Source organism: Antedon mediterranea, chromosome 7 (assembly GCF_964355755.1).
Source record: "Antedon mediterranea chromosome 7, ecAntMedi1.1, whole genome shotgun sequence".
In the NCBI taxonomy this organism is placed as follows: Eukaryota; Metazoa; Echinodermata; class Crinoidea; order Comatulida; family Antedonidae; genus Antedon; species Antedon mediterranea.
In genome coordinates, this window is record NC_092676.1 from 29397083 (window position 1) to 29541261 (window position 144179).

The 144179-nt window shown below is 34.2% G+C and overlaps 11 protein-coding genes and 1 long non-coding RNA gene across 20 annotated transcripts in view; 8 read left to right on the top strand and 4 right to left on the bottom strand.

The window, feature by feature from the left end:
• Window positions 1–2744, bottom strand: part of LOC140054269 (heterogeneous nuclear ribonucleoprotein Q-like) — a 10077-nt gene extending 7333 nt beyond the window's left edge. For both annotated transcript variants that reach the window (XM_072099193.1, XM_072099194.1), the window contains exons 1-5: window positions 2598–2744; window positions 1838–2030; window positions 1455–1681; window positions 1187–1291; window positions 615–791 (exon numbers count right to left, since the gene is read on the bottom strand). In XM_072099193.1, the coding sequence (XP_071955294.1) occupies window positions 615–791; window positions 1187–1291; window positions 1455–1681; window positions 1838–2030 (702 nt within the window). In that variant the 5' untranslated portion in view covers window positions 2598–2744. The remainder of the gene's footprint in view (window positions 1–614; window positions 792–1186; window positions 1292–1454; window positions 1682–1837; window positions 2031–2597) is intronic.
• A 1925-nt stretch (window positions 2745–4669) lies between these two features.
• LOC140055005 (coiled-coil domain-containing protein 81-like) lies at window positions 4670–15091 on the top strand. 3 transcript variants are annotated; one of them, XM_072100154.1, is made up of 13 exons: window positions 4670–4875; window positions 5042–5103; window positions 5821–5977; window positions 7317–7573; window positions 7686–7765; window positions 9934–10130; window positions 10567–11000; window positions 11383–11490; window positions 11605–11774; window positions 12074–12152; window positions 12787–12984; window positions 13203–13429; window positions 13861–15089. In XM_072100154.1, the coding sequence occupies exons 1-13, from the start codon at window positions 4797–4799 to the stop codon at window positions 14123–14125; spliced, it is 2313 nt and encodes a 770-aa protein (XP_071956255.1). In that variant the 5' UTR covers window positions 4670–4796; the 3' UTR covers window positions 14126–15089. The 3 variants fall into 3 exon arrangements, with proteins under 3 accessions (XP_071956255.1, XP_071956254.1, XP_071956256.1); XM_072100153.1 differs by having other exon boundaries at window positions 9934–10136; window positions 13861–15088; XM_072100155.1 differs by lacking the exon at window positions 12787–12984 and having other exon boundaries at window positions 9934–10136; window positions 13861–15091.
• A 5249-nt stretch (window positions 15092–20340) lies between these two features.
• On the bottom strand, window positions 20341–22822 carry LOC140054901 (dnaJ homolog subfamily B member 13-like). Its single transcript, XM_072100012.1, has 6 exons — window positions 22708–22822; window positions 22279–22382; window positions 21960–22121; window positions 21398–21555; window positions 20897–21201; window positions 20341–20642 (listed from the first exon to the last, which is right to left on the bottom strand). Exons 1-6 carry the CDS (start codon window positions 22773–22775, stop codon window positions 20489–20491), a joined length of 951 nt encoding a protein of 316 aa, XP_071956113.1. The 5' UTR covers window positions 22776–22822; the 3' UTR covers window positions 20341–20488.
• A 282-nt stretch (window positions 22823–23104) lies between these two features.
• Window positions 23105–60643, top strand: LOC140053878 (cilia- and flagella-associated protein 47-like). 2 transcript variants are annotated; one of them, XM_072098611.1, is made up of 50 exons: window positions 23105–23361; window positions 23559–23710; window positions 23926–24133; window positions 24882–24928; window positions 25115–25343; window positions 25795–26101; window positions 26263–26533; window positions 26979–27136; window positions 27363–27585; window positions 27700–27852; window positions 28109–28212; window positions 28535–28714; window positions 29058–29161; window positions 29439–29551; window positions 29725–29858; window positions 30757–30867; window positions 31393–31523; window positions 31787–31909; window positions 32182–32391; window positions 32601–32751; window positions 32965–33534; window positions 33812–34010; window positions 34345–34566; window positions 35093–35367; window positions 35781–36027; window positions 36333–36563; window positions 36944–37166; window positions 38673–38865; window positions 40565–40662; window positions 40887–41003; window positions 41779–41913; window positions 42517–42780; window positions 43053–43335; window positions 44220–44477; window positions 44776–45225; window positions 45384–45589; window positions 45822–45965; window positions 47684–47802; window positions 48603–48809; window positions 49078–49306; window positions 49453–49628; window positions 49873–50092; window positions 52315–52419; window positions 52607–52763; window positions 53928–54189; window positions 54659–54924; window positions 55406–55577; window positions 56136–56297; window positions 59422–59590; window positions 59909–60643. In XM_072098611.1, the coding sequence occupies exons 1-50, from the start codon at window positions 23203–23205 to the stop codon at window positions 60131–60133; spliced, it is 9852 nt and encodes a 3283-aa protein (XP_071954712.1). In that variant the 5' UTR covers window positions 23105–23202; the 3' UTR covers window positions 60134–60643. The 2 variants fall into 2 exon arrangements, with proteins under 2 accessions (XP_071954712.1, XP_071954714.1); XM_072098613.1 differs by having other exon boundaries at window positions 44223–44477.
• A 1538-nt stretch (window positions 60644–62181) lies between these two features.
• Window positions 62182–71795, top strand: LOC140054386 (gastrin-releasing peptide receptor-like). 2 transcript variants are annotated; one of them, XM_072099361.1, is made up of 3 exons: window positions 63494–63678; window positions 69450–70541; window positions 70583–71795. In XM_072099361.1, exon 2 carries the CDS (start codon window positions 69473–69475, stop codon window positions 70526–70528), a length of 1056 nt encoding a protein of 351 aa, XP_071955462.1. In that variant the 5' UTR covers window positions 63494–63678; window positions 69450–69472; the 3' UTR covers window positions 70529–70541; window positions 70583–71795. The 2 variants fall into 2 exon arrangements, with proteins under 2 accessions (XP_071955464.1, XP_071955462.1); XM_072099363.1 differs by lacking the exon at window positions 63494–63678 and adding an exon at window positions 62182–62278 and having other exon boundaries at window positions 69450–71795.
• A 6577-nt stretch (window positions 71796–78372) lies between these two features.
• LOC140054572 (uncharacterized) lies at window positions 78373–80474 on the top strand. The gene is made up of 3 exons (XR_011846532.1): window positions 78373–78452; window positions 79824–79983; window positions 80337–80474. It is a non-coding gene; the product is annotated as an uncharacterized lncRNA (long non-coding RNA).
• Window positions 80475–80754: 280 nt separating this feature from the next.
• On the top strand, window positions 80755–111094 carry LOC140055594 (uncharacterized). The gene is made up of 14 exons (XM_072100931.1): window positions 80755–80778; window positions 81489–81590; window positions 89943–90056; window positions 90670–90749; window positions 91202–91285; window positions 93574–93688; window positions 94523–94823; window positions 95013–95829; window positions 96400–96475; window positions 97891–98058; window positions 98369–99709; window positions 100028–100242; window positions 101307–103149; window positions 110167–111094. Exons 1-14 carry the CDS (start codon window positions 80755–80757, stop codon window positions 110731–110733), a joined length of 5847 nt encoding a protein of 1948 aa, XP_071957032.1. The 3' UTR covers window positions 110734–111094.
• Window positions 111095–113529: 2435 nt separating this feature from the next.
• LOC140054087 (fatty-acid amide hydrolase 2-A-like) lies at window positions 113530–117014 on the bottom strand. Of its 2 annotated transcripts, none has more exons than XM_072098927.1 (6): window positions 116926–117014; window positions 116191–116395; window positions 115791–116010; window positions 115283–115492; window positions 114598–114974; window positions 113530–114465 (listed from the first exon to the last, which is right to left on the bottom strand). In XM_072098927.1, exons 2-6 carry the CDS (start codon window positions 116359–116361, stop codon window positions 113875–113877), a joined length of 1569 nt encoding a protein of 522 aa, XP_071955028.1. In that variant the 5' UTR covers window positions 116362–116395; window positions 116926–117014; the 3' UTR covers window positions 113530–113874. The 2 variants fall into 2 exon arrangements, with proteins under 2 accessions (XP_071955028.1, XP_071955029.1); XM_072098928.1 differs by having other exon boundaries at window positions 116874–117014.
• Window positions 117015–117275: 261 nt separating this feature from the next.
• On the top strand, window positions 117276–124359 carry LOC140054137 (tumor necrosis factor alpha-induced protein 3-like). The gene is made up of 6 exons (XM_072099021.1): window positions 117276–117359; window positions 118248–118602; window positions 119025–119221; window positions 119926–121960; window positions 122188–122238; window positions 122636–124359. Exons 2-6 carry the CDS (start codon window positions 118266–118268, stop codon window positions 123052–123054), a joined length of 3039 nt encoding a protein of 1012 aa, XP_071955122.1. The 5' UTR covers window positions 117276–117359; window positions 118248–118265; the 3' UTR covers window positions 123055–124359.
• A 4799-nt stretch (window positions 124360–129158) lies between these two features.
• Window positions 129159–133811, bottom strand: LOC140055614 (uncharacterized). The gene is made up of 8 exons (XM_072100952.1): window positions 133766–133811; window positions 133036–133260; window positions 132178–132342; window positions 130795–130848; window positions 130489–130533; window positions 130230–130256; window positions 129400–129984; window positions 129159–129239 (listed from the first exon to the last, which is right to left on the bottom strand). The coding sequence occupies exons 2-8, from the start codon at window positions 133251–133253 to the stop codon at window positions 129209–129211; spliced, it is 1125 nt and encodes a 374-aa protein (XP_071957053.1). The 5' UTR covers window positions 133254–133260; window positions 133766–133811; the 3' UTR covers window positions 129159–129208.
• A 394-nt stretch (window positions 133812–134205) lies between these two features.
• Window positions 134206–140115, top strand: LOC140055615 (serine/arginine-rich splicing factor 7-like). Of its 3 annotated transcripts, XR_011846676.1 has the most exons (6): window positions 134206–134274; window positions 136998–137236; window positions 137472–137645; window positions 138179–138679; window positions 139039–139140; window positions 139704–139739. XR_011846676.1 is itself a non-coding variant. In XM_072100953.1 (5 exons), the coding sequence occupies exons 2-5, from the start codon at window positions 137010–137012 to the stop codon at window positions 139771–139773; spliced, it is 573 nt and encodes a 190-aa protein (XP_071957054.1). In that variant the 5' UTR covers window positions 134206–134274; window positions 136998–137009; the 3' UTR covers window positions 139774–140115. The 3 variants fall into 3 exon arrangements, 1 of the variants encoding a protein (XP_071957054.1); XR_011846675.1 differs by having other exon boundaries at window positions 138179–139140; window positions 139704–139751; XM_072100953.1 differs by lacking the exon at window positions 138179–138679 and having other exon boundaries at window positions 139704–140115.
• A 3870-nt stretch (window positions 140116–143985) lies between these two features.
• Window positions 143986–144179, top strand: part of LOC140054691 (dehydrodolichyl diphosphate synthase complex subunit nus1-like) — a 2061-nt gene continuing 1867 nt past the window's right edge. The window contains exon 1 of the mRNA XM_072099769.1: window positions 143986–144179. This exon is cut by the window's right edge and continues 189 nt beyond it. Coding sequence (XP_071955870.1) covers window positions 144035–144179 — 145 coding nt within the window. The 5' untranslated portion in view covers window positions 143986–144034.

Here is a 144179-nt window from a genome sequence, read left to right on the forward strand (position 1 = left end):
CTGCACTCAAATTACCTCTTCACTTCTAAAACATTAGTCAAATCATTAAAATTAGTTTCTTAACACCCTTAGACACTATTTTTTTAATTGAAGGAGATGGCTTAAAGTGCAGATTAGCCTGATTTTAAAGCATTCAACAGACTTGCAAGCATGCAAAAACAAAAGAAAACATGCAAGATTGTTAACAGGTTTATAAAGCTCTGTCAACACTATTAAACTAGTTTACAAACAAAAAGTGTGATAAATATGGTAGTGATATGACATCACCTCCATATATGAGCATATCACATTTTTTGTCACATGAAGTTTGATAGTGTGGACAGAGCTTTAGAAAGTAGATGGATATAATTATCCTAAACAAAAACAAAATCGTGCATTTAGAATATTACAGCCAAAACAATATTGGAATAATTCTTGCACATTTAAAGTTTATTTACAATGTATATAAATAGGGTGGATTCAAACCTATTAGACAACAATTTTACCACTTTCAAAGGGTACTTGTACAATTAATATGCAATCCCAAAACCTATTTCAGAAGACAACACCCAAGTATTAATTGTGAACACTCCCACTTTGAGGAAACGCCTTAATATTTATTTTCAAAGACATACCTCAGACACAGCTTTCTTTGCACCATCTTTGTCACAGAAAGATACAAAAGCGTAACCTCTGTTGTTTTGCGTGTTTGGATCAATCATTAACCTCATGTCCCAGATTCTGCCGCATTTCTCAAACAACGGGACAAGATCATACTCAAAAACATCTCGTGGAAGCTTACCAACAAATAACTGCGAAAACAAAATAATTCTGTAGTTTTAAAATATATCTTATTATTAAACAGGATGAATAACTCAAATCATAGATCATACTCAAAAACATCCTGTGAAAGTTTACCAACGAATAATTGAAAACAAAATAATAGTTCGAAAATCTATTGCAATATTAACAAGGATGAAAAACCAGAGAAAAGATAAGAGTTAAAACGAATTGTAAAAACTGGAGACAAAGAAACAAAGACCATGACAGAACTATGACAATCAAGAGATAAAGATTACAATGACAGATGCCAGCAAGAACGACAAAAGAAAACAATTGATAATTAGATAGAATTGAATAATAGCAACAAAGAAATCAAAATAATGAAGTCAGCAACAAAGCAAAGCTTTTGCATATGTTTAAGTACCTCTGTGTTGGCTGGAGCTGGTCCTTCCCAGTCAGGTGGTGGCCCTCCATATTTTCGTTGTCCCGTCGTTACATCTAGTGAATAACCCGTACTGGCTAATAATTCCTGTAAAATACAAATGTTTTTGTTACGTAACCACAGATGTAAGTAGGTCATATCATTTGAAGACTGAACTTAAATAACCGAGTACAAAAGCGATTGTGAGGCTGTGTGTTTAAATTATACATTCACAAAATGTACAGAACATAAATTAAATTAGTTTATGTACCTGAACTTTAGCTTCATCTGGACCCATTTTGTCGGCTCCGGATTGCGCCCCTTTCATTTTTCGTTGCCTGTATGTTTTGATGACACCACAAAGGAATGCACTTTTATTATTTACATGAGTTAAGTCACTGTCTGAAAACTGTTTTAAAACACCAACAGCATCTGTTTCGTTTAGTTCTCTAAGAGCGTCTAATGCACGTTCATCAAGTTCTTCCTCTTGTAGCATCCCTGCAAGAAAAATTAATTTTATTTCTAAATTGAAGTGATTTAATAATCAATTAGAATTAGTTATGGCATAATTAATACAAAGAATAGCGGGCTTTCATTTTAAGAGGATTGTTTTTCTAAATTGGGAAATGTCTGGTAATATAATGCCATAAGTACCATTGGAAAAGAATTTGTCCATCTCCTCTGCAACTTTCTGGGGGTAACCCATCCCAAGAAATTTATCATAGTTCTCTGTTTTTGCTACTGGGTCTTCAGGTTCTTGTGATTCCTGCGTCTCCATTGGTTCTTCTTGTTCTGCTACTTCATCTACATTTTCCTCCTTGACGACATCTCCATTTGTTTCAGACATCTATTAATTATTATATATAGAAAAAAACATATATATATAATTTGTGCTGTTCAATTTAAGAATGTTTATAGGTGTAGGCTAGATCAAATAATTTAGCCTGCGATGTCCTAGTGGTAGGACAGCCGCGGTAGCCACAGCGCACACAAAACTACGATTTGCTTGCTGGGATAGGCCTAGATTCGGGCCTAGATTTCTTTGTTCTCTCGTCGCGTGTTTATGCCAGGCAGGCTAGCATTTTATTTAACACAGTTCGAGTCGTCTAATAAAATCTCTTTCAGAGCACATATCTGAGGCTGAATACAAGTTTTATTTAACATATTGATAAACTGCAGTGCAAACAATTATGGAAAATGGCTTATTACCGCATTAAAAACAACAGGAAATCAACTGAATTAACCAATTTATTATCACGGAAAAATCTAAAATCGATTTAGGCCATGCCTGGCGTTTTAATCATTCATTACTAAAAAATATAAACACCAAAAATCGATATTAAAAACAATAAGTTAAGAGCCAAAAAGCCATACAAATATATCGCAAGACAAAATAAAAACAAAAAAACTTTACCTTGGAGATTATCGTTTAGAATTTTAACCCAAAAATGACCGCTAATTTTGAAAAATGTTACAACTTTGAAACAGAATTGTAGATAGAACAAGCTATGGAGAAAGGTGGTGTAGAGAGCCGCGTCGTGGGGAGGATTAAGGTAGCGTCAGCTCTCATAGACGGGTTTCATGGCCTCACTTGATTGGTTAAAATGCATAATTGTTTCGCGGGCTATCCTAATATGGGTATGACATATCCATATTTGGGATTTACTTTTAACAGATTCCTTAGCTTTTATTAATCTTTTTGTGAGGCGGTCATCACCCTTTTGTTCAAAATACACAAAACTGTACAATAAAACGCCCTGCTATATAAATACGACATCGGACCAGGGAGGTGTCGGACAATACTTTTGTTGTTAAATCTTGTTATTCATGTACTGCTTTAAAAAAAAAAATGTAAGCATTTAATACTGCAGCAGCAGATCTACTATTTTTACAAACAGAGTAGACTAGCAGCAATGAAGCATTGTGTAAAAGAATCATTATTCTTTACTCCATGTTATAGGCCTATTTGAATTTAGGTATCTTTATTTTTATAAAGTAAAATTTCGACAGTTCTTTTTTTAAAATTCTATAAGCATGTATAACACCAATCCGTCAGCCGTCTGGAAAGAAGAAATAATTGATTATTTAATTTGAAAATAAACATTAATTAAATGATTAGGCCATGGAGGATTTCTTTTCCCGACACACATCAGACTCGCCTTCCAATGTATTAGGTACACTGCTGGCATCGGTTTTACATAGACATATGTTATTTTCAATCTTCTTAAAATGTATCTCACAAAAACATGAAAAATGAAGATTAATAAAAAAGACTTTGAATAGGCCATTTGGCAGTTTTAATAAAGGTAATAATCACTTCCGTAGAAAAAACCTTAACAAAGATTTTATAAATAAAAATTCTGCATGCTTTCGACATCGAGAAATAAGTTCTCTGAACGTCTTTTGTTTGTAAATGTTTATAAATTTCTGAAAACTCTGAAATTTAACACAAGATGAAGACAGATTGTATCACATAGGCCTAAGCACCGTAAGGATTTTTTTCATCATGTGCGGCGTCCGACTGATGTTTGTATATAAGATAAGATAAGATAAATCTTTATTGTCATGAACACAACAAGGCGAACATGAATTAATATGCATTAATTATGTCATTTGTACAATATGCCTACCACTTTACATTACCATAACACTAACAGCGGCGTTTATTTTTATATTTTTATTATATTTATTCTGTGTAGGCCTATTTGTTTTTTACGATTTGACGTTAAACGAAAAAATAACTAATGTTTTCTGTTTGATTTCAATACGTCACACCACGATTATTCTTTATTTATTCTGGAGTATTGGAGAGCCACTTTGATAGTGCTTGCACTGTTGGCAATCCTCGGGGTACTCCATCCACACTTGTTTTGATAATCATGTTAGTTCTTTCTGTTTGTATACCTGAAAATTGAATAAATAAATAAATGTAGACCTAAAAGAGAACAATTTATTCAGTATACTTTTGCAAAACATGTATAGTAAATAACAGAGGCGTTTCTATGTATTTAGTGTATTTATTTATACTGTGTATTTGTTGTTTTTTTACGATGTGACGTTAAAACAAAAAATAACAATTGTTTTCTATTTATTAAATGAATGAAGAACGTGTTGTACATATTAATTTTTGATTTAACGATTTCAACTTTTGAATCAACAAATCTATATAATAATAATGACCCTAAGTTTAACATCTATGGTGGTATGAGAACAAAAAAGTATTTTGATAATTTCACCAGGGCGTTAAATACCATGGAGGAAAAATGGTTATACCTTCCTGATTTGACACTGTACTGTAATTACATAACAAGGAGAGCAGGAGAGAAGAACAAAATGCACTCAATACAATTGACAGAGCGCCCTCTCCTTAATAGATATTCATAAATATTTATGAGGTAGATATGACACGCGAACCATAAACATAAATAGGCCACCATGGCAACATCGCGCTTCAACGACAGATTCACTGTGGCCGATTTGTGTGGAAAGGAGGCGGAGAAGTTTTTATGTCACACATGACTGGAAATCAAACTTTAAAAACTCGGTTTTAACCACAAAACTTGCATTTTAGTTTTTTACCATCGACTTTATTATCAAGTCGTAATAAGTTAAAATGGCTGAGGTTATGCAAGAATTGGTTTCGGATGTGAAGAGGAATAAATTGTCTGCCATCCCAAAACTCACAGACGAAGGTAGGAATGATGTTTCCCCTGTGTTTTGTGTCTATCAGCTGTCTAGATCATCCTCTTTCTCTCCAGTATTGGTGGTCTAGCTAAAGGACCTAATAGACCTACAATATTCAATATTTAAGTTTTCTACAGTAGGCCTATAAAAATTCCATTTTCATTTGAATTATAGATGTTGTTAGTGTTTGGGAAAATGTATCAAATTTTATAGAACATCACATGTCAATGCAGAAGGTAAATTTCAAGTTATATTTTTATTTCATAACACTATATTTTTATTATATTAATCCTACTTATATTTTTGATGAATTATAGGCCTAACTAATATTATTTTTATTTGATGTCTTGCATTTATATTTTTATTTCATTACTACACTTAATATATTTTTAATCCTTTTTATATAATTGATAAATAACATCACATTTTTAATAATAATAATAATAATTTAATAATTAATATCCTGCCTGGATTTATATAGCGCCTGATGTTTTGAGCTGAACATTATTACCCAACCAATCATTTTTTTTGGATCAAACACGTGACACGTATGGAAACATACTCCCATAATGCAACTAGTAATCAGCGCAAAGTTGTGTCTTGATCTAACCGGTACCCATTTATATACCTGGGTGGCAAACGCAAGTAAAGTGTCTTGCCTAAGGATACAAGCAATGCGGCGAGAGTTGGATTTGAACCTTGATCAGTAGTCGAACGTCCAATACACTGCGCCACACACAGACTATTATGTAAACCTACTACTAGGCTATGTGTTGAGTGGGAGAAAATAAACAAAACAGCTAAACTATAGACCTAATTTTCTGAAAAATTTATTTTTGTATAATATAGTAGTACAGTATGGCGAGGTTTACACTACAGAGACTAACTTTCATTGTAAAATTCAATATTGTTTTATAACATTCGCAAATTTAAAAATTTGATTTTATTTTTAGGGAGTGCAGATTCACGGGCTTGGTACGTTCACATTTAGCCAGAAAAAACTAGACATAGGAAACAACAAATTTATCCTGATTCAAAGGCCAGTTTTTGTTCTAGCAGAAAAGTTTGCTCAAACCCATGGACTACACTACACAAAACACTATACCCTGGGTAAGAAAATACATTTTTAATGTAAACTATTTTTACTGAGGATCTTTTTTCTTAAAAGTGTGTATATTTTAAATAAACAGATGTTTTTATATTCCAGTTCAGTGTTTTATCGTCTAATTTATTGGCCAAACCTTAGTCAAAAGCTTCAACTCTATAATTACCTATAATCAATCAATGTGTATAATTGAGAAAATTAAACTGTAAAGCTCTCAAATCTGTTAATTAGCAAAAAGGATTATACTCAAGATATAATATTCAAATTGATATACACTTGATTTCCTGTATGTATTATCATTACAAAATGACAGTGATAAACTGGATTACTCTTCGTCTTATACCTATCTATCAATTTGTTTTCTTAGCTCTGGTAACACCTGCTTTCACATTAGATATTTCCGATTTAAAAGATGTTTTTTTCTATGATGATCAATAAGAGAACCATGCTAAGTTATTGTCTATCGGGCATTACTTAAACCTGCTTGTACTTCTTTCGGTTTAGATAATTAACAAAAATAAATGATCCTCTGACTCTCAGTGTATTAAAAAAATTCTTTATGAAAATTTGTTTTTATAAACTGTTCAGCTGCTACTTGCTAGCTATCCAATAAACACTCCTGTTATGATTATCACACTATTCATTTATGTATACATTTTATTGCCCTAAGTACTTTAAATTTATAATTCTGATTTCATATCCCATTTTTATATATTTGTTAATTTTAATTTTGTTTTAATTTTTTCACCAAATATTTTTTCAAACATCTATTTGATTGAAGACAGTATGGCAGAGATATCGCTTTTATAATAGATTTCTTGTTTATTTAATATTTGTCAGTCCATCATAAACTCACTCTAAAGGGTTCCTTACTGTAAGTGGTAGATTGAGGCTCCTCTCAGTGTGAAAACAAATCTATATGCCAAATCCTTAATCCCCTCCGGTATCATCCAGTACAACAGGAAGTCAAGAAGATAATAACTTAACTTATTTTGTATTTTTTAGATGTTTTTATTTGAATGGTTGTTCTATCCTATAATTGTATTTATTGTGTTTTCTTTTTTTGATGAGCAATGAATTTCCTTTTTGAGGATCAATAAAAGTTATCTTATCTTAAGCTCTGTCAACACTATCAAACATTGTGACAAAAAAAGTGTGCCCAAATATGGTAGTGATATGACATCATCATGTCCATATTTGGACACATCATACTTTTTTGTCAAGTGTAAACAATTAGCCTTATAATTATTTTTATAATTCTCATGACTCGTGTGCTTGACAAGTTTTTAATAAATTACAAATGTAATGCTGATAATAATAATAATCTTAACTGAATTTTTTTAGGCCAAATTCCAATTGTGCAACTCAACTTTTCGGCCCTCTCAATGGAGTCTCCATTTGACCGAGATACAAATGAAGCATGTGTGAAAGAGGTACTGCTGGCGTTGTCACGCTCCGTGCAATCACGTAGAAACGTTGAATTCACATTCACTGGTATCGGTAAACTGAGCATACGAGATGGAAAAGTGAAAATGAAATTCTACAAAGATTTTATTAATATGATGGATGGCTCGGGGCATCTTGCAGAATGCCTCAGAAATGTAAGTTGTAAACATTAAAATATTTTCTTTTCAAAAGACAGACATGATTTCCTAAGAAGGTATATCCTTCCACTACTGTACTCACAAGTTTTCTTTTATGTTTTCTTTACAGAGACCCGATACAACTGACTCGGTAATGTCTCGTGGAACTACATTTCGGCCTCACACCAGCAACACGCTTGTCTTACCAAGGTAGACTGTTTAAGCTATACAGTACAATACCACTATCTGATGTTACCCAGTAGAGTAATTTATACTTCAGTACATATGCATTGTTTCTGGGTTTTGTACAAAACTTCCTCAACTCATTTAAATGAAGGTTATCACAGGACATTCTGCTAATGTTCATGTTGATTTTTCAGCTTTGTCTCTTTGTGATATACTATTTATAGCACATTTTAAATGTTACAACAGAATTTCAAATTATTTTTTTGTAGTGTGAACATCATTCTCTTGAATTTGAGACTTTTCAAAGTTCTGTACCTTTAGTAGGAATAATCATATTTTTCACACTAGAGTTAAATCCATTGAGAACCACTCAACCAGTTTGTAGGCCAACCTTATCCCTTTAGTTAACATTAACCAACCTAAACACTTAGTAACTGATCATTACACCATCTTTTACCTCCGCCAAGGAGGTATATGTAATCGGTAGCGTGTTTGTTACTTGGCAAAAAGAATTTTGCCAAGTATAGTATTTACTTTGTTTGTATGTATGTATGTTTGTATGTATGTTTGTTTGTTAGCACGATAGCGCCTACAGTTTTCAAGTTATCTTTCTGAATTTTTGGGTGTAGATAGGTATTTACTTTCAGACCATGCCTATTGAAAATCAACAAAATTGGTTTATTAATAACTTCACAAATAACAAAAATGATATTATTTACAGACCGGCTAGTGTTAAAAGATAGGAGACAATTTTCAAAAGCCGGCGAGCAGTCTTAAAGTAACAAGTGTACTGAAATTGCATTTTCTCGAGAACTACTTGTCCAAAAAACATCATTTTTGTACAAGAGGCAAGAGTTATAAATTGTGATTTGTAATTTTTAAAATATAATTTGATTTAATATACAAGTTTTTTGATACGAGTAGTTTTAAAAAACCTATTTCTTTTCAAATTCACCTGTTTGTTTTTCACGTTGCCGTTCTATTGTTATTCAAATTAAACTATTGTTAGTTGATAATTAGTTTTTTTAGTACTGTACTTGCGTGTGTCCTTCCTTATTTCATTCTGTACATAGGTATATATATATATTTACAGAACATGCCTATTAATTTTCAGGAAAACTGATATATTGGTCATGTCTCAAAAGCTTATCTTCTGTACGATATATTAAATAGCACGCATTCTGTCTTTTTTTTAATATGGGCATATTCTTTGATATGGACCAAAATATTAGTCGACTGGTCACGCGGTTAAGCTTACTACATGGGGTTAAGGCAGAAGCGCCGCAAATCCGCACAGCTTCAAGACACTCCTCGACCATTATTCTGGTCAATCTTGATTTTAGAAAGGTCATTGTTGCAATGCCGGAATTGTTTGTATTAAAAATTATTTAAACAAATTATTAACCTTATCACTATTTTAACCATGTAAAGCTAATACCTAAAGCAAAAATTGTATCTTTCAACATGCTCCCAGTCAGTGGATATATTTTGCCAAGTACTTCACTCAGTTTCTAAGTGCTTTCATTTGTTTGTTTGTTTGTTAGCAGGATTACTCAAAAAGTAATTAAAAGATCTTTACCACAATTAATATACGGATAGATATGTGGTCAAGGACCATTCCATTAAATTTTGGGACCATGGTCCCAATTCTGGACCACTTTTTCGGTATACTGTTCAGACCTGCTAGTGTTAAAAGATAGGACAGAATTTTCCAAAAGCCGGCGAGCAGTCTTAAAGTAACAAATAAACTAAAATTGCATTTTCTTGAGAACTACTTGTCCAAAAAACTTCATTTTTGTACAAGAGGCAAGAGGTATAATTTGTGATTTGTAAATTTAAAACATAATTTGATTTAATGTGCAAGTTTTTTTGATGCGAGTAGTTTAAAAAACCTATTTCTTTTCAAATTCACTCGTTTGATTTTCGCGTTGCTGTTCTATTGTTAGTCAACTGAAGCTATTGTTAATTGAAAGGCTTGTTACATAACCATTACACCAAACTCGCATACACATGCTTGTAGTGAAATTAGCCTAAATCACAAACAGCATTAAGACACAGACAAATATATATATATATATATTTCTTTTTTACCGGAGAAATCTTATGTAGGAGAATTTTACAGTAGGTGGAGGTATGCACTCTCGGAGCGTCTTTCTATAGTTAACAAATGTTTTTTATCCCAATATCTTCAGAATTACTCAAGGTACTGATAATAGCTTTGCTCCGCAAGATGAGGGGAAGACATCACAGAAACCAGGAATGGATGCCATTAGAGAAGATGAGGGGAAGACATCACAGAAACCAGGAATGGATGCCATTAGAGAAGATGAAGAGATCGAGCAACAAGAGTTTCAAGATGATGACAATGAAATTGGAAACACTGAACAAGGTGATTGTAAGTGAAACAAGGTTTCCAATTCTGCCTCCAGCTCTATAATACAGACCCCTGATGGCCTCATTATCAGGAGTTTCGAATGAAATACTAAAGTGCCTTTTCAATTTTAAGACCAGCAGCGAAATTGGCCTAAATTCAGCCTAAATCTCTGTCTACAGTATCAAAGTTTATGTGACCAAAAAAATGTGATCGATGCCCATAATATGGAATGAACATGATGATGTCATATCACTACCATATTTGGGTATATCACTACCATATTTGAGCATATCACACTTTTGTTGTTAAACAAGTTTGATAGTGTAGACAGAGTTTAAGGCTACAGTATATAGTTCATAAATTGTTAGCCAATCATACATTGTGTTGTATTACAATGAGTGTATTAGATTTTGCAGCTGCTTATAAATTTTGTTTTGTATTATCATTTTAGATGTAGAAAAGAAATTTATTGGTCGAACATCCTCCAGGCAGGTAGCACCAACTGCAATGGCTACAGGCATCAGTTTGGCTGCTGAGGATCTCACACCAGTTTCGCCTCCAAGAGGTATCAAGGGAAGCCAAGTAACACCGTCTCCACCTACCAGTAAACCAGCTTCTCCTCGAGGTGACCTCCCTCCCCCTAGATCACCAAAGGGCCGACAAACCACGTTTGCAGATTGTATGAACGAGGTCCGTGAGATCTCACCAGTTTACTGCAGTCATGACAATGCAGGACAGGAGCTATGTTACTTGTGCCATCAAAGAGCTGTACGCAATATACCGGTTAACTTTGATGCTGAAAGGCGACGCAAGGAACAGGAACAAGATCGTCTTTTACAACAGTACCAACATATGAAGGATACGGAAGATATCATTGTAGAGCAGGTATGAAGTTTATTTCTCTATCAACTGTACTTAGGTATATGGATATCAGAGTGGTGCAGTTTTATTTGGTTTAGATGCTTGGCTACCTGTCAGATGCCACAATTCTTTACTCATGACATCTCATGACAAAAAACTATTTCATTCACTTTATGTGTCAAAAAATATGATGTGCCCATATATGGACATGATGATGATATCATATCACTACCGTATTTGGGCATCTTATTACCACCATCTGGGCACATTTTGTCAAACTAGTTTGATAGTGTAGACAGAGCTTAAGACTTATGTTTGTGTAGAGCATCTTGTGTATGTTTGCCTTGTGAACCCTCACTCCTGAATATTATTTCATTAGTTTTACATTACAATAATATTTAAATAGGCAAAGAATATGTCAGATCGTCATCATAGCCAAAAGGTGGCAGCATTCAATCTGGGTGTTTCCGAAGCAATCAAGCATAAGAAGAAAGAGCGCTCGAATGAATTTCATGTAAGTGATACACACAATTCTTTTTTATTTATTATATGAATTTAAAAATATAATTTGATAATGTTATTAATATCTCATAATTTTAATCAAATGCTTTCTCTTTTTGTGAAACAGAGATCGTACCTCTTCCAACGTCGAGCCATCACACCTCCCAGTCATATCCGTCAAGAAGAGTATTCTAAGTTTTTATCCGGGCAAGTTGAAGCAAAAACAGCAGATAAGATGAGAAGAAAACATGATAAGGAATTTTTAGAACGGTTAGAACAAGTGCAATTAGCTGAAGAGTAAGTTGAGGTTTTATTACTTTTACAACAAAAAATAGATATACCATCAGAAATAATGAAAATGAATTTAAAAGAAATAATATACATATACTGCTATGGAGAGCTATACCCTTTGTTGGACATATCTGAGATCTGAGTTTTCTAGATCTGTGTTTTCTTACACCCTGTCATTTATGCTTCACTGTAAAAGTGAAATGAATATTATGTAAAATAAATGAACAAACTTGGCATGAGGGGATATCTTTCTTTTTTTTCTATTAATTATCATTAAGTAATTGTTTGATGGTTTTCTCCACCAGACTTGCATCACAAAGAGAACAATATTTGATGGACAAAGTGAATCAGACCAACATGTACCAAAGAGCTCTATCTGCTCAGGTAAGGAGCTTGTTTGTTGTGCCGTCCATGCTTTGTTTGTTTTTCTTTTTTTGTGATGTTTGGTTCACACTTTCATCTATTTTTCAACAATTTCTGTTTGCACTTTTTATCTAATTTAATCATTTTATATTCTGCACATTGTACTAATAATAATTTTAGATGTGCTTCTTGGGATTCTTGTAATATTCCTTAACTTAATTTCTAGGGCGGGGTTCAAAGAAGAGTGTTATGAGTGTCTATCTCAGTTGCCCATATCATCATTGATCTCAGTTAGCCATACTACTTGTCCTTTATCCAGTGGCTCAAGCCCTAGTTGCCCCATATCATCATTGATCTCAGTTAGCCATACTACTTGTCCTTTATCCAGTGGCTCAAGCCCTAGTTGCCTTTAGTTGACCCCGGATTCAGATGCCCAAGGTTAATCCCTGGTTGGTCACTAGCCCTGGATTCAGTTGCCCAAGATTAGGCCATAGTTGGTAACTTTTCCTGGATTCAGTTGCCCAAGGTTAAGCCCTTGTTGCCCATGTTAAGCTCTTGTCCTTGATTCAGTTGCATAAGGTATCATGTTCCTAAACCTATGCTTTTTGTTTGCACATTTTCACTTGTTTGCTGTGATGCACTTTATCATTTTTAGATTCACATTAGGGACAAGCTTTCTCATTGTCATGGCAACAAACTCAAAAGAGATAATGATTATGATGAGGCTGATGGTGCCGAGTTTGTCACACGAACTAGAAATTTGCTAGGCCCTCTTTCGCTTCCAGTTCCTAAAATCATTCTGCCCTTCTGCAAGACTGAGCCTCTGAGATTAGAGATGCCAGACAAAAAAACGGTAGCGTAGCATGGATTAAAGTTTGAAGATTCTACTAGATACTACTATCATCAATTAATCTAGACAATAATTGTCCAGTCATTAAATTATTTTTAATTATGAAGGCTGCTAAACAAACTGCTTTTCAAATTTCCAAATTTAATATGAACAGCTATGAAATCCCATTACAACTCTAGTCCCAAAAATGGTATTATTATTCAAACCGCCTTTGTTTTTAGGTTCGATTTAAGCCGCTTCCGCTGCCAGCAGCTGTCCCTGACTCTAAAGCTCCAATATTTGGCAAAAACGATGCTACTAATGAAAAGCTAGCTGAACAGCGCCGCCGTGCTATTGAAGTTTTCCGAGACCAACTCGCAGCAGTTGAGGCTTCACGTCAGAGTAAGGTTTTGAAGCATATCAAGCAACAGAAAGAGGAGAGTCAAATCTTGGACCGAACACGAAGAGAGTGAGTAATAAACCTATTTAAGTGAATACTTCAAATTTATTTCAGTCAAATACTAAGGGAAATATCTCACTTAAGTGTGATTGGTGAATACTTAAATGAATCAGTAATGGAAGGATATGTTCAGGGAAAGGGAAACACTTTTAAAATTAAGAAAAATCTCCTGTGAATATAATTTATGTGAAATACTTAATATTTAATGGAAATATTAGTAAACTAATTAAATTCAACAAACATTTATACAGGCTTTTACTTCATACAGTCTGAACTAACAATGTACAGCACATTTATACCGGCTTTTACTTCATACAGTCTGAACTAACAATGTACAGCACATTTATACAGGCTTTTACTTCATACAGTCTGAACTAACAATGTACAGCACATTTTATGTCTTTATTTCTTCTATTTTATAATTGATTTTAATTTTCTAGACTTGTATCAGATAGAGCTGCAAGGCACGAGAAAAGCTATGAAATGCGCAAGACGCTGGAGAACAGCTGGCAAAAAGCAGCGCATTGTAAACACAAGCAGGAAGAGAAGGATAAGTTACGAGTACAAAGTCCCGGAATTCTACTCCACGAACAATGCGAGGATTACCATCGCTGCGGACAATGCATGCGGCAACTCGCCAACTGCGGGGAATCGAACATCTGGAGTGAATCGCGATACATACCAGGATCACGGCTTATGGTTTGATAGCCATCTCTAAATTATTTGGATCACCGATTTTGTAATTATTAATGTCAAGTGCTTTATATATAAATATTATTGTATATTGTGGAGAATTGTTATTAAATATGGTTAAATACTGATAAAGACAAACTGTTTTAACTCTTGATTGTACAGGTTAAGAATAGTTTATTTATTTTTAGGATTATATCTATTTTTACTATCAATTTTCTTATAAGAAAAAGAAAACAAATGTATTAACAATCATGTGAATATCTATTTCCTTTTATAGATATTAATAATAATATAAAACAAATTTTGTCTCTTAAACAAATATTTAGATTTACATCCCACTTGGTAATTTTAAGTGTTTGCACAATAAAGACCTTTGTAGAAAAAGTGTATTTTAAACGGTAATTAATGCTAATGTTTTTAAGTCATTACTTGTGGTGTGCTATGATTATAACCAAACATTAAATGCACATTAGCAAGACGTAAATCATGTTTGTAATTCACATTCCTTCCAAAGTCAATCCCACCAAAGATTAATTGTTAAATATATATAACCAAATTGTTTAATTTTATAAAGTAATATGTGCTGAATGTATATATTTATAGGCCTACAGTTGTAGTAATATTCAACAATATGTTAGAATAATACATTTTTAGAAACAGGGTGTATTATATTGTGTATTTGGTTGGCGTCTTTAAACCAGTTACGATTTTTAAAAAGATAGTTATGTTTTAACGAGAGGTATAATTCATAAGCCAGTTTTGTATTGAAATTTTGTGATTATTATTATTACCAATTTTATTTATAATATTACTCACTAGTTCATCGTTTCTGCATGGTATCTATTAACTAATTACATTATCATATTATTCTATTATTACTGAATTCTACTTTTTCATGTTGTGTCAGCTCACAATGCTATGGCTTCCTTTAATTAATGATTCTTTATTTTTTATCAAAAAGTATGATAAATGTTTTCTGTTGCACTAAATATATTGTATATAATTAACGTGAGTTTATATCCATGTATTTCCATGAGTGAAATAAAAGAATCAAACAATGAACTTGTTTGTATACTCAAACAAACGATAGTCAATAGAACTTTCTATTAACTATGAACAACCAATGGAATTTCCGTGGTTATTTCAAGATTATAGTCATCATTATAATCATCATCGATATTTTGGGAAGGTGGGTATTTCCGAAACATTTTTTGTTCACATTTTATACTAATTTAGGCAGACGTGTGTAGAGTTTATTTCTTGTGTTGTTCATGCACCTGTTAGCTACAATTTTATCAATTTTAAGTCAATAGAAAGTTACACTGACGTAAGTACAATATTATACAGATATTGACTGCTTAGAGGTTAAATATAAGATTTGACATCCCCGAGGGAATGATATTAAGTTCGAGGGAATATATATTTCCCGAAGCGCCAGCCGAGGGGATGTCAAATCTTATATTTAAGCGATATAAAAGGCAATATCTGTTATATTATATAGCCAAGAACAAGTCTGCTGGGTTGGGTGACGTGAAGCTAGGCTAGGCTTCCTCTATAGTTTCGTGGCGCAGTGGTTGAAACGTTGTCTTGTGATGGAGTGACAATTGCATCGCAAGTTCAAGATCAGTAGATGACTTGTTTATTTATCGGCAAACGCGAGTGTTGCACACGAAAATTACACAGTCAATATCATCGTACTCGAGAATATATGATTAATGACAGGGGACACGATTATTACGCGAAAATTACACAGTCAATCATCGTTCTCGAGGATATATACGATTTACGATCCTCGCAGCGGTAGTCATGTGATGCAGTTTCAACCAATCACATTCGTGTATTTACATAGGCTATGTAATATAACTTATTACAAATGTAACGCACTTGATGCTGATTTGGCATTGTGGTCATTGCTGTATAATGCCTCTATATAAAAACGTATTCTTTTTATTTATTCAACTTCAAGATGAACATTAGTGAAGGGAACACCTTTAAAATGGTCCGGTCCCAATTGCACAGTGGCTGTATAGTAGTGGACTAGCATTTTTGTTATAAATAACGAATTGCGATATAGCTCTGTATTAAAAGTCACGCCAAGTAGAGTGTACAAACCCTGTAAATGACATGCCATTTGGCTATAACACACAATGCTTGTTCCAGCAGGAAAGCCGTAATAGTAATTGTCAATTCTTACGCGGCTCGTTATCTACGAGCCAATTATGTTATAGCAGAAATAAGTATAACTTCACGTTTTCTGCATTGACACTACTGTACTGGGGGGGGGGGGGGTTAAGGGATGGGGGTGATATTGTATAAATCGTTCTTTGGTCAGATATGCCAAAATTTGACTATTTGTACATTTACTAAGGCAATCAAACAGCAGGGTGCTGAGCTCGACTTGCCAAGATGGCACATTCAATTGTTTTTTAATAGGCACAGACACAATATTTCAGATTTAATAGTAATTTTTTATAATAATATAATACAATTCTATAATTATTTCATAATCAAATGTACATAATACAGTATTACAGATACAAAGCTCTTTAACTAATGTACATCATTACATAATAAAACAATACAACAATAATACAAAATCCTATGTACCACAAACTGATAATACGTGAACATTACATCTCTCAGGGTAAAAATCCCCAGTTTGCATCCATTGATGAGCCGTTAATATTCCTATGATGCTGGGCAAATATTGTGTTGTTTTTAGTTGTGTTGATTTGTTAAATATTATTATTTGTTTTGTAGATCTGTGCCTCTATGCAATACAATCATTAATATTTAATTACACATGTATTTATTTTTCAGTAGGATTGAAGGATGTTATCAATAGGCATGTATATGATTGTGTGGCAAACTGTTTTTATAATATTCTCAGACTCAAGATTTATTAAAAATTTCACTGAAGCAACTAACAGCAGAGATGTTTTAAAAACACACTCACCCACAAGCACGTCTGTACATTATCAAGCTACGATTGGATGTGAATTAACACTTCGTTTCTCCTGCACCGGAACACCTTGGGATGTATTTCTGGTTCGGGTTCTAGATCATACAAAAATAAATTGTTCATTGGCAACAAACAATTGTAATCTGACTAATCATGAAGGCAACACAGTGATAACGTTTCTGAGTGTGACACTTGAAAATGCAGGAAATTTTATTTTTCGATGCTATGGAGCAAGTTCACCTCATCATTACATTTCACACTTTGAGGTGTTTGTTGGTACTGGCGAATGTAGTGATCATGCGCCGACACAATCACCAGCGGAATTTGATACAACCATCAAGCACGACAATTACAAAGTAGGCCAACCACAAGCCCCAAACGATGCTACAACAAAAACAAACAGCATTATTACTTATGCAGCTATGTGTCTCATTGCACTAGCTATTATGATAGATCATCCATAAAATAAATCAGCAACCGAAGCAATTTTAACAACCAGTGCCGCTGTGGCGGTAGAACTCAATAACTAATGATCGCCTGTGCTTCTGACATCAAGCATCAAGGACACAGGCTTTTTTCCATTCTATAGCAATCAGTTTAACCCGTGTATGGGACCAGCTTCCCAGACCGTTGACAGATGCTGCAGTCCTAGAAAGCCCATCAGCCTTCATTAGAAAAGTTCATATTCATTTTGATTTGCTGTAACTGTATTTTGTCTTTACGTCTTTTATGTCTAAACTGACTTTGGGGTTGGGTCAACCGGCTCAGCTACAGTGATTAAGTTCACTTAGGTTGACCCTGGTCTCCCCAATTTCAGTTTTTTTTTGTTATGTATATACTCAAATAGACCAAATAAATAATGAAATGAAATGAAATATTATGTAGAAGATGAAATAAGCGCCACATCAATGTATGTAATGTAAACGCTGTATAGTGTAGGCATACAGTGGCTACAAAAATGAGTAGTCATGCTGCAGGAATTCTCAACAGGCTGTTGAGTGCCCGCTGGTGCTTTATGTCCCGCCAAAAGATTTTTAGAAAATAGACAAAACAATAAATTCAAAAGCGTTTATATCCTCCATAAAGGCCCAAGGCCGAATCACATCATATATTATTTAGACCTTTAGAACTATATAATTTGTGAGATTATTTATATTTACAACCAGGCTAGAAAATTGTTGAGAAGCCATAGATAGATACACGAGATCAACACACGGAAATTATAATTATAAAATTTATATTTTAACTTGCCCTAACTTGACCGTGATTATATCTATCAAATTCAGAGCCATAACTGTATATACAATGTACATCTCTTCTGCATATTTTGTATTATCTTTTTAGCAATTAACGTATGTCACCCGACCGGTACTTATAGGCCCAATTAGACAACGTATGTATACCGGTACTTATAGGCCCAATTAGTAGACAAGGTGCCACAGCAAATTGTTGAAGATCTAAATTATTTAATTTGTGACTTAAGCTGGTAAACATTAATAAGTTTGAGCACACATTTAATGTTCTTAAAGTTTTATAAGTGTAATATTGCAGTTTATCTCTTAGTGTACGTGAATTATGTAATCCGATTGGTCAATATGTATGAGATATAATTCCGTATTACGCCCATTTACTCAGTCAAGCGGATCAGAAGGGTAATGTATCCCGTATTACTTGTTTGATGTTTCTACGCGCGCATTGTTTATGTATTGTATTTTTATCGTTGAGCGCATGCGTAGTTGTGATTTCAACCTGTATTCGACCAATTGCTTATATGTGTACACTACGAGATAAAATCGTTGCACCCTACTTGTTCTTATGAAATACGGGAAATATCTACGTTCTGGTTCCATATTCCAGACCTCATGGATTATGGAACCAGAATGTAGATATTTCTCGTTTTCATTGAACAAGCAGGGTGTAACTAATGATATCCATACCATAGATTTGGTGTTTAACGGCATTTATAATTTGTATGTACAGAACGTTAAGTACAACTATCGATCTCTTAAAACTAGAGAGGTCACCTGTTAAATCTTGATGTTTTTATTGCATATAGGAAACATTTTACTTATTTAGTTAAGTATATAGGCTTAGAAATTAGATCAGTAAATTAATAGCAATGCATGGTAAACATTTAAAAATTAATAATCAACATCTGTAGCGATTACTTTTTCCGTAATTACGAATCTCGGTAGGCTGCGAATGTTTTGTGCTTTATCCAAACAAAGCTGTACACGGCGGAGCAATACCTAGACCAACAACTATTAAACAAAATAGTTAATTATTAATACAAACGAGCACAAATTTAAAAGAAACAAAATATTCATCATTTTATAAACCTCAATTGTAAATATAATTCCATTATCTTTAGTAATTTCTATTTTTCTGAAAATTAGGTATTGTATTTCTCTTAAAAGCATAATTGTCTGTACATAATCATTTAAGCTTAATCTAAAAAGAATAATTAATAAAAAGAACTTGAAAAAATGGCAGGCCAACAACTAAGTTACTCAGTCATAGTTTTCAATTGGTGCCTTGCACTGTTGATTGTAAGAAGATGGCAGGCCAACAACTAAGTTACTCAGTCATAGTTTTCAATTGGTGCCTTGCACTGTTGATTGTAAGAAGATGGCAGGCCAACAACTAAGTTACTCAGTCATAGTTTTCAATTGGTGCCTTGCACTGTTGATTGTAAGAATAAAGCATCGTACAAAAAAAGAATAAAAAAACTGAAATATTTATTTTTAAAAAAAGGTTTCACATTCCGTTCCTCAAATGACATTTTGTAGTAGCCTACTATTTGTAAAGTAGGCCTATTTACAAAAATTCAGTAAAAAGAATCACTGATCATTTCTTCCATCATGATCAGGGTCGCCAAGCGTTCCGAGTTTTGTATATACGGCAACAGAACTTTCTGGTGATGTACATCACAATTATATACATATTTTGTATGAATTCAGAAGGCATCTTGACAGACTCTCCGGAAAAATACTGTTGGATAGATGGCTCCATAGAGGAACTAGTGGGGTAACGGCTGAGTGTTCACTCGTTAAATCCGGAGACTTGGCTTCCCAACCAGGGACAAACATAACATGTTGATCTGGGTTTCCTCTGTTTATAAAGTTGATACACACACACACTGCACATTGATGCACCAATTCTTTATGGTTTTATTCACCATTCACAAAAACACGTTTAAAACATAAACAAAACAAAATGGTTTTCAGTAAATGTTTGTTTTATTTACAAAGTCAAATGATATTTTAAATACAGAATTAAATAAACTTGCACATACATAAAATTAACCAACATTAATTGTTGAACATTAGGTGCATTTATTGGTTTCCAGGAAATAGTTTCATATTCAAATACTTTTTTATTTTGCAGTTTTTTTTGTTGCATTTTTTCATCGTTTAAAACAGTGCCTCTTTTATTAACTGTTTCTTTTCAGGTGTTAATTGTTTTGGGAATTCGATGTCAAATTGTATAATAAGGTTGCCTTTCTGCTTGGTATCTGCAGACGAGAGTGGCATTCCTTCTCCAGGAACAATTTTTTGGTAGCCAGGGCTAGGAAAAAAAAAAAGCAGACACATTATACAATTGTGTAAAGGCCAATTTACACAGACGAGCAGCAACGGTAATAAAAGTATAGAGGTATGTTATTCCATATGACCATTTACACACAACGCGGAGTGGATGGGCGAATTCTGCTCAGGATAGATATGGATTCTACTTGGAACAAGCTTTCAGCTTACCGTTACCGCTTGTCTATATAAATTGGCCATAAGGATTTAAAAATTCAATTACAAAAAAACAATTACCTGACTATGTCATTTATTGGAATATTCAGGAGACGGCCATCTAATGTTGGTATTTCCACACTACAGCCAGTTAAAGCTTTACCCAGAAGAACCTTCGCTGTAAATATCAGATCGTTTCCGTTGCGTTTAAAGCGAGGATGAGCTTTGTCACGGACGATAAACACGATGTCTGCGGGAACGTTGTTCGGGCCTTGATCGCCCTCTTTGGGAAATGTTATCCTAGTGCCTTCTTTCCAACCTTTTTTTACGGTAATTGTTAAAATCTTGTCTCGTTCACTAGATGTATGGCCATCTTCATTCATCACCTAAAAGATTTAATTTTCAAAGAATAATTATAAAGGAAACATTTATTTTCATGAGGGAAAAAAGCAGAGCTTAAAATGTCTGAAGCTCTGTCTACACTATCAAAGAAATGTTTTTTAAAAAGTGCAACCTTCACTTTGCTACTCATAATTGATATTGATAAATAAATTACTTAAATAAATAAATTCCACAACTCACCCTCCTTGATATCTTCATCTTCTTTGTGCAACCATGAAATACCTCTTCTAATGACAACACAAGATCTCTTTCAATAGAGGCATCCTGCTTCTTTCTGCCTCTGCCATAAAGACCGCCAAATCCCATACTAAGATCTCCATCCACACCATCATAAAATTCTACCAAAAAAAAAAAAAACCCCACAAAATGTAAATGTTTGTTATCAGTAGATAAGGAATGTTAATAGGATGAACTCTATACTTCAAACTACTCAAGTATGGATTCCGTGGTCGTATTCACCAATCACCAAGTGATTTTACTTAACTAAATATATATTTAAGTATTTCCCTTAAATTGTATTCACTTAGATATGAGATTGTTTTATTTTAAGGGTAAGCGTATGAATGGTAAATACAGATCTAGGATTGTTTAAACAGGGAAGCGTTAACAAATAATATTAATAGTCTATCAAAAATAGATAGTAGGGGGAAAGTACGCCCCTAGCGCTACCCAACTGGACCCTCCCCTGAGACTTCAATTGATTATGGAATTCTGCCAGCAACCTGATAACAAACGTAATTACCATTAAATGGGTTATCACCACCAAAAAATTCTTTGAAAACTTTATTAGCGTCACCGTGGAACGTGTAGCCGTGTGTAAAAGCTCCTGTCTGTCCACTGCCCTCTGGAACGCCACATTTCAATCCTTCCTCTCCAAACTGGTCATACACAGCTTTCTTTTTACCTACAAAGAAATTGTGTTGAAAATTATATAATTTAAATAATTATCTTCAGATTCCTATTTATTTATTTTTGTTCTGCTTAATTGTTTGATTATGATGCTGTGAACCAACATGCTGGTGGGTAATGTATGTTGTCTGGTGATCAATTAAGGTACTTACAATCACTTAGAACATCGTAAGCCTCTGCAACGCGCTTGAATTTTTCTAATGTTCCTGTTTCTTGATTTTTGTCTGGATGGAATTTTAATGACAGTTTTCTATATCTGTAATTTACAAAACACAATTATTAATTAAGATGAAATAAAATAAAGTGGTTAAAAAAGTCAGGGTATCTACAGTGCTGACAAGTAATTAACTAGCCTAGGCTAGACAACAAAAAACCACCACCACTCTGACTTATTAATATTAGGGCTAGCCTAGGCCTACATTTTTATCTCTACCCAACCAACTGGACGTGTGTGACTGTCTCTCTGCTGTTGTTGCTGCTGCGGTCTGCATGCTGTGTGCAGCTAGCAGGGTGGGCAAAAAACTAAACCACTAAAACGGATTCAATTCTTTAAAAAAAAAAATATTTATTATAACACTTACGCCTTTTTTATATCTGCATCACCTGCTGATTTGGTTAAAGTTAAAATAGCATAGTAATCTTGACCCATGTTTGTTTCTAAATTCTTTTTAAAACACACACACCACCACTCTCTACAAAATCGCAAATGTTATTGTTTTGGTTGGTTGCTAAGACCCATGTCATAGGTGAATATGCTATGCTTGAGTAGGTTTTAGAATTTTAATTATTTCACAAAATATTTGTTAAAACATATAAAAAAGAATTTATAGAAACAATATTAACTTCATAATTAAAGTATTCATTTTTTATTTGCTTCTTGTAATGAAAAAGCGATGCTATTTTTGAAGAAAACAGATCAACAACAAAACCCACTCAATTAGCACCCTGGCAACACTTGATACAAAACAAAATGGTAGACGTCTGGTTTTGATTTGATGACAAACATGGTATTCAAAAATCAGAGTGAAAAATAGGTTAATATCTAGTGATTGTGCACTATAAATTTAATTTAAAGCATGGGAATGGACGGGGATGTAGCAGGAGTGAGAATTTCTCCTCCTGTTATTGAATTTTTTGATGCTGACGCTGATACATTGTACACTGTAAACTTGAATGTTCAAAACATAAGCAAATTCAGCAAGCAAATTAAATTTCATGGACCAGAATCAGCAAAGGTACGTATCAAAAAGAAATGAGATTTTGAATTTGTAATAGACATAGGCCTAGGCCTAGCCTAGGCCTACGTTTCTTTTCCAGATGTTGTCAATGTAGGCCTAGGTTACTAATACTATTTATTTGTTGTTGTTTTAAAAAATAAATGCATGCATGTCTGTTTTCAATTAATAATTTATATATTTTGTTGCAACTAAAGTTTGAATTGAAAGTCAAAAACCCAGAGAAACCTATAGCACCAGGGTTAGAAGTGACAGCTACTCTATCATATACAACAGAAGAACCTCAGGATTGTCAAGACAGAATTATTCTTTTGGTAGACGAAGACATTATTGAAATTCCAATTTTTGCGTAAGTGAACAAAATAGAATCTGAAACTCAAAAAAATTTGGTTAAATATTCTAATTTAAAAAAATATATATTTGTAATTATTGTTATTTGTAAAAATAATTTATCTATATATCTGTAAATTATTAATATTAATATTAGATAATTATTATTTATTATTTATCATCATAAAGTCACCTTTTATTCCTTTATTTTTCAAAATATTTTCTTTTTTTTAGTTACAGCCCTCAACCACTTCTCGATGCGGATGAAGAGGTCGATTTTGGAACAGTCGTCTGCAACGGCAAAGTGCTAACAAAGCAATTCTCTATCTTCAACCATGGAACTGTGTCTGGTACATTTAAACTGCAGTATAGCGGAACAGAGCCTATCACTATTATTCCAACCAGTGGTACAATTAAACCAAATTCTGGGCAGTTTATCAAGGTAAAGTATTAACAAGTTTACAAGCATTATGTACGCCCACATCTCAAATTTTGTGTTCGAGTATGGAATCCGTATCTTCAAAAGGACATAAATGTAATTGAAAGAGTACAACGTCGTGCGACTAAATTAGTTCCATGTATCCGTTCATATTCATATGAAGATCGACTAAAGCTTCTTGGCCTAACAACCTTGTACGACAGAAGAATTCGAGGTGACCTGATTGAAGCATATAAAATTGTTAAAGATTTCGAGGGTGTAGCCAAGGATGACTTTTTCCAAATGAGAAGTAACATTAGCCGAATTACTCGAGGACATCACCTGAGATTTTTCAAGCCTATTTTCCATAAAGGATTGAACTGTAGAAGACATACCTTCTCGCAACGAGTAATAAACCATTGGAACAGTTTACCAGCTGACGTTGTTAATTCTGAGACCACTAACACCTTCAAGAATTGCATCGACACAATGTAGTTGATATGGGGTTAAAAAGGCATTCGCCTAAACTTTCCCATTATAGCTAAACTAAACTAAACTAAACTAAACTAACATATATTTAAAATAAAAATATTGATATAATAAGGAATTTATTCTGAAATAGCATTTTGATGTATGTATGTGGAATTAAAACTGACTGGCAGATAACTATCTTTAGGAATAACTTACAACAGTATCCAATAAATGAATAAAAAACATGAAAACAACTTTTAAAATCTTTTTATTTTGTCATGGTCATTCTTTTTTTTTTCAGGTTGAATTTATCACCAAGATGACTGGTACACTAAATGAACAAGTTCAGTAAGTCATAGTAAAATTAATGAAAATTTATACCGAATTTTATAACAAAATTAAATTTGTAGTGTCTATTCTAAGATAATTATTCCACCATCATAATTCTAATACTGTCTGTATGTGTATTGTCCTAAATCAAGGTATATCAAGGTAAAGTATAATTCTATTACTGTCTTTTTTTCTGCTCTCTAGACTACAACTCGCAAATCAAGATGCTTCTACCATAACTATCAAAGCCGGCATTGTTGAGCGTTGTCTTGAGTTGTTGTCTGTTGATGATGAAGATCAGATTGACTGTGTAAGGTTTGGGTGTTCTTATTATGGCACAGATAAGATGGAGGCTGCTTACCTTTATAATAACAGTCCACATCCTGTTAGTTTTGTCACAGTTTTGCTGGAAGACGCTGAAGGAATGGAAATTGTAAGTATTTTTATTTAGCGTATATCGTCTGGTTAATTCCACCCCCGTAGAACACAAAATTGGGCTGACGTTGGGGTGGGAATATACCCGGGGAAACCCTGGTTCAGGAAAAAAATGATCGTGGTAAGCATTTCTTGTAAAAACTCACCTGAACTGGCTATAGAGAGAGGCCTATATCCAGATCAAAAGTCAATACTGGGATTATACCTAGGGATATGCCTGTTTGTGAAATCAGACATAAAGTAGGGAATTAGACCAGAAGTGGGATTATACCAGAGGATATACGGTAATATACTGTTAACTTTGAAGTAATTTTCACGCCCTAGTGTGTAGTGGTTTTTTCTGCATTATCATTCCGTAGATGATATTGGATTAATAGTTTGTTAATTTTAAAACTTTTTGTTTGTTGAAAGTGAAATTGAATAAATATTATACTTTGTTTCTTTTCTAGGGGAATGATCTGACCAAGTCCACTGTCGGAACTTTAGCTACCACTAACCTACAAAAAGTGTTAGCCAGCACTAACCCTCTGACCACCCTGGTCACTACGTACCCAAACCAGGGTAACCTAGGTGCTTACGAAAAGATTCCAGTGTTCTTTCGTTTTAGCCCCAGATACAACACCCTTAAGCAGGGTTGGAAGAGTACAGCGACACCTCCACCTAGGCAGGACTTCTCACTCTTTATGCATTTTGTCATGGTAGGCAGCAGTAAAGGATTTGCAGAGGAGGAGGGCCTGGGGGTTGGAAGCCCAGAAGGTGTGTTTATTGCTCCTATTTTTATTGATTAAATGCTGAAATATTTTAAAGTCTCTTTATTCAGGATGAAATAAGATCTATCTATTCATCATCATTGTTAGATTTTATTGATTACATCTTTTTGTCAAAAATTGTTTGGAAATGATTACTGCGTTTTTCAGGAGCAAAATTGGAGATTGCATTAACAGGGACAGCTCTTCCAGTCCTGTTGACCCTTAACCCCATGACCCACTTTGACATGGGTAACTGTCCTGTCGGGGAACATGTTGATGCTCTGTGTGAACTACGTAATGAATCAACCATACTACCAATCGAGTTCATCTTTAACAAAATCGCTCAATACACAATCTATCCAGAGTTTGGCAAGCTTAGGCCTGGGGCTGTACAAGATGTTATCATATCGTTTAAGCCAAATCAGTTTGGTACATTCAGGTAAGTGCTTTATAGAAATAATAATAATATACTTTATTTTCACACGAAACACTTGAATTACCCAAGGGTGTTTTTCATCAAGGCCGTGCAAGGCCATACATTAATACTGAACATCAACAAAAACGAATAAAAGAGGAAAATAAACATAAAACCCGATATTTTTAAACTATGTTTCGGGGATAACAATGAAAAAAAGATTTATGTAGTTTAACTTAATTTTAATATATTTACATTTAGGATTATCCCAAAGGTTATTTCAAAGCTTACTGCCATAAAATGATAGACTATTTTTCTTATATTCAGTTTTTGCTTTAGGAATTTTAAAATTTCTACTATTTGCTATATAAGTTATAGTTAAAGGTGCTTATCTTTAGTTTAAACCAATTCAGTTTAGCCAATCAGTTTTAAGTGCCAATTGCCATGTGTCTTGTTCATGTCATAATAGGAGTATGCAGTTAATGGATGTATTGGGAGCAGTTGCTGATAATGCTCCTCAATCACACCCTACTGACATCCACAGGGAACCAATCCACACCCTGCATGTCTCACTTCATGGTACTAGTAATGCTGTCACAACTGAAAAGAAACCAAAGTTTAATCCAGGTATATATATTGTGTCCTATAAAAAAAACTACATGTACTTCAATTGAGTTCTTCTTGCAAACTATAAAAAAAGATTTAAAATATGGTATTCATATACATAACTGTAGACTGTATATGAGTAAGAGATAACTAGATTGTCTTGTGCTTGATACCATTGGTTAGATATATATAATATATCAAAAATAAAAATAAAACTTGGTTACTATATGTACTTTGTCTTTAATAGGAATAACACCGCTAGTGGTTGGTGAAGTTGGCCAGTTTGTCTCTGTTACAACAGACGAAGCCTCTTCCTATAAACCTAGAGCTGCTATGTTGAATGCCCCAAAGACCAAGGGACTGCACACATCAAAGTCTGCGTCAGGCATCCGCGACTCCTCAGCACTTGTTGCATTTCCTAATGATAGGGCACGAAGTATCAGGCCTAGCTATCGCAGAGAAAACTATAAGTGAGTATGGAAAAAATTATTATTAAATTGAAAAGGTCACAAAAACTATGATGGAAGTAAAAGTTACCAATATCTTTGAATTAGAAATAATTTGTATGTTATTTCTTTCTTCAGAACCATCTTTACAAAATCCGACAGACATACTTACGTTGATCCTGATTATGCGTATGATGACAATGAGATACAAGACATACAAGAACACAAGAATAAATACAATCAGTATTTAGTAGAATGCAGAGAGAAAAGAAAGGAGAAAACAAGTTCAAAGTAAGTCTTATTCATGTACATATAACAAACTAGTTAAAATAGCTGTTCAGATTTCAAACGTAGTTTAAAACCGTTAGATGTATGGATATGTGTAATAGCAAATAGTAAGACACAAACGTGCAAACTCTCTTTTAGTATAGATATAATTAATTGAAGCAGCAAATTGTATTGCTGTTGTATTAGTGTGTAATTCAAAAGTTTAGTTTAACAGACTAATAACCTTCCTAACTCTATTTTCTCTGTTTTATTTTAATAGGGAGTTCAAAACATTGAACACTGCTAAAGATATTGGAGTGAAGCCAGCATCCGGACTAAAACCATCAAAACTGAAGATTGAAGACATGAAAAATGTTGTCAGAAGTAAGAGACATCATTAATGTCATTTCCATCACCAATATATGCATTTTCAAAAATCTACAGTAGTAATCATTTAATAAAAGTGGAGTTGTGGCTTGGTGGTTATGATGCTTGGCTACTAATCCAAGGGTCTTGGGTTCAAGTCCTATCATATGGCAGAATTTTGTTTATGTAGAGCATCTTGTGTCTGTTTGTCTTGTGAACAGGATTGCCACCTTTAAGAAGGATAGTCAATGAATTCACTTATGGTTATCCTTGGCAATTTGCCTAAATAGAAAAAAATTAATAAAAAATTAATAACTTTTGAACATTTTTTCTCTTTTAGCTCCAACCCCACCAAATAGTGGAAATCGTATGTTAAGCTCCAAGTGGTTAAATAACAAGGAGATGTTATCAACTGGTAGGCCTAGTAGTGGGGGCTTGAACGCTGTACCTATGACACCTCAAGAGAAAGCTGACTGTAAGCTACAGCTGTCACCGCAGCAGCTCTATCAAGTCATCATTGGTAAGTTAATACCGTTCTTAAGCTCTGTCTACACTATCAAACTTGATGTGACAAAAAAATGTGATGTGCCCGTACTGTATATGATGATGTCATATCACTAGCATATTTGGGCATATCACACTTTTTTTGTCAAACTACTGTAGTTTGATAGTGTAGACAGAGCTTTATTTGAGGGTATGATGAGTATGGTTTCCTCTTCCTCAATTAAGACCACCCAATGAAAGAACACTTAACACCCAAGCCAGTTCTGGGGGTAGACCTTCTTTCCTCCATAGCAATACCCGTTAAGAAGATATACTCAGTTCATGTAGTTGATTCATTAATTTTGTTTATACCATTTTAGGACCACCAGTGATTGACTTTCGTCGTGTTTGTCTCAAATCAACAAGTGCAAGAAGTTTAAACATTGTCAACAATCTTGACCAATACATTCACATCCTAGTTGAGGTAAAAGAGATTATATACTGTATTTTTAGAATTAATTTACATTTATTATAAATTCTTAGTGTAAGGCTATCTTCACTATCAACATGTATATGAAAAAAAAATTTTATGTGCCCATATATCTGAAGATGTCATATTGCTACCATAATTATTTGGGTATATCACTATCGTATTTGGACAAATCACACTTTTTTTAGTCAAACTAGTTTGATAGTGTAGACAGAGCTTAAGGGAGTGTGCTGAATAGAACAGTCAATGATATGATATATTCTTTCTTCAGATTGATTGCCGTGAGCTGCGACAGACAAGTCCTCTATCTCAAGTTGTTCCACCAAACTGTAAAGCAGAACTTCCACTAATCTTTGAGTCAAACACTAAAGGTGTATTCCAAAGGCAAGTCTTTCTTCATTTTTCAGGCAGTAATGTGTCCCTGTTACTCTCATCATTGCTTCAGTATTTGGTTTCTTACAGGAGAAAGTCTGCAGCACCTTGGTTCTCTTTATACATTTATTTCTTTTTTACTGCTTAGTTTTACTAATGTTAAAAGTCTCTTTTATTTTGTGTAGAAATGTGAAATATTCAGTGAATAAACATCATAAGGATCACATTGTGGTGAAGGCAGATGTTGTAGCAGTATCTCTTACCCTGCCTACAGACCTGCTAGAAATCAAACCAACTCCAGGAATGCCTGCTGAAGCTGGTATGTTGTATATTATTACTATCTTATTTTATGTTATTATTACCTTAACTAAAGCTCTGTCTACATGATCAAACTAGTTTGACAAAAAAGTGTGATGTGCCCAAATATGGTAGTGATATGCTCAAATATGGTAGTGATATGACATCATTGTGTCCATAATATGGGCACATCACTATAATGTTTGATAGTGTAGTTAGAAATTTAGCTTTAGTTAAGCTCTGTCTACACTATCAAACTTTGTGACAAACAAATGTGATGTGCCCAACACTACCATATTTGGGCACATCACACTTTTGTTAATAGTGTAAACGGAGCTTAAAGAGGAAACAAGTACTACAGTATGTTAAATTAAAGTATATTCATAAATTGTATTTCAAGACATCCTACATCTTCACTATCATCACTATTCATAAATTGTATTTCAAGACATCCTACATCTTCACTATCATCACTATTCATAAATTGTATTTCAAGACATCCTACATCTTCACTATCATCACTATTCATAAATTGTATTTCAAGACATCCTACATCTTCACTATCATCACTATTCATAAATTGTATTTCAAGACATCCTACATCTTCACTATCATAACTATTCATAAATTGTATTTCAAGACATCCTACATCTTCACTATCATCACTATTCATAAATTGTATTTCAAGACATCCTACATCTTCACTATCATCACTATTCATAAATTGTATTTCAAGACATCCTACATCTTCACTATCATGACTATTCATAAATTGTATTTCAAGACATCCTACATCTTCACTATCATCACTATTCATAAATTGTATTTCAAGACATCCTACATCTTCACTATCATCACTATTCATAAATTGTATTTCAAGACATCCTACATCTTCACTATCATAACTATTTTCCTTAAAGGGTTAAGAAGTGTGATAAACCTGAAAAATGAAAGAAATTTCCCAGCAGAGTTTACCTGGCAACCCGTGCTTGGAGAAAGAGGAACTGCATTCTCAATTCGTCCTGCTACTGGTGAGTGGCTCCTACAGATTACCAATTTGGTGCCTCCTACATGTTACAGATAATGAGTTTCAGTTTCAGTTTATTTTCCATTTCAATTTATGAAAATAAGATAAACAACTTATATGGATGGATAACCGTAAGAGCGAAGCTCGATAGCCGGTCACCTGTTAGTGCAGTGACATTACGGACAACATAAAGACAGGACAAAGGTGCAATACATAACAAGACATGTGCACACTTGTGTTGCAACCCCTTGGATAAAATAATATATTTATATAAAGGAGAAAACTGAAAATTAGATATTATATTTCTTTTTGATCATAAAATGATAATTTTTAACTTACTTCTTAAGAAGGTTAAGTGAGTGAGTGATTGTTATTGTTCTAAATAAAGCCTTTTTGAGAGAGGGGACACTTGAGGACCAAACTAAGTTTCCCCATAATAGTGGTGTCTACTGAGTAGAGGTATCCCTATTGTAGCCATTGATTCATGTCAAGCCTTGCGTTTAATTAATCTAAATGTATTTATTTCAAGGAATGGTTGATGCTTTTAAGGACCTTGATTGTGAAGTGGTGTTCCACCCATCTTACCATGCACCTGAAGAAGGAGAGTTCATTCTACAGGTTCATGGTGGTGAGGAATCAAAGCTGAAATGCATCGCTGATGTAAGTTTTGCCTTTTTTTAAGTTTAAGTTTAAGTTTCATATTAATACAAACAAACACAAATTTTTAAGAAAAGATTTGAAAAAATAACCGAAACGAATCAAAACGAAACTGACAAAACAATCAATAACTCAGTAAAATATTCATCATTTTTAGATTGGTCCTTTTACATATTTAAGGAAAAAAAAGAAGTATACATTGTATTTTAGTTTATAATGAATGCATTATACCTTGAAATAATTTGGTGATAAATTTCTTTTTCCAGCTTGGTCCCACACAAGTGATGTTTATGGAAAGACGTATTTTATTTGGACAAGTTCCACTCCATCTTACAACAACACAGACAGCTGTATTGCATAATAACAGCCAAAATCATGCTTACTTCCAGGTAAATCTAGCCTTAAAAGAGCACTATATAATTCTTTATTATTATACACAGATAATACTTAGGTAGCCCTAAGCTCTGTCTACACTATTAAACCAGTTTGACAAAAACAGTGTGATGTGCTCAAATATGGTAGTGATATGCCCAAATATGCTATAATAATAGTGATATGACATAATCATGTATATATATACACATTTTTTTAACCAAACACCAGGCCACAGTGCTGCTATGACTGAATTGCTATATCATAAACATATTTTTTGTTTTTTAAGATTATAGACCCAAATCCAGTTCCTGGCCTGATGGTGTCCCCCGTTCAAGGTGTGGTACCGGTCGGTGGTAACACGGAGCTTAAGATATATCTCACACCAGGTGCTATTATGAAGTTTGATACCAGACTAGAGGTCTCAATTCGAGGATGGAAGACAATTGAACTAAGAATGGGAGGAACAGTCTGTCCCCCTTCTGTTAATATTGATGTGGTATGAGCTTTTAATATATTTGATTGTCACTGTCGGTTTTGGTCCATTGCATAGTAAGCAGTTATTTATGTATTTTGAACAACTATCTGATCCAATGAACCAGGCAGCTAATTGCCATACTGTAGGAACAATGGAAATTCTCGCTTCCCACTTACAGTATTTAATTTGTATTTTCTATTTTATTTGAATAACTTCTCTTTTTATTTCAGCCTTCATTCCACTTTGGTGGTGTTTATTGTGGTTCTAAGCATGTGCTTCCATTTAAGCTTATCAATAAGGTGCGGACACCAGCCAAAGCGATCTTTGACCTTTCACGCTATCGAGACTTTTCCCTCAAGTTTGACACTGACGTGATGGCAGGTATACATTGTTTTCTTATTTGTAGCAACATTCAAATTTGGTTAATATAAAATCTCATTTTTAGTCTTTTATTTGAAAAATTTACCTAAAAATATCTTACCACAAGACCAAATAAGAAATGAAAAAAACATTAAAGTATAAATTATTAATGTTTATTTTTGTGATAATAAGATTGTTTACTAAGTATTTACTTCTTTTTTATTTTTTATTCAGAAACTGAGGACATCTTAAGTCCAGGCATCTATAAAGTTTCTCTTAGAAGAGAAGAAACAATCAAGTGCCAGTTAATATTCCGTCCAACAGAAGTAGCGTCTTACGACTTCAACATCATTGTCACCATAAACCAGACAGATCCACCATCACCGAACCCGACTCCTTTCCCACCAACGCCTGCACCATCATCAAAGAGCATTCAACACATCATCACTCCGAGACCGATGGTTGTGACCATTGCAACTCCCAAAAGGAAAATCATTGCCACAGCTCTGCGACAACCACTCCAGTTATCAAACTATCACATTGACTTCTCTTTGCCTTCTGGATTCAGAGACAATGGAAGTCTTCTTGGTGAAACAAGAGGAACGCTTCTTGTGAATAACAGCGATAAAGACATCACTTGGAGTCTGGATCTGGATAAATGTGGGAAGGCCACTGAAGATGGTGTCTTCCGGTTCCTGATGCCTTCTGGTGCGCCATTCTTTACTCACAGGAAAGGTGGTGCGGGTGTTGAAGATACTCTTTCTTCTGGAGAGACATACCCGCTTGGAATCATGTTCTGTCCAGGTAAATTTGACTTCGTTTTACAAATTGTACACAATTAATAGTAGGGTAGGCCTACCTGTATCCACAGAATTTAATTAAGGGGCTTACCATGAATTTTAACCTTAACACAACAAATTTGTTCTTTCTTATACTGAGCTGCACCCATCCACCAAGTTTGAAGACCATGCAACCCCTAGTCTCTGAATAAAGCCGGACAGACAGAGAGAGATTTGGTAAATTATAGTAAAATTATTTTTTTGGTTGAATTCTTATTCTTTCTAAATGTTTAACTCTTTAGAGGAACCAGGTGAATACAAAGCTGACATTCCTATTATCCTGAATGGTAACAAGACACACACTTACCAACACCTCAATATCCATGGCACGCTGAAGTCACCCAGATTGACCTTTGACCCTATTGCTCTTGTTCTTACACCAGTTCCTTTGTCAACTGAAGTGTCTGCAGATTTCACTATACAAGCTGCAGGCTTTACAAAGTGAGTTTTGTTTTTTTGATAATTGTTTTGAATTTTGGTCTTTGGTTCAAACCATGTAAAGCTCTGTCTACACTATCAAACTAGTTTGACAAAAAAAGTATTATGTGCCCAAATATGGTAGTGATATTCCCAATTATGGTACTAGTGATCATCATGTCCATATATGGGCACATAACATTTTTTGTCACATAAAGTTTGATAGTGTAGACAGAGCTTAAGTCCTAAATGTTCCCCTTTCTATTGTTCATACATGGCTGACTTAGATATAATTAGGCCTATAGCAAATATAATATGTTGGATTTGATTATGTTTATATTTTTTCTACCATCTATAGAAAATGTGTAATTGATGTGGAACTCCCTGACATCGAGCTTGAAGATGGTAGTACTTCTTCCATTTTATCGGTCACTTTTCCAGATGGTCAGACCATTCAGCCATGCTCTGGTGATGATGGACAAGAGGAACCGTTTGTTCTAAAGTGTAGGGTCACGTTCAGTTCCCCAAAACCTGTCTCATTCTCTCAGCCAATCAAGTTTATTGATGAGATTGGTAATAGGTAACTGGTTTTATAAATTGTTTAATTAATTAATTAAAGTTATAATACAATCTTTTATAATAGTTTGCTATGCTACACTATCAAACTTGTTTGACAAAAAAAGCGTGGTGTGCCCAAATATGGTAGTGATGTGCCCAAATATGGTAGTGATGTGCCCAAATATGGTAGTGATGTACCCAAATATGGTAGTGATGTGCCCAAATATGGTAGTGATGTGCCCAAATAAATGGTAGTGATGTGCCCAAATATGGTAGTGATATGACATCATCATGTCCATATATGAGCACATCACATTTTTTGTCACATAAAGTTTGATAGTGTGGACAAGGCTTTAGGATAGGATAGAGTACTATTTTATACAACTGTTTGTATACATGGGATGTAACAAACTTGTACCTTTAATTCAAATTTTTGTATTTCACTGTTTAATGTGACCACCTTTGCTCATCATATGAAACTTTCTTCCGATTTGATTTCATATTAATAATATATTATAATTTTATATTTGATATAAATTATTTTAAAGTTTTTCAATTATGGTTACCGCCACTGCTGACAATTGTTTGCTTACTGCCTACCACTTCATCGCTAAGCATCGAACTGACTACCAGATAGTAACAGAGCAGGGGCGGTCGCTGAAAGGCAGACGTTCATCGTCAAAGGAGAGCGTGAATGTTGGAGAAGCTGTGATCCTACCTGTAGAAACACCTTCCAGGCCTTCAACACGTAACAGTTCAAGTACAAGCTCTAGATTTGGTGCTACATCGTCAACTTATGATGAATCAACTGCTAGTGTTACAGGTAATATAGGTTAACAAGTTCCCCTTTTACCTTGTTTATTTGTTATTCATTATTTACATAGTTAAAGAAAAGGATTCTACACATTTTACAGACTATTGTTTCTTTGTGTTTGATCAAATAAATAATTTTCTTTCAAAAAGACATTTATTTTCCTTCATAGCAATACAAAATAAAATACAGAAATGATAAGGTTTAAATAAAAACTTGATTCTAGTGAGTTGAGATTCTTCACAAATTCAAGAAAATTTACACAAAATTGTTAAAAATTTAAAAATAGATCTGTAATTAGCATGAAAGAATACATATATTTAGGAGGACTTAGCAATAAACTTTCAAAAGGCAGACACCGATATCAAATTATTTTTGCCTATATTTTGACATGACATTACTTGCCACATTATTATATACCGCAGAATCAACTTATCGTAGTACTCCACGGGATGGCGCTGTAAACCACGCAACAAATGGTAGCTCCAGTTATGAACATGAGAGCAGGCTAGGCCTAGTGTCACGCTCTCTAGGCTCAGCAGCTTTCCCTGATGAAGACTCAGAAGAAGGGGTGTTTCATCATGAGGTGCTCATGGCTATCCAGAGGTGGATTACTCTGCATGGATGGACTGGAGGACCTTGTCCAGCCTCTGTCCCAGATACTTTGAGAAGGTACTTATACAATTACTGCTATAGTCAACTCTCCTAATACCGGACTCTTTGAAAACTGGAAACTCTAATGAAACCAGACTTCTTGAAGACCAAAATGTTCCAAATTCCTTTTTACCATTAAAAGCACATTCCGAATACCAGACTTTCCTGAAAACCATACATATTTGGCCAGCCCAAGGGTGTCGGGTATTGGAATACTACTAATTAACAGTAGTTGTCTCTACTACATCAGTTCTAGTACATGAGTGAAGCATATTTTATTTAACAATCAATGTGTGTTACATGCTTTCATTTTTCTTTTATAGTGGCATGTCTAAGAACCCAGTCAACGATACTGTTCGTGATAAATCAGTCCAAGGAAATCCAGCCACCAACAACCAGAAGAAAAAGTTTGCCAAAACCATCTTTGACATGATCGCTCATTTGAGTGGTAGATCTATTCCAGGTATCCCGATTGACCATGCACTTCCAAGTGACCCAACTGAGAGGGCACTGCAACTACATTGGATGTACTCAACATTGCTGACATTCTTAAGGTGGGTATGCTTCAAATGAATTACAATTTTATTTTAATTGCCATTAACTAACATTGGTTGCATGTAATGAACCTGACCAATGGTCTTTGATACATGCATGGTACCAAAGACTATGATACAGAAACTGTCGTGGTGTGGTCATAGCCTATGTAACCTTTCCAATTTCAAAATGTTGTATTCTCAGAAATGCATAGAAAGATGCAAACATTTAAACTTATTTTACTTTGGATTTATACAGGGGATTTCTACTTATAATCTGTGCTTCAGAGATTCCTCCTTTCCATTCATTTGTTTTGTAATGATTATTTATGTATGTTTATGATTTTTGTGAATGGAAATAAAGAAACAAACATACATATTCAACGATTTATATATGACAGGAGTCAAGGTGCATCTGTAGCTAGCATCAAACCCGAGTACTTATTTGAGCCAGACGATTATCAGAGATACATGATGATACAACAGAAGCTGCAAGAGAAGGTTGAAGGCAAGTCCCAGGTGTCACCTCTCCAGGCACTCAGAGTAGACACTACCCTGGATGAGGGCCTCTTTGAATCTGTATCTAAGAGAGCCTGGACAGATCTACTGCTTCAGTCAATCAAGGTAAATATTATTTTTATTGTATTATTAGAATAGTTTTTATATTTTTCTAGTTTTGGCTCTGTCTACACTATCAAACTTTATGTGAAAAAAACTTATGTGATCTACCATATTTAGGTATATCACTGCCATATTTGGCCACATCACATTTTATTTGTCAAAATTGTTTGATAGTGTAGACAGAGCTTTAAAATATAACTAATCTAGGAAAGTAGGATAAAATAATAAATGTTCCTTCATACCTTTCGTTTAATAATGTTTTTTTATCATTTTCATTTTTACTCAAACTGCACGTAACGTATATCATTTGTTTTCACATCATCTTTTCTATAAATATCTTTATTCCATTTTATTATTAAAGCACACTTGTTTGCAACTAATGGTGATTACAATGTATTGGTGAAATATTGTGTTCATTTCTTATTTACTATACTCAAGTGATTAGGTACCTGGTAATGAATAAGTTTGCAAATAGCATTGTGAACAGAGTAGTTTAGCTAATCAAATAGGTTTCCTCTAGTTATAGGCTTTTATCTCTACAGTATACTAGTTTGGTGTTTTTGTTTGGAACTTTTAAAATTCTTAGTCTTCATACTTTATCAAGGCATTTCCTCATTTTATTCAATATTCTTCTCTCTATACGTCTATTTATGCATATTTTTCTCTAGATTAGCATTACTTCTCTTTTACTCTTTATCAAATGCACTTTTTTATACCGTACATTATTGCAACTCTTGACTATAATTACGTTTTCTTTATTCTTTATAATCTACAGGCTGATACATCTTGCTTTGTTTTCATATTATATTTATTCCATCTTTTTAATGTATTTACATTTAATTGTTTCAATGACTGTGATGATTGCAATTATCTTTAACTCATTCCATCTAGTTGTGATTATAATATTCTTTTTAATGTATTTACATCTATACATTTAATTGTTTCAATGACTGTGATAATTGCAATTATCTTTAACTCATTCCATCTAGTTGTGATTATAATATTCTTTTTAATGTATTTACATCTATACATTTAATTGTTTCAATGACTGTGATGATTGCAATTATCTTTAACTCATTCCATCTAGTTGTGATTATAATATTCTTTTTAATGTATTTACATCTATACAGTTAATTGTTTCAATGACTGTAATGATTGCAATTATCTTTAACTCATTCCATCTAGTTGTGATTATAATATTCTTTTTAATGTATTTACATCTATACAGTTAATTGTTTCAATGACTGTGATGATTGCAATTATCTTTAACTCATTCCATCTAGTTGTGATTATAATATCCTTTAAATTTAATGTTTTGTATTGTACAAAATTGTATTGTGAAAAAAACTATATTCTTTTGTATTTAAAGTTGTATTAGTATATAAGTCTAGTATTGTCTTATTTTCTAACAACTTGTACAAGATAAAGTATATAGTGAGAATGTTACACATCCAACATTTAAATTTTTAGAAATTAATTTGCCTACATTACAAAATTTTTTCCTTTTAGGTTCTTGTTTTGTCCAGAGTTACACCCAGGAGCGTAAAGACGCATGCTACCCCAGGAGGTCAAACACTGCCCTCTATCAATGCAGATCCGCAATCAAGTAATATTTATGGAGTTGGGGAAAGAATTCTACTTGCCTGGCTGAATCATTACTATGAACAGCAACGGCATTCTATATGGGTCGAATGCAATAAAGGTAAATAAAATACTGTTGAAATAATAGATTTGGTTAACCAAGACAAACAGGACACTGAGCTTGCCTTGCCAAGATAGGAACTCGTTAAAAGTCCTTTGATCAAATGTGTGGCTGCGACAAATACCAACTAGGTAGGTACTATACTGTACTATGTACATATTCTCCGCAGCACGCAGTGCCTGTTAAGAGGCATGGAACTGATCGTGTCGCAGCCACAGATAAACACTTTGATCTTCAGAGCACAGTATCCTGTTGTTAGTTTGCCTTGGGTTAACCCTTTAAGTGACCAATTGAAATTATTATTATTTAAAATATTCAATTTCTTTAATGCCATAAAGGTTTTTAAATTAAGCTTGTTTTAACACAGCATATTAGTACAAAAAATAAACTGGGAAAACCTAGAGATTTCTTTATGAAAAGTAGAAAACTTTCCAGATATCTGAATCTACTGACCTACTGTAATAGAGTGGCTGTGCTTTATCTTTGTTTTTTTTGTATGTACTATATGTTACTCTTCTCTTCAATAGAAGCACAGTACCTTGTTTTTCATCGCCCAACAGGTAACATTAAGCACAATAAGTTGAACATTAAAGCACTATCAATTGAACATTATGCATGATCAGTTGAACATTATGCACGATCAATTAAACATTATACATGATCAGTTAAACATTAAAGCATGATCAGTTGAACATTATGCATGCTCAGTTGAAAATTATGCATGATGAGTTGAACATTATGCATGATGAGTTTATTTTATCCCTCATGACCATATTAACCCATGTGTATGTGTGTATTGAATGTTGTCCTAATGAAAACTAATGTTAAAGTTTTGAATTATTAATTGGAATTGCATTCTGAGGTCAGTAAATAATCCCAAAACTTGGAGAATACTGGGTAATCTTTTCGGATACGGACATGACCCACCATCTTGAAGAAATGGAAGAACAGCATCCATCTGACATAACTGCTTCCTTCAAAACACCTCATTCATTCCAGATAATAAATAATATTTAACAACATGGCATCCATAAAGGTAAACAACACAGCCTGAGCTAACAGTATTTCAGTTAAATATAAATCTGTTTCAACCATGCTCTACAATAACCTGCTCTGTCTTTATTGCATGAATGTTTTGTGATTTTATTTATGTGTTAAAATATGTCATCATAAATCAACATTAATGGTAACATTTAGACATTTTCTTTATACTGAAATGATTAAAGTGTGGACAGATAAATCATGCTTTTAATTTTCAAACGTAATTCATCTAATTAAATTTAACGACCTATAACTTAATTAGAAACCGATGAGCTTGACAAATATATTTGTTATTTTTAGTATAACATAAAAATGATTGCGTATTTTGTTGATTTGAAGTGTAACAATAACAATCTTGTTTTGATGTGAAGGTATTGTTTTTTTTTTGTGAAATAAGGCTGTGTTCTAATTTGTGTGCTTAATATTGATCAATATTGATTAAGAATTTCAGAAACAAAAACAACTTTTGCATCCTAAATATATCACCAGAGTTTACTTCTAAAAATAAATTATTAATTAAAAAACTCTAAATCCCCAGATGAGGACAGTATTGCAGAATAGAAACCTTAGGATGGTGCCATTTTTCGCACCAGCCATTCCATATTCTTTTATAAAGATTCTTACGAAAGATTTTCACTGTGTTTTTGTTTAATTTCAGGAGGCGTTCCACCGTCCAGATGGGTAGTGAACTTTGACTATGACCTTTTGGATGGCTTAGTATTGGCTGCACTACTCGCAGCTTACGTTCCATTTCTGGTATGATTCGACAACTATTTTCTTCTTTGTTTCCTAATTAAACTTAAATGTTCAATTTTTCATATGCCAGGTCTTATTGAGCTTTCATTAAACAAAAAAACACTGAAGAAACAAAATAGAAAAGTGTTTTTACAAGTTGAAATCATAAGGATTTAATATATTTAATTCCTTTTAATTGTTATTATTTTTAACGGCTCAGATTTAAATTGTATTTCATCTTTAAGGTAACGACACATCTACGTGATATGTACACACACCCTGCTACAGCTGAGCAGTGCTTACACAACGCACTTAAAGTTGTCAACGCTTTTAAGAGCATTGGTCTTGATTATGATATACAGGTATGTCTACCTTCTCACTGCAATAAACATGAACTATTTTTTACTTGAACACTTTGGTTAATGACTTAGTTGGAAAATAATGTGAAGAAGAGCTGTAAAGCCCTTGGCAGTGTTGAAGATAATTTAGTGACATGCTTAACTACCTCTGGCTTATTACTCTACTTAAAATTGTTGAACTCAACTTAACTACTTTACATAAAGGTTATAGTTATTGGGGCAATCTATTTAATGTTTGCCTGGAGATTGTGTTTGCCAATAATGATTATTTTTCAATAATAGACAACTTGTATGTTGAGGTATTGGAATGATGTATGTATTTGCAACCTCAAGGAAATACTTGTTTATACAACATTGATTTTAATGTACTTTTATCTTTTGTAATCTCTTATTTTTTACATTATTAAAATATTAATCCCAGGCTATGATCCTAATCTCAGGCTATGATCCTAAATTAATATCATTATATCTTTGTGTCCATTGATACAGATGTTTACCGGAACTTGTTTATTTCACATTTTAGCTAAAGATATAATTGATCTAATCCGATATCTTGATCTCCAGGTCATAGATATAACTGATCTTAATCCAATATCTTGATCCCCAAGTCATAGATATAACTGATCCTAATTCAATACCTTGATCCCCATGTCATAGATATAATTGATCCTAATCCAATATTTTGATCCCCAGGCTAAAGATATAACTGATCCTAATCCAATAGGTTTATCCCCATGCTATAGATATAACTGATCCTAATCCATATATTGATCCCCAGGCTATAGATATAACTGATCCTAATCCAATATCATTGATGCTGCTATGTGTTCATTTATACCAACGTCTGCCACAATATTTACCAAAAAGCTCTGTGGATTTTCTAGGATCCCTTCATGCAACTGTCACTCGGCAGGTAAGATGAAACAAATCAAACAATTATTTTTGATAGTCATAGCTCAAAAAGATTCCAAAAAGAAAAAAGAACTTTCTGTTTGGTCAGTTGGAGTGTCATTTTTTTTTTTTTTTTAATATGAAAAAATGCTGTAATAAAAGAAAAAAAAGCTGCACACTTAATGTTTTAAATCAGTAAATGATACAAAGTAAGCTGCACACTTAATGTTTTAAATCAGTAAATGATACATTGTCTAACTTTCCTTCCTGAAGTTTCTTGATTTTAGCTTTTGTACTTTTTTATTTTTTTACGTTTTTATCCTATATGGCGTGATGTGTGTTATGTACTGTAAGCATTGTTATTTATGGTACTATAAAGCTTTATTCTCTGTCTGCCTATCTCATTTAAATTGATGCAGTAATCTTCTACAACACAAGATTTATGTTGTTAAAGCAATTAAGGAACGTAATGAAATGATTAAACAAAAATAAACAAACTAGTTAGAACATTTAATTAAAAAACAAGTATATTCTTGTCAAGTATAGTCAAATAAACATTTATTTCTTTCATTTTAAAATTAAAATTAATACATTATTATTATTATTTTTGCTTGATTTCCTTTAGGTTCGGTTAACTAATCCAAGTAAGAAGCCGTTGATCTATCATTCATTCATTTCTGGACGGGATGCGAAAGACTTCCGACTACCACACGTTAAACAGATTACAGTTGCACCAAAAAGTAACTATGATCTAGTGGTGGAGTTTACTAGCAGGTTTCTTAGACCAGCAGAGGGAGTGTTGGTACTAGTTGGAAGAAGGCTTGGATCAGCTTGTGGTACAACATTGGTGTTCAATTTGAGGACTTCAATTGATAATATTACCCCCTCTGTGAGTCATGTCATATATTATTTATTTTGCCAAATACAATACAAAGTAAGACATAAAACAGTACCAAAGTTAATGAATGAGGCAGGATCACCTAAAAGTTAGAAATAAAAATAACCATCGAGATGCCTCCACATAGAAATACTTGTACTTATAACATGAATTCCTGAAGAGTCAGTTAATTTTGTATTTTGTTTTAGCATTATGCAGATGCCCAGTATGTTTTGTGTAATTTTCTATGCCTTGGTTTTTATAAATACTATTACGTTTTGCAGGCTACCATTAAGTGTGAATCCCCTTGTTATGAACTCAATAAAGTGGAAATCGACGTTATCAACCCATTCGATGAAGATTGTGAGTTCCGGATGGTTCTGGTTGAAGCAAACGACACATTCCCGTCGATGCCGTCTGCGAGTAAAACTACCGGTTTGATGAAAACAAAGACCGATAAAACCAAACCCAAAAAAGTGCGCTCACGGGTTGATCATGGACAGAGAGTAGAGCAAACAACATTGCCAACAGTAGAGGATATACAAAGTGAGAAAGACAAGAAAGAAAGTATGTTATTATTATTGATTAGTTGCACATTCCTGTTTAGTTTTGTTATTTATATCTTTAGGCAAATTGCCAAGGATGGCTATAAACAAAATCATTCACTATCCTTCTTAATAACAACAATAACAACATGCTCTTCATAAACAAAGTCTTATTACACGTCTTTGGGAGTGGATTTGTAAATTGTCATAATAGAAAAAGTCCTGATTTGAGCCCAGGACCCTTGGCTTGGTAGTCATGCACCACCTAAGCTACAACTCCACTCCACTTAACACCCTTGACTTGGTAGTCACGCACCACCTAAGCTACAACTCCACTCCACTTAACACCCTTGACTTGGTAGTCACGCACCACCTAAGCTACAACTCCACTCCACTTAACACCCTTGACTTGGTAGTCACGCACCACCTAAGCTACAACTCCACTCCACTTAACACCCTTGACTTGGTAGTCACGCACCACCTAAGCTACAACTCCACTCCACTTAACACCCTTGACTTGGTAGTCACGCACCACCTAAGCTACAACTCCACTCCACTTAACACCCTTGACTTGGTAGTCACGCACCACCTAAGCTACAACTCCACTCCACTTAACACCCTTGACTTGGTAGTCACACACCACCTAAGCTACAACTCCACTCCACTTAACACCCTTGACTTGGTAGTCACGCACCACCTAAGCTACAACTCCACTCCACTTAACACCCTTGACTTGGTAGTCACGCACCACCTAAGCTACAACTCCACTCCACTTAACACCCTTGACTTGGTAGTCACGCACCACCTAAGCTACAACTCCACTCCACTTAACACCCTTAACTTGGTAGTCACACACCACCTAAGCTACAACTCCACTCCACTTAACTATTCTTTTTTCCTATTTAGCAGATACCAATGGCCTGGTAAGCGCATTCTTCTGTTCTCAGAAAATGGTTCACATTGAAGCTAATGGTACCACGTCAGTTCAAATTGATTTCTTGCCGTTCAACGTCGGCAAGCGCCAGTGCTCTGTCCTGTTCATCAACGAGAAGGTTGGAGAGTTTCTGTACTCTATCGAGGCCACGGCACTTCTACCACTACCATCGTGTTTACCGTTTACGCCAAGTAAACATAGCGTTAGAGTAAGCAGTGCCGCTGCTGCAGGTTGGTATGATGTGTCAAAAGGGGTCGGGTCAACCAATTACTTAGTATTAATCTAATGTTTTGTTTGTAATCACTAAGTTTGAGTTTGAAGAATACAGTCCACAATAATAATAGTCTATAATTCCCCATGGAATTTTTCAATTCAACTTCAATTTATTGTAGATACATAATAACAAAAATCAGAGTTGTAAATGACAATTGTAGCCCATCAACTTTGATAACATTATATATCTGAGATTGAACAACAACAACAAAGTCATTTTTAATTCTCGCAATGTTACCCATTTTGATTTATTAGGCACCGGGAGAGGTCTCTATGGCGGTGATGATCGAGTTATCTATTGGCGTTGTGACTGCAACCAAGTCCTCAAAGAGGATCTCGCCATTCCACTGACAAACTCGGCCTATGAACAAGCGCTGGTCATAGCGGCCCAGCAGCGTATGAACACCACAGAAATCAAGCGGCGGCAAAAGACTGGCACGTTAGCTGCTGCAACCGTCACGGCCGCTATTGCAGCTTTGGGATTGTCAGACAGCAAGATCATTCCTGAACAGTCACTGGTGATGTCTGGCAAAATGCAGCCAGAGTCAAAAACATTTGTCGTTGAAACAAGCTCAAAGTATTTTTCTGCTCCGTCTACCATTACAATGCCGTCACCATTAGAGGTCAAGGCTCGGTCAGCACAAGAGATCATGAGAAATGGGCAAGTTGCCAAAAGGTCATCAGTGGGACTGATTGGAACAAAAGGTTAGAGTTGTGTCATATTCATTTGAGACCATACTTTGTATTGACTTGTATTATTGGAAGAGGTGTTGATTTGTTGACCTTCTCTAGTTCACTTTTTTCACATTCACACATACCTGAAATAAAAATCATACAAATATGGAATGAAATGTTTCTTTTAGGTGTAATTCTTGATGAGGGAAGTGTACGTTTACCTGTCAAGTTTATTCCCAAAGATCCCGGACACTACCCTTGTCAGTTGGTGCTTCGATCGTCCAATGACATTAGAGTTTACCATTTGGAGTGTACGGTCAGCGCTGAGGGCACAGCCGCTCAGATTGAGTTCACTGCTCCTGTTCATCAGTCAATTACGCAGGATATTCCAATTGTAAGACTTCTTGTTCAGTTTATGCTATAAAAATACAACTAGAAGTTTTAGATGAACCTTTTCACCAAGAAATTTATAAATAAAAATATGTCCGGTTTTTCCGGAAAGTCTGGTATTCGGAATGGGTTTTTGAAAAAATGAATTTGAGTGGCTTTAGAGTTTTCAGTTTTCAAAGAGGTGACTGTGTTTTGATAGCAAAAATACTTTACTTTATACTTTCTTATTACTGTAGATTAACCAAACTAATTTTGACTGGCCGTTGAATGCCTGTGTTGAGGGCGTTGGTTTCTTTGGCCCGCCCTTCATCCTAGCAAAAGCGATGCAGACAACGTTATACCCGCTTATGTTTAGACCATCTTTTGAATCAGTAATTGAGGTAATTTGATTAATTTACTATTATTAATACTATATACTAATATAATATTTTACAATTCACTTTTATTAATCCAAAGGCAAAATGACAACGCTGTGCGTATCAGTGGTTGGAGGCGGCACTCAATGAAGATACAAAATAAAATAAGCAAAAAGCTAAATCAAAATGTTCCTCAGTTTAATTTTATTAAGATTTTATAAAAACAAATGATCATTATTTTAAAACATTGCAAACAACACCTTTGTATGAACTTTTGAAAACTAAACTAAATGACGTTGATAGTTAAAAGTTTAATGTAAATGTGTCATTCATATTTATGACAACCTTTGGTGAGATTGTGTTTATCATCTTTGAATGTCAAACATCCCTTTATCTGAAAATGTCAAGAAACAACCCGTAGGTTGTCTAGTAAGAAACAACCCGTAGGTTGTCTAGTATTTATGATTCCCTGTTCAACATGTCATAAGTTTGCTGTTGGGTTCAATTGATTATTGGAATGGGATGATACAGTTTATTGATTATTGGAATGGGATGATACAGTTTATTGATTATTGGAATGGGATGATACAGTTTATTGATTATTGGAATGGGATGATACAGTTTTTAAAGGAATATTTTAAAGTAATCAAGAAAATGTATTTAATTAATGTGTTCAATTACAGTATTTTAATTATGACTTTAGAATAATGTTTATTATATAAATTATATAATTTATATAATAATGATGAAGGGCTAGTGTTGCCCCAAAGCTCTGCTAACTTTTCTGGCTGTTTTACTTTATCGTTTTGATTTAGCTTTTAGCTTTTTCATGTATCTCCATTGAGATCTAGCCACTGATACACACAGCATTGTCATTTTTCAGTAATTTGCCTTTGGATTTATATAAATTATTTTTTTTGTCTTGTGTGAGTTCATCTCACGTTTATTTAAATTCTCATTGGTGAATATATTATATACGTATAAGTACATATGTGACAATTAAAAGTAAGTGGATTTATATAAATTATAGTATACACATGGTGAGAATATTTCATGAGTTAAAAAATAGAGCAGTCAATTTTTATGCTATTCAGAATTAGCCCTACCCAATACTGAATGACATATGTGATGCATAATTAACCAATCAAAATATTGGAAGAAAATATCTTTGGAAGGTGGTTCATGTATTTTGAATTGAAATATAGTGAAAGGATGTGTATATAACTTAAAATATTATTACATTTTGTTTAAAATGCTAGCCTTTATGTCATGGCTCCAGAATATCATTTGCACACACTTTCATGGTGAGATATAAAAATGGACATTTTTGATGCACCTCAATTGTCACCTAACACAATAAAAATGTCACTTAACATGAAAGCACAATAGTCAAACACAAGTGTTTTAAAGCAATATTTATGAATGCACTAAGCAGACTTGTGTTGGCTTGATGGTTTTTTCCCTCGGCCGTCGTTTTAATGTTGACGCACATGGAGACGTACATGTACTTTACTATATGCACTAATTGAATATAGTGCCGTGAAAATAGTGTTTTGACTCTTTATTGTGTGTTATCCAACTTGTCAAATGTGTGAAAATAATTATTATATAATACATCTGATGTTTTTTTAGTACAAATGATTACATTAGCCTGATTGTGTCATCAAATTGTAATGTATCGAGGCACAATCTCTATTAGGCTTTTACATTTAATGCTTGTTACATTGTTTTTACATCCATAGGGTAAACTTATATTATGTAACACTGAAGATGGAACAGAACATTATTTTAAGTTGAAGGGTGAAGGGCAGAAACCACTGGCCCTCGATCACATCACAGTTGAATGTGAAGCGAGATCAAAGTAAGTTTAAAGTTCTGTCTACACTATCAAAAATATGATGTGCCCATATATGGACACGAAGACATCATATCACTACCATATTTGGGCACATCACACATTTTTGTCAAACTAGTTTGATAGTTTAGACAGAGCTTAAGAACAGTAGAAAATGCAGTAGAACCTCTATATAAGGACAAATTCTTTATTTTATTTTGTATTTAATCTGTATAAAAAGAAATACAACTCGGGACTAAACAAAGTAAGAGGTGTTTGTTATAGGTTGGTCGTAGTTTTAGTACAATATGGACACTTTCGGGATACTTTTGACACCAAATAAAGTATCACCCTAATAGGAATGTCTTCTAAAGACAGTGTTAAAACATAAATTACTTGTTTTTGGGAAAGGTGTATTGTCCCAAATAGGGGACTACTGTAAATTAATTGGATATAGAAAGAGAAAACTAAAATAATAATAATAATAATAATAATAATAATAATAATAAATAATACCTTAATATTTAGTATCAGAACATTTACTTGAGCTATATATTACAGGATCAATAACGTCGCATTTCATGTTAACAGTCAGTCTGTTTTACAGTCTTTGTGATAATTCATGTTAAACATTCCAAAACATTAACCCATGCCATTAAATAGGTCAACCAATTGTAACCTTTTTTTTTAAAGAAATATGATAATAATATGTTAATAATTCTTGTGTTTTTGTCTTTCACCATTTTAAATAAATAAACTATTTGATTGCTTTGGTTTAAACCCAAGTGATTAATTGTTTATGTGTATTTTCCTGATTGTCCTTTCAGTGTACAGAGAATGATACGAGTTCCAAATGTGACATCAAATAAGCTTATATATCACATTGTGTCTGATCTTCCGATCGTCAGTGGGCCGTCATCCGTAACGGTCCTACCTGGAAAGGATGAGGAATGTGTCATTTTATTTTCACCATGGAAACGCGGTGTCTTCAGGGGCGTGTTATCGTTTGTTGCTGGTGGTACAGCTAATCTTAAGTGAGTCACTAATCAGTCTATTTTGGTATTTATCAAAATCTATCAAGCAAACTTTGACTATTTTCAATACTGCCTGATCAGTTCTCTATTTTTAAAGTTTTTTTATTACGCATCCAAAAGCAAGTACAAGCTCGTCAATTACAGTTACTATTTTATAATTTCTCATTTGAGGCTCGGGGAGTGGAGTTAAAAGAATCTTTAATTACAACCTTGGGATTGGAAGGCAAGCAAATATATTATATTTATAAAAAAGAAACTATTCTTACAGGGATACCAAAGCTGATGATAGTGATGTTGAGAGTAGAGGAAGCAGAGCCACCAGTGGAACCAAGAGGGCGTCTAGCGGTAAATCAAACAAAAGCCTGCCCTCATCGGCTGAAAGCTTACAGGACAGTGTTAGGGAAAACATGAAGGGATACAGAGTCTGGTACTCGGTCGAAGTTCAAAGTTTAAAACCTCCTCCCGAGAAGATACTTAGTATTAGTTGTCCTGCTCAGGTACAGTAAAGTTACTTAAATTTTTTTTAATTATTTAAAACTTGTTAGTGTATATACTGTTAAACTGTTTAGCTTTTAAATAATTTAAATTCTAATTTTGTCATTTTCTCAAGTCTACCACTATAAAAAAATTGTTTTTTTCTTAGTCGGCAACCGTGATGGAAGTAGAGATAATAAACCCAACAACAGAACATCTGACCTTTGACATTCTGATTGAAGGTGATGGACTAAGAGGAGAAAGTGAACTATCATTAACTGCTGGACAAAAGAAAATGTATCAGCTAGTCTACTCTCCAGCTGTCATTGGTAAATCAAATGGAAGGTAATGTTTTGTCATTTTACTGAACATCAAAATAATTTATCTCCCAATGTAACACTACTTTAACATCCAATGTAACAGATGAGGCAGTTTAACACCACAGCCACCTTGTGTACTGCAGGCTGCTGGCTGCCGATGGTCCGTGGAGGGGCAAATCAAATTTTGCTCAGTTTCCAGTTTAGGCAGTGTGAGGACCAGTTTTACCATTATTCTTCTCAATATTTATTTCTGTTTTTTTTCTCTTCAGCCTGATATTTCAGAACAAAGTAGTTGGAGAGTTTTGGTACAAGCTAAACTTGTCATCCAAAAGCCCAGGACCCACGGTGTTACCCCACATGGAGTGCGAGTTGGGTAAATGGAGTCGTCAGTTTGTGACACTCAGTAACCCAACTGAAGAAACTTTGGAGCTTATTCCGTCCTGTAGCAATACCAACAACTTTACTATTGACATTGAGTATGATAATAAGGTATTGAAACTCCTTGTACTGTATTTGTTTGTTTACAATGGCATAACGCAGAGGGCCCCTGGTGTAGCACTCCTTGCTGTGTAGTTGCATTAGACTGCTCATGCTCTGGGGCCCCTGGTGTAGCACTCCTTGCTGTGTAGTTGCATTAGACTGCTTATGCTCTGGGGCCCCTGGTGTAGCACTCCTTGCTGTGTAGTTGCATTAGACTGCTTATGCTCTGTGGCCCCTGGTGTAGCACTCCTTGCTGTGTAGTTGCATTAGACTGCTTATGCTCTGGGGCCCCTGGTGTAGCACTCCTTGCTGTGTAGTTGCATTAGACTGCTTATGCTCTCTGGCCCCTGGTTTAGCACTCCTTGCTGTGTAGTTGCATTAGACTGCTCATGCTCTGTGGCCCCTGGTGTAGCACTCCTTGCTGTGTAGTTGCATTAGACTGCTCATGCTCTGGGGCCCCTGGTGTAGCACTCCTTGCTGTGTAGTTGCATTAGACTGCTCATGCTCTGGGGCCCCTGGTGTAGCACTCCTTGCTGTGTAGTTGCATTAGACTGCTTATGCTCTGTGGCCCCTGGTGTAGCACTCCTTGCTGTGTAGTTGCATTAGACTGCTTATGCTCTCTGGCCCCTGGTTTAGCACTCCTTGCTGTGTAGTTGCATTAGACTGCTCATGCTCTGAGGCCCCTGGTGTAGCACTCCTTGCTGTGTAGTTGCATTAGACTGCTTATGCTCTGGGGCCCCTGGTGTAGTACTCCTTGCTGTGTAGTTGCATTAGACTGCTCATGCTCTGGGGCCCCTGGTGTAGCACTCCTTGCTGTGTAGTTGCATTAGACTGCTTATGCTCTGGGGCCCCTGGTGTAGCACTCCTTGCTGTGTAGTTGCATTAGACTGCTTATGCTCTGGGGCCCCTGGTGTAGCACTCCTTGCTGTGTAGTTGCATTAGACTGCTTATGCTCTGGGGCCCCTGGTGTAGTACTCCTTGCTGTGTAGTTGCATTAGACTGCTTATGCTCTCTGGCCCCTGGTTTAGCACTCCTTGCTGTGTAGTTGCATTAGACTGCTCATGCTCTGAGGCCCCTGGTGTAGCACTCCTTGCTGTGTAGTTGCATTAGACTGCTTATGCTCTGTGGCCCCTGGTGTAGCACTCCTTGCTGTGTAGTTGCATTAGACTGCTTATGCTCTGGGGACCCTGGTGTAGTACTCCTTGCTGTGTAGTTGCATTAGACTGCTTATGCTCTGGGGCCCCTGGTGTAGCACTCCTTGCTGTGTAGTTGCATTAGACTGCTTATGCTCTGTGGCCCCTGGTGTAGCACTCCTTGCTGTGTAGTTGCATTAGACTGCTTATGCTATGGGGCCCCTGGTGTAGTACTCCTTGCTGTGTAGTTGCATTAGACTGCTTATGCTCTCTGGCCCCTGGTGTAGCACTCCTTGCTGTGTAGTTGCATTAGACTGCTCATGCTCTGTGGCCCCTGGTGTAGCACTCCTTGCTGTGTAGTTGCATTAGACTGCTCATGCTCATGCTCTGTGGCCCCCTTAAGCTCTGGGGTCCCTGGGTGTGCCAGTAAGCACTCATAGCCGCTGTTTATCTGTCATTCTTTGAACTCATATAAACAGTAGGAATCATGTCTATATTATCTTTTCTCTTAATAATTAATTCAACTTTATTCTTCAAGCTAAAAATCTCAACATATCTCTCTCTATTCATAATTTGTTAAACTCCTACCAACTATATTCCTCACATTACAATCTGTAACTGCTTATCTCGTTCAACTTTATTCCTCAATAGTTAAAGACCGCAGGCTCCTTTGCTATAATAAAACGCCTACCAACTTTATTCCTCACATTAAAATCTGTAACTGCTTTATCTCATTCAACTTTATTCCTCAATAGTTAAAGACTGCAGGCTCCTTTGCTATAATAAAACGCCTACCAACTTTATTCCTCACATTAAAATCTGTAACTGCTTTATCTCATTCAACTTTATTCCTCAATAGTTAAAGACCGCAGGCTCTACCTCCATTAATTAATGGCTTCAAAACCTACCTATTACTACTGTATCATTTGCTTTATTCATCAATATTCATAAAGCATTAGCCTGAAAACTCATCTATTTTTTCTTTGTTGTGATCAAAAGTTTAATTAATTACATTTGATTTTAAAGCATCTTGCTGTACCATAAGAATTGTTTCTATTAAAATAAATAATTTTAGTAACTCATGTTTGTGTTGTTTAGATTGTGTTGGCGCCAAATTCAACAATTGAGGTTCCGCTTCAATTTATGCCATCGTCGCTTGGTCAGAGTAATCACACAGCTAAAGTGGCGTTCACCTGTCACCAGGTATAGTGTCACTTTATTGCTAAATATTAAAGCCTTGTCTACACTATCAAACTTTATGTGACAAAAAAATGTCCTATTCAATTCAATTCAATAAAACTGTATTATCCCAAACTTTTATCCCAAATTCATTTGGTTGTGGTATACAAAGTTGAAACTGTATACAGTTTGTATGTGTTTTGTTTTCTAGCTTGGTGAATGGGTATTCATTGCCTCTGGTACCGGACTCACTCCAGCGCCTCTAGATCCCGTGAGCGTTAGCGCCACCTTACACTCAAACACCTCGTTACTCATTCCATTTAGGAATCCAACCAATGAAACAGTTTTTGTTGATGTTGTCCTTACTGGTGAGTTAAAATAGCTTTCAACACACAATAATGGTATAACAGTAAATGGCATGGATGAGATATATATCACCCACACCATCCCAGTCTTATTTTTGGTTCATTCATCCCTGGAGGGAAAATAAACTTTGCATTTAACAAATTTCATATTTTAGTTTATACATCCCTGGAGGAAGTGAAAATGAACTTTTGTTTTAACAAATTTTATATTTAGTTCGTAGGATTAGGTGAAGATAAATTTTGTTTTTAACAAATTGTTAATTTTGGTTTATATACATCCCTGAAGGTATTGAAAATAAATTCTGTTTTTAACACATTTTAATTAATAGCCTATAAATATTCATTTTGTTGCATGCATCATTAGATATTTTTGATTTATTACAAAATGTAGTATTGTTTGTTTTTTTGGATACCTTATTTCTATCCTGCGATGATTCATCATTAGCTATTGTAATGGCCTCCATGGAATTCTCAACAGTTTCATGAATTTTTGTATGTTAACTTTCAGTCTAGTAGTTTGTACTGTTTTTCATATTTTTGCATTGTTTTTAATTGTTTGTTTTGTGTCCCCTTAATAGGGGTTATACTGTGTAATACTATGAATTTGAAGTAATCATTTATGGTTTTCACCAATCTATTTTATTTATTTAAATTATGTAAACTTTGTGTCACTGCTGGATGTGGCGTCCCAGCGAAAGTGATTGAGTTTGCTGTTGGAGTGCCGCCGGGGTCTAGCATGTTTGCTGTTGGAGTCCCGCCGGGGTCTAGCATGTTTGCTGTTGGAGTCCCGCCGGGGTCTAGCATGTTTGCTGTTGGAGTCCCGCCGGGGTCTAGCATGTTTGCTGTTGGAGTCCCGCCGGGGTCTAGCATGTTTGCTGTTGGAGTCCCGCCGGGGTCTAGCATGTTTGCTGTTGGAGTCCCGCCGGGGTCTAGCATGTTTGCTGTTGGAGTCCCGGGGTCTAGCATGTTTTTTATTTTATTGTTTGTATTCATTGTTTGTTCATGTGAAATCCGGAAAAATAGATTTGAATCATAAAACTATTGTTTTATAGTTAGGAGTACACCATGTATGAGGTTAAATACCTACTAGTACTACGTATGTGGTGTACTGCAAACTTGATATCAATAAAAAACCTACAATGAACATCATGTTTCTTTATTTTACAGATAACACAGATTTCCTTCACGCCAATCTAGATCACCTGGAAGAACGTAACCAAATCAATCCAGATTCCGCATTTTGTCTTCTTCTCAAACATTCCACTAACATTCAACTTGGCCCAAAAGCTACTCTAGATGTTCCGTTTACATTTGTCCCTGGTAACATGCGTTTGCACGAGGCACTGTGTGTCGTGTCAATCCGTCGTATAGACAATTCTGATTGGTTGTATGAAATGCCGGTCGATCCTAATCACCCTTATGGCCGAAGGTGAGGAAATCTTTATTCTTAATTGGTAGTAATGTTATTCTGATTTCTGCCAAATTAACCTACGGTAAGGTCACCAAAAGTTCAGACCATGATAACTAGGACTTAATAAGTGGGGTGAATAAACTGAGAAATTACTGCCTTCATCTCAAAGGTAAATTAACATAGTTTAGATGGGTTTTAAAAGGTTGAATATGGAATCTGTTCCATTTCTAATATTTCCAGTTGATGTCATTTGTGGCTTTTCAGTTCCAATTATTCATCTAGTTTTCTGTTAATTTAATTGAAAACTTCTTTCTCTTTGTATTTTTTTTGGACGAAAATAAATGTTATTTGAATTTAATAGAAAAATGCATGATGTGCTTCATAAGTTCCAATTAATTATTATTTTATTTTTTAGTGTAACCAAAGCTTTCCTACCTTATTATTTATACTTTTAATAATATTTTTATTAATTATTATTTATTTTTAGGTATGCGGATAAAGCGGACTATCGATCCGGTATGAAACAGATCCGCTGGATTTACCCAATACACGGAATCCCAGAATCCCTTCCAGTAATCGATCAAGGAGCTAAGATCAGCTGTCGAGCAAGAAGTCGTATTGAGGAGTATCTGGAAGTTTCTCTGACGGGTGCTGTTCCAAGCTCTGCTACTGGTTACAGGCCGATAAGGACTAGATCGATCACTCCAGAAGATCTGCAGAGATCAAAAACAGAAGGTGTAATTGTTGGAGAAGGTAAAATCAACTATAAATTTGTATTTATTATTTTTATTATTATATATTTTGGCAAATTGCCAAGGATAACCATAAGCGAATTCATTCACTATGCTTCTTAAAGGAAGCAATCCTGTTCACAAGACAAACATACACAAGGTGCTCTACATAAACAAAGTCTTATTACAATTCTTTGGGAGTGGAGTTGTAATTTGTCTTGCAAGAGTTGGTTGGAGAGGCATGCCTTTTGCGATAGTTGGTTGGAGAGGCATGCCTTTTGCGATAGTTGGTTGGAGAGGCATGCCTTTTGCGATAGTTGGGTTGGAGAGGCATGCCTTTTGCGATAGTTGGGTTGGAGAGGCATGCCTTTTGCGATAAAGTAAATATAAGAGCACTGGATGAAAAAAGATGTGTTCAGTTTGGGGAGGCATTCTCCCTGCAGTGGTGGCTTTGGGATGATTAAGATGGTATATATATAAATAATAAATATGTTTATCTTTAGGTAACAAGATCACTGAAGAGTTTTCATACAGACTGATTTATGGTAGTGAAGAAGAAGAAGCAGGAATGAAGCATTCTGTCTCATTAACCCTTGTGAAAAAAGTTAGAGATAAACTAACAGGCATTGTGAATCTAGTATTCAATGTTATATACGCACCATTTAAAGTAATGAGGTAATTAAAAGTTACTTTTCAAATTCTACCTAGGTTGCCAAGGATAGCTATAAGTGAATTCATTCACTGTCTTTCTCAAATGTTATATATACGGTATATATAATATGTCCGACTTCTGTCGTAAACGACAATGTCAATTAGTCTTACATTCATCTGAATGATGACTAAGCCAGGATTGTTTAAAGTACATTTGGCTGGTCCCAACATTGCCAGTGACCACCTTAACCAGAGGAGAGGCATAAGCAAATACGTCCTGAGGCAGATACTAGATGTAGGGGCTTTCTCAAATGTGGCAAACACGTTTACAAGACAAACATACACACAAGATAAACAAAGTCTTATTACAAATGCTATATGTAGAGTTATCATGATAAAGATATTTAAGGGAGCTTGCGATTTGTGATGACCAATGACCTACGACCAGGTCATGTCAATTCATTGTGTGAATACAAGAAAGTTAAGACATAATTTTGATTGGTTTTCTAGTTCCAGAAGGACCAGTCATCACAAATTGAGAGCTTCCACTTAATTAAAAACAACCATCTTGGTTTTGTATAGGTACGATGTGCAGTTGTGTATTACAGCAACCACTGGCGGAGTCTGGCGTTTCCCTGTCACCTTCCAAGCCACGGAAGCCATCGTTGATGATGTCATCACTATCGAGTCGGTTGGTCTTAACCGTGAGTCCTCTGTAGGATTCAGATTAACAAGCCAAAGAAAGTAAGTGTAATGTATTATAATGTATTGCTTAATTTTGCATAGTCATAGTACATATTAGGCAAATGATTCAGATTTAGATTTATTTATTTGGTCTTTGCGGAAATTCATGACAGGCACAAACAAGTGAAGGGTTGATAATTAAGATAAATAAGTTTTTTAAATATTCTTAAGACAATTAAGAATGAATAAAGTTTTAAGAAATGTAAGTATGACAAATTGGATAGAAAAATAAATTGTTTATCATGACTTTTTAGTGGCAGTTTCATTGCTGTTGGTTGTGAACTGAATAAAATTAAAATTAAATAAAAAAAATCTTCCAACTTGTTTACATATAATAATCCGTGCACAGCCATTGTTCAGTTTTTAGTAATAGAGTTTTTTTTTTAAATCAATGGTATGTTCTTATTATATATAACATAAGAGAACAAATTGTTTTATGGGATTAGTTTGGGATTGCAATGCAGGATTAATGTAGTTATCTTAATGTTTATTACAACAATTACAAATCCTAGATTTTGTAACAATCCTAAATTCACAATTTTGGATTTATATTGTGAAGTTTTTTGTTAGTCTCTATGTGACCATTATCGTCTCGGCCTTGTATGTTTGGTCATTTAAATGTAGTTATTTTAATGTTTATTACAACAACAATTACAAATCCAGGATTTCGTAACAATCCTAAATTCACAATTCAGAATTTATATTGTAAAATTTTGTGTTAGTCTCTATGTGACCATATTATCCTCTAGGCCTGGTAGGTTTGGTCATTTAAAGTACTTGAGCTAATGTATCCGTCACGCTTAGTGCATGTGTGAACACAGGTTTACCATAAAGTCCCATGTTTATTTGAATATTAATGTGCTTTTTTTCCTGTGATAGCAATTAGCACACTGGAAGTTCAATTGTTACAAACCATCATCATGTAGTGTCCTCAATAAATGCCACCTAAATCGGTACCTAAAACAATGTTGTATTCCCTCAGTGGATGTACATCTAATGCTATCCAATTTCTAACACAGATTTAAAGTATAAGTGTAATTGAATGGTAATTATCGTTGTCTCGTATACTATGTTATTGTAATTCCCACAACATTATCCAATATTGGCGGTAAATGATAATCATTAGAAAGTATCTTCACACACAGTATAGATATAAACTTATTATTTTTCATTGAAGTCAACAGATAAATTCCTCTCCTATAGTATATTTCTTATAGTATATGTATTATTGGTAATACCTTAGTTGTGCCTTATAAACCCATTAGTGAACTTTCTTAGTGGTGTAACAGGGATAAATAATTGACCTTGGAGGGAGGTTTAAGGGATATAAAAATGCTAGACACTTGCTGGGACTGTATGTATTACCCGTATGGTTCCAGGGGCTGCGACAACTTATTGTGTTTTGGTTTCATTTTAATGATGCAGACCATGGGATCTGCTAAATAGATAACCAAGTTTTAACGTGTTTTAAACAACTTTAAATTGTTAAAATATGTTAGAAGCCACTGTATTATTAACATTGCTGGGGGTCAATTAAAGGTCAATGCCTTAACAGCTGATATTATAAAAAGTAGGAACAAATTGTTTTATCTAATTTCAGTAGTGTTTACGACTTAAATATAATGGCAGTTTTAACATGCGGCGCGGCTTAACGCCATCTTGGGTATTTTATGTCTTGGTTAAAAAACCTATAAAAATGTTCCTAGATGACATGATTTCCGATGACACTTAAGCTAAAGTACGTCATCGATAGTGAAATGTATTGCAGCCTTTCTTACATTAATTTAATTTATTACTCTTGTTAGATTTACGACATAACATATAAAATTGTAATTTTTCATGTTTTATGACATTATAGTTAGCAAAGAACAAACGAAATTTGCAAATAAATAGGTTATTAAAAATACTAAAAGACTACACAATGACCGGCACGATTGAAATATCATGTGAAATTTTTCAAATGGTACGCATTGCGACTGTGTTGAAGGTCTATCATTATCTTCATTTTGGGAGGGTTGATGACAGACACATTTTATACTCTGTATTCTTTTTTCCGAAATAAAATGAAAGACGAACATTATATCGACTATAGATACAGTCACAAAAAATTGATCAGAATGGTACATACTTTGATGCAGACGCAGATTACTTGACTGTTGTGAAATGAAAGCGTGGTTATGTGGACTTTACATGTTGTTAGCAGCGCGATATTTACATCTCCCTGTTTAATATCACATTGATATTGAAAATTTAAAAAAATCGGAAAAGCTACCTAAACTTGTAAATGTTGTGACCAGAGTGTGAACTTCTCAGTCATTGGTATTTCATGGCCAAGGGAATCGTTTTGTTTGTTGTTGTTTAATTTAATACTTCTCTGGGCATTTGAATGTCTTTGTGAACTTCAAAGTTGACATATTGATGTATCAGAATTTCCTCAATGTATCTTGCTACATTTCACAAATATGCCCACAAGTTTATCTTGTTTGCTTACAAAAAAAAATTATGATTTATATTTTGTTTTTAAAACTTTGTTGAGAAAATGTTTTACTAAATTATTTCTTAAATATTTATTTACTATTCTCTGCTTTTTGATATTTAATCAATCTGTGTACAATTACAAATCTTGTTCAAATATTCAAATATTCTTTATTCATCATCAATCATGAAAATATACAGCAATATATGAGAACATAAAATAAAGATGAAAAGGAAACACATAAAAACTCAAAAGAGCTTGATTAATTGTGTCCCCCTACGTCCCTAACTAGCCTAAAAACTAAAACATAAATAATAAAAAAAGCTAAATCCTGCAACAAGTATTATTTTAAAATTATTTGTAAAATGATAATAAATGTTCTTTAAACAATGATTTATGCTAGAAGACATCACCCCTCCCCCCCAAAAAAACCCCAAATAAATGAAAAACAGTCTTACAGTACGTAGGGACGGAACAAAATGTTGCCATGGCCATAGTCTATATATTTCCCCTTGTTCATTTCACAGCAAAGTATCCCTTTAATTACATAGGTGTGTCCCAAAGAAGGGTGTACTCTACTTTATTCAATTTTATGGTTATTTGCTTTAATATAAGATGGAAATTGAAACACTTCTGTTTTATCGATAGACATCCGACGTTGTTCAACGCTTACTTTGTGGCTGGTAGTGATCAAGAATTCAGCGTAGCGCCACAAACTGGTGAATTACAGCCTCTGGGAACTAAAGGCACACTCATTCAACTAGCATTTACTCCGAAGGTTTACGGCAAAAACTATCAGGCTAAACTTGTTATCCAGGTGCGTTATATTTAACTATTTGTTTTACTTATTTAGTAGTCACTGGTTGGAGGTACACAACTAATAGGTGACAGTGGCTTAGGCTGCTTTTGTGCTTTCCTGGCAGCTAGTGACTATGATTTTATTTGTTCTTCTTGCGTTGTGCTTGTTTAATTTGTTGATTTGTATTACATTTTGTAAAATGTATCTTTTGCCTGAATATATATAATAACAATAATTCATCCTACTTTCAACAACAATGTTTGTTAGATTCAGGGAGGGTGGTGGGTTACATTTTGGTTGATGTATGATTATAATTAAAACTGTTTTTTATTTTAGACATCTGATATGCAGTGGACATATGATTTGATTGGCACGACACCAGAATACACACCGCCCTCAGGCCAATCACAGAAGCCAATTGCAGGGCCGCATAACGCGCCTTTAAAAAGAGGAAAACATCGCAATTTTGTGCGCGACAACTTACAACTTACTACCACGGCTGTCTCGTCCCCCGTGAAAGGAGCACCGATTTTAGGAAACATAAATTTGTTGGATATCTAGCTTTTGAATTGCAATCTTTAAAATTCGTCATTAATAAATAAAACATTTGGAATGATATATAGAGCAGAAATAATTGGATTCCTTTTGTTGTTGAATTTTTATTAGCAAAGTGTTTGTACATAATATAATATTTATTCAATGCTTTCTACATCATTTCTGGATTTTATAACTGTATCTGTTAACACTGCATATAAACCAGTGAATTCAGAAGGGTCTTAGATGACGTGCCTAGTTCTTCAATATTGTGCCCAAATATGGTAGTGATATGCCCAAATATGGTATTGTTGTGACATCATCATGTCCATATATGGGCACATCACATTTTTTTGGTCATATAACGATTGATTAACACTCGCACTGTTACCTGTATTTGAGCATACCACTACCATATTTGAGTACATCACACATTTTTTGTCAAACTAGTTTGATAGTGTAGTTTATGCCACAAAATGTGTTTAAGCATATGCTGTATTTCAAGTTAACCTAAATAAAATTGTGTCAGCGATTAAATATGTATGATTGAAAAGAGTATAACTTTTATTATTTAGAAGTGATTGAAAAGAATGTGTTTGTAAATAGTATTTCAATGTGCACATATTTAAATTAGATTTTATTGATTGAATATATTATTGTTGCATATTCTGTGTTTGCTTAGTTTTTATTTCGCGATTTCAATTCAATTCAATTCAATTTCTTTATTGCTGCAAATGCCATCAAGGGCTAATATCCGCTTAAACATACTACATCATACAAACATAATTATACATATTTACATTTGAGTCTCACCCTATTCAGGAAAGGACCCAGAATTTAAGGTGTAACGAGTAGATATACAGAAACGTCCTTTGGGACTCATCAAAAGTATCCCTTTGATAGGGAGGCTGGAATTCTTGAAAATTGCCCCTCTTTCTCGTGAAACTGTCCCCTTAGTCCCAAAATAGGGGTTACTGTAGGCTAATTATAAGTACACTGTTACATTTTTCTATAGAATTAAATAAAGTCACGTCCGAGTCCGTGATCATGCCCTTATTCTTTGATTCTCTCCCTCATCTTTTGATTCTCTCCCTTATTCTTTGATTCTCTCCCTCATCTTTTTATTCTCTCCCTTATTCTTTGATTCTCTCCCTCATCTTTTTATTCTCTCCCTTATTCTTTGATTCTCTCCCTCATCTTTTTATTCTCTCCCTTATTCTTTGATTCTCTCCCTCATCTTTTTATTCTCTCCCTTATTCTTTTTTTCTCCCCATCATCTTTTGATTCTCTTCATCATTCTTTTTTTCTCTCCCTCTAAACTTCAAATGATGCATTCTCAGTGACGTTAACAAAATTAACTCGCTTGTTTTCTGATGAAGATCTGTCACTCGTTGCCCGTTTTGAGCACCCTCAACCAAATGAATCAATCAATCTACACCTTGTAACTTCAACGTACATTCGTTCGTTATTGATGATAAGGCGAATGGTGATTATCAACATGAAACTATAAAGTTCGAATGAATACGTAAACATGATGAGATATGTTACCTGCATTAATCCTCGTGGGTATTTTAGTCTGCAGGTCGTCTGAGATGTCGTAATTCATCATGCTTAATGAAGTACTTAGAGGTAAGTAGGTAAACAAGGCCTAACTTTTTCTGTTCTGGTTTATTCACTGCATTGCAGAATAAAATAAATTGCGTTATACATTCAAATAAACATCTATAAGAATATAACATTTCTACAAAAGTTAAATGTTAAGGCACAAACGCCGCGAGATTATAAAACTGTGCAAATGAGCTAGTATTTTATTTTTAATTCGTAACAGACAAACGACGAAAAAATAGGCCTACATTAAAATGAATGTGCCAAAATAAAAAAAATAGTTTAGATACGCAATAACAAAAAAGGGCAAAAATACACCTAAGATTATAAAACTATTGAAAGGAATTGGGGTTAATGCACTGCCACTTAAAATGTAAATAATGTAATTATAGATGATTTATTAACGTTTATAAATCGAATAAAAACATTTTTGTGATTAGACATTATTTGTTCAATTCATTCATGTTCCAGAGAACTTCACTCAATGTGGTATAACCTTTTTCATTTCCTCACCAGATATTGATGCCATGCCTGTAGGCCTTGTTATCTTGTCTTCGTGTGCCCTGGGTAAGTTCTTATTCTTACTTTGACATTTCAATAGTCCTTGATATTTCCAAAACTGGAAAGCAAGCGTCAATGTTGCAAGTACACATCAAACTAATTACAACATCAAAACTATTTGAATTCACATGAGAGCGTGTTTGTAATTAATGTTTAAAGCGACCGTATTTGGAATTAGTTTGAGAAGACGTTGTGGGCCATGAATGAATGAAATCAATAACATTGAATTGAAATGTCATAGCTACTGTTTAATATGCGTTAATGAAAGTTCATGCAAAATGTTGCAAACATTAGCAACGATTTTTCAAATCTAATGTAATTTACAAGGTAATACATATTATGTGTAACCTATAAGAACAAGCATGTGTAACAACCAGCGACACATTTTATAATTAAAGCAATCAGTGAAAATTAAAAATCGATTTTTATGAAATTTTTACATAAATCTAAATGTCATTTTCTTATAACTGAAAACACAATTCTATAATGAAAATGTTTTTACTCTCGCATATGGTTGAAAGATTTGCATCATCGTTTAAATATATGTTCTCAGTGTGTGTCGATAACTTTTTGTTAGATTTGTTGACAACCGACTTAAAATAAATGGACTAGCGCCACCTTAGCTTACATGTATAATATCTTAGAGGGTATAAGATCTTTGTTAGAGGGGTCACGGTGGATAGAGGGGTATATTTGTGAAGTGGAGCCTCGTGTGTAAGGAGAGCCAAAATGTTTTATATTGGGGGCTGAAAACTGTAAAACAACTGTAATTGCATTTTCATAATTATTCATATCAAAATATAACTTTTATTATATAACCGTTTTTTAAAGAATTGTCTTATGAGAAAGTTATGTTATATAGTCACAACCCGAGTCACAAGTGTAAAATCCTAAGTCGTGAGAATACAACTAACAATTTATTACGCGTCAGGTAACCCCAAAGAAACGCGTCAGGTACCCAACGAAACGCGTCATAGCTCGCGATACAACGCGTTCATGTCGAACACATTTTCAAGCTTGTTACCCAATGTCATACTTTTATATAACGCGTTTACTTGTAGGCGTGGTTATGTATTAGGGCGAGCGTTGACGCTTTATGTTATCAATTCCATCTATGATTGGCTGCCCGCCGTCGATAAAAATCATGATAACACGTGATTTGGCAATGTAAATAAATAAAATGATTTCACTAAGAAATAAATAGATTTGATACATCAAGCTGTAGGTTTTGTTCCTGATACTTACAGTATTAATCAAGGTATTCCAACACACACTCGACGACAAGGAGTACTGATAATGGGTTGAAGATCCGTTTGAAATCATTACGACGCATTTAAAATCTATTATCTACGAATTCGGATATTGCTACTCTATATATTCTGTTTTGGAATGTTCTCACGAAAATAGTAAGTACATCTATTCCTATATGTTATTTTATTATTTGCCTATTGGAATAGGAACATGTATCGTAGTTGTTTATTTTGGTATATTTTTGGTCATTATGGTGCTGATCGCATCGCTGACATATCTGCATGAAGGTAGTCCTCTCAGAATAGGCACATGTTATCAGAGAATATCATGATGATAATGTAATTTTGCTGTGAACTTTACTGATGTTTAAACTCATTACCGCATCGGATTAACTCAAAGGATGTTTGGTTTGTGTGTACGTCTAATTATTGTACAAAGTTCATGTTTTGTTTTTTATTAATGCTCTGACATTTATAATAGGCTGTGACTGAATGATTGTCACATACTTCCTAATATGAAAGCCTCGTCCATTTAAAAACTTATCCAAATTGTGTTTATTCATAGCCAATGTTTACTATTCTTTAATTCCCAACCACCACCAGTGGTATATCAAGAGTGACTCATTATGTTTAACCCGTTTAAACAAAACAATCAAGGAGCCGATCGACTGTCCCTTTTACTTTTGCTCGCGTTATCATATTTGTTTATGCAGTATTCTCCCGAAGCAGGTTTTGCAAGCTAGATTTACAGGTTTAAATTGGCTCCAATCGGTATATATTAAAAAGGCCATATACATGGCTGCAGTCGCGTGGTCAAATTTGAGTTAGTGTTTACCGACCGACCGACCGACCAACCGACCGACCGACATAGTAACCCGTAGAGTCGCGTTTGCACTCAACTAAAATGGTGTAAGAAAAGTATACTAATATATTTATTATTATAAACACTAGTATTGTGGTAGGTTTGGCAGTCATTAAAAACATACAGTAGACTAAGAGCCTATATTTTGTCATTTGGACAGACAAAGTACAATAATTTGACTTCTTTGTAGGCTAGTTGATTAGTTAAAGTATGTATATCAATAAGTAGGTATTTATTCCCTCCATTTGCCGAACTTAATTGCTATATTGGAAGAACAGTAATGGCAAAATATATAATAATGTAGATCGTAATACATTAGATACTATTAGTAGTTTGTTGATTTCCTTTTCTCTGCCGACCTTTTAATATCTTTCTCTTCCTCCCCGAAATAATTGTACCTATACTTTCATTTTCTTTAAGCCTCTCTGTCCCAAAATGGTTGTTACCTTTAAACCCACTTGGCGCACCTTCTCATTTCCTGATTTTGTTGTATGAATTACAGAGAAGTTTATTTTCAAATGTTTGTTTTTTAATATGTTCAGTAATAATCACAAAATCGAAGGATAATCTAGAACATAACGTTCTCATTTCCTTTAAAATCCTCATTTGATTAATTTGAAATTCTAATTTCCAAGGCTTACGCACGGACTTGGCTTAATGTATTCTTAGGAATTCGTGAATGATATTACAACGTTATTAGCTTGTTTGGCAATGAAGGCAACTCACGAAAAGGTTCTCAAATACGAACACCTATTAGTTAAAAAAAAAACTTAAGGAAGAATACCGTAAAATAGAATCACAAACATTGTTAGTAAAAGAAGTAGGCTTAGAGGCCTAAAAATGAACCGTTGCCATTTTGAAAATGTGATAATGTCAGAAAGACGTGAAAATGCTTTTTGGGGCACAATACATAGGCCTACTATTAATGTATAATAATGTTTTATTATAAATATGGTATGATGTAAGCCAAATACAGATAATTATCACATTTTATAGTTCCTTTTCCTTTTTCTCCATCATTTTAAGAGAGGCATCACTTTCTTACTATTGGTATTATTAGCTATTTTTTAATGTCTGTATTCAGTTAAAAATAAAAAATTTGAATCTAAAATTGTCCATCGGAATTGCATAGCTGTCGTAAAAAAACATTATCATTGGTGACAATTTAAAATAGTAAAACCCTATTAAAAAAACAACGATCTTTTTATCATGGCCTTAAGTTCGTCACCTGGAATTAGCGATAGGTAAGTACCAGTAGGTCCCCTGACATCCCACAAATTTGTTAGGATCTTGCAAAACATCTTATTCGACAAGTTTAAAGTCGTAAAATTGTCGCCACGGTTCACGGTTAGGTTACATCCTGTGGTGCGTGCGGTGATTATACAATGTTAAAACAACCCATTTGACGTTTGTATCGTGAGTGGGGTACTATGAAGACGAGAAGGCCGTTAAAGGGATTTGTAATCAAGTTTGGTTTCCACTAGCTAAGCAACGCAAGGACGTGACGCAACGTACAAGTGATTTGACCACAGTCACACAGTCACAGTGGCTTGTGTTTGGTCAACACGCTTGCGTTGCGTTTACTTCCTTGTGTTACGTCCTAGTTGGGAACCAAGCTTAATATAAGGAACATATCTGGTAATATTCTGAGGTAGTACGATTTGTATAGTTTTTGCTTTATTACAGGTCTATATCTTCTATATAGACCCACAGTTCACAAATACATCCCATTCAACTTGTTGAAAAGACAACCCAAGAATTGTTCTTCATAAAAAATATAGTTTGAAGTTTTACAAACATTGAATGCTTAAATTAGTATAGTACCTTTGGGGGGCCGTGTTCTATATGTTACTGAATAAACTCCCCGATTGGGACATTTGGTACACAAACATAATTATGCCACTCTTCCATAATATATAATGCCAATCCAGGAGCAAGCACGTTAAAATAATAATTATAATAAAATAAGTTGACAGGTTAAAGTCATTAAATATCGATATAGCTGTTAAAATAGTTATATCTTGGATGTAGTATTCCCTTAGTACGAAACCTTTAACCCGAACCTTCAAAATAAACGAAAGGGTAAATAGAAAAGCCAGTGAATTTAGGACCTCCTGTAGATGACGAAATGAGTTTTCATCGCCAGCAATTCGGCACGTAATACTTAAAGATGTCTCCCAAAAACTTTAAAAATGAAGAATAAAATCAGACTTTAAATAGGTTATTTTGTAGTTTTAACAAAGTTATCACTTCTAAAAAGACAAAAGAACGAATAAACCATTTTTTGCTTTAAATTACTTTTTTTTCGAGGTAAATAATTTTTTTTTTTATTCAGTTTTGGGTCAAATCTTTATAAAATAACTATTACGTGACATTAAAATGGCATTATAAAAAAAAGTGAAAAAAAATATTTATTTAATATTTTTCAGGGGCACAATGTATATCTTTAAGTAACAGCAAAACAACGTGTTACGCACATGAAGCGAACGCAAGTAATTTAATCCAATCACGAGCGACAATTCTTATAATATTTAACGTTCTTGATCTGCGCCAGTTGATTCCCAATGCATCGATTCTGCGATGTCTTTTTCGAGGAATTTACAAACGGTTTCTTTTACCATGGGAATTCCTTAAATTTGGTTTGTTACCTCAGCCTATTTTCATAATGTTAAGCTCCAGTGGTGTTCGGGTTAAGAAAATGGGCGTTTCTTGATTCTGGCCGATACCAATTATTATAATGTTAAGCTCCAGTGGTGTCCGGGTTAAAGCTTGGTTCCCACTAGGACACAACGTAAGGACGTAAGACGCAACGCAGGCGAATTGACCGATCAAAAGCAATAGAATATTCGAACTCTCGCTTATGATTGGTCAATTTCCTTGTGTTGCGGCTTACGTCCTTGTGTTTCGTCCGAATTTCGTTTCGTCAATTAAGAAAATTGGCGTTGATTCTGGCCGATACGAATTATCATAATCAACATACAGTTATCCTGACCACCTGTATCGTGATCTTCTTAAGCTTGAGTTGCCACTAGGATTCAACACAACCAATCACGGCACAATGGGATCGCCTAAACTGTCGATTGTGGTTGTCATCGCTCCAGTAACAGTTATTCCCTTATCGTATTCCCTTATCGTCGTATTGAGTAAAAAAAGAAAATTATCAAATCAGACGGCGTTTCTGTAGTTCAAAACCTCAAAATCTGGAGTTTAATGAAACACTTTCTAAGTAATTAGTAAGTTGTTTCGCCGAAGACAAAATTAGAAAAAAAATTATGTAACGAATTTCTTTTTAAAAGCAGCTGTGTTTTGGAATAACTGGTCTTGATACAGACTAGGGGCAAGTCAAACTGATAGGATGGTCATGGGATAATTATGAATTCTGTACTCGCGTGTCAACTTGACGGCACGCGCGCTCAAATACTGATAGGATGATCATGGATGATTATGAATTCTTTAATCGCGTGCCAACTTGACCACAAGTGCGTTCAAATACTGATAGGATGACCATGGATGATTATCAATTCTGTACTCGCGTGTCAACTTGACTGCACGCGCGCTCAAATACTGATAGGATGATCATGGATGATTATCAATTCTGTACTCGCGTGCCACCTTGACGACACGCGTGCTTAAATACTGATAGAATGATCATGGGATGATTATCAATTCTGTACTCGCGTGTCAACTTGACTGCACGCGCGCTCAAATACTGATAGGATGATCATGGATGATTATCAATTCTGTACTCGCGTGTCAACTTGACTTCACGCGCGCTCAAATACTGATAGGATGATCATGGATGATTATCAATTCGGTACTCGCGTGCCACCTTAACGACACGCGTGCTTAAATACTGATAGAATGATCATGGATGATTATCAATTCTGTACTCGCGTGTCAACTTGACTGCACGCGCGCTCAAATACTGATAGGATGATCATGGATGATTATCAATTCTGTACTCGCGTGCCACCTTGACGACACGCGTGCTTAAATACTGATAGCAGGATAATGGGATGATTATGAATTGTGTACTCGCGTGCCACCAATTTGACGACACGCGCGCTCAAATACTGATAGGATGATCATGGGATGATTATCAATTCTGTACTCGCGTGCCAACTTTGACGGCACGCCGCCATATGTTGATAGATAGATGTTTATATCGTAAACTTGACATTCGCTGTAATTAATGGAATTGAGATATCGTTCATTCAGTTCATGATAAGTGCTGACATTCATCAATGGACAACTGAGTTCGTTATGTAAACTGTTGCGTCATCACGATAAGCACGTCATAAATTAGGTTTTTTTAAATTTCATTTCATTTATTTTTGTCTCCATAAAAATACGATTTTTGTTGATTAACTATATACAGACTTTATTTTTTTTTTTTTTTCATTTCATTTATTTTTGTCTCTATAAAAATACCGATTTTGTTGATAAATTCGGTATACAGACTTTAAAAAAAAAATTTATTTCTTTTATTTTTGTGTCCATAAAAATACAATTTTTGCTGGTAAATTATACAAACTTTATTTTTTAATAAAATGATCAAATTATTAAATAGGCCTATAGCTGATAATTCGCAATATGGCGGAATGTTAATAAAAATATTGTTTAGGCCTACGTTCTAGTTATTTCAGTAACAAATGTTCATGTTATTTCTAACGTTTCATCGAACCTTTCTATATTTGTGACAAGCAGCTTCAGTAATTCATTGAATTTGTTATGTGATTTATAACTATGTTTAAATGCATATAAATAAATTCCAACTGTTGAAAAAAAATAAACTGTTGAAAACTATAATATAAACTGTCTACACATGTGAATAAATGCAAGGTTAGTGGGTCACAAAACAACCCCATAGAAAGAAGGATACTACGACAACTTATGATTTGCCGCCGCAATTAATGCAACGTAAAGGATTCTACTTTACTAGTATATGGTGTATATTTGAAGAGGTACATATAAACTGCATGTTGTAGTATTTAGGAGATAATTTACCATCAAAGGGTAGAATACAGAATCATAGTTGATGGTTTTATATCTTTAATTTTTTTAGAGTAACAATCAAAAGTGTTCAAGATGCCGGTAGAGGAGGGAGTAGTCTATGACATTGAGTGGGTATTGGCCAACTACAATGGGACGATATATTATGAAGATGCCCAAGGAAGTACTGAAAACTGGAGACTGATAACTACTACGTGTGTAGGTACAATTGCAGTGATTGCCAACGTTCTGTTGCTGTTTATTGTCGTGGTCATGGTAGACACACGTAAAAAGCCTTCCATGATACTGGTTGCTAACATCACAATCGCTGACTTACTCATGGTTATAAATAGATCCTTCTACGTCGTCATTTTCTACACGTATGTGGGCCAAGATCTTGAACGTACAGAGTTTTACTGTAAATTTAGCAGCGGAACTTATATATTAGCATTTACTTGTTCAAGTTATACGCTCGCGTCTCTTGCGGGTACGCGTTACCAGGGTATTGTGCGTCCTTTTGGGAAACTCTCTCGGCATCCACGTAGATTCAGACATATCTTGATAACCTCTGTCGTTATCTGGATTATGTCAATATTAATAAGCATTCCACAGTATATTTTAGCCACGAATGGCAACGATACGTTTTCCGACACGCATCAGTGTGAATATCTACCGCATTTTACAACGCTTGCCAAAACGCACGAGATTCTCTTTGTAACCCTTTCTTACATTTTGCCTCTTTTTATAATTGGATTTTGCTACGGTGGAATCTCGCTTTATTTACGGAAGTCGTCACGAGAATTACGCGAAATGGACAAACATTCGTTAAACGTCACAAAAGTGGTCAAGCGTCGAACGCGTCTGGCGAAATCGTTTGTGTGTGTCGTAATCGCTTTTGCTTTGATGTATTTTCCCAGCATGCTCTATCGTATCCTTGTACAATTTCAAATCGTAGGTCACAATACGGCGTTGTACATGAGCGGTGTTGCAACCATCACGTGTTATTTAAACACCTGCGTCAATCCAATCATGTTCTGTTTTTTCACCAAGAATATCAGACAGGGATTCATTGATATGTTTTTCTGCCGATGGAAGAAAATTAAACTCTACAATGTGAATTCTACAAACTCTAGAACACGAACGAAAACGTAACAAGTTAGTAGACCTATGGAGTAAAGAATAATTATTCTTTACTCCATGGTAGACCTATGGCAATGTGTTGGTTTTTTGTTGATGGAAGACAACAAGAGAGTGCCTTTGAAAACATATTATAATTGTTTCAGTGGGACATATTTTGTGTAGTAAAATGCTGGAAATATATTGTTATAAAAAGGTTAACTTTTCTTTTTAATTCAGTTCTCAGGCTTTGTGTTAGACGGGTTTAGGCTATATATATATCATTTGTCGGATATATGCAATACATATGTATGTGTTTGATCTATTTAAACATAGGAACAAAGAAAATAATTAAGACTAGACATTTTGATGAGGGGTTTACTATTATTAGCTACATGAAAATTATAGTAGTTTAAAAGTACATTTACATATCGGAACTTGTCGGAACTAGAATTCAGTCTTGATGAAACTATAGCATGTTAACAGGACGAAATTCTTGAAGAATCTATGGCATGTTAACAGGAGTAAAAAAATTGATGAAACTATGTTAACAGGAAGAAAATGTTGATGAAACTATGGCCTGTTACCAGGAAGAAAATCTTGATGAAACTATGGCCTTTTAGCAGGAAGAAAATCTTGATGAAACTATGGCATGTTAACAGGAAGAAAATGTTGATGAAACTATGTTCTGTTAACAGGAAGAAAATGTTGAAAATATGGCCTGTTAACAGGAAAGAAAATCTTGATGAAACTATTGCCTTTTAATAGGAAGAAAATCTTGATGAAACTATTGCCTTTTAATAGAAAGAAAATCTTGATGAAACTATGGCCTGTTAACAGGAAGAAAATCTTGATGAAACTATGGCATGTTACATGAAGAAAATCTTGATGAAACTATTTTAACAGAAAGAAAATCATAAAGAACTACGGTATGGCCTTTTAACAGGAAGAACATATTGATGAAATTATGGCATGTTAACAGAAAGAAAACTTTGATAAAACTATGGTATGTTAACAGAAAGAACCTTGTTGAAACTACTTCTTAACAAGAAGAAAATCATGATGAAACTATGGCCTTTTAACAGGAAAACAATCTTGATGAAGATTATGTTTAAATTTGAATAGAACGACTATTTTTCAATTTACGTATACGTGTGTGAAAATGTATAACGCGTAGTTTTATAGGTTTTCCCTGTCAAATGAGGCTATTTATTTTGTAAAATTCAGCAAAATATTTTACATTAAAAATATATTACTGTTAAATATTTGAGTAAGCTGTGGTAAAGTGTAGAATTTTTGTAAAATTCGGAACAGATGTATAATAAATATACCTATATAATACATTTAATAGTGTTTTATAGTTTTTATAAGGTTAATACGAAAATGTGACCTTAGAGTGTGCCAATCTCTTGGAGACAATTTACATTCTCAAGACGACAGGCCAGTCAGCGACGAACCCGACAAGTGTCGGAAAGCCAACCATGCTAGTCAGGTGATGTGTAATAATTTTAAATAAACAACATTAAAGATGAAATACATATTGAAATAATAGAAATAATTTGCTCTGTAGTAGACCCTAAAGCTTGGTTCCCACTAGGGCGCAGCGCATGCGAGTTGACCAATCAAAAGCGACAGTTTGAATAATCCATCGCTTTTGATTGGTCAATTGGATTGCGTTGCGGATTACGTCCTTGCGTTGCATCCTAGTGGGAACCAAGCTTAATAAGGACGTAACGCAGGGGCGACGCAAGCGCCACTTTTGACTGATCAACATTAAACTCACTAGCTTCTGTTCCCGCTTGGACGCAACGCAATGAATAGCGAGAACCAAAGCGTTAGAGCAGAAGCCAATATGAAAACAATATTTCATTTCATACTTGTACTTCTCTCGTTTAATATTGAAGTCAATCAGTCTATTGCGTGCAAATACAATTCCCAGTAGAGAGTTTTATTTTTACATTCCGGGTCATGATGTAGTATTTTCGAATTATTTACTTTATCACCTGTCATAATTGGTAGTGATACTGTACTAGTGTTTGCATCCAATATTGTTTTTTTACGACTTTATTTCGTGGAAAATCTCCGATAACGAATACCACAGCCAACCGGAATATCGTAAATTCTTCTTCTTGTTACGGTGACTTGTAAGTGACATGGCAAAACGTTTATGACGCCGCGCTGCCGTGGCAGTTACATGCCGCCACAGTTTCTGTGAGAGGATATTCTGAAAAGAACCAATACATAATTATAATGATGTATGATACTGTAGGCCTAATAGGTTCAATTTTTGATCGAAGCAAGATTCCGGCGTTGACGGATTTGAACGGTATTTAATTAAGTAATAGGCCTATTCGATTGAAGGCCTCCATGTACCAAAGCGCGTGGGAAGGGAACGGCGGGTTGTTAACTAAAGCTTGGTTCCCACTGGCGAAGCAACGTAATGCAACATACGCAACGTAAGAAAATGCTCTTCCAATAATTGTGTTTCCCCTCGCCTACTTGAAATCAAGAAGCCTGCACAGTTGTTGCGTCGTCAGTTCCACTTGTGATTACGCAATACATCCCTTTGCGTCGATACGTCGTTGCGTTGCGTCCTAGTGGGAACCAAGCTTAAAGATTACATTACATAGACATTTAAATCATTTTTTTATAATTTGTTTAACAAAAAAATAGAAATAGCTGTTCTGTTTTGATAAGTTTTTGATAGTTTGTACATAATTTAAACTTATCCACATGTATCCAAAGAAACATTTCACATGTTTACCATAATATTTATGTTATACGTTTTTATGTTTCTGGTCCTATTTCACCCATTTTTATTTGAATAATATATTTTATGAAGTCTCCCACTGAGAAAAAATATCAAAAGCCAAACTATTTAACATTTCGTCAATAGAAGTTTTACGTGCAAGAACTCTGGGCCAAAAATATCCGTCTGCATTAAATTTTCGTTTCTTTTTTTTTGTTTGTTGAGCGCTCGTCCAATTGTGCTTTTATTATGAAAAGAAAGTACATATTATATTAATTATTATTAATCGATTATCGTCGAATTGGCGAGAGAAGATGAGCTAACGATAGGCACGCCGAGAATAGGAAACATCTCAATAAACCATTGTCTATACAGACAACCCGACATACCGTACCGACAGAACAGGGAATCAGTTATAGGAAACGCCTGAACACATCGAAAGTAATTATGGAATAAGTTATTATGAAGAAAAGTAATCTGAAACTAATGAAGGCAAAATTTGATATGTCACGTCCGATGGTGATGACCCGTGCCTGAGGAGAAGGAAGGATCCGTTGAGATGTATGATTGACCCAGGTTGACCCGGGGGCAGAGTATAGGCCCACACGTCTGGTGACGGTATTGAGTGATATCTAGCCCGAGGAGTAGCGTCTAGTGGGGAGATTTATCTTGTTTATCACAGCTTGAAGAAAATTACATCATTTTCTCTCTTTAATACATGGTCACCGCTCAAGAAACAAAACGCACAAAATAACAAAAAGAGAGCAAAATACTAAAATTTTAAAATCGTGAAAACCGGGTTTCATATAACGTTGTTTACAAAAAATGAGTTAGAATTGAATTAAATTCCCGTCGTAAATCAACCAAACCGATTTGATTTCAAATAAAAATTTCACTTATTTGATTTCAGGAGAGGCAAAACTCCCACACGACGCAATTTGGAACCCCGAAAACAAGTGTAAAAGCAAATTTACACAGACGAGCGGTAACGTAACAAATATAAAATCTATGTTATTCCTTATGACCATTTACACACAACGCGGAGAGGATGGGTGGTTTACGCTCTGAGGAGGATAGACACAGATTCTGCGTGGGACAAGCTACTCGGTTTTCCACTTACCGTTACCGCTCGTCTGTGTAAATTGGCTTTTAAGCGTCTTTTCATACCTGCTCCGGTCCGGTTACAATAAATAAAATCGAACCTCAATGTTTCGTTTTCACATGAATAAAATAAGTATTTATTTATGGTTTCCACAACGCTCCAAATTCGATTTTATTTGCCGAAGCCGGACATGAGCAGGTGTGAAAGACCCTTAAGGCGGTAGATGACAGTGGAGTTATTATTAGTTCGTAATACAATCAACCAAAACAATAGAACTGCAAAGGGATTCATTTCGTTGTCTCATAAAGATACTATAATTGTATTGTATAAAGCTACCGACGATAATGCTATATAGTATTACACTCTTTAATAGGCCTTATATTATCTATATCATTTGCGGTTTCATTTAACGGCTTTAATAATTGAAATCTTCATCTAAAACTAATTCACTTTTGTTGTCGGTTGCAGAAGAATAATCTAATAATACTGTGAACTTTCAGAGTACTTGATTCATTTTTTCCAAATGTACGATGCAATGCGATACGATTAAATAATATAAAGTTTATTTCTATTTAAAAGTAGGGCACCTCACAAAGATCAAATAACATAACAATAATTGTATATTTGTGCAAGTTAATTAGAGTCTGGGTTCGCGTCCTATAATGTTTGATGAAAAAGAAGCTTGAATATATTTATAATTTCCTCATCAAAACATTTTGATATAATACATTTTATAATATCTGACTCGTCAGTTTATGCGTTTGTAACGCGTCAGCTTCTTTATTGAGACATTATACCTTATTAGTCTAATGCACCATCTGCAGAATATTGCCTGGCGACAAAACAAACATTTTCATAAATTTAAATATAACAAAGGCTGTTATTAATATATAGGATTGTTATATTTTATCTTTTTCCCGATTTCATTGCAATTTGGAATTTCAGATTACGGTATTAAAATGATCAGCAGATACAACACATGGAAGTAGACAATCCGCATCTGGTAAATGAATAATGGTGGATATACTTCGTCAGTTTTTCGGCGTGTCATTTTTTGTTGTTGACGCGGGCTCGTAAACTGATTCAAACTAGTTAGGACGCCCAACGCAAGTAATTTGACCAATCAATCGACGATGGATTATTCGAACTTTCGCTTTTCATTGGTCACTCGCTTGCATTGTTCTTGTTGCGAAACTTGAGTCCTCTAGTGGGAACCAGGTTTAAAAATAGACATTGATATGGGTATCCGTAACAAACTTCATTGCAAGACCTCAAGCAGGATTCGTGCTCACAACGAACAAATTGGACTACTGGACGTGACACGACGAGAGAATGTTGACCCTTTCAAATTGTCAAACAATTCGAGAAAATAAATAGTTATACAACACCTTTATACAACCACCCCCAGGTGTTTGTATTGGTATAATAATTATTATTTATATTGACATTTAAAATCAACGAAAAAATGATTAAAAATCCCTGAAGCACTATGGGGTGAAGATGACCTCGAACTAATCTGTAATCACACATCGTGCGATCTGAAAAATCACGACAGTTACAACGAGTAATTACATGATTGTGATTTTCTAATCCTCTTCTTAACTTTTTTGGTCTTGTGTAGGATCGACCCACTTTTATTTCTTCATCAATAAAATGTTCGTTTACAATGCATAATAATAATATAATAATAACAGGATTTTTATAGCGCACATACCACTCAAGAGTGCTCAAGGCGCATTCAAAAAAATAAAAACAAATTATACAAATGCCTGACAAATAAAATGCAATTTCTTTGGAGGGTCTCGTTCTGTCGCGGTCCCGGACCCCTACCTAGGTGACCAAACAAAGGATGCATTGCACATGAGCAATGTAATGATACAATACAGTAGTATAATTGACATTAAATAACTTTCAGTATATCTGATATCTTACTCCTACCATTACATTTTATATATAATAGTATAAGGAAAGAATAAAAAAAAATGTCCTCTATGTTATACACTCTTTACACGTTTTTCAATCCTTAACAATGTACGTATAATTTACCACAGAATTCTTTATTTTATAACTCTTTTTATCTCTTTTAAGCAATCAAAAAAAAAAAAGTTATATTTTACTTTACCTAAATATCAATTTTATAAACGTTAATTTTATACCTTGCTAAATTGTTAAGGTCCATATCTGACCACATTTTTTTTTGCCTTTTCTTTATTTATTAAAAACTCACAATTGATTATACCTTCTAACTCCGCAGTGAACATTAACCATGGACATTTTTTAACAAGTCCTAGTCTATGTTTGACTTTACTTTTATAAACACAGAAAGTTAAAATGGAAAATATTTCATTAATTTTGACATCATATTTTCCAAGTCAAATTTTCTCCAATGTAACTTCCTGAGTAAATGCAAAACATGTTTTCAGCATAGCGCAACATTTTACCCAGCAATGTTTTACTTCTTTGCATGTAAATAATATATGCTTTTCATTTTCAACCTCCTCATTACAATATTCACAATAATTACTGTTTGACAAATTCCATAATTTTAGCTTACACCTAGTTGGTAAAATGTTATGAAGCAACTTGAAATTAAAGAAAGCCACTCTTTTTATGTGCAACATAGGCCCTACTCTTAACTTTGTTTTTCCAACATAGATTCCAGTCAATACAAAATTTTGAAGTTGGTTTTCCCATTTATCTTGTGCTTTTGGTATGCACGCTTTATATGCTACATCGGTAAAAGTGGAATAGAATAGTTTGACAGTTGTATAATTTGAAGTAACATTAACATTTTTCTTTATTGTATCAACCTCTTTATGTATATAACAATAGGGTTTCTCAGCCACTATAACTTTACAGTTTCTCGGAATAGCGTCAATTAGTGCCATATATTTTTAAAATCCTCTTCTTAACTTTAAAGAACATTACAAGGCCTAAATATTAACATTTTATTTATAATTTCAAAAAGGACCAATAAAAAAAATATTGATTTTATTTAATTCAAGCCTGAAAAGAAAACGAGCTAGTCCGATGTCGATTAGAACATTGTGAAGTGTGTTTGTTTTTTAAATTATTGGTTTATTTAAAGTGTGCTGCTTTACAAAAGTACGATAGGAATTTGAGTTGGCCGGCTTCAAAGGTAAAGTTCATCATCATTTTCTATTTATTTTACTCCCGCCAAGGAGGTATATGTAATCGATTGCGTGTGTTTGTTTGTTAGCAGGATTACTCAAAAAGTAATTACAAGATCTTTACCAAAATGAATGTACAGATAGATATGTGGTCAAGGACCATTCAATTAAATTTTGGGACCATAGTCCCAATTCTGGACCACTTTTTAGTATACTTTTCAGATCTGCTAGTGTTAAAAGATAGGACAGAATTTTTCAAAAGCCGGCGAGCAAGTAAACTGAAATTGCATTTTCTCGAGAACTACTAATCCAAAAAACTTCATTTTTGTACAAGAGGCAAGAGTTACAATTTGTGATTTGTAATTTTAAAACATAATTTGATTAGGCATAATGTTTTTGATGCGAGTAGTTTAAAAAACCTCAGATTTCTTTTCAAATTCACTTGTTTGATTTTCGCGTTGCTGTTCTATTGTTAGTCAACTGAAAGCTATTGTTAATTGAAAGGCTTGTTACATAACCATTACACCAAACTCCCATACACATGCTTGTAGTGAAATTAGCCTAAATCACAAACAGCAATAAGACACACACAAATAAATATATATTTTTCCGGAGAAATCTTTTGTGAGTTTTGTTTTTGTAGGAGAATTTACAGTAGGCGGAGGTATGCACTCTCGGAGTGGTCCATGACTTCAAACCAGTTAACATGTTTAAGGGTAGCCTATGCATGCTAGTTTTAAATATGACATTTCGTTCATACAGACAGACGTAATTAGTTTTATAAACCAACTGTAGGCCGGGCTGTAGGCCTAATTCGATTTGATTATTATGTAATAAAATACAAAAAATATGCCGGATGTAGGAGGCCCTCTTTTGATAAGTACAATACAAAAATGGCGGAAAATCAATTTCGAAGTTTGTTGTTATTAAAATAGAATGCTCAAAACTCTAAATCGTAGATGTCTTAATACGTATAAGGTAATTTAGCATAATGATTCTGGGATCACTGTTTAAATGTAATGTTAACTGCTATTTTTATGTGCCCCTATCTTCAGGTAGGTCTACAATCTAGGCCTGTAAGCGCCTACTCTAGCTAGAGAGAGGCCTAGCCTAGGCCTTAGGCTTAGTAATAGTAGTAGCTAGTTAGGCCGCGACACAGCGACGAAGATGAGACTAGGTAGAGCTCTAGCAGGACGAATGGTGACGAATTCACTCTAGGGCTTAGGCCTAGTCAAAGCAGTAATAACTAATATACACACCGGCATAGGGCCTAGCAGTGAGATAATAAATGTCTGCTACCGTATGATACATTATACACACAACACAGTCACTCACAGAGTTTAGGCCCTCTGTCTGGCCTATATATAGGCCTACCGGATTAGGCCAAGTTGAGCCGCCGCCAGAAAAACGTTATTTTCTATGAAACGCCAAATGCTTACTTTCGCCGGTGCTCGTTTCTATTTAATAGAAGTTCTATTTATATTAATTATTAGATATAATGATGTATATTCCAAAGTTTATATATCACGGTTTTTAGTATATATTATTAAATATTATAATTAAAGAGAAATAATTATGAATATCTGACTTGTTTGTAGATTCCAAAATATAAGGCCTAAAACATGACCGAAAGTGATCGTTTTTAGCCAAAAATGACGTAAAAGATAGTAGATAAAAAAAATAATTATTTAACCTCATTCGAAGAGTATCAATACTCAATTAGTCCTGAGTGAGAGACAATGTGATTTTACGCGAGAAAAATATTATGGAGTGCACTGCATTTTTACCTTGAAAGATTAAAAACAATTAAATTATTAAATATGACTACTTTCCTTTGCTGTGTTGTTATGGCGGTTCAAACCAACAAAATTGTAGTATGTAATTATTATTTATTTTCATGACACAATAAACCTAAAGACCATGAACTTATGTACTAGGAAACCCCTCTATCACTACGCGAAATGTCGTAAAAGACGCACTGGGCGTTTCATAGAAATTACCGGCGGCTCAACTTGTCGGCGGCCCAACCGGTCATATCCCACAGTCCCGGCCTACCTATAGGTTAGGCCTGGCCCTAGCTAGCTAGGCCTAGCCTAGTTACTTTAGTTTTATAATTATTAAGTTAGGCCTACCTAGCCTAGGGCTAGGCCTATACTCAGTATAGTATATAGGCCTATAACAATTAAACTAAGGCCTACTAGGCCTAGCCTAGGCCTATATAGCCTTTTAATGTTATTAGGCCTAGGCTACCTAGTTTGACTAAATAACAAATTATTAATAATAATCGTATAAAATGTGGCTTTTTGATTTATCAGACGCAGACTTGAATATTGTTTTCTTTTATAACAGGACATTTAAGATGGCAAAAGATTTATCAAATCTAGGGTTAAAGAAGATAAATACAGCTGTTCCAGAATTGTCTGATGTTGACCAATACTCAACGTTAATCTTGGACAACAATGTGATTGCCAAGATCGAACAACTAGACAAATGTCTGAATCTTCAACAAGTGAGAAATATTACTCAACTTTTAAGTTTGTTACATTAAAAAAGTCTTGGATCTGCCCTTTGTACATAATGTAATAATACATTAATTGATAGACTAAGAGCTCTATGAGCTCTATCAAGAGACCAAGAGGATGATTCAAAACCACATGGATAATTAAAAATTGTAGGAAATGATACAAAAAGAAAAATAAATAAGTCTATGCAAACTGTGGCCAATAATCACTCTGATTGGAGAAGTCCTGGGTGTGCTATGTCACAAGATATTTAGCATTCGTGATGATGATTATATTAAAACTTAAAACCATATATCGTGTTATGGGTGGGTTTTTTACCAGTTTTTTTTTTGTTATTCAGCTTTCTATAGCAAACAATCGTATAATACATATGAATGGAGTGGCCAGGCTGAGAAATCTGCGTGTTTTAAATTTACCAACCAACAGTATTCAGGGAATTGATGGCTTAAAAGATTTGATACAATTGGAATGGTTGAACTTATCGGGCAACAACATTAAGGTAAAAACAGGAGTTAATTACCAAATAAGGTACAAAATATCCAAATAAGTGTACAAAATATCCAAATAAGTATTCAAAATAACAATATAATGGTACAAAATATCCAAATAAGGGTACAAAATATCCAAATAAGTGTACAAAATATCCAAATAAGTGTACAAAATATCCAAATAAGTGTACAAAATATCCAAATAAGGGTACAAAATATCCAAATATAAGTGTACAAAATATCCAAATAAGTATTCAAAATAACAATATAATGGTACAAAATATCCAAATAAGGGTACAAAATATCCAAATAAGGGTACTAAATATCCAAATAAGTGTACAAAATATCCAAATAAGTGTACAAAATATCCAAATAAGTGTACAAAATATCCAAATAAGTGTACAAAATATCCAAATAAGGGTACAAAATATCAAAATAAGTATACAAAATATCCAAATAAGTGTACAAAATATCCAAATAAGTGTACAAAATATCCAAATAAGTGTACAAAATATCCAAATAAGTGTACAAAATATCCAAATAAGTGTACAAAATATCCAAATAAGGGTACAAAATATCCAAATATAAGTGTACAAAATATCCAAATAAGTATTCAAAATAACAATATAATGGTACAAAATATCCAAATAAGGGTACAAAATATCCAAATAAGGGTACAAAATATCCAAATAAGTGTACAAAATATCCAAATAAGTGTACAAAATATCCAAATAAGTGTACAAAATATCCAAATAAGGGTACAAAATATCAAAATAAGTGTACAAAATATCCAAATAAGTGTACAAAATATCCAAATAAGTGTACAAAATATCCAAATAAGTGTACAAAATATCCAAATAAGTGTACAAAATATCCAAATAAGGGTACAAAATATCCAAATTTCAGTCTTAAAATCAGCATAGTATTCTTGTCTCCACCTTTCCATAAAGCATACAATTGATAACATTGTTAAATTACATTAATTAAAATGTTTTGTTTTGCAGTCTATGGACAACTTATCTGCTTGTCTTAAACTGAAGCACCTTGATCTGTCTGATAACAGTATATCTGCAGTCAGCAATATCTCACTATTGACCTGTTTAAAGGTATCATTCATTATTATATCTTAAGTAATGCTACACATTTATGTATTGTGTACATTGACTTAACTTGTTGAATATTATTGCTTTTTTAAAACGTTACGGTTATCCAACTGGAAAAATCTATTAAAATTGTTTGCAAATTGTTTACTATGTAATGTTGTCTTTAAAATTTTAATTAGGAATTTTCAATGTTTTCATTTTTTATTGAGGACCCCAATAGAAATATATTTTTTATTCAACTTTCTCAGGTTATCTTCAGTTCATTCAGATAATATGGTTTTTTGTACATTTTTAATTCATGTCTGTTATATGTAAAATTGAATGAACTGAAATACAAATAAATAAATGAAAACCAGCCTTGTTATCACAGAAATAATTGTTGAGCAAAGTTGTTACAATTACAACTGCCAATAGCCATGATGTATGTGTCTAACACATTAATAACAGTACCATCCTTATTGACCTCTTTTAATATCAAGTTCAGATAGTGAAGCTGTAGCTTGCTGGTTAACATGCTTGCCTTCAAATCCCAAAGTCCAGGGTTCAATCCTGACGTAGTGCCAGGGGTGTAACTTACGACTCTTTCAACTCCACTCTCTCTGTAGTGTAATTGGCGAGTTTCTCGCTGTTGGATGCATATGATTAAAAAATACATTGGTATCTTTATTCACATACAATAATTGTGATGTATATATTCATTCTGTACCTGTTTACATAGCAATAATACATTGGTATCTTTATTCACATACAATAATTGTGATGTATATATTCATTCTGTTTACATAGCAATAATGTTGGTAATAACGTTGCATTGTATGTGACTATACTTCCTGCGCTATTATGCGTTTTATTTACTATCAATTACTATTAACACTTCAAAGGGAAATTACCAGATAGTTTGAGAGCAGTGCTGTAGGCCTACTCTGTTGTTACTGTAGAAAAATCTTCTAAACAAGATTTTTTTCAAACAAATGTATAAAATTTAAAAAATTTTATGTGGATGGTTTCTTCTTTTGGTTTTATCCACTAAAACTATAATGAGCAAATATTTTTAAATAAATGTTGAATAAAATTTATTAATTTCATTGCTACTATTAATTACAATACATCTTCTGAACATCCAATATATCTTCTTGGTACAGATGGCTCAGAGTGTCTGAGCAACTGAGTGATGAGAGATTCCTCCATGCCTTATGATCCTGTGCCAACGTAACTGTTTCCACAGCTGTACAACCCTCGCTGCTGTAATTCCGTCCATCCATCTTTTTTTTTGCCTTACTCGCGTCAGTTTACATTGCACAGACAGCTCCCATTAAACTGTCTTTCTTTAGTCCCAGATATCTAGAGATATGTGCGAAACATACATTTCATTATTGCTACTAAATAACTTGTTTTCAACAACATTTAATGTATTTGAACTTAATGCTAATTAAACTTATATTATAAACAATGCTTAATCACCTTTTATTGTACACTTGCCATATGTAGGTAAACTTTATCATGACATTGATGTTTTTACTGTTAAGTGGTAAAACATAAGGTCAAATGTCACGTTGCAACATACTGTACTTCATTAGCACTGCTGTCATATCTTTTATAGATAAAGTTTGATTTTTTATATTGTGTTTGTTACACTTGATTATGAAGATGCTAGCTTTTTTCACACACACACACTTGACTCTGTTCTATACAGACTAAGCAGATCCATGTTCACACACACTAGAGTTAACTCTATTCTATACAGGCTAAGCAGATCCATGTTCACACACACTAGAGTTAACTCTGTTCTATACAGGCTAAGCAGATCCATGTTCACACACACTAGAGTTAACTATTCTATACAGGCTAAGCAGATCCATGTTCACACACACTAGAGTTAACTCTGTTCTATACAGACTAAGCAGATCCATGTTCACACACACTAGAGTTAACTCTGTTCTATACAGGCTAAGCAGATCCATGTTCACACACACTAGAGTTAATTATGTTCTATACAGGCTAAGCAGCTCCATGTTCACATACACTAGAGTTAACTCTGTTCTATACAGGCTAAGCAGATCCATGTTCACACACACTAGAGTTAATTCTGTTCTATACAGGCAAGGCAGATCCATGTTCACACACACTAGAGTTAACTCTGTTCTATACAGGCTAAGCAGCTCCATGTTCACACACACACTAGAGTTAATTCTGTTCTATACAGGCTAAGCAGATCCATGTTCACATACACTAGAGTTAACTCTGTTCTATACAGGCTAAGCAGATCCATGTTTACACACACTAGAGTTAATTCTGTTCTATACAGGCTAAGCAGATCCATGTTCACATACACTAGAGTTAACTCTGTTCTATACAGGCTAAGCAGATCCATGTTCACACACACTAGAGTAAATTCTGTTCTATACAGGCTAAGCAGATCCATGTTCACACACACTAGAGTTAATTCTGTTCTATACAGGCTAAGCAGATCCATGTTCACACACACACTAGAGTTAATTCTGTTCTATACAGGCTAAGCAGATCCATGTTCACACACACTAGAGTTAATTCTGTTCTATACAGGCTAAGCAGATCCATGTTCACTACACACTAGAGTTAATTCTGTTCTATACAGGCTAAGCAGATCCATGTTCACACACATTAGAGTTAACTCTGTTCTATACAGGCTAAGCAGATCCATGTTCACTACACACTAGAGTTAATTCTGTTCTATACAGGCTAAGCAGATTCATGTTCACAAACACTAGAGTTAATTCTGTTCTATACAGGCTAAGCAGATCCATGTTCACACACACTAGAGTTAACTCTGTTCTATACAGGCTAAGCAGATCCATGTTCACACACACTAGAGTTAATTCTGTTCTATACAGGCTAAGCAGATCCATGTTCACACACACTAGAGTTAATTCTGTTCTATACAGGCTAAGCAGATCCATGTTCACACACACTAGAGTTAATTCTGTTCTATACAGGCTAAGCAGATCCATGTTCACTACACACTAGAGTTAATTCTGTTCTATACAGGCTAAGCAGATCCATGTTCACACACACTAGAGTTAATTCTGTTCTATACAGGCTAAGCAGATCCATGTTCACACACACTAGAGTTAACTCTGTTCTATACAGGCTAAGCAGATCCATGTTCACACACACTAGAGTTAATTCTGTTCTATACAGGCTAAGCAGATCCATGTTCACACACACTAGAGTTAACTCTGTTCTATACAGGCTAAGCAGCTCCATGTTCATATACACTAGAGTTAACTCTGTTCTATACAGGCTAAGCAGCTCCATGTTCACACACACTAGAGTTAATTCTGTTCTATACAGGCTAAGCAGATCCATGTTCACATACACTAGAGTTAACTCTGTTCTATACAGGCTAAGCAGATCCATGTTCACACACACTAGAGTTAATTCTGTTCTATACAGGCTAAGCAGATCCATGTTCACACACACTAGAGTTAACTCTGTTCTATACAGGCTAAGCAGATCCATGTTCACACACACTAGAGTTAATTCTGTTCTATACAGGCTAAGCAGATCCATGTTCACACACACTAGAGTTAATTCTGTTCTATACAGGCTAAGCAGATCCATGTTCACACACACACTAGAGTTAATTCTGTTCTATACAGGCTAAGCAGATCCATGTTCACACACACTAGAGTTAATTCTGTTCTATACAGGCTAAGCAGATCCATGTTCACTACACACTAGAGTTAATTCTGTTCTATACAGGCTAAGCAGATCCATGTTCACACACATTAGAGTTAACTCTGTTCTATACAGGCTAAGCAGATCCATGTTCACTACACACTAGAGTTAATTCTGTTCTATACAGGCTAAGCAGATCCATGTTCACAAACACTAGAGTTAATTCTGTTCTATACAGGCTAAGCAGATCGATAACTAATGAATGAAATATAACTATCGTGAACTTTAGGAATATTTTCAGCTAGAAAAACAGCTGATATAATTTATCAGGTTTTGTCATGTTGTGACTGACATGAGCAATAAATATTGCAGTCTTGCTACTGACCTTAGCTACTGACCTTAGCTACTGACCTTAGCTACTGACCTTAGCTACTGACCTTAGCTACTGACCTTAGCTACTGACCTTAGCTACTGAACCAGCTACTGCACCTTCTTCAAATCTCAATCAATCATATTTCAATATTCAGGTACTCAATACTTTCCCCCACATTACTAATTTCGGAAGAGCAATTGCTCTAAATCGTTCATATTTTTGGCATAAATATTTTGATAAAACCATTGATTTTGAAATAAACAATATTATTTTACCTTGCGTGTTTGTTATTAGTATTAATAGGATTTTTTCATCTTTAGGTCACAAAATAAATTAACGCTAAAGTCATAAAATCATTTGTAAAAATTGATAGACAGACACCTAAAATTGCTGCCCAAGGGCAAAAGAAGGAACGAATATATGTAAATTGTAACGAAAACTTAACCTTCTTTGCTGGGGTACTAATTCTGAAAAAAGTTCAACATAGTTCACAACAATATACTGTTAAAATTCAGTTTAGCTATTTTTTAATAGGATTGAATGTAGGTTACGGTTGAACTTCAGTTAATGTTTATTTAGTGATGTCCTCAAGGCATGTATGTCGTTCATGAATCTAATATTATTGTATGACATAATGGGAAAGGACCCAGTGATAATTGTTTTATATTACAAAGTGAAACACCTGGAATGTTATCTGGATAACCATCAGTTGATACATTTTAAAGCTCCACGTGAAGTTCAAACTTTTCAGTGATATTCATCAACCAGTATAATGTCGCACAATTTGTAAAGTTTAATATTTTGTGACAAGCCTTTAAGCCCTGTGATCTACACTTTATGTGACAAAAAATGTGTGTGCCCATAATTATATGGACATGATGATGTCATATCACTACTATATTTAAGCATATCGCTACCATATATGGGCATATCCCTACCATATTTGGGCACATCACACTTTTATCAAACTTTTATCATTATCAAACTAGTTTGAGAGTGTAGACAAAGCTTACTCAAGATTTACAATCAACAAATTGATGTTCAGCCTACTTTGTTTCAAATACATTGTTTACGTCATCAAGCCTTGTTTGCAAGAATCTTCTCCAAACCTAATGTACATGTATTTGTTATGTAATATTATTTACGATCAGTACAGGGAATTTCCCTTAAGACCTAAACACAATTTGTTATTGTTTCTCTGAAGATGAAATGTATTAAAAGAAAAATCACAATAATCCACATTTCAAAATGTCAAATCTGCAAAAACACATTTTAGTGCATTTTTTTTCCAGTATTTTTTTATAAGATTTTACTGAATGAAAATTTAATGATAATATAAAAGTATTAATATTTCAGTTTGTTCTCATTTTATTTCAAATGTGACATTTCAAATGTGACATTTTTCACTACTTTTAATAGGCCTAGTTTAAAAAAAAAATATTATTTCATTTATAAGTAATGTTCAGTATAATATAAGACATAACTGTCCGGAAATAATTTTATTATTTATTTAAAGTTAATATAACATTACCTACAGACATTGAAAACAGATGACATTTTTTCACAAATATATTATTTACTTAATTATATTTTTTTTTAAATACATCGCATAAATGTTCTGAAAGAAACATCAGACACAACCCAAAAGATCATGGTCAATTAAGAGTCTAGACAAATGTTGGCGTGCATACCACAATCATTTTAAGTACACATGCTCAAGTATTTATAAGTATTTTAATGCTTTTGGGAGAATCATGATAATGTTGTAATGTCAAGTTACATTATTGGGATGTTGTAATGTTACTTGGTCATTATTTCCAACACAAAGTTACAGAACCCTCCTTTTGAGAGCTATTTATTGATTTTCTTTGCAAAATGAAATGTCAATGTATATTCTCCTATTCAGAGGACACACTAATTTTGTGTGATTCCGAAGGTGCCCGCTTAATTCTGGTTCTACTGTATATCTATGCATTTTCTTGCATTATGTTCATTATTTCCGTCACAAAGTAACTCTTCCTCTAGGACCTATTAAGAGGACATTTTCTTGCTAAATAAATAAGGATCAATATATATTTGAACACTATAACAAACGCCTTATTCAGAAGACACCCCTGTTAAAGAGACACTTCGTTTGTCCCCTTCATAGGGTTCTAACTACTGCATTTCTATGATCAACGATATTGAAACACAATTGAAAAGTGACACTGAAATGGCAGAATAATAGTAATACTAAAATAGGCAATGTTATAACATTATAAAAGTATACTTTTATATGTATTTGCCACATTTTCATAGAGACAATTACACTATCCATTGCCAACTATTATCAGAGGTATAATGTGTATTTAACTAAGTACTGTATGTAAAAGGTTGATTGGGAATGGTTCAGATCCAGTCTAACTATGAAAATATTGATTATTGAACTTCCACTATATGTTTAGCTAATGGTTACCAATCATGCTCAAACTGATACTTAACAAATTGACATAGTTCTTAAGTTCTGAAATGTAAAAACCACTCAAATCTTTGTCTAAAAAATTGTGCTTAAATGTAGTTATCTTTAGTGACTGCTAGTGATGCATTACTAGTTTAGTATATATACAATTGTGCACAGTTTTTGCATTACAGTAGTTGAGCAGACAAAATGATTAATAGTAATAATTTTTTGTAAACTTTTGAAACAGTGGCACACTTCTTGAATTAAGGTGCGTCTGGAGTAAAGTAAAAAATGTGATTTAACAACAACAAAAGTAATAGAGGATTTAAAAACAAAGAACTTGAAAAGCATTTTCATTGTTGATTTCCACTCTTTTTATTACTTGAATATTAATTATTTTCTTTAAAAAACAGCATCAAGCTGATCTTCACCTTAAAAGCAATCATTGTCGGTCAATGACGTCATTCAAGATCTTAGTCACATAACAACGTAATTGAGATGCTTTGATTTGCAACAAAGTTTGACATTATAATGTTTAGATTTATGTGAGATTTGTCTGAATTAAATTGATTTCTTCATTAGTTGTTGTAATTCACTTTAGTTAATACTGTTCTTTTTAGTATAAATGGATTTGTTAGAAAACAATCTAAATCCTGTTCAAGTGCATTTGGATTCACATAGGTAAGTGGTAGCCACCATTACGGTTGGTAAGGTTTCAACCTGACCACTTTTTCACAGAGGCCTTTGACAACCAAGTGGCTTGAACAGAGATTGTTCCCTTTTCTTGTAAAAACCGCACCGCTTTATAACTTGTGTCTACGGTACATCACTTCAATCAAAGAATATATATCACAAGAATGAGTATTCCGCGATTTTTGCATGAGAAATTTGTAACAGAGAGCTCCAGTGAGTGATGCCCGCCCTCATAAGGGCGGATGTATACATACTAAATAAGACTTGATTTAATAGATATTATACATGTCACATTAAATAGAATTATGATAATAGTTTTTGCAATTGTAAACTATTTTATAATACATATTTATTAACAAACTTTTACAGACAATTATTTACTAACATGCTAAGTTAGTTCACAAAAAAGGCCTAACACAGCAACACCAAAAATCAACGAATCGTTACTCGGCACGGCCTATTCTTTACCATTGCCGTGTACTACTCTACGCCCGGTAAATTAAGTATTGTTTTTATGATATAAATTAGTATAAAATACATGTTATTAATAGGACAAAATGTTAAATGTCATTAACATTTATTTGTTTTACCAGAAACAAGTTAAATATAGGAATATTATTAAACTATCCTTCGTGAAAACGCGTAAACAGCAACACGCCCGGTCATGCTATCGTAGCGCCCGGTTGATAAAGCAAACTGTTTATACGGCAGTTTTTACTAAATAAATTACATAAAACGAACAATTAAATATCCAAATAGTATTTAACATGATGTTGGCATGTAGTTGATAACATTTTTTATCATGAAAATACTACCGGTGGTCCAGCCTTTGATTAGTGAAACCGTTACAAAAAGTTGTATACATCCCAGATACATCCACACTTATGGCAGCGCCCTACCACATGGACAATATTACTGTTACAGGGAAAATCGCGGATTACTCATTCTTGTGATATATATTCTTTGCTTCAATACATAGTATCTTTGATCAAATTAAATAATGATCAATTATTGCCTCTCCTCTGTTCAAAGTGGGCACTGGACGAGAGATGGTCAATGATAGGACCAGCTAAAGATGCCTTAAACAGTCCTGGCTTAGTTTCATCCATCATTCAGATGAATGTAAGACTAATAATAAAGTATAAAGATGGATTGATCTTGAAGTATCTGTTAAAATAATTGTTTTTTACAGACCTTGCTTCTTCATGGTAACATCTTAACAACGCTACGAGGTGTACCTGCCTATTTTCCTACTTCGCTCACCACACTGTCACTCGCAGAAAATGAAATCAGTGACATCACTGAGGTATGTACTTTTGCATCCTTTTGAGATTTTTGTTTTGAGATTTAATAAATGTAGTTATGGGGCTGTCCTAGTAAGCTTTGGGTCCTGGTTCAAATCCGGTCTGATTCAGTTTTATTTTCATGATACAAAAAAAAACTCGACTTGTAAGCCTTTATAGATATGTTGTGTTCTGTTGAACTTGCATTACATAAATATTTATAGAGTGAGCAACTTAGCCGATGGCAATTCTTGGTATTATCCTTAAAAAACCTAGCATTAACAGTCATACACAGTTAGCGTCTCATTTCGCATACGAGACCACAGCCATGGAACTCAATAAATGTTACCTTGCATGTGGTTAAACAATAATGTAGCTTATATTGAATTGTCATTTTTTACTAAACTGTGACATTTCACGAACATTATTGTAGGTACAAATTGTCAATTATAGAGATTTCTTGAAAGATAATACAAAACATGCTGTGAACGTGCACATGCAATGTAGGTCACCGGATGAACGCAACCATGTGTTCAAAACCAAAAGCTGAAACAAAGTTTATTCGCTGTGGGAGTAAGAACACATTTTTTTAGGTCATCTTCATGTTGTGATTTTTATATTTGTATATTTTTTTAGATGTCATATTTATGCTGTCTCACCGAACTGGAACAACTATCGATAAAAAACAACCCCGCTGTTTTAATGACGGCCTCCGTGTATCCTTTAACACGCGTACTATCATTATTCGATTTTTTAAAATGTCATAGTATTATAAAGGTTGTATTTTTTCTTTAATGTATTTTTTTTTTTATTTTTTAGTATACCAAGTACAACCTATTTTTATAGTCATATAGTATTTATATACTTAATTATTTCTTAAGCTCTGTCTACACTATCAAATTTTATGTGACAAAAAATGTGATGTTTTCATATATGGACATGATGATGTATTTGGGCATGTCTCTACCATATTTTGACACATCACACTTTTTTTGCCAAACTAGTTTGATAGTGTAGACAGAGCTTTAAACTTAAATGTGATTAATATTTCTAGGAAGAAAGTAGAATATATCTACAACATTTTCAGTATGTGTAAGCTGTAATGCATTTTCTACCAATATCTTGTCTAGAACCATGTCTCTGTGTAATCCTTAAACAAATATCTCAGTGGTTTTGATTATAGGCCTTACGTAGCCAATTGGTGTTTGACTCTGCATGTTCTAGATGGCGCTGTTATTATTCAAAGAGAAAGGTACGTACTTGATAAGCTCATCCCTAGCAACACCAAAGATTTAGACCCGGACTTGTTGCACAGTAGCAAAGCGTCTTAAACCACCAGTTTATATTCCAGAAAAAGGTAAATACTTGAATACAAGAATACCCCTCTTGTATTTAATGCCCTCATTTCGTAAGTTGTAATCCATAGTTTAGCTGTGGCTGAGTTATTTTCACAATTCATTGCAATATAATTTCCAGTAGCAAAGTCATGTTCCCAAGATATCCAACATTTTGCTATACAATTTATTTTGTGATATTTTATAGTTTTCCATATGATATTTGATGGTAAATATTGCCTTCCGCATTTTTACCAATTTATATTAGTACATGATTACATTATCTTACCAAAAATGTTAAGAAGTAGGTCATGACATGAGGGCTACTGTTACGCGCCAGGTAAGAGCTGGGGGTGTCTCCTCAGGTAACCATTATGTTGTATCACAGATAATTTTCACCTGTTCAATTTGATACAATTTGCATTCAATTCATGTGATTATTATTAGTTTGATTTAAACATGGAGTTTAGTAGCATAAAGCTCTGTCTACACTATCAAACTTTATGTGACAATATATATGAACATGATGATGTCATATCACTGCCATATTTGTGTATATCACTACCATATTTAGTTGATAAACTTCTACAAAAAAGAAATAATTAGGGCAGTATAAAGTAGTTTTTGGTAGACCAAGTTGGAATTAAATTAAATTTATTGATTTTTTTTAGTTGCAATATTCTTTTTTTATTACTGATCATAACACCAGATGTACACATCCCTCAACAATAATTATGTTTTATTATCAAAATGTGACATATCAAGGTGTTTTAGTAGCTTATCAAATGGATTTGAAGCTCATAACGTCAAATTGTTGTATAATCATAGAATTCTCAGTGGACACAAACACTCCCACTAATGTACTCTGATTATTAAAATGCTAGTGTCAGAGCTGTTGCTACCTTGACCTTAATAATATCCCCTTTCTTTAATAATTCAAAGACATAAAAGTTTGATTTGTAAAATGATCAGTTGTCTGATACATTAATTATGAACTTTCATCAGTAAAGCCTGCAAAATGGATTTAATAACATTCCAATGTGCGTGTGGTAATGTTTTACTTGATGATACTGTTTCACATTATTTGTAACGTTATGCCGAGTATTTATTTATCACATGCAGTTGACGCTGAGTGCGGGACTCTCTTGAAAACTGGAAGCTCTTTACAAAACCAAACTTTTCCTAGCTCCAAATAGGTCTTTCATTCTTTTTACATGTTTATTTCTTTGTCATATATTTCAAAATTCATCTTTAGTCTTTTTTAATTTTTTAATTTCTTTTTTAATATTAACAACCAATTCTCTTGAAAACTGGAAGCTCTTTACAAAACCAAACTTTTCCTAGCTCCAAATAGGTCTTTCATTCTTTTCACATGTTTATTTCTTTGTCATATATTTCAAAATTCATCTTTAGTCTTTTTTAATTTTTTAATTTCTTTTTTAATATTAACAACCAATTGCTAATCTGATGGTCAATAAAATATTTTAAAATTAAAGTTAATTTGTATATTTTAATAGAATACAGTAAACATTCCCAATACCTTTGGGCTGACCTAATATGTCTGTTTTTTTGGAATGCGTTTTTAATGATAAAAATTAATTTGCTACATTTTTGGACCTTAAAAAATGTCTGCATTTGAGAAAGTTTCTGGATTTCAGAGAGTCCGATTTTAAGAAATTTGATTGACTGTATGCAAATCAAATGTAATTATGTAATGGTTAGAAGTTCCAGTGCATATTATACTGCTGTTCCAATGCTTCTATAAAGTTGATTGGGTTAAGTAACATTCTTGTGGGAATATGAGCAAGTTAGCAAGAATGTACTGGCTTTTATGAAGCCCATAAATAATCACAATTTGTTTTTAAACATTGGGTTGCAATCTGCCGACAATGATTTATCTACGTGTTTTATATTAAGTTTAGAAAGAGGGCGCTGTAACAGATATTCAATATCTATACTATGTGAGAGAGTTTGTACTTTTGGTACATTATACAAACAAAAAGAAAGGTTATTCACTTTTGTCCATTCCAAAGCTCTGTCTACACTATCAAACTTTATGTGACAAAAAAATGTGATGTGCCCATATATAGTCATGATGATGTCATATCACTACCATATTTGGCACATATCACACTGTTTTTGTCAAACTAGTTTGAAGTCCAGCTTAAATGACATCAGTTGTTATATTTTCTACATTGTTTTATAGTTTGAAGGCAGAGTGGCTTTACAGTCAGGGGAAGGGCCGGTCATTCCATCCAGGTCAGCACAAAGAAGTCTGTCAGTATTTAAGCCGTGTCTGTCCATTGACCACCGCATCTGAGGTATACATCATCTTTTTTTTTTAAACTGATACTATGTGTTTATTTGACATTCAATTTTCTTTCAACTTCCATAAAATTATCAGACTTGCCTAGCAAAAATCTTAAGATTCTGACTCTTCAGTTTTCAAAATGATTTTCTGTGTTTTTTAAATAAGTCTTAGACGTTCTGTTTGAAGTAGTAAAAGCTTCTTAAATATAAAAAAATACTGATTGATGAATGATAAATAAAGAAAAATTAAAAAGTTGTGGGATCGTTGAAATATATATAACCATCAAATGATTGTGTTTACGTTTAATTTTTATAGGACCTATGACCCACTTTATGAATGTTTAACTTTTTTACCACCAAATCCTGCATTTATATTTGTCACTTTGAATTATTTAGTAGATTTACCATTAATCGTCATATTCTTGTCATATCTCGTAAATTTTGCTAATTTCGCTATTATTACAAGAAGTAGTAGACTTAGGAAATTGTAACCTGAACCACAACCATCTACAAATCATAAAGTGTTGACACATTGGTGTACTATTGGAAATGGCAGGATTACATTTAGGCCTCCTAATTGTTGGCTCTGTGTTGAGATAGCTTAGGGAACATGTAAATATTATTCTACTGCAGTTACTGCAGTAAAAAAAGTATTTTACTGTATTAATAACATGATTGTTTCAATTTATGAGGAAGTCAAAAAGTGTTTATGATTTAATATCCAAATAAACTAATATCAAAGCAAATAAAAACCAAAATAAAATATTTAAACAAAACATAGTAACACAGTAGAATAATGTTGACATAGTACCTTACTGCATACTTAAGTTTGTTCTTAATTACAGACTCAGTTAAAAGAGGATGAGAAGCTGGTAAAAATATTGAACAAACAGCAACTTTACAAGAAGCAGTTGCTAGAAGAGTCGCTGTCATCGCCGTCTCCGACACCTTCCATGATATCAAAGAAAAGCAAAAGATCTCGATCACAATCCCCGCATAAGGAAGTGCACAGATCCCCCTCACCACCACCACCAACTGGACCAATTAAGGTTTGGACACAAGAAACACAACAGGATATGGTGCAATGGGTTTTATCTGAGCGAATCAAGAACCCTCATTCGGACATCGTCCTTGAAGATTTAGAGGGTCAGTGAGATTTTATAAACCATTTAAATTACCCTATTTAATTAAATAATATTTATTTTGCATTTAAATTTGTGTATATTTAATCCTCATACTCATTTTATTTACTGTGGCACCGAATAAATTAAATGAAACTTTTTACAATTATATGTTATTTTGATCATAAATATCTGTTTTTTTCATGTTTTTTAGACTCATCATGGAAAAATAGCCTTTTAAAATCCAATTCTTTATACCTACCATTCTTAACCAATCTACCTCCAAACGAACTCAATAATGCAAACTTCAGACCATCCACTGCTCCACCAAACCATAAAGAGTCTGAGGCTCAACCATTTGATAATCGTCCAGCTACGGTACTAGGATCAAAAGGCATATCTGTCAATACACAGACTACAAAATCTGGTCACCAAAACGGCAACGCAAATCCAAACAACACAAATAGTGACCAGTTTTACTTGTTCAACACTCCGAAGAATGCCGCTCGGGCGCGAGAACCAACGAGTTACGAGGCGTACGAAAACAAACGACTAATTCCTCCTGATCAGAACACTGGAGTTAAAAAGACCAAACCACAAACTTCATTCGATCCAGAGATTAGTCCAAAACTAGGTCATTCTGAACCAAAGAAATCATCTTATAAAAGGTCAAAAAGTGTAACTGATAAAAAAACATTTAAACAAGAAAAAGTAGAAGAAATAATTTGCCAGGCAGAGTTGAGAAGAATCAGAGAAATTGCTTTGAAGAGACGCAAATCCAACGAAAGAAAATTGAAATATGACTCAAAAGAAGATGGAAAAGATGTTAATCGGAATGACATCACAGATCAGCAAAGAATCAGATCACACCAATCAGGGACACCAGGAGAAGACGAAGCTGCTACGCGTATTCAAGCAGTTTGGAAGGGTCATCACCTACGCTGTGGCGACGATATGCAACAGAAATGGGATGACCTTCATCGAAGACGTTTACAAGAACATATTGATCACCTGACACAGGAATTAAACAGGTTACGTACTTTCCAAGATTTTATTTAAGACTGGTTAATATAAATGAAGTAGGGGTAATGTGAACATTTAACATTCATCACACTAGAGAAGGATCTAATGTGACTAATGTGACTACTATGTTTCACATGACCTTTTTAAAACACACATGAACAACTTCAATAACACTTGCTTCATAGTTAAAAAAAACATCAATATAACATGAATAAAAGTATTCTCAATGTACTTAGTATAAAGTACAAATTACGTCTAAGTAGGGCAAAAAATCTGACCAATTACTCAACTCCCTGACGCAAAGCTACTCCAGAGTAGTTAAATACAATTAAAATCCTGTTGGTACAGTACCCACTATTTACTTGGACTCGAATCTAACCCCTAGCCATCAGCGCAAGCTCGGTGGTCTAGAGGTATGAATTGTGGTGTGAGTCCCACCCGAGAATTAATTGCAAATAAAAAAAAATGAGAGAGTTGTGGAAAGAGTTATCACAACTTGTTGCTACAGGTCAAGTCACACCATTAAAATCAAATTGATGGATTGCATTAATGATTGATTTACTTTGTTTTCAATGCAGAGTGAAGAAAGAGAATGAAAAGGAAAGGAAGCTAAGAAATGTGCATCTGAACCTGATGCAAGCACTATGTGCACAGGTTAGCAGCTTATGTTGTACATCTTTGATTAAACATTAAAAACAACCTTTTTTTATTTTAACGTTATGTATGTGAAGCGCCGCTGATTATGAGTTTATCATAGAAATTTGCGTTATATAAATGTTAATACATGGTTCCCACTAAAGAAAACGTAACGCAACATAAGGGATTTGACCAATCACAAGCGATGAATTATTCGAACTGTCACTTGTTATTGGTCAACCCGCTTGTGTTGCGTCTACATCCTTGCGTTACGTCCTAGTGGGAACCGAGCTTTAATAATGAATTTAGATGTGAGTATTTGTTTAAGAATGCTTTCAATTTAACCTTGTACAAGATTTGTGTTGTGAAAAACAAACTAACTTATTGGGAAAACAGACTTGCATTTAAGTAGTGTGTTTACATCTACAAAGATACTGCTGAAATTAAAACTGAAATAACAACATAATTTAATACTATTTTAGACAAAAACATGTGTTTTTTTCCCTTTTAACATTCAAAGTTGTAACATGTTTGTACTTTATTACTCTTTAGGGAAAATATGAGTATTACATAATCTATTTGATTTATATCCAAAATAAAGTGAGAGTTTTTTATATACTTGAACTCTATTATGCTTTATGCGTTTTAAATAAATCAACACAAGCATAAATCTCAAATGGTATAATGACAAACTCCCCTATGAATGATTGTCGGTACCCAATAGATGGGTTAAACCATTTTTTAATAGGGTAATTATCTTGTAAATGTCTATTGTAGTAAAATAATATTATTTGACATTTTTTTTTGTGATCTGTTGTCAATCTGTTTTAAATTCATTATTTTAACTTGCTGCTAATTTGTTTTATTGTTTAAACAAATTCTCATGTGTTTAATTTGTACTTAACAGGTAATTGTTAATTAAAATGAAAACAATCCACTGTATTCAACTCCAGTTACTTGACCTCCTGTTCATGTCAACTCTCAAATTAGTTTAATGTACATTTTTTAATGAGTTTTAGTTTCAGTTTCGTTTCAAGGCATATGTTACTTTGTTAGCTAACATTAATGTTTAAAATACAATTGTCTATAATTGGTTTCAGAAATTTAATCCGTGATTATATGTATAAATCTAGAAAGTGTGCTGGTTTGATTTTTTAATAGATTTAGAAATGTTTAAAGTGGTATTAATACGAAAGTATAGACTCAATTATTGTAATTATTATGAAATATTGTTACTATATTTCTACCTTTTAAGTATAAGTGATAATTTTATCACAATATTATTATTTAACAACCATTTTAAGCATGTTAAGTTTTAGAAATGTTTGAAATAAGTATAAACTTAATTACTGTACTTATTATAAAATATTGTACCGATATGATAGGATAATAATAAATATTGATAATCATAATTCCAATATTTCTTACTAAAGGTGGAGTCCCTTACAGAATGGAAGAGGGCGACAGAGGTGAAACTTAACGCTATGGAACAAAGGGACGCTAAGGTGGAGGAGACAATTAATGACTTGAAATTGGACACAAACAACCAACTATTAACCAATCTGAATTTTAGTCAGAAGTGTGAATCGCTTCAAAGTCAGGTAACAGTTTTTAAGTATTTCTGTTATTAATAATGATAATGATATTTATTCAAAATAACGTATTCCTTCACATTAAAATCAATCAAATATAATAATAAAATCAATAAGAAGTTCAAAATAAATTAAAAAACTGTTTTATACCAAACTTACTTTATTGTATAATACTTATTGCATTAGGTTTAATGATTTTTGTTAAGAGTGTTTTATGTTACAATTTTACTTGTTTGTGTCATGCATAAAATGAAATAAAATAAATAGCAATGTCAATCTATTTCTCCTCAAGTTTTAAAATGTTATTAATTTTTCAAAGGTTGAAAAGATGCAAGACTCGATGCAATCACTCACAAGAATGTTGCAAGCCAAAGACTCGCAGGCCACACATGGATCCCCAGCAAAGGGGAAGTCTTCAAAAATCAAGTCGACATCACCCAACAAATCTGGGACTAAAGATTCCTCAGAAAAGAAAACTGGACAACATAACTCACTTAAGACCGAGACTTCATCGGAAAAGAAGGCTGGACAAAAATCACCCAAGTCTGGGACTAGTAATACATTGGAAAAAAAGACTGGACAACAGAACTCGCTGAAAAAGTCTGAGGCTAAAGACTCAACAGAGAAGAAAACTGGACATCAAATCGCAACAGTATCAGAGTTATCTGAAAATAAGCCTGGACAACAAACGACCTCTAACGAACCTAAGAATGTTCCTGGTAGTGGTACAAGTATCAAAGCATTAGTTGATAAAGGATCTGGTGGTACAGAGAAAACTACCGGAGTTAAGCAGTCAGCCATTACTAAAGACAATGCTGTTGATAATGGTTTGATCAATACCAAAGAACCTGTCAATACCAAATTTACTACTGGTTCAAAAAGTTCTCTTAATACTGAGGATTCCAAGAAAAATCTTGGGAAAAAAGAGTCTAGCGGTACCAAAGAACATGCTAAGGAGTCTGCTAGTACCAAAGAGTTTGAAAGTAACAAGTCTGAGAAACACAAGGAGTCGGTTAGTACCAAAGTCTCTGCCAATTTTTTGCCTGGTATTACAAAACCGGGCAAAACCGAAGTTTCCAAGATGCCAGAAGATTTTAAAAAGTCTTCTACTTCCAGCACGGTAATGTCTGGTACTTCAAAACCAGCTGAAACCAAAATGTGTACCAAGATCAGAGATGATTCTGCTGATACCAATGAGCATATTGATCCCAAGGTGTCTTCTGGTACTACAGAACCAGCTGAGGATTCCGTCAGCACCGAGGAATCAGTTGGAACAAAGGAATCTTTGGGCACTGAAGAACCTGATAGTGTTCCGTCTACCAGACATGCAAGATTCTTTAAAGATTTACTGCCACATGATTTAGAAACAACCATTCCAGTAGAAAAGGAAAAACAAACAGGTAACACAAATGAATCTATTGGTTCAAACAAGTTGTCTGGCAAGAACGATGGAGAAAGAAAAGATTTATCAGATGATTCTCCTCTGCAAGACAATACTGAAGTGAAGAGCACTTCTGATAGGCAGGTGTTAAGTCTCACCGAAGGAAAGAATGACTGTAAAGAAAACAAAATTGATACGTCTGATGAGCAAAAGGAACTGATGCCTAAAGATACTGCCACACAAGAAATCATGAATGAAGAGGATGCTAATCAAGAACAGGTAACGTATTCTTTTGTCTTTTTATTTTTGCGTGGCTTAATAACCTATATTGTTTACTATGCAATTCCAAAACAAAGATTACATTACAAAGTACAGAAGAACCCTTCCTGTTCAAGAGACACCTCAATTAAAGGATACTGTGAAAAGAACAATTACCAATTTACTGTATATTTTTGTACCGATGTAGCCAAACTCTAATATAAAGACACCCCTATTAAATGGACACTTTGTAGAGTCCCTGGTTTCTCTATATCAATCGTTCTACTCGGTACTGCATTTCTATTTGCTATTTATTATCCAAACTTACATTTGTTTTAGCCTAGTTCAGTAAAACCTCCAGCTCCCAAGAATCTCTGTGTAAGGCGTATATCAGAAACTAGTCTGCAATTGACCTGGACAGTGCCATTGCTAGCTGAAGGAGAGTGCATCCAGGGTTATACGCTCTGCATCTCACTGAACGATGACCTTATGCAGGAAATGTCAACTACACAGACACAAGCTATTCTAGGTGGCCTTAGACCAGGATCATATCGGTAAATTTTGTTTTATTTTTTTTATTTTATGTCTTTAGGCAATGTGGCCAAGGATTACCAATAGTGAATTAATCACTGTCCTATCAGATAGGTGGTAATCCCCCTGATAGAGGGGCTATTGTGTAAACCAGTTCACCGGGGTAACCCCCTACTCTTTTCGAATAATGAACTGGGTTCTTTAAAGTACACACAAGTTATAACTGGGTACACTGGACCTACGGTTTATAGTCCTTATCCGAGAAGACTTGTTCCACCACCAGAACTAGAAGCGAGTCGGCCTCGAACCCTTGCCGATGTTGTTGGCTCTTTAGGTACGGTAAACGGCGCCCCTGCCTTAACCGCTAGGCCATATGACTTGCTCTAATAATAATAATAATATCCTGGATTTATATAGCGCCTAATGTTATAAAAATAAAAAATAAAATATAAAAATATAAATTTCAATTCAATTCAATTCAATTTCAATAAATATAAATTTCAATTCAACCTCTAAGCGCTGAACATTATTAGCCCAGTCATGTATGGAAACATACTCCCATAATGCAGCTAGTAATCAGTGCAAAGTTATGTCTTGATCTAACCGGGTTCCCATTTATACACCTGGGTGGAGAAAGGCAAAAGTAAGTAAGTATCAAGCAAAGCGGCAAGAGTGGGATTCGAACCTCGATCAGTAGTCGAATGTCCAACAAATGCCCTTAAATGCGTAAATGCTATTAAGCTACATTCACGATTGTATATGATTTTCCACACTTGCGCAGTCTTAGTGTAACTGTACCTTTACGCTTTAATTATAAAATGACTACTAGGTACATAGTAGTACCCCAATCTAGTATTACAGTTTATACAGAAAATCTATTCTTTATTCCATTGTCATTGATTTAATTAAAACTGTTTACAAAAATGAATACAGTATTATCATCGGTAAACCAGGTTATTAGTCAACTATTGGAACAAATGAATTAGAAAGAATTGTTATTGAATTAATTAGAATTGAAAAGATTAATTAACTTGAGATAGGACTTAACTTGATTTGTGAAGTGTTATATTTTTTATTATTATTGTAGATTTAGCGTGAAAGCAACATCAATCAATGGTGACTCTGAAGATTCAAACATTGTCGTCTTTCAAATGAACACAATCCCGGCAACCGATAAAACACCACCTGAAGAGAAAGACGAAGATGATGATTCTGATTCTCAGAAAGAAAATCCAAAGAATGAAAACAGTTCGAATGAACAAAATTCCGGAGATGCAGCTAAGAAGGAAGAGGCGTCTCAGAAAGAGACTTCAGGTGAAGACGTTACAGGTGCTAGCAAACGAATGATAGAATCCACTGCTGATTATGAAAACTATGAAGATATTGTTGATAGCACTTATACAAGACAAGATAAATCGATTGGAAGTGGTGGTATGATGGATCAAAATGATGGTTTTATAGTCAATGATAGTCAGACAAATCAACTTCATTATAAAATCACTGATAGTCAAGAAAATCAACTTCACCAGATTAATTGTGACAGTTTAGAAGTTGCAAATGATTGTCACTTTGAAAATGATTGTCACTTATCACAGTTTGTTGAGTCTGAAGTGGACAATCTAGAAGGTGAAACTCTTCAGAAGCTAGAAGGTGAAACTCTTCAGAAGCTAGAAGATGAAACTCTTCAGAAGCTAGAAGGTGAAACTCGTCGGAAGCTAAAAGGTGAAACTCTTCAGAAGCTAGAAGATGAAACTCTTCAGAAGCTAGAAGGTGAAACTCGTCGGAAGCTAGAAGATGAAACTCTTCAGAAGCTAGAAGGTGAAACTCTTCAGAAGCTAGAAGGTGAAACTCTTCAGAAGCTAGAAGGTGAAACTCTTCAGAAGCTAGAAGGTGAAACTCTTCAGAAGCTAGAAGGTGAAACTCTTCAGAAGCTAGAAGGTGAAACTCTTCTGAAGCTAGAAGGTGAAACTCTTCAGAAGCTAGAAGGTGAAACTCTTCAGAAGCTAGAAGGTGAAACTCTTCTGAAGCTTGAAGGTGAAACTCTTCAGAAGCTAGAAGGTGAAACTCTTCAGAAGCTAGAAGCCAAGGCACATATTACAAACATGTCTGGAGATGCTAGGTTTGATGAAGAGTGTGAGCTGTTCAGTCATGGAGATAGCTTGTTAGGAAAGGTGCAACTTGATTTATCACTTTTAGAGGAGGATGAGGATAAACTTGATAAAATAGAACATTTGCAGACACAAAATTCAGTCTCTTTGTTAACTTCTATGGTTACACCTTTACCTTCTGTAAACTTGCCAGCCAAGTCTTCAGACAAAGGTGAAGTTTTAGAAGAATTGAACAACAAACATGTGCCAGAAATCATAGATGACAAAAGTTTAAATTTAGAAACAACGGATTTGGCAAAAGAAACTGAAATAGAACCAAAAAGGATAGACGATGAAGTTTACTCGGTGAAAACAAAAGAGATGACTGATGTAAGATTCGAACCAGAAATTGCAGATGCTAAAACTAATTCAGAAAGAATGGAATTCAATGAAGAGACTAATACTGTCCGAATTAAACAATCAAGCAAGATGGCCGCCAATTTTGCAGTATTAAATGCGTTTGCATTCCAAGCTTTTGAACAGTCACGAAAGCCATCGGAAAGTGACGAGAAATGTTATAAATTGCGGCAACCAAAATCTATGTCTGTTGTAACTGCAGATGTATCAAATGCGATCACAACAAATCCAGCAAAGCAACCAAAAGATCCCATCATTAGCATTGATGACAAACCAATTCTGACTGGTTACAGTCCCGAGTCGGATACCGAGATCACTTCAGAAAAAAGACAAACACATGCGTTAGGGCGTCCAAGTAGCATACCTATATCACGGTCCAGATCAGTGTCACCTAGCAAAAGACACAATCACCAAACAATGCCACAGGTAGGTAGACAATAGAAACACAGATTTTATAATGAAACACAATGTTCTATTTAAATTTATTTTACCTCAGTACGTTGTCCCATAATAATCAAATAATAGTGTGTAATTGCATTTACAGTGATTACTTGATATTTTAATTTTCAAAACATATTAGTTTGTTTAATCTAAAAATGTCTCCCTCTTGTGATCTATTTGGATACACACTACCGCTAATACTAAATAATTATTTAATTAGGAGATTAATATAAATATATAGTACATTATTTTATATTTAAAAGTCATGAAAATAGCTTGTTGTTGTAAACAATTGTAAATCTAGTTATAAAAACATCTATTATTTACAGATTAGATTAAACAGACAAATTCATTTTAATGATACCGTAACTCGTCCAAATAGTGAAATTATCAACATCCAAATAAATTTCACTGACCGTACAATATATAATTATTATTTAAAATGCAATTCAACTATATATTAATGTTAAATTTACTGTACATTACAAGTGAAATTATCGACTGCTTGAATGAAGCATTTGATTTCAGTAATACATTACAACATTTTTTTTTAAACACAATGTTAAATATAGTGTACGTTAGAAGTAGATAAACGATTGATTCAATACTATCTTTTCCCACTTTAGACCATTGCATTAATGGCTTGGTAAGTGGTTTTTGTTTGAAGCTCTGTCCACACTACTAAACTTTATGTGACAAAAATATGTGCCCATATATGGACACGATGATGTCATATCACTACCATATTTGGGCACATCACACTTTTGTTGTCAAACTAGTTTGATAGTGTAGACAGAGCTTTACAGATATTGCATGTGATATTCATTTTGTATTCTATGCATACTTTGATGTGCGTGTGAGACATTCATCCCTGTTGATTGTTGTTATAAACATATCAAAACACCTTTCATATGAAACTATTCTGGCCACCTTTCTAGACCCTTTTCTTACACCTTCCTCCCCCTCCCTCACCTTTTCTTACACCTTCCTCCCCCTCCCTCACCTTTTCTTACACCTTCCTCCCCCCCTCCTCACATTTTCTTACACCTTCCTCCCCCTCCTCACCTTTTCTTACACCTTCCTCCCCCTCCTCACCTTTTCTTACACCTTCCTCTCCCCCTCATCACCTTTTCTTACACCTTCCCCCTCCCCCCTCATCACCTTTTCTTACACCTTTCCCCCCCCCTCCTCCTCACCTTTTCTTACACCTTCCTCCCCTCCCCCCTCCTCACCTTTTCTTACACCTTCCTCCCCCTCCTCACCTTTTCTTACACCTTCCTCCCCTCCCCCCTCCTCACCTTTTCTTACACCTTCCTCCCCCCTCCTCACCTTTTCTTACACCTTCCTCCCCCCCCCCTCATCACCTTTTCTTACACCTTCCTCCCCCCTCTCCTCACCTTTTCTTACACCTTCCTCTCCCCCCCCCTCCTCCTCACCTTTTCTTACACCTTCCTCCCCTCCCCCCTCCTCACCTTTTTTTATACCTTCATAACTTGTTTGCTTGCTGTGTATATTTGTGCTTACCACATTTCATGATGTGTATACTGTATTTATTTTTCTTATTTAAAAATTAGGAAGACTTTGTTCAGTCTTGCAAATTTATATGTTCCTGTTTTAAACGCACACATGTAGTTTAGTGTGGTAGTGTGACTATCCCAGACAAACTTGTCCAACAGTTGGTTTTACACTTGTGTCACAAACTATGTGAGTTATGCACTGACTACAGCTTTGCAGGATTCAACTTTCACTAGCTGCGTTGAAACTGGTTTGTCAACTTCTAAGAAAATAACTACTGCCCTCACTAGACGAAAGTGTCTTGCACAAGAAACTTTAGAAACAAGTCTAGAACTGCCGCTTCTGCATCTTTCCTCCAAGAACCACTGCCTCTGGTACATACTTGAGCCCTATGAAATTGTATGAACATTTTTTTAGCTTATTAAATCATGTGTGTACACAAACAGCAAGCCACTTCAGTGAAGGGAGTTGGTTTGTGGTTGTGTTCAAAAGACGCATTCAAGCACTTGCCATTGACCCCTGAAATATCTCAATTCTTATAGGAACTTAATTAAATTGAGACAAGGACAATCTTCAAGTTCTCAACTTGTTCTTTGTTCAATGGAGGTACATCAGGCACAAGCTGTCATTTGTAACTCGGTTCACACTATGTTGTAAGGGTGTGCTGTGTGTTGGACGTGGGACTACTGATCGTGAGATCAGGGGTTCGAATCCACACGCATTAATTGTATCCTTGGGCATGAGACTTTATTTATGCTTGCCTCTCTCCACCCAGGTGTATAAATTGGTACCTGGTTAGGTCAAGACACACCTTTGCATTGATTACTATCTGCATTATGGGAGTATCCATACATGTTTGAACCAAAAATGACTTGGGTACATCGCGTTAGGCGCTCTATAAATCCAGAATATTATATTATTACTATTTATTATATAAAAGTTTAATTTGGATAAATTGAGTTTACACATACCTGAACAATCTGTACTATTTCATTTTTAACGGTCACTGCCAGGTTGAGATCTGACCATGACTCAATAACTGGACACACTCTTATAAATCTTTTATCTTCTTCTGATCTCTTTGTTCTGTTTACCAATCTCTCGCTGTCAAACATCGTCATGTTACTGTGTTCTGTAGCATTATCGCCGTCGTTTGCTGTTTCCAAATTTATTACCAAATTTTCATTTTTGGATTTTTTTGCAGTTTTCAAATTTTTATTGTATTTGTACTTTAACCATTTCAGATATTTTTGTTGTACTTTTAAAGACTTTGGCGTATTATTAAATTGATTAATTGTTTGATTTTTTTCAACACTTCGCTCACTTCTTTGATTATTAGCAGAACATCTTGCTCGTACTCTTGTATGTTCTTTTACAGCTTCAATTGATGCCAGGTTTGAAATCGTAGCTGAAGATCTTGGCTTGCCGTCTCGTGGTCGAGATGTAAAGAAGCCTTGGTATTCGTCTATTATTTTCCTCTCTTCGTCGTTGTCTAATCTAACTACCTCTGTATTTATTTTTGCGATTTGAACGCCATTGTCGACTTGTATTTCTATAGTTTCTAGTTTACGAAATGCTTGCGATATTGACAAAGATGTGGATAATCTGAATAGTGTGCTCACTAATGCCAATAGAACCAAGCACTGTATTCGTGGGAAATTCATTTTAATGATTAAATTCTGGAATAAAAAACATTTCTTTGGTTAATGATAAAAAAAATAAAGCAATAATGTAATGTTTGCAGTAACAGAATGTAAACTTACCTTACGTAATGGATCCTATGACAATGTAAACTTACCTTACGTAATGGATCCCATGACAGAATGTAAACTTACCTTACGTAATGGATCCTATGACAGAATGTAAACTTACCTTACGTAATGGATCCTATGACAGAATGTAAACTTACCTTACGTAATGGATCCTATGACAGAATGTAAACTTACCTTACGTAATGGATCCTATGACAGAATGTAAACTTACCTTACGTAATGGATCCTATGACAGAATGTAAACTTACCTTATGTAATGGATCCTATGACAGAATGTAAACTTACCTTACGTAATGGATCCTATGACAGAATGTAAACTTACCTTACGTAATGGATCCTATGACAGAATGTAAACTTACCTTACGTAATGGATCCTATGACAGAATGTAAACTTACCTTACGTAATGGATCCTATGACAGAATGTAAACTTACCTTACGTAATGGATCCTATGACAGAATGTAAACTTACCTTACGTAATGGATCCTATGACAGAATGTAAACTTACCTTACGTAATGGATCCTATGACAGAATGTAAACTTACCTTACGTAATGGATCCTATGACAGAATAACGTTTTAAAAACTTAATATCTCTCTTCAAAGAATGTTGAATTTCTTTATATACTGTTGCGACATCCCACTCGGGTACCAAACAGACTTGCTCATTTCATTGGTAGGAGCAGTAACAAAATTATGAATAATACATTCTTGACTAAAACATTGCAACTAAATGTAAACTATTACAATGTCCCCTGCTAGAAAAATGGAATAACCACTTGAGAAAGTTAAAGTATTAGCACAAGTCGTACTAAATATTCGTGTGCCCAGATGGTTGCGCGACCACTTGAGCAAAATCAAGGAGATCTCCACATTGCAGACTTCAACATCAATTAGCCTGTTCCGAATTCAACACTTGTTTTATAGTTAAATAATAAGAACTAATTATTTGTGTGGTTTATTTATAATTACCGGTACTCATTAATTTCTTGTCTGTAAATGTTAATTAAAAGTTGTTTATGTCATCTTGCCTTGCAGGATGTAGTTTCCATATTAAGAATTTTAAATCATTTTTGTTTGAGCAACATTCTGCTCACAGCACTCGCTTGCAATTTTAGTTCATATTAGGTAGTCTTTTATAAAATATTGGGGCCGTAGCCACCAGTATGCTTAGTAAGGTTTCGACCTGACAACTTTTTCACAAAGGCCTTTGACAACCCAGTGACTCTAACAGAGATTGAAACTTGAAACTTGTTGTGTGTGGGTATAAATTACATAGGTTAATTTGCCTCTTGTGACTCACAGTCAGTTATGCTTCAAAGCCCAGAATGGTACTAAGAGATTGTTCCCTTTTCTTGCGAAAATCGGACCACTTTATTTCTCGTGGCTACATCACTGAATAATATCCGTTAAGTTAAGTCAACGACCTACATTTGAACAGACCCTGAGTTAGTTTCCTCATAATTTAAAGATTTGAGATGCTAAGTTTCATGCTTCTTTAAGTTTAAGCTTTTTTTTAACATTGTCATAATTGGTTTAGTTATTTTATTTTATTTTAACTAAACAAGTTATGACAAATTACTGTACACTAATGATTCAAAACAGTTTGTTTTGTCAAACAGTTTTTTTTGTCAAACGGTTTGTTTTGTCAAACAGTTTGTTTTGTCAAACTTATTAATGGATTCTCTGCTTAATAACCATTAAAGAGCATATTTTTCTATTTTATCTGGTTTCCATCCAGGTCTACTTTTAACAACGTACAAAGACCATCGTAATATAAAATTACAAACAAGAAAAATATTAATTTTTGTGATATCTTCAATATCTGTGGTTACATTATATCCGTGTTGATATTGTATAGATTGTGTTAAGATTACACTAGTGACCAGATGTCAATGGTCTTTGTAAGGTCAGCATGCACTTGACCATCATGCCTTCCTATCTCCTTACAATAGTCTCTTCACTTCAATACATTGAGTAAACAATCATAAAAATAATTTTTAATTTTGGTAGGTCACGGTCATATAACGACAGCAGACGGATAAATTAATAGATTAATAATTAAAATGACTTTTTTGACAATTCGGTAATTTTCAAGGCGTCAAGTGACCGATTACGGATTAAGGAGACAATATTCTGGACAAATAAATAAATTTTTTATGATTTATAAATTACGAGTATGATTAGTTTTCTTTATGTTAGTTGGATTGATAGATTATGTTTGATATTTTAATATAATTGGTTTTTTATTTATTTAGTTGTGTTATCCTGGTACTTTACTAGTTTGTGGTATTATTACCGTGATGATGCATAATTATTTTTAAATTTTGGTAAAATCCGCAGTCACAATGATTCGCCTAATAGTAACAAGTTTGTTGGAGAGACACGCCCCTTGGCGATTGTTGTCTTTGACGACAGTTCTTGTCTCTCCTCAGTGCTCCCTTTTTATGTTTATGTGTAACATGTTTGTTGGAGAGACACGCCCCTTGGCGATTGTTGTCTTTGACGACAGTTCTTGTCTCTCCTCAGTTCTCCTTTTTTATGTTTATGTGTAACATGTCTGTTGGAGAGACACGCCCCTTGGCGATTGTTGTCTTTGACGACAGTTCTTGTCTCTCCTCAGTGCTCCCTTTTTATGTTTATGTGTAACATGTTTGTTGGAGAGACACGCCCCTTGGCGATTGTTGTCTTTGACGACAGTTCTTGTCTCTCCTCAGTTCTCCCTTTTTATGTTTATGTGTAACATGTTTGTTGGAGAGACACGCCCCTTGGCGATTGTTGTCTTTGACGACAGTTCTTGTCTCTCCTCAGTTCTCCCTTTTTATGTTTATGTGTAACATGTTTGTTGGAGAGACACGCCCCTTGGCGATTGTTGTCTTTGACGACAGTTCTTGTCTCTCCTCAGTTCTCCCTTTTTATGTTTATGTGTAACATGTTTGTTGGAGAGACACGCCCCTTGGCGATTGTTGTCTTTGACGACAGTTCTTGTCTCTCCTCAGTTCTCCTTTTTTATGTTTGGTTTTACTGAAAGGAATAAATATAAATAAATAAACATATTATACTCATGATTATGGTAAAACACATTATCATTTTTATCATTATAAACTTCATATAACTTGATTGAAAATGTTCATCTTGTTTGAAGATACGTTATTATAAAATTCTATTTTGGAAAACCAAAATTATAGTAACTGAGCACTGAAACAGTCAGTCAGGTCAGTTACTAATTTTGGTTTGTCAAAATAGAATTTTATAATAATTCATAGCTGTTTAATGTATTGTCTTTCCTCCTTGGTTTTTCCAACCTGAGGCTACTGACTAAATTACTCATGACAACATTCTGTGTAGACAATGCATCCACATTGATTTATTTCAACTTTTTCTTTCTTTTTGGCCTTTTACTAAAATATTATACAATGCAACATATATAAAATTCTGTCTACACTATCAAACTTTATGTGACAAAAAAATGTGATGTGCCCATATATTGACATGCTGATGTCATATCACTACCATATTTGGGCATATCACTACCACATTTGGATACATCACACTTTTTTAGCAAACTAGTTCGTTTAAATGAAAAAAATAAATATTTTCCAATTAGTAGTGAGATTGGTATTTGTAGTAGACATAGAATAGATATATTTTAAACAAGTAAAGGGAATTATGGAAATATGGTATTTCAATAATAAATATTGTTTTTATTTTGTGTAGAATGCATCAAGAAAGAAACAAAAACTTGTACGCTTGAGATCTCCCAGTCCTGGTAGCAAGATACCAATAGCAACAAGACTTAAAAAGAACCTATCATCAAATAGCCAATCAAGTACAAGTACATTATCAAAGAACCAATCAACTGCTATTACAAATCTCAATAGCCAATCAGGTGCAAGCACATTGTCAAAGAACCAATCATCTGCTGTTTCAAATCTCAATAGCCAAGCAGTTACAAGCACATCATCAGAGAACCAATCAGATGCTAATTTAAATCTGAACAGCCAATCAATGTCAAGGATATCATCAGAGAACCAATCAGATGCCATATGTTTGAATACTAACCAATCTAACAATACTGAAATCCAGGGTTTACCATACACATTCCAAAATGAAGTAAATACTTTTGAAACTGGACAAACTGAAAATGATATGAAGTTTGAAGAAAAGAAAATTGAAAATGAACATTCAAGAAAGTTGCTAACGTCACGTGAGAAGATAAACAAAGCCGAGCAGCTTTTAAAACAACTGCAACAAGACTTGTTCAAGGCAAAAGTCAAATCATAAAACAAATATGTTTTATACAACAACACCAAAATGACATGATGTCATCAAATCACATGATGTCATCATCAAATCACATGATGTCATCATCAAATCACATGATGTCATCAAATGGGATGATGTCATCAGATGGCATGATGTCATCAAAATACTTGCATATCATTTACAGATGTTCAGTGACCATTCCAGAATTACTCCACTATGCTACATTTGTGCTTACATTTTAGTAACTTTTGTAATTTGTATTTATTTTTAGATTATTTTATTTATACCTTGCTGTGAATAAATTTATATTATTTCTTACATTATCATATTGGACCAATGCAAATTATGATTGAACTTCTAAATATATCTTTTTTTAACGTTTATTCCAGAATGAGTTTGTTAGGATTTGTTACTGATTAACATTTTGTTTGTTACTCTTGTATAATGAAAAGAATTTATTTTTTAATAAATGTGTTGTATAAATGTGTTGTATAAATTATATCTATGTATATATGGAATTGTTATCAGATTGTAGGATAAAATGTTAACATTCTAAATATGAAATGCAAGAAAAATTGGACAAAAATTATAATTTTTTTAATATATTGTTGCAATGATTAGTTTTCTATTTATATTAATGTATGTTTTATAGGACATTTAAATGTAATACAAACATAATGTAATACAAACATAATGTAATACAAACATAATGTAATACAAACATGTTAGAAAAACAAGAATGTTATTAATAAAATGTCTTAGTTCAGCACATGAATATGTGCATGATTTCTCACGTTTATGTTTGTGATTTAACAGTAATTTGTCATCATCTATCATATCATCTGTTTACAAATTTGTCTAAGGAAATCTGTTTATCCTAAAGCTAGCTGTCTACGGCATCAAATTTGTTAGACAAATAAATTGTGATGTGCCCAAATATGGTAGTGACATCATCATGTCCATATTTGGGCACATCACATTTTTTTTGTCAAATAAAGTTTGATAGTGTAGACTTTAAATAGAAACAAATGTATATGTATATACCAAGTAAGAAAATTTGTGGAAACATAGAGATACAGTATTCACCATACTCAGTACTACTACTTAGGAAATGTCATGGTGGCGTGCCATACTGTAAAATGACATGGTGGCGTACCATATATCATATTTTACAAAGTCAAGCACCTTTAAACAAAGTCTTTATTTCCTTGTATTTGTTGATTGTTTCCCGCAACCCAAAACAAACTGTTTGTGGTTTTCTATTGCTGTAATACAGTATATCATTTCCGATTTCTATTTCCTTTTGTTGTTTATATTTATTAGTTATTTGTTTCGCTTCTATTCATGTATTGTGCCTTTTTACATATTGTAAACTGAACCATACATAGTACTACAGATAATTTAAGTATTAAAACCGGATTACATTAATATTTTAATACCGGAAGATTTCCCAAAACCTAATTCTTTCAATACTGAAAAATATGACCACTATTAACTCCAATAGTATTTTGAGAACATTTTGAAATTACAAATATGAAAAAAAAATTCCCCAAACCAGAATCTGAGCCTTGCTTATCTAACTGATAAAAACAACATGTAATGTGTGCCTTTATATTTTGTTATATAATATTTATGAGTCAAAGTTGATATGTTTATAACAGTTTTTTAAGGTGTAATATGAACAAGTGATTATATTCCTGCGTAATGATTCATTTCATATGATTACATCACATTTTGTATAAATTAAAATAGCCTATTGAACCTATTCTTTTATGTTAGGGCCTACACAAACCATTGTTATCAGGCCTACACAAACCATTGTGAAAGTACCAGAGTTCAAAGGTTAGTTTGTATTGATTGTTATTAAGTGATGATACATTAAATGGTATTTATTTAGTAGTTTTTGTTTGTAAAATGCAAGCCTCTCTAAAGTACATTTTAAAAATAGTAGTGATGTATTCAGTTGACAATAATAATTTATGATTCAATATACTGCACAATTATTTAATTGTAAATATGGTTTTTTTTTCAGAAGAATAATTGTTATAAATTGGTAATATTTGAATTTATATTTGATATATTTGTCATATGACAAGTATGAAATATTATTTTCATACTTTTTGTTCACTTTTCATTCAGGTTGAATAAATTGCAGTTGTTGCACATGTTTTCCATTAGGCCTACTTTATCACTTTTTCATTTCAGAACTCAAAAACTACAAAATACCTTAAATTAACTACAATACCTTAACTTAAACTAATCCACTCCTACTCATGTTTTTACACCCCTGACACCCCCCCCCCCCCCCCCACACACATCCAATTCAGATTCAAACCAAGGACCCATTTAACTATGGACCATGGTCCATATTGCTGTGAAAAGGTTATAGGGAATTTTCCATCATCCTCAAAATAATATACTTGGATTATTGGCTGGAAAACCCCCAATGTATTATTACGACCAAGTTAAGTTCAAGTCTGTATCTGTTTCTACGCATTCATAATACACACACCAAAGGACGCACAGGATATTGCGAAATATTAGTGGATCTTACTGGAACAGTAGGTTATATTTTTTCTAGAATTGTTGTACGATATTTAAGAATTAATATACTTTTTATTTATATTATATTTTGTTTTAAAATATTTATTATAGTATATTTATTTGACAAAATACCACTAAAATGAAAAAAGGACTGCAATATTCGTTACTACAATAATTATAGTGTATTAATTTATTGTCCAAAGATGTATTATAATATACTTCATGAAATACTGTATGTCATTTATGTAACATAACAATTAAATACTAAAACAACCACATTACAAGACTACAAAAATAAGCATTTTACAATTTAATCAAATCTAGTAAATTAAAGAGAGAAACAATTGCACATAATTCATAAATTTACCTGTCTATGCCACTAAAATGTAGTGTAAATTTCGTTCTATAAAATGTTATATTTCATCATCGTAAAGATACAATTTAGTCCAGATATAATGTGTAAATATACAATATTTGAATTAACACCTTAGAAGCAGTAAAATCAATAATTTATTCATAAAACTTATTTATTCCCAAAAATGTAAACATTAAAAAATAATTTTGTTTAAGGTGTTTCCCAGGAAAGAGGTATATAAGAATCCATTCATTTGGAGCTTATTCTGTGGAGTGAGGATTTCTCCAACCACCAAACTCTTTTTCTAATTGCATAGCAACTGCGATTGTTAAACGGTCTTGATTCCTGTTAGCTACAACCTGTATTCCCAGAGGTAAGCCGTCTGAGCTCAGACCTAAAGGAACCTGCGTCACGGGCAAGCCTAGCGCATTGAAAATGGCCGTATGCGAAAAGTTCATGGGTGTGAATAGTGGAGCGTTATGATACTGAGCTAGCTTAGGATGGGATGGATAGAACAACACACCATCATCTCCTAAAATATTACAAATTTCATCTTTTAATTTCTCACAAGATCTTGTGAGTTTAGCAGTTTGGTCTGGTGATAATTTATGTAAGTTTTCGAACAATGCTAGCAGTATGGCGGGAAGGGTGTGGTCCGACTTCCTAAATATTGATTTAATTAGCTCAAGGAACGGCATGACTTTAGGTCCGTTACCGCTTAAAAGGGAATTGAATGATTCGTTGTCGGTGGTCACCATTTTGGCTGACCAAAGTCCAGTACTGTACTTGAACCGATGTGGCTTGATTCTACTCACTTCAACTCCATACTCACTTTCAAGGTAATTGATAACCTAAAAAAAAGAAAAACAAAATCAGATTTCTGTAAGTTATACTTTTTTACAATCGAATACTTTTTTTATGATTAACCTAACTGTACAAAAATGTTTAATTTAATATAAAATGATCATTAAAATGATCATTACATTTTCTTGTGCTTGCTTCAGTTGAGGGTTAAGACGCGACACCAAATATTCTTCACCACCGTCCTCAATGCTAAAGAACCTTAATTTCTTAATGTTTACAGACTTCCCCAAATCCAGATGCTTAATGTTCTCCTCTTCCGCCATAATCCGCAACAGCGGTTCCAGATCCTCTGCGTACCGACACATTGGACCAGTTGCTAACAACTCTAATCGGTCGTCCTTCGCATTTGGAAACTGCCCAGCGCTGGATACAATCCCAGGAGAGGGTTTATGACCGAAGATTCCATTGAAGAAACATGGCATCCGAATACTGCCACCTATGTCGGAACCAACACCAATGATTGAGCCACCACCTCCGATGATTGCCCCTTCACCTCCTAATTATGCAATAATGCAATGATTAGTAAAAACAAAAGAACTAGCACAAAATTAACAAACAAAATAAACAAACAATATTTTGTTTCACACAGATAGGTTTTACCCTTGCTTTAACTTCTTATCATTCATAAGGACTATTTACCCCTTTTCTTTCAGATAGTAAGAGGTTTAGTAATATCCGTTCTTTGTCTGAAGAATTTACAGCTTATATTTTGGTTTGTTTTTATTGGCTTATTAATGGACTACTGTAATTTTTCTAGGATTCTAACAAGTTACTTGAAGCCTACCTGAGCTTCCTCAATCCTACCTGAGCTTCCTCCTACATTCCTCCGCAGGTCATACGGATTATTTGACCTTCCATAGATATGATTGGCTGATTCGTACCACATGCAAAGTTCTGAAGTGTTAGTAGAACCAATCACAATGCACCCAGCTTTCTTTAGGTTAGCTACCACATCAGCGTCTTTATCACTGATGATGTCTTTACGCGACATCAACCCACTTGTGTTCGGAAGACCTAAAAAAAGAAACAAATATTGTGTGAATATATTTTGTCATTTTATGGAAAAGACATTTGGGAGCCATTGCAATTAACAAAGTTGAAGTGGCTGCTCCTAGTATGTTTTGCAAAATATATTAAACTCCATCATTAGGAATCGCTATCAGCATTGCTAGCAGTGGAACACAAATGGTACTAGCTCTGCCGCAGAAGTTGCCAGAAAATTGCCTCCATGACTTCAATTTTGCTAGAAATTTCAGTTATTATTTATTCATTTGTTTTTTCATTCACAATATACGTCATTACTTTATCTTACCAATGCATGCAAATGCCTCCTTTACGGTCAATGGTACGCCAAGAAATGGGGTGCTGGCTTCAGAGTATTTGTCATCAAGAGTTGGCGAGTCCAGAATTTTATCAACTTTTCTAGCTTCTTCGAGAGCTTCCTCAAAACGATTTGCAACAACAGCGTTCAAAAATGGATTAACCAATTGAATCCTTTCAATGTAAGCTTCAATAACGCTCACACATTTTATCTGTTGTAAATTAAAACGAAAACTATTTAATCAAATTAAAATAAACGTCATTCAATAGGGGTGGATTCAGGATTTTAAACATGAGAGTGTTAAAATGTAATTATAGTCTGTCAAAATATAAATATCAAAAGTAGTTCATAATTTTATTTTAGCTGCTTTCAATAATATCTTATTTCTTACATTACGTGACCGGATTTGTTTTGCAATTTTTGAAGCACTTTGCAAGAGTATGTCATTGGTAACGGCTGGTATTTTGGCTTTTGGTCGCACTCCAATAAACAGTAGTGATAACATGTGGCCGATAATTGCAGAAATGAATTTTATTATTGCCCAAAAACCCGAGGTTGCCATCGTTTGTTCACAAACAGTTCTACTATGAAAAAACCTATGAATAAAAATAGTTTTTATTAGGATTTTAATATGTTATAGAAAGGACTTTGTGCTATCCAGGTTCATTAACCTCATTTTTTGGTATATATTGTCAAGGCAACACCATTATAAGTGCATTTGATTACCCTAAAGACTGGGTACAAACTTATTAATAAATAACCTACAGTAACATTGCATAAAACATTAACAATATGCCAATGTTTCTAAACAGTCATAATGTGACAGTTGTCCCATCGGCGGCGTACAAAGGAATACTAGCTACTAGGGGGACCTGGAATACACAAGAGTAAAGGTTTACCGTACTACAGTACTATCTATCTAGTATACTACTAGTACTAAATACTACTAACTACTTCTTTATATAGGAGGCTACTACTACAGTACTACTACTACTAGAATAGCCTAGTAAGTCTAATTAATAAATAGTCTATGCGGCGCTACCACGGTATTATAACAACTTAAACACCACTAACAAAATATCCGATTGTCTGAAATAGATAAAAATACAAATAAAATAGTAAACACTTTTTTAATTGATGTAATCATGTAATTCTTGTCGCGCGCCCTCAATTCTCTTTCAAAGAAAAAACGCCTCTTCAACGCCACAGGATTGTACTATTTTTTTAGGGCTAAAATATTAAATTTAAAATCTTTTTAAAGGTTTTATAATTAGTAAATACACAATCTAAAAATGAAAATAAAACATTACTTTTGAAATAAGAATTATTGATTGAGATTTTATTTACATAATAGTAAAGTTTAGACTTCTGCATTTAGTCACGATTCGTCCATTATAACGGGGATTTCCCTTACAAATAATTATTTATAAAGACTTTGGAAATTTTGTCAATCTAAAATTAGGGTTTTCAAGCGTCATTTGAAATAACTGTAGTCAAAGAAGGATGTGATTCGATTTTACCTATAATATAAAATTGCTGAATATACAGTATATTATTTGTGTAAGTTTATTATTGTGTTATTTTTTGTAACCATTTTTTAGTCGATTAGCTAGCTAGGCCCAAAATCTTGGCAACGACACAAAATAGTCTTTGTTGACTACACAGTATCGAAGCCTTTTTTGTATGTCACGTCACGAATATAAATGGTGGATGTGGCAGTTTGAACAGGCGGAAGTATTTGCATATTAAATGTACTTTGACCTCAGGAAAGTTTCAGATCCTTCCTGATCATGAGTCAATCATTACACAAGTTACTTTATATTTACATTCCATTAACACAATTTAGTTTACACAACCATATTTCACATAATAGTACTCTGAGATGGAAAATAAACAGATATTATTTATTTTACAGATCATTTTTTTTGGAAATTAGTACTGCGTTATTTTTAGCAGTATCGAGCCAAATGAAAGAATAAATACAACTCTATCCTTCAAATTCCTACCACAGTATGAAATATTATTACCTAATACTAATGGTTACAGCATTTTATGTAACATTACTAATTACCAGTAAAATCTAGATATATTTTATTTAATAAATTGTAAAAATATTAGACTGAACTCCGTCTCCAGGCCAGATTGAAAGTAGTGCTAGACTGAAACATAATGCTTGATAATTTTATAATTTTAAAATAATTTTATTCATATTTGTATATTTTTTATAATTATACTGACATAGCACAGTGCATCAAATTGTCAAAACAAAAGTAAGCCATCCAAATGCCTAATACTGGACATTTTGTAATAATATAATTATTGTAATCATCTTATTCATTCATTACATTTTACAGTTTATATTCTCAGCCCACCGTTGTTAGGCAGCCAGGTAAGACAATAAAACCTGTAGATGATCTTGATGTGCAGTTGTTTTATTTTTTATTACAGATTTGAGAAAATTCCAAGATGGCTCCAAATGAAAATGGTAAGCAACGTCACGGCAGTCTCGCATCAGGTTTGCCACAACGCATAGCGGACAGTGATCCGGCCGTCAAAGAAAAGATCCGGCAGAAGGTAAAGAGCGATATTTTTGTGAATCCAGAACCGCTGAAGCCAATGTTGTTCTTCAACATGTCCATTTTTTCTTTCTTGCTACCTGAGCATTGGGGGTTTCAGCCAGCAGACTTTATGAACAGCCTCTATATGAGTCTTTTAGATCTCAACATAATGAAGGCGTTTGAGACCAAGGGAATCATCAATTGGAACAACACTTTCACAAAACTCTATCCTTTGAAAACTACAGGTTTGTGCTTTTCACTTAAATAATTACAACGCTAAAAAAGAAGTCATGAAAAACAAAAAAAATGAAGATAAAATTGGAAAATACAGTCAACTGGCCATTTGTTACTTTTTATGAAATTTATTGAAGATAGGTGTGTGGGATAACACTCAAGCACAGGATTACATTCTTGAAATTATATAATTTGAATCCTATTCCTGGTTTGTTTAAATTTGTTTTGTAATTTTACTGTTGTGTACTGGGCCCTCTGGGAGAAAAGTTTTTTTACTTTTACTGAAGAGGTCACCCAGTATAAAGAACAAATAAATAAATAATTATTAATAGAAGTGCAAAAAGAAAATTCACTCATAAACTCTTTCAGTTAGTGATATTGTTTAAAAGCAAATTTCTTGTTTAACCATCATTTTGTTATATCATATTTGAAGGTGATGGTAACTGCTTGTTGCATGCCATCTCCCTCTTCCTGTGGGGAATTGAGGATCTTGATCTACAGATGCGTAGAGTACTCTATCAAGATCTATTCAAGGACAACGGAGTTAAGAAGTATAAACAAAGATGGCAACTTAGAAGAACAGCGTTTGATGAAACATTACCCTCTGGTGGCTTGCGTTACGACACGATGGTTAGTTGTATGGTCATATTCAGTGGCGTCATGGCTACCATCTGCTAGTAGAACAATATATTACCTTTACCTGCTTTATTTATAACAACCCTTGTGTGTCATACAGTAAAGCTCTGTCTAACAGTATCAGACTGTGATGTGTCCAAATAGGGGAGTGATATATCATCATGTTTTATGTCATGACTCATATATTAACTTTATTTATAACAAAACCTGTGTGTCATACAGTAAAGCTCTGTCTAACAGTATCAGACTGTGATGTGTCCAAATAGGAGAGTGATATATCATCATGTTTTATGTCATATATTTACTTTATTTATAACAAAACTTGTGTGTCATGCAGTAAAGCTCTGTCTAACAGTATCAGACTGTGATGTGTCCAAATATGGGAGTGATATATCATCATGTTTTATGTCATGACTCATATATTAACTTTATTTATAACAACCCTTGTGTGTCATACAGTAAAGCTCTGTCTAACAGTATCAGACTGTGATGTGTCCAAATATGGTAGTGATATGACATCATGACAGAGCTTTAGACATGAATAAAATTGCACAAAACCAAAGCAGAGCAAAGTGTATTATTTTTATAATACTTTACCATAGAAACACACCTTGTACATTTATCAATTTTACAAGTAAATTTTAATACCAAATTTCAATATAATTTAATTGTTGAATCCTATTTTTTTATGAATCTAGAACTGGGATGATGAATGGAAGTTAGTCATTCGTAATTCATCCCCAGAACCAAATCCAGAGGGCCAACATATGTTACCGTTTCACTCTCTGGAAGAAATCCACATATTTATTATGGCAAATATTCTGAGAAGACCGATTATTGTTCTGGCTGACACAATGTTTCGGGATCACAGAGGGCAGTCTCTCCAGCCACAGAACGTTACAGGAATATACCTACCAGTACTTTCAAAAAGCAAAGATTGTTGTACTTTACCAATTATTCTAGGTTACCATGGAAACCACTTTGTACCGTTAGTGGGTAAAAAACTTCTACCAGATGAACATTTAGAAATGGCTTTACCGCTTTGTACTAAAGATATTGAAGCCTTTCCGGTACACTTTCTGCTTCCGGACGAAGAAGCAACAAAGTTTAGTCTGTTGGAATCATATTTGAGTCAGAAAGCACTACCACAATCTGGGATTGCTGACACAATGGTCGGTATACAAGTAACCATACTCGGTGATAAACAGTTTAATGAATCTGTTAATATTATGGAAACGTACTTCAGGTTAGCAGAAAAGAATTACCGAACAGGATCGATGTTCACTCCGCAAAAAAAAGTAGAAACAAGAACTGAATCTGGAAAAGCAGGTGTCAAGATCTGTTGTATGTGTAATAAGAGTCCAGCTGACGGTGAAAATGATGTGTGCAAAGAGTGCTTAGTGACCACTTGTACGAGTTTTCATCCTTCTGCCTCAGCTCCGCCAGTGAGTATGCCAATTGATAGATTCAATGATATGACATTGGAAGAAAATGGAGGAAAGGATCCTCATGAATCAGTATATAGAGGACAACCTCTACTACCATCAGCATCAAATTTTGACAACAATGCTCAACAATGCTACTCCATTTGCGTTGACAAGCCTTGCAAAACTCCTGGATGCCAATTTTACTGTTCATCTAAGCTACCTGGTGATTACTGTCACACATGTGGCTTCAACGCACCAATGGGACAGCAGCATAACCCAATGGGACAGCAGCATAGCCCAATGGGACAACAGCATAGCTCAATTGAGAAATGCAGAACAACTGGTTGTTCTAATCTAGCTAATTTTGACCGACAAGGTCTTTGTGATCTCTGCTCTGAAACACAGCAATATAAGAAGCCAAGTCGTCCACAAGTAGTTGGATATGATCTACCTTCTCCGCCACTACCTACAGCCTCTGGATTCCCATCTTCATACAAAGAAAGGTCAAATGCTCCAATTGACCCAAGCGGTTTAGATAGCTTGCAGATCTTACAATCATCTACCGGAACTAAGAAGTGCCTTGAAAGAACTTGCAAGCTAACCGGTCAGGAAGCCTTTCAGGGTTTCTGCCAGAGATGCTATCATAAAAATGTCGATATAAAGAAACGTGTTGAGAGTGTTCCACAACAGAGGATACTAACTAGTACTCTGAAGCAAGGTTCGATGGTACCAATGTACTCGGCGGTTAGCAGCGTGGAAGTGTGCAGAACAAAGAATTGTAACTTGTTTGGTACCAAAGAGCAAAATGGTTATTGCACCAAGTGTTTGGGAGACGTGTTGATGAAAGAAAGTAATAAATGTAAAAACCACTGGTGTGGTGGACAAACCTTTCACGACGGCTACTGCAAAGAATGCTTTGAGCATACTCCTAGACTAGGGGGAGAAAACCTGTCTTCAAACGTCACCTGTGGTCAGGCAATTTCTTTACCAAATCTTTGCATAACTAATGGATGCCAAGGTGTCATCGTAACACTAGGTGATGGAAAACATTGTCACGGTTGTCACAAAGAAAAAAATGACACTGTTCAACCAATGATGAAGTGCGTCTATCCAAAATGTAATGAAATGACGCCCAGAGATCAACCAATATGTATAAATTGTCAGGACATCTTAGATGCTAACAAGCCAAAAGATGTCGTTGCTACAGAAACACCAGCGCCCACTACAGCCTTAAAACTGGCATGCAGTATTTGTCGTAATAGCTTTGCAGGAAGTGATGGCATTTGCAACATATGTAGACCTTATAGTAAGTTATTATTTTTACTAAAATTCAAAATTATGTTTTGTTTTCCTTATTTTTGTAATTCACGAAAATGGAGGTAACTGACAATTACCAGTTGCGCAATGTAATATATGTATACTGAAGAAGAAGAACAAAAAAAAAAAGGACTTCAAAAGAGTCTTTCTATGTACAGCATTATTTAGATACAGTGTTTTGAATTACTAAGCTCTAAATATTATATTTGTTTATAGAAAAGAATGGTGGAAATGCCACTAATGAAGGTACTCGTTGCAAGAGTCCAGGTATGTTATGGATTGTTGGCTAAACTCTTCTAAGTTTACAGGACCTATTTTAACAATGTTCACAATTAGAAAGCTACATCTGACACTATATTATTTTTTACCATTTATGTTAGACAGGTATAAAAGACTGCTTAATGATATATATAACACTAAATACATTGTTTATTGTCATGACCCCTCACTTCACATGTCTTTCCTAATATGCTTTATAAAGTGTGGCATACACATTAATGTTACCAACACTTAATAGTAGACATATATTGATTATAAAAATGATAATGTGCTGTTTTCATAACACTTAATTAGACTTTAGACACTAAAGTAAGATAAAGATTGAATACACTGTACGTATATGTTTATTAATTTTATAACTGTATATATATATAATGTCTTGTAGGATGTGATATGTTTGGGACGGCAGAGCATGATTGGTTATGTTCCAAATGCTACTCTAATAAACCAGCAAAACGTGAAAGCCACTCAGCTCCAATCAAATCTTGCATGACAAAAGACGAACCGTATAATCCGAGAAAATGCGTTAATGGCTGCGGAGGATGGGCCAACGTTCAAGTTCTCAACGGCTTGTGTAATGATTGTTATCAGTTGTACAAGACTGATAGACCAGGTAAAGGCTCACAGACGCCCGGGAAGGTCTCGCAGTCCGCAAGAATAGTAAACGATCCGCAAGGATATCAAGCTGAACCAAGGAATCGCAATCGTACGGACGGAAAATGCTTCAACCCAAAATGCACGAATCGTGGAAATCCCAAGTCACATGGCTTCTGTAATTCTTGCTCAAAAAAGTTAGAAGTGTGAAAGAGGCTGCAAGTTGATGTGCACTGAACCATGAAGTCAGAAGGTGTAGGATTCCTCCTCAGAAGACACGGCCGGTTGGAATCCCTGTGGATGATATAATCCAACTGATAGTGGGTACTGTATGTATGTTGATAGCATCAGCTGAATCAAGCATCAGATGAATCAAGCAAATGTACTGTTGAGAGTATGGATGACTATCATAATATACATGTTCTTAAGTTTATCATTAATGAAAAATAATGATAACAAATTACTTAATCATATGATAAGATGCACAATTCAGTACAAGATTTCTACCTTTTCTACTAATATAAAAGATGTAGGCATGGTATCCCCCAAAAAACATGATAAATGAAGATTAATAAAATCACACTTCGAATATGTTAATCTCTTTAAAAAAATGGAAAAAAAATGTTTTCACCCATAAAGATAAATAATCAAAAACCCATTGGCTGGCTGCTAATTTGGTTTAAATTACAGTTTTCATGTAAATAATTTTTTTTTTAAATCCAATTCATTTAAGTGAATAACTAGTATGTGATAATTAAACGGCACATTTAAAAGAAAATTTAAATTTTTCTTTTGGAGAACAATACATATTTAAATTTTACCACTGCTCCTCCTGTATGTTCCTCCTGTTGTAATAGCTCCCTCCTCTTCTGATTTTAACTTTTACCACTGCTCCTCCTGTATGTACCTCCTGTTGTAATAGCTCCCTCCTCTTCTGATTTTAACTTTTACCACTGCTCCTCCTGTATGTTCCTCCTGTTGTAATAGCTCCCTCCTCTTCTGATTTTAACTTTTACCACTGCTCTTCCTGTATGTTCCTCCTGTTGTAATAGCTCCCTCCTCTTCTGATTTTAACTTTTACCACTGCTCTTCCTGTATGTTCCTCCTGTTGTAATAGCTCCCTCCTCTTCTGATTTTAACTTTTACCACTGCTCCTCCTGTATGTACCTCCTGTTGTAATAGCTCCCTCCTCTTCTGATTTTAACTTTTACCACTGCTCCTCCTGTATGTACCTCCTGTTGTAATAGCTCCCTCCTCTTCTGATTTTAACTTTTACCACTGCTCCTCCTGTATGTACCTCCTGTTGTAATAGCTCCCTCCTCTTCTGATTTTAACTTTTACCACTGCTCCTCCTGTATGTACCTCCTGTTGTAATAGCTCCCTCCTCTTCTGATTTTAACTGAGCTTTGTTGATTGTTTGGTTTGATGTGTTTTTATTGTAATTTCATAACAGTCTACATTAAACTTTTGTTTTGTAATATAGGTATGCCTATATCTTTGTTTACTTAGTGCAATGAATCACTCAGAATTATGTTATTATTATTGTATATCATTTATTTCATTTTCATTTCATATTTGTAGAAGGCACCCCAGTGAGTCTAATATCCAATTTTGACATTTCGGTAAATTATAAGTATGCTAACAATAATTTAAACATGTTTTGCGTAATTTGTGTATACTTTTAGTTTATAATAAGTTTCTTCGTATGCATCTTATTGTTGTTTGTGTATTTCAAATCTCATCATAGTCTCAAGAACATAACACAATAGAAAAATTTACGAAATAAACAAGATATTTAGACTTCAAATAAAGTTAAGTGTAGAGGTCTAAAGCTTGGTTCCCACTAGAAAGTAACGCAAAGACGTAAACGCAACGCAAGCGTTTTAACCAATGACAAGCGAAGTTATAGACAGTTAGCAATCACAAGCGAATAAGCCATCGCTTGTGATTGGTCAATACACTTACGTTGCGTTATGTCCTTGCGTTGCGTCGCTAGTGGGAACCACGCCTTTGAGGTCTACAAAAATCGAAAACTCAATTTAAAATAGTTTAATACCAGTGATACTGTAGTATGATTTATTACTATTATTATTGTATTATTGTCTATTATATATTAAACACATTTAAATGTATTGTAATACAATTTAGGAGGCGTACTACTAATTAAAAATTAATATTATCATTAAGGTCCGTGATATGATACGACATTTGATATAAGATTTTGTTTTATAAGATTAATAATAAAGATACAGTGGTCAACATTGCCATTCGATCAACTAAATGATGGTACATGTTTCATACACATTAGGGTACATATTTTATTCAAAAAGATATAACAATTTTTCTTTGGAATGCTGATAATATGATAATACGTTGGAAAAACGCAAATTATTAGTTTTGAATATCGGTAAAAATTACCTTTTTGAATGATTATATTTTATAAAACGAAAATGATCTGTTTAAATTGATATTTTTTTAATTACCTTTATTACTTATTCTGTCATTTACTATAGGTGTTTTGACTATATTGTACTATTTTTAAGTGTTATTTGAATTTATTTAAATGACCTTATTTAAATACGCAGGCTTCCTTTGGTAAGCTGTCTGTTAGAATCAGTGTTAGACATGCTGTGGTCTAATTGCACACGCTATTGATAAAATATGCCATGTACGCAATGTATGTAATTTTGCAAGCATAAAAGACACATTTACTTGGAATAATGCGCTTCAGAATCCCAAAGACCATGTATTGGTGAGTTTATTCATTTGTAGACTTTATAATAATTATTGAAACATTTGATTTTCTTTAATGTTCATATCGAATGAATTAAAACACGAATTACGTTGTATAGGTCTGATTAGTAGATACACTTCTATGTTCAATAATGGGTAACAGACGTTATTGTTGTTCGGTTATAAAATTAAGTTTTATTTTATTCTAGTATTTAGCACGATTGCAAGTCTGACTACAAACAAACTTTGATTGAACTATTATTATTAGTATTACTAAGAAGATATATTTTTTAAACGACAATATAGGCCTAAATGCTAATTTTTGTTTACGTTCGTTTATAAATTGTTATTGCTGATCATTACTGGTTACGCAAATGTTGTTGCATAATAAGAAATGGTATTGAGCAACCCAATTTAGTGTCATCATACGTTTCCGAAACTATTGTTTTAGTTGCATAGTATTAAGTAGGTGTAAATGGGCTCTTAATACAAAATATAATTTAAACTAACTACCAGTACGTAGGACGCCTACTATTTAATAATCTTTTTTTAAAAAACGTTATCGGCAGAATTTATCGTAAAAATTGCACCGTAATAAATTACGTGAAGTGTTTAATTCAATATTTTAGTTTCAATTTATCGTTGTGTTATTATTGTCCATCAAACGATGTGTTCTAACAATACCAATTGATCCTAATTCAAAATAATTTCACCAAATGTTTCGTAAAATATACACTACCGTATAACGGGTTATTAATAATTAAATAATTTACGAAAACGAAATGAAATATATTAACGGAATTAGGCTCTACTAAACGACACTTTTTAAAACAAATTTTCTAAAATCGTAAATCATTCCGGCCCGTGTTCATCCATTTTAGGGTGAAGCACACAAGTTATTCTGTCACATTCTTGTCCAGGCTGCTGTGTTAATAGGCCTATTTGGTGATTTCATCAATCATTTTAAATCATTTTGATAGCAACGAATTATTAATTATTTAGTTCCACACAAAATAGCCCCTGACACCCCGTATCAGGGGGATTACCACCTATCTCGATAGGACAGTGATTAATTCACTATTGGTAATCCTTAGCTACATTGCCTAAAGACATAAAATAAAATAAATAAGGCTTAATGATGAGCTAATAGTAACTAACCCGGCGGTATTGATTAAAACGGTTATTGAAAACGTATTTCTACTCCTATAAAATAATAATTTATCCTTTTTAATTTTATTTCTAAATACATTAAATAGCAAAATTAAGAAGTGTGCAATTATTGCAACAGGATTATTATTATTGCGACAGTGCGATAAACGTGCGAACATTACAAAGTGCGGCGGACACTAGTTGCACTCTCTAAAACGTGGTTCCCACTAGCGACGCGACGCAAGGACGTAACGCAACGCAAGTGAATTGACCAATCACAAGCGATAGCTTATTCGCTTGTGATTGCTAACTGTCTATAACTTCGCTTGTCATTGGTTAAGCGTGGTTCCCACTAGCGACGCAACACAAGGACGTAACGCAACGCAAGTGAATTGACCAATCACAAGCGATGGCTTATTCGCTTGTGATTGCTAAAGCTTGGTTCCCACTAGAACGTAACGCTTGCGTTGCGTTTACGTCCTTGCGTTACGTTCTAGTGGGAACCAAGCTTAACTGTCTATAACTTCGCTTGTCATTGGTAAAGCGTGGTTCCCACTAGCGACGCAACGCAAGGACGTAACGCAACGCAAGTGAATTGACCAATCACAAGCGATGGCTTATTCGCTTGTGATTGCTAACTGTCCATAACTTCGCTTGTCATTGGTTAAAACGCTTGCGTTGCGTTTACGTCCTTGCGTTACGTTCTAGTGGGAACCAAGCTTTAAAACGTTTGCGTTGCGTTTACGTCCTTGCGTTACGTTTTAGTGGGAACCAAGCTTTAAAACGCTTGCGTTGCGTTTACGTCCTTGCGTTACGTTCTAGTGGGAACCAAGCTTTAAGCTTGGTTCCCACAAGCAACGTAACGCAATCTACGCGCGCAACGTAAGAAAATGCTCTTCCAATCACTGTGTTTGACCCCGCCTGCGTGAAATCAAATCTGCGATGTTTGCAGCACTGTTGTGTCGTCGGTTCCCACTTGCTGTGATTACGCAATACAGCACTTTGCGTCAATACGTTGTTGCGTTGCGTTCTAGTGGGAACCACGCTTTAGTATCTAATAGTTTTAAAACATTCCTGATGATCAATTTAGTTTTCACTCCACTCTTGTGTGGGCCTAGTTAATTGTGATGAGGTTGGTTATAAACGGATAAAAAAAACCCCAATAATATGCAATTTAATTCAAACAAACCGAAAACCAAAACAAAGTCTAATTACATGATTATATCCTCGTCAATTCACGTCTGCTCTTTCCCCCGATTGTCCTTGGCATTTTTGCGGGTTGTTTTTCAATGCAATTACTAAATTCGATTTTCCCCTTTTTGGCCTAATTGTATAGTTTCAATTAATAGGCCTATTTTTGTAAATCTTTGTAGGCCTATTTTGTTGTAGGTCTAATCTAAAAAATATGCCGCAATTTGCTACGTTTATATGGTAAATTTTATGAATCCGTATATTATTATATTTATTTGTGTGAATAAAAGAACCAGAATATATATATTTTTATTATAATCAGGTTTTTTAATAGAATAATTAATATTTTATGCATGTGTCAGAGAGAGAGAGATGAAAATGTACATAGCGCCCTCTATTTTGTTGTACTAAGATCTTTGACTATCCTCCAGTTCATACCACTATCTTAGGAATATTCATAAGATTATAGTGAGGAATAAATTAGGACATTATAGCCATCTATTATTCTTGACCAGGTTGTTGATTATTTAGTCCAGTTATATTAATATTTAGGAAATAGGTCGGCCATTCTGTAACATAGTAAAGGTTTACTACTTAGGCAATGTGAAAGCAGTCTACACTATCAAAATTGTGACAAAACAATGTAATGTGTCCATACATGGACATGATGATGTCATATCACAGTTTTGATAGTTTTAATAAAAGAAAAAAAGTTTTTAATAATCTTCACGAAAGAACTTTTATTAATTATCCTCTAGTAAAGTCTAAAACCAACAAAAATTAACATTTATTCCAACAATTAGTGAAAGTTGACTATTAACGAAAGTTAAAATTAAATACATGCTACGTATAATTAACAAGCATATAAAATAGTGGAATTACATTAAAATATAGCCTGATATTTGTGTACTATTATGTATTACATTACGCATTGTGAGGTCATTAACATTCTCAACATTAGACAGTCAAAAATTCTAAGATCATGATTAAATTAAATTACCCAATTCTGATTGTTTAAAGAGTTGAATTGTTTTGCTTATGAAATTTTTAAAGAGTTGCCTATAAAAAAATCTTGAAAACACATATGTACAAAATCAGGTCAATACACAGATAACCTGAACACAATATTCAAACCAGTTTTTATGTGAAATAGTTTTTTCTTTTACATTATACAATGAACCATCTAGACTTACTTGCTTGTTTTACTTTACCATATCTAGATTGTATATAGTATTAGTGTATCATTTACAGACCTTTAGCTATTGTGTACTAACAATTTAAAACAGTGTTTTTATTCATCATCACTACCAGATCTTGAGGGACTGAAATGAAGAAGAAAACAACAATTTAAATAACTTTTTACAATATGATTTAATTACAAATCAACTCCTAGAAATTGGTTTAGAACATGTCCTTATTTGGACGGTCTCTTGGATAAATTGAAGCTTTAATTGCTGCATAGTTCTTTTGCTAGATACTTACTTTTCTCTTATTGGTGACCTACTGGCACTCTTCATTTGCCTTGGTGGACTGACAGACATCCTAGGTGACGACGCCCCGTTAATAGAACATGGCGATCTTGACTGCTGTCGTTCTTGACTTCTAGAATGAGCACGTTCTACACTTCTTGATCGATCTTTGCTTTTTGATCGTGAGCGGGCCTTGTCTTCATTTCTATGACCGGAACGATGCCTTTCCCTGCTGTGTGAGCGCGATCTGTTACGGTGCGAGCCTGATCGATCTCTTCTAGTTCCTTTAGACCCTGATCTATCTCTTTCCTTACTTCTTGAGGCTTCTCTCCCTTTGCTTTTCGATCTTGATCTATCCTTTTCCCTGCTCTTTGATCGAGAGCGTTCTTTATCTTTGCTTTTCGATCGTTCTCTCCCACTTTCAGAGTGAGTACGCCTTCTTTCGGTGCTCTTTGATCGTGAACCACCTCTTTCCTTCGACTTTGATCGGTCTTTTCGTTCCTTATCTTTGCTCCTAGATCGGGATCTGTCTTTTCTTGGGCTTCGTGATCTAGCACGTTTCGGACTTCTTGATCTTCTTGGTCTTGGTGATCGAGATCTACAAAATGTTCAAATATTGTGTTCATATATATGTCGTTGCACTGACAAAGGGCAAGTTTTGCCCGAAAGCTCTGCTAATTTTTTTCTGGCTGTTTTGCTCATCTTATTCTGTATCTCATTTGAGATTCAGCCACTGATACCCACAGCATTGTCATTTTTTGCCTTTGAATATATATTTTATTGAGAATATTTATTATTTCTGTTTACACATGTTGTAAAATGTTCACTTTTAAACACACTTACCTTCTTTGATTCCTTGTATACGATGACCTGAAATCAGAAAAGTTAACGTATGTCAAATTTATAAATTATAGAAAATTTCCAAATATAAAACAGACAAATTTTATAATGTTAAAGTATTGTATAACTCAAAAAGTCAAATAAACGACAATCAAGTAAGCTAATACTTTGTTTAATGTATGCCAATGATCACAAAAAAGATGCTTTTATAAAAAAACATCTTACAAGTATTGGCAAAGAAATTAATGATTCATTCATTTACCTTTGTGGTGAACGACTTCGGCTTCTCTTACTGTAGCGTCTTCGTCTAAAACAAGAAAATCGGCCAAATTTTCATTTGATGTTAAAATACTTCTTATTACAAATGAAAATTGATTTATATTATACTTAAATAGAAAAAAGTATGTTAAAGTATTGTATAACTCAAAAGTGCAGTAAACAACAAGTGAGAAAGCTAATACTTTGTTTAATGTATGCCAACAGAAACAACCAAAATGCTTTTAGAAACCAAACATCTTCTTACAAGTATCGGCAATGAATAATGCATACACGTTAGATAAACACTCACCCTTTGCTGCGGCTTCGTGAACGTCTTTTTGGCGACCGAGATCGAGAACGAGAACTGGAAAAATAAACAGATCGACAAACATGGTAATATATAAAAATTAATTAACCTTCTCCTGAAAATTAATCTGCATATCATGTTATAAATTCCATATAAATGGAATGCTATCCAATCCAATTTTATTTTGGGAATTTATTTTTAATTATCTGCAACAAAATAGGTAGATTTTTTAAAATTTATTACAGGAAATCACAAAATGGTAATCCAATTTATTCGTTAAACCCCCATCACACACCTCATTGGGTTTTCTTCTTACTTACCACCCATTATACCCATTTTTTTCAGTATTATCTACTTAGCAACCATTAACCATCTCAGGTCGTCCACAACCAATCCACTTTAAGCGAGGTCACAGGTGATTGCACATGCTCTCTCTACCACCAATAACAACCACTAACAAAACCTAGTAGGACACCACCAGTTGTCCACCGTGGAACAATCCTACACCATCAGTAGGACACTGCTGATACCACGCAAGAATCATACACCATTTATGACCTTTAACCCCATAACAAGACCACTTTGTCCACCAATGCACGCAGCCTGACGATGGGTGTATAGAAATGTCATAATAAAATCACGGGCATGTTGTTACATGAATTTTACAATTTTTTTACATGCAACTATATTTTGTAATTTTTAAACAATTTCAGCACTTGGTTGGGTAACTTGCCAAGAAATAAAGTTTAACCCAAAGGGTTGTCACAAAAATTAATTTCCGTAAATTCCTCTGGTATAATCCCACCCCTGACTGTGGTACTTCTTTTCCAAGGAGGGGGAAAAATAAGTCAACCGCCTGTCACTAAATCACTTTATTCATCTAGATATGAAGAATTTTTTTTGTATTATTTTCCAGCTGCATTTGTTACTTTCTAAAACCCCTTTGTAAGTAAAAAATGAATAAAATAAGTTGATAGTTTATTGAATAATTTGTACAGAAGAACAAACCTTAATTGTTTTTCAAATGCTTCTATGGATTATCTTAAAATAATGTATTGTCGTTTATGTTAACTGTAGTTAAATTATTTGTAGGTAAAAAATATCTTCTTTCTAATATAAAAATGGTCAACTAAAGTTGAATAAACTTCTAAAAGTCTTAACAATAATGTGCTTTAACCATGCATAGTGTGTTAAGTTCATTTAGTCAGACACATTCATTATCAATATATTAATTATGCTCATTGTTGTTGGTATATTTATTATGTTACTCTGTATTTTGCTCTATTATTGTGGAAATAAATATTATTATTAACCTGGTGCAGGCCCACTTAAGTTCTTTCACCTGTATTTACAAGCTTATTGGGATAAACTTTATAAAATACAAACCTGCTATATCTCCTATAACCACGAGTAAACATGTAACAATCACGTGCAAAGTGACCTCTATCTCCGCATTGGTAACACCGCATACTCGGGTCATACCCACGTCGAAAGCGTCCACGAGTACGAGGCCTGGCCAGTGAACAAGATATGCGATTCCCACGTACAGTTCTAACAAAAAGATATAATTAAAATATAACAATCTATTAAAGATGTATTGTCCCTTTGACTAATTCCAAAAAAATTTTGTACAAAATATTTCGAAAAAAAAGTGGGTCATTTTGAAGTATCATAATAGTTATTAACTTCCACCAAAAATTAGTCGAAAAAAAAAATCATTTAATTGAAATACAGACGTTTTTTTTGTTCAAAAAATAACTTTTGACTTACAGTCAAAGTTTTCGATCAAAACATATCCCATAACGCAACGCGCTTGTTTGGCTACTTTGTATGCATAATCATAAAACTTCCTCGCGATCTGTGTGAAAACACCTTCTCAACCGTGCCGAGTTGTAAACAATCCTAATTAGCATCATGAATACTCGTGTTTTGAGATCTTTCTTTACTTTCGCTTGCGACGATATTCCAGACGAAATATAATCAAATTAATTTACCTGTTAATTACGTAAACTTGTTGTTTTTGGCTCGAATTTTCAACTTAAAGTGAATAACTTTAATATTACTTTGATATGGTCAATTTAAATTTAGAATATTTTGACCTTCATTTTTTGTGTTTTAAGGGACAATACGTCATCTTTAAGTTTTAAGTGATGGAAATTTAAAGTACAGATCACAGTACTCAGTCATAATAGTTAATAGTAGTAACTGAATTCTTTCTTAAACAATGTCTGCAGTCCTCTTTACCTTCCGTTCATCTCTCTAATTGCATCTTCTGCATCACGTTTCTTTTCAAAAACAATAAACGCAAAACAAGGTGGATTTCGGGCAACCCACACTTCATTTATATGACCAAATTTCTCAAAGGCTTTTTCCAGTTCCCTGCTTGATACGTCAAGACCCAAGTCACCAACATACACTCTGGCTCCTTCGTCGTCATCTTCGCTGTCACTGTAACGTCCCATTATTAACCTGAAGTAAAATTTTACACAATAATCCATTAATTCAAAAGGCACACATACAAATTAAAAAAAGACGAAATGGGCTGGCCTAGTAGTAGTACTAACTAGCCTAGTAGTAGTAGTACTAGCCTAGGTAGTAGTAATACTGTATGTATATAGAATACAGGTAGCCTTTACCAATGCTAGCTTGGACTCTTCTATAAGTAGAAAGCCACCTCAGTACAGTAATATCTATCCCGCCTAGGCCTACCTAGTGGCTTTTTTAGGCTACCTAACCTGAGCTAGCTAGGCCTAGCCTCAAATTCTGCTGCTGAACTGTATCTCATCTCATCTGAACCAACATTTTCATCATCAAAACCAGTTTATAAAATATCTCACTACACTCGGGTGGATTTCAAGATATTACTGTACTGATGTGGCTACACACAATATACATCGGATCCTACACATCTATAAGTTTTTTTCAAATTATCAACTATTTAATTCGGCTCTAAAATGCAATCTTTTGAGCTTACAAAAAAGGAAAGTGCTGTCTCTGCGCTGCCTAGCGTGGAAAAGATCTTGGTCCAAAAATAAATGATTCGCTTCAGCAAGCTGGCGTCCTTTTTGTGGTGGTTTCTGGTTGGTTGATTGCCACAAGTATCAATCACGTGTGTACACGTTTAAAATTTAAATTAAAAATCGTTTACAGAACAAATATACAAATTGCATTTTAAACAATAATATATTTTAAAAACTAAAAAAATACATTTTATAATTATAATAATTGATTAATAGTAGTTTTCAATCAAGAAAATGATTAAATTTGGAAGAAATACTTTGTTTGTGAATGCTTCTTGAAGCCAATTTGATGATTTAAATCAATCAGTAGGTTGCGCATCAAAGGAGGAGACGCGTGACGCTTTTTTTTTCACACACGACACCGTATTCGACTCATTTGCATTTCGAGACTCGACCCTGGCTGGTGGGAATTCGACTGGTGTGTGTACATGCTGTGTTTTTGATTTGAGAAAGTCGGAAAACGGTAGGGAAAACATGATTTGTATGAAACGTAATATGGTATACTTAGTAATTTAACATAGAGAAGTAAATTTTGACAAATAATAATAAGCATATATTATATGTACATTACTGTTGTGTTTAATTTGATTGCTTTACTCCCTCTTTTCTTTTCCTTTATTTAGTTTGTTAGATAGCTAGCCTACTATTATAGGCCTACTAGCTAGGCTAATAGGCCTCTCTAATCCTAGGCCTACACCAACGGTTCAAGAACAACATGGATGGATGGGGGACCGCATTTTTCTGCGGTTATCCCTAGCCATTTAATCCGCGTGTTGTATTTTTTGCATCTTGTCTGTGTTGTTCCATGGTTTGTCGGTCGGTTTGTCTTGCACTGTTTAGGGCTAGGCTAAAGTCTTTAATACTCTTAGACAATATTTTTAAGTGAATTTAGGACTTCGTTGAAATTGTTTGATTCAAATAAAAAAAATAGTTTTTTTCCCATCTTAGCTATTTACAACTGACTGCTCCTAGCTATATGACAACTTGGTCATACTTGTCCTCGTCCGGTACAGTTTATGATAGAAAAAGATTCCGAGTACTTAAACTTAATTAAATATATATTTCTATTTCTAGAAGCTAGTTAAAATATTGTTAAACATTTCATTCTAAGATTGTCGGCTTCAACGCCACAAAATATCACTCATCAAAGTTGATTGTGGCTCTCAGTCTCCATACTAACCATCAAAGTTTTTTTTTTTTTTATTCAACAATAGTATTTGTTTAATACAGCTCAAAAATTTGATGGAGGAGGTGGATGTGACGCCAGGTATGAAGTTTATTACTTCATGTAAAAAACTAACTCATTCATTTTGATTGGTGTGAAAATAAAATAAAAATAAATAAAATAATAGTGGTCAGGTTAATTAAAATCTTTTTTATTTTATCAAATCTTGATTTTCTTATGAATGAATCTGGAAGTTCTTTGAGTAAACAAAGACAAATTGAACAAAGAAAGGTGTAATAATAATAGGATAAGGTAGCCTTGTACTTTAACCTAAAATTCTGTCCTATTAGTATACCCCTTTTTTTTCCGTTGTTCTGGTGCCAAGTTTACTGTTTAGTAACAATCATTCCAGTTCCAGTTATGGAAATGTTTTCTTATTTCTTTAATATTTACTGTACCCTTTTAATAGATATTCCCAGTTGATATTAAAAGCTTACTTATTTAATGCTGTTCCGCTGAATAGACTTTTCATTCATTCATCTTTTATTTCGGAAAAAAAAATTCTCCATAGCTCAGTAACAAATTAGTGTGTATTATTGTAAATATAACAAATATAGATATATAAAAAAAAACCTACGCCACATAGTGGTTTCTGTCTCAAATGCTCTGTTTATTTATGCTGTGAATTTTCTTCCAAGTTTTCTGTCAGATGCTATGTCCTTTATTTTCTGTAGGTTCGTTGCAATTTTTAATTTTGTTAGTAGTGTGGTAATATAATGCTTTCAAGTCCCTTTGTATGTTATTGGTAAAGTGCACACTGGTCTCTCTATGGATTTGGTCAATGTTAATGTTACCGACAGGGCCGTAGACAGCATTAAGCAAATTTTCACTACTCAGCCTAATTCCCCAGCAGAGATCGTCGTATTTACCGTATATTTCGGTGTATAAGTCGCACTTTTGACACGCAAATTTGACCTCCAAATTAAGGGTGCGTCTTATACACCGAACATAAATGCCTCACCACACAGATTGTACATAGGCCTAGGCTACCGTCACCTCGTTTGCTAGGCCTGAGTAGGCTAGGCCTAGCTACAGTAACTAACTAACGTAACGGCAACCTGCTTCTGCCTAGGCTAGGCCTAGTTTTCAAGTCATTTTAGCATGATGTTATACTAAATATGATGAAAAGATTTGTTCATTATGGCGCTCCGATAAAATTTCATTTGTAAACGTTTACGTCGTACGATTGGAATAGTATTTATTTATACAGTAGTTATACGCACGATCGCCGTACATCAAGCGCAAGCCCTTCTTTTGGTGGCACATGGTGTGCGGTATTCGACTAGTATATTCTCCAGGTGATTATAGCATGGACCTAGCGTACACACTTCTCGGATACATAGATACTAATCGAATACGATTGTCCGTGAAAACGTGCGCCCTCTCGAAATGATCGAGCGAGGCTAGCCCACACACGTGCGTGTTACACACACGGTCATGCACTCGATGTTGCGGCGAAACTCATGAATAACAAGTTAGAAAGAACTTGTTGAGGCTGGGCGCGGCCGAGCCTAGGTAAGAAAAAATCTAAATAAAGGACGCCGTTGTAGATATAACAAAATATATTATCACAATAATATTGATTACAATTTAAAAAAACATTGTTTTGATGAAATATAAGGTGCGTCTTATACATCGACGATATAAAAAATACCGATATTTTACTCTCAGTTGGGGGTGCGTCTTATACACAGGTGCGACTTATACACCGAAATATACGGTAATAATTATATTTAAAGCATCTTTGTCTCGTCTGTTTTTAACCCCTCACTTTGGCCTTGACTGACGTATATTTGTAGGTGTTTATTACAAGCTTACCAACTGTACAGTATTATCAAATTGTTAGTCATTGAATGCGCACACCCCCACAATTTCCAAATTGGGAAAGGCATCAAGGAATTGAAATACAGTATTAACTATTCTACAATTTGAGGTAAAAAATAAATTATTTATCTTTTCAGAAATTGAAAACAATGTCGTCGGATGCTAGAGGACATTTTAGAGATCATGGTCCATTGGGATGCAAGGTGTATGTAGGAGATGTTGGACCCGGTGCAGCCAGGCATGACCTGGAGGACGTATTTGGCTATTACGGACCTTTGAAGAATGTTTGGGTCGCTCGAAACCCGCCTGGTTTTGCTTTTATTGAATTTGAAGATCCTCGTGATGCTGAGGATGCTGTGCGTGGTATGGATGGCAGGTAATTAATTTCTTAAAAACTAAATTGTTTTGTTATGACAAACAACAAAAGGTTCTGATTTTTGTTACCATTAAGTCCACAGCGCTCTGATCTTTAAACAATTTGTGAACATTGAGACAGTCAAGGCTTGTCATAGAAAGTTGATTCTAAACAGAATCTGGTTACAGCACCACTTTATTCACTTACAGTAAAAGGCAATTGGTTCAAAATTGTACACATGTTTTTTTTTTAATAGAAATATTTGTGGACGAAGAGTGAGAGTTGAAATGTCAACCGGTGAAACAAGGCGCTCAAGAAGAAGTGGGCCACCTCGACGCTCCGCACATGGCGAACGGTGTTACGAATGTGGCAAAATTGGTCACTTCGCAAGAGATTGTCGCCCTCGTCAGCATCAGAGACGTCGTTCAAGGTCAAGGTCTTTTTCTTATTAATAAGAAACAATAAATTCAAATTATTTTTAAATATATTTTTTCAAGATTTTGTAACGTTTTTTAAAAAAGTTTTTGTAAAACTAACATTCTATGCAATTTACTGTTTTATGCAGTTTGTCTAAATGATAACTAATCTACTCTATGAAAGCCAAATACCCTTTTTTACTACAGATAGCCCCCAGTACATCTGATTCCTTATACAAAGTTATTGTTGGACAGAATCTGTTTTCAGGGTTTAAGTATTATATTCGGATTGATTCTTTTGTATAAAATTTTAACGAAAGTTGTACATATTTTGATAATATTTAATATATTTATAAGTAGGGAAATTAGTGATTAAGAACTTATTTAATCAAGAATAATTTATTTGTTTATAAATAAATTTATTAATGAAGATGATATATTAATTTTGTTTTTTTTATCAATGTACATTAAAAAAATGTAAAAACAGAATACATATATACAACTAAGATCAGTATCAAAATGAACTGCTTGTGACCTCGTTTTTCAGGTGTAATACGATCAGCTCGTCTCACACACCCTCCCCATCTAGCCTCTTTCACCAGAATGCGATTATGAACAGTTCATCTAGCCATTCTCTAGCCTCTTTCACCAGAATGCGATATGAACGGTTTATCTAGCCATTCTCTAGCCTCTTTCACCAGAATGCGATATGAACCATCTAGTCATATTCTTAGCCTCTTCACATACTTGTGTGCGAGCTTGAAACTCCCACCCATGCCGCTCAATCGTGAAAGAGTACGGTCTTAAGATTACATCATTATTCCTCCGAGAACAACAGTTAAAACAACTAGATCGGCGTCTTAATTCATCACTGCACATGTTGGCGCCCACCTAGATTTATCTCAGCTTATTAAATTGCGATGCATCGCGCGTCTGTTGCCGCCTGAGTTTCAGCCAGCTTCATATAATAATTCATCCCTCCCAGTCTACCAGACAACACGTCACATAGTCACATCACCTTATGCTTTTCGTTTACAGCTAAGAGTAGGTATGGTAAAATGTTGAAAGGCATGCCTGGCCATTTTATGAACAACATTCTACATAATAATGTCATTTAAATGTCAAAGTTTTCGCATTTTAAGAAATCCATAAAAAGTAATAAATGTATACATTTGGTGGTGGGACAAGTACTTTATTTTTTTACTATTTTTTATGTTATAATATTTGGACAAAATACATTGAATCATACAATCAATATGCTACAATGTATTCCTAATTATTGGTATTAAACAAGAGGCCCATTTAAATGAGGTTGTATATATGTTGAAATAAAAGTGTATAGTAGTAATCGCGTTATTCCCACAATTTGGCTTCAGGATACTAACATTAATTTTTCTTATGATGTAGGTCTTTCTCTCCGAGACGATCATACTCCCCCAAACGTGGTTACAGTCGAAGTAGGAGTCGCAGTAGAAGCAGGTCGCGATCACACGAAAATCGTCGTAAAAGGTAAAAAACATTAAACTTGTTGAACACTATAGGCTTGTTTACTACAAAGCACTTCTGATATATTTTAGGTTGTTTTTGTGATAGATGTTTTTGTTAATTTCCTGTTGGTATTTTTGTTTTTTTATTTGGATGTACATTATTATCTTAAATAAAGGGAAAGAATGAAAGAAACTGATATACAATTACAGTATATATTTTAAAAATTTGGTCAAGGATTCTTGGTGAACCAAAACCATTTTGCTTTTTGGTTAACCAGTCTTTTGGATTTTGAACTCTTTTGTTTTGTTGATATAAAGTTTTCTTTTGTTATGTATTTGTTCTTTTCTCACAAAGTAAATGAAATAAAGGAACATCAATTGTCTAACCCATTGCTAGTACTGTATTGTGCTACTATTTGTTAGCCTTGCATTGAATGTTAACAAAAGCCATTGATAGTTTAAGAGCCCATGGACTAACCACCACACTCACAAGACCCATACATACTCACTAACTCCATACAAAGCACATTGTCCAAAAAGCAATAAGATTAACAACTTAACATGATATAAAACTTTCTTTTACAGCCGCTCCAGTTCGTACTCGCGAGGCCGTGATAACTACCAACAAAGAAATGGGTCCACAGATCGTACCTAAGCGTTGCTGTACCCATTGGACTCGCACTTGGACAATAGTTGGAATGTTATCAATCGTTCTTAGCATACGGAAAATAAATATTAATCGTGAAAATTTTAATGAATCAGATACATAGATCAGAAATCTTGTAACTATTTTAGTATTTTTGGCCGATTCATTTTGTTAATGTTTCTAGTTTCAGTCAAAAACCACATCCAATTTTTGTACATGTTTTTTTTTTAATGTATGTCTCTGCTTTTTATTTAAAGTTGGTTAAATTAGTTTTCGGATGTTATACTAGGCCTAATGCCGTTTGTGCTTATTGTCTCATAAACTTTGTGTATATTACTTCATTTCCAGTTTTAATAATAATAAATAAAACATCTTTTCGAAATATTGTGTGTGCTTTTTTTGTGTTATTTTTAAAGTTAAATCATTTTAAAGATGAACATGAACAATTAAGATTATTCAAATCAGGATTTGAATAAATTATGAAATGTTATCACTTCTATAGAAAAAAAATGGGAAAAATAATTATTTCACTTAAAATAAATGGTTAAATTCAACCAAAGACCTATTGGCTGGGAGCCAATTTCACTATATTTTGTTTAAATTACATTTTCTTTTTTCAGGTAAATGCATTTTTTTTTTTTTTTTTTGTCAAAGGCGATAACTATTAGGTGACATTAAAATGGCATATTCAACTACAAAATGTGAAAGAATTATTTTTTCAAGGGACAATACATCTTTAAATGATACAGGGAAATTGGAAAATGTATGGATATAGTGTCTACAAATATAACTATTATTATGGAATACGTGTTTCCCCGATACAAAAAGACTTGGACCGATTGTCAGCGATGCAGCTTAAATGTGGCTGTTGCGATTTCCAATTAAAACTAAAAAGAAACATTTCTATATACAGTACTGTAATTATCTGTAATTATATATGAATATAATATTATATACAGTAATAATTATTTAATACGATACATTTACAAAATATTATTAGTTGTTATTCTACCAGGTTCAGTTCTGATGGTAATTTGTTATTACCTAAGGTTGAATCTGGTAGAAGATAATTTGTTTTTAGGGGTACTCCGATCTGGAATGCTGATGGTGGATTATTTGGGATGTTGGGTGGGTGGGGTGAGAGAGTGATCAGGTGGATTATTTGGGATGTTGGGTGGGTGGGGTGAGAGAGTGATCAGGTGGATTATTTGGGATGTTGGGTGGGTGGGGTGTTCTATTCTATTGTTTTTGTAAAGCTGGTTTGTGATTTTACTGTTATTGTGTATGGGCGGCCCTCTGGGATAACAGTTTTTTTACTGAAGAGGTTACGAAGTTATAAAGAATAATAAATGAAAATACTGGCTACCAGGAAAGTACAAAAGCAGCATACGATTGTCACCAACAAATTGTTGTCTCGGGCTAAACTTGAAATTAAAGAAAACCGTTATTTTTATGATTAATAATTGTATTGCAAACCTAAACTATTTAAAAATTGATTATAAAGTCATTGCACCCTGATTTAATACATTTATAAATAATTCGGTTATCGTATCAATCAGGCAGAGTTTTCTTTTGTACCAATTGAGCTATTTCTCATGACACTATTTTGAAAATTAGGCTGTTATTGAGAACGTACTTGTTACAATATTGAACTATTGTGTGACCTTTTTGAAAAATTGTTTTATGTGAATGTACTACAGTATAACAATTTGCTATACACGCAATTCACGACACGTGCCCATTATTTATGTATTAAATAACTTGCATACACTTGGCGCCAAAAGTACACATTCCGGGATAGGCCTTGGACGTGAACAATAGACTCGTTCTTCAAACTTGTATGGGCTTTTATACCGTGATGTTGACGCCCAAATTATACAAAAGGTTTTGAATTGGTACGGTACGCAAGCCAACAAATTACAAAACGTCATGGTACGATTACTTTTCGATTTCTTTCTCTTTTTTTAATAAGTTGGGTAAATAACAATGTGAAATGAATACCTGTTTCCCTTTCACGTCATCCGGGACGGATGGGGGAAGTTTCAACAAAATTGAATTGAATTCAAGTATGTAAAATCGCTTTAAATATCTACTAGTGATACACTACAGTAGCAAACAACAATTAGTAAGTTATTTTACCACTATCAGTACATCTTTATCTTTCTATAGGCCTATACAACAAAGTTGTCCTTGAGCTAATTTTAAATGTTGATAACAAATCATACGCCCAGGGTAAGCTTGGTTTTCTCTCGGACGCAATGCAATGGATTCGACCAATTACAAGCGATGGATTATTATTCGTTGCTCGTCATTAGTCGTCTCGCTTGCGTTGCGAACGTCGTCGATATACGCTCCAGCACCATACAGCATGTCACGTAAAGCCTGGTTTCCATAAAATCGCTACACGACAGAGCGTAGCGATTCTATGGAAACGCTAGAATTTGTACGTACGCGTATACGATTCAACGCCGACAAAATCGGCAAAGTTGAACATGGTTGAACTTTGCCGATTTGACTGCGATGAATCGCGTGTAGCGATTTTAATGGAAACGCTGTCGCGATTTTAATGGAAACCAGGCTTAACGAAGGGGGGGGGGGGGGGGGGAGGACCAGGGAACATTTTCGCCAGTGTAGCGTAGCAAAAAGCTATACAAAACAACCTTATTGCTACACATTTTGAAAATTGTGTAGCAAAAAATACAATACAAAACTATGTTTCTCGACTTAAAAATCAGTTTGATTAGCAATATTGCTAAACAAAATTTTTAAATGAAAATTTTCCCTGAGGACCAATCACAAGCGATCGAACTGTCGCTCGTCATTGGTTAACTTGTATGCGTTGCGTCTATTGCGTCATTGCAACGATTTATCCTTGGTCCGGTTATTCCTACCTAAAGCTTGGTTCCCACTAGAACGTAACGCAAGGACGTAAACGCAACGCAAGCGTTTTAACCAATGACAAGCGAAGTTATAGACAGTTAGCAATCACAAGCGAATAAGCCATCGCTTGTGATTGGTCAATCAATTGCGTTGCGTTACGTCCTTGTGTTGCGTCGCTAGTGGGAACCACGCTTTAGCGTGGTTTTCCACTAGCGAGTTGACCAATCACAAGCGACTGTTCGAATAGTCCATCGCATGTGATTGGTAATCACCTTGTGTTGCGTTACGTCCTTGCGTTGCGTCCTAGTGGGAACCAAGCTTTAGGATATACCAGGCAAAAACGTATAGATACGCAACGGTGATTTGACCATTATTACAATTTATGGAATATTTGAACTGTCGCTTTTCATTAATGCTTGGTTCCCACTTAAGCGTGGTTCCCACTAGCGACGCAACACAAGGACGTAACGCAACGCAAGTGAATTGATCAATCACAATTGCGATGGCTTATTCGCTTGTGATTGCTAACTGTCTATAACTTCGCTTGTCATTGGTTAAAACGCTTGCGTTGCGTTTACGTCCTTGCGTTACGTTCTAGTGGAAACAAGCTTTACGACGCAACGCAATAACGTAAGCGCAACGCAAGTGATTTGACGTCACGAGTAGGTTATTCAAACTTCGCCTGCGTTGCGACTCTAGAGTACGTCCATTTCTGCATCTCTGCTCTAGTGGAAACCACGCTTAATTGCAGTTGCGGCTTACGTACTTGTTCGTTCTCTACCTAGTGGGCTTTAAGGTGATGGTAGCTGTAACCAGTGTAGTTATCCAGAAATTACCCGCATACATAAAATGAAACAAGTATGAATTCATTTTCATTCATTTCATTTATTTATGATCAAACACATGGTTTGAAATTATTTTTATTTGTTCAAAGTTAAAAATTCACATAAAAATATGAAAATGAATTAAAAAGTTACAAATACAAATAAAACACATCATTTAAAATACAGATAAAATAGTTACATTATACATAAAATACAAAATACAAGCAAGATCGGTTTGTGAAGGGTATAGCATGAATAATACTGATCATAGGTTACAGCAGTTATAGAATAAACACAACTTAAAATAAAATAATTATAAAAAAGATACTGTTTGTTCGATTAAAAAAACTATTACTGTACTGGATGGTATCGAACACAATTTTTTTTTAAATTTTTGTCAGCAGTCGTTGGGGAGATCTGGCAAAACAATATTTTTGTAGGCCTAATTGGCGTTCCATACAGTTTTGAATAGTGACGTGTGAGACACAACATCAACAACCCCTCACGTGCCGGTGAGAAGTCGGGCTGTGTATAGATTGACTATAGCTAGGCCTAGCTAGGCGATTATGATGGCGTTTTACGAACATCTATTGCTTTCATTAATTCATTACTTAATATTCATTAGGTCATTTATATCGAAATCATTTGTACTATTTAAAAAGAATGTATCATTTTATATTGACATTCCGTTGGGCCTAGGCCTAGTGAAAA

Bases quoted from the DNA above. Each gene is read 5' to 3' on its own strand.
- LOC140055005 (XM_072100153.1), top strand. From the start codon at position 4,797: ATGGCTGAGGTTATGCAAGAATTGGTTTCGGATGTGAAGAGGAATAAA. The intron at 7,574-7,685 runs GTAAGTTGTAAA...TTTTCTTTACAG, and splicing joins TTGCAGAATGCCTCAGAAAT to AGACCCGATACAACTGACTC. The intron at 11,491-11,604 runs GTAAGTGATACA...TTTGTGAAACAG, and splicing joins AGCGCTCGAATGAATTTCAT to AGATCGTACCTCTTCCAACG.
- LOC140054901 (XM_072100012.1), bottom strand. From the start codon at position 22,775: ATGGGTCAAGATTACTATGCTATTTTAACTTTAACCAAATCAGCAGGT. The intron at 21,556-21,959 runs GTAATTACGTTT...TTTTTTTGGTAG, and splicing joins TGGTGATAACCCATTTAATG to AATTTTATGATGGTGTGGAT. The intron at 21,202-21,397 runs GTGAGTTGTGGA...TAAATCTTTTAG, and splicing joins AGATGAAGATATCAAGGAGG to GTGATGAATGAAGATGGCCA.
- LOC140053878 (XM_072098611.1), top strand. From the start codon at position 23,203: ATGGGAATGGACGGGGATGTAGCAGGAGTGAGAATTTCTCCTCCTGTT. The intron at 25,344-25,794 runs GTAAGTATTTTT...TTTCTTTTCTAG, and splicing joins ACGCTGAAGGAATGGAAATT to GGGAATGATCTGACCAAGTC. The intron at 54,925-55,405 runs GTAAAATCAACT...GTTTATCTTTAG, and splicing joins AGGTGTAATTGTTGGAGAAG to GTAACAAGATCACTGAAGAG.
- LOC140054386 (XM_072099363.1), top strand. From the start codon at position 69,473: ATGCCGGTAGAGGAGGGAGTAGTCTATGACATTGAGTGGGTATTGGCC.
- LOC140055594 (XM_072100931.1), top strand. From the start codon at position 80,755: ATGGTACAAAATATCCAAATAAGG. The intron at 94,824-95,012 runs GTCAGTGAGATT...CATGTTTTTTAG, and splicing joins CGTCCTTGAAGATTTAGAGG to ACTCATCATGGAAAAATAGC. The intron at 99,710-100,027 runs GTAACGTATTCT...CATTTGTTTTAG, and splicing joins AGGATGCTAATCAAGAACAG to CCTAGTTCAGTAAAACCTCC.
- LOC140054087 (XM_072098927.1), bottom strand. From the start codon at position 116,361: ATGGCAACCTCGGGTTTTTGGGCAATAATAAAATTCATTTCTGCAATT. The intron at 115,493-115,790 runs GTAAGATAAAGT...TTCTTTTTTTAG, and splicing joins GGAGGCATTTGCATGCATTG to GTCTTCCGAACACAAGTGGG. The intron at 114,975-115,282 runs GTAGGATTGAGG...TTGCATAATTAG, and splicing joins GAATGTAGGAGGAAGCTCAG to GAGGTGAAGGGGCAATCATC.
- LOC140054137 (XM_072099021.1), top strand. From the start codon at position 118,266: ATGGCTCCAAATGAAAATGGTAAGCAACGTCACGGCAGTCTCGCATCA. The intron at 119,222-119,925 runs GTTAGTTGTATG...TTATGAATCTAG, and splicing joins GCTTGCGTTACGACACGATG to AACTGGGATGATGAATGGAA. The intron at 121,961-122,187 runs GTAAGTTATTAT...ATTTGTTTATAG, and splicing joins CAACATATGTAGACCTTATA to AAAAGAATGGTGGAAATGCC.
- LOC140055614 (XM_072100952.1), bottom strand. From the start codon at position 133,253: ATGGGACGTTACAGTGACAGCGAAGATGACGACGAAGGAGCCAGAGTG. The intron at 130,257-130,488 runs GTAAATGAATGA...TTCTGATTTCAG, and splicing joins CGAAGTCGTTCACCACAAAG to GTCATCGTATACAAGGAATC. The intron at 129,240-129,399 runs GTAAGTATCTAG...TCTTCATTTCAG, and splicing joins AGGTCACCAATAAGAGAAAA to TCCCTCAAGATCTGGTAGTG.
- LOC140055615 (XM_072100953.1), top strand. From the start codon at position 137,010: ATGTCGTCGGATGCTAGAGGACATTTTAGAGATCATGGTCCATTGGGA. The intron at 137,237-137,471 runs GTAATTAATTTC...TTTTTTTAATAG, and splicing joins GTGCGTGGTATGGATGGCAG to AAATATTTGTGGACGAAGAG. The intron at 137,646-139,038 runs GTCAAGGTCTTT...CTTATGATGTAG, and splicing joins CATCAGAGACGTCGTTCAAG to GTCTTTCTCTCCGAGACGAT.